This window comes from Cinclus cinclus, chromosome 6, assembly GCF_963662255.1.
Source record: "Cinclus cinclus chromosome 6, bCinCin1.1, whole genome shotgun sequence".
In the NCBI taxonomy this organism is placed as follows: Eukaryota; Metazoa; Chordata; class Aves; order Passeriformes; family Cinclidae; genus Cinclus; species Cinclus cinclus.
This window is the reverse complement of record NC_085051.1, coordinates 30,766,830-30,911,008: the sequence shown is the minus strand read 5'-3', so window position 1 is coordinate 30,911,008 and position 144,179 is coordinate 30,766,830. Positions and strand designations below refer to the sequence as shown.

The 144,179-nt window shown below is 37.4% G+C and overlaps 2 protein-coding genes across 2 annotated transcripts; one reads left to right on the top strand and one right to left on the bottom strand.

The window, feature by feature from the left end:
- The first annotated feature begins 51,681 nt into the window (after positions 1-51,681).
- Positions 51,682-64,974, top strand: THBS1 (thrombospondin 1). Its single transcript, XM_062495376.1, has 21 exons — positions 51,682-51,751; positions 52,482-53,059; positions 53,545-53,620; positions 53,869-54,065; positions 54,238-54,363; positions 55,873-55,966; positions 56,323-56,496; positions 56,861-57,037; positions 57,376-57,549; positions 57,725-57,852; positions 57,970-58,122; positions 58,616-58,834; positions 59,332-59,439; positions 59,809-59,968; positions 60,338-60,456; positions 62,115-62,349; positions 62,742-62,969; positions 63,214-63,485; positions 63,944-64,041; positions 64,152-64,291; positions 64,967-64,974. The coding sequence occupies exons 1-21, from the start codon at positions 51,682-51,684 to the stop codon at positions 64,972-64,974; spliced, it is 3,534 nt and encodes a 1,177-aa protein (XP_062351360.1).
- An 11,610-nt stretch (positions 64,975-76,584) lies between these two features.
- FSIP1 (fibrous sheath interacting protein 1) lies at positions 76,585-142,495 on the bottom strand. The gene is made up of 12 exons (XM_062495198.1): positions 142,460-142,495; positions 141,936-142,122; positions 141,008-141,091; positions 139,409-139,581; positions 138,462-138,546; positions 136,883-136,981; positions 133,960-134,051; positions 133,143-133,250; positions 129,695-129,859; positions 125,611-125,748; positions 77,174-77,720; positions 76,585-76,592 (listed from the first exon to the last, which is right to left on the bottom strand). The coding sequence occupies exons 1-12, from the start codon at positions 142,493-142,495 to the stop codon at positions 76,585-76,587; spliced, it is 1,722 nt and encodes a 573-aa protein (XP_062351182.1).
- Between the last annotated feature and the right edge of the window lie 1,684 nt (positions 142,496-144,179).

Here is a 144,179-nt window from a genome sequence, read left to right as displayed (position 1 = left end):
TATCTTCCTTTTTCAGTTTTGTTAGTGCCATTTCTATCTTTTTTCTGAGATTATCAAAAATAGGTCCTCAGAAAGAAGAACTGAAGACTCAGAGGGCTTTACAAAAGTCATGGGAACCTAGTGCTTCTATTAGTTCATTAGTTCAATGAACAAACCGTGAGTCTCCTTCTTTCAGCACACAGGGACAAGATCCTCAAGAAAACTTTGCTTCATTTCTTGGGCATGTGCTCCTTTTATCGTCTGCTGTATCTGGACCAAATTTCCTGTATTTTGCCCTCAGTAGCTGAGGGTGAAAGCACTCCAGACAGTCTAGCTGATAGTAACAAGAGTTTCTCAGAGATGGTTTTGGTTTTATGCTGGAGAACAGCCAGGAAATGCTTCCCCAATTTGTCTCTAAAGGCTGGCATTCATGCTGCAACATTGAAACTCAATTAAATCACAACCATTATTAAACCTCTTAAAGAAGCAAGTTAACACACACTTAAAAATAAGAAATGTCTGTAGAAAAAACTTTTTTTTTCCCCCAGAAAAAAAAAACAAAAAGAACCAAAAAAACCCATATTTTGCCGGCAGTGGAAAAGTAACTTTCCTTAAGGTATCACTTTAGCTATTAGTATGACAGGCTATTGCTAACCTCCTACTAGACTGGGGCAAGCCAAAACAGACCTTCTCTAGGGGAAAGCAGTCTACAGTCTTTGCTCTTACCCATGAAGTTTGTCAATAATGACAGATGAAATGTTGATATTTAGTATTGTAGACTGTGTTGCTCAAAGTCTGGACAGAGAATATCGTATTAACAATTTCAGACTGAATTTAGGTCGTTTCAGCATCTCAGTTAACTCAGTCAACATTGCCCCACCACCATGTTGAACATCTGGGGATTCCAAGTCAAAAGCCTTTCCATATCTTCTGCATTGTGCAAAGTTTGTTTAAAATCCATTAGTTCAGAGTTTAACACGTGTAGATAGTTCAGAAGGGAATATCCATGGTACTATTTAATCTATGCTGATAGCTTCTTGAAATGGTTCAAACCGATCTCAGTGAAAGGGATTTTGCAGTTTTTGTTCAAAGAACAGAATGTACTGGGTAGCTCATCAAGTTCTGGTGTGTCACCCACCCTTCACACAACCCTTAGCCAAAAATAGGGAATAGTTTATAAAGGCATGAGGTTTCTGAATGACAGCATAACTGAAATATGCTTACCCATTTTTTACATCACAAAAACCCCCAACTAAAATATAGCATATTAGCTCAGGTCAAGCAAGGTCACAGAAGCAGCAAAACACTCAGTTATTAGCTTACATTTAGTCTGAGGAAACTCTTTCTACTAGGCCAAGTCTCTTATGAAACCTGAGCCTGCAAGATTTTGTAAGTACATTTTTATACCAATATACTATACCTCTTCTGCTCTTAAATCTTTTAAGTTTTAGAGAGTTCAGCTTCTTTCAGCAAAGTAGAAAAGTTTACTGATAAAGTAAATTTAAGCCTTCTAACAGTAGCTAAGCAAACTCAGTCACTAAACAAAGATCTTGCATCATGAAGGACAATTTATAAGGACAAGGATTCATCCAATGCTAGGCAGGTCAGCCACATGATTACGGATGAAGCTCCTCATTCTATGAGGCTAGAATTTATGCTCTGTGCTCCCCAGACATCTGGGAAGCTCCCTGTGACATCATGTAACACTGCCAAAATCATGAAAATTCTAAGCAGAGGAAAGGGACACTGCTAACTTGTGAACTCCAGATATGAACACACTGTTGTTCTGAGAATTGGATACTCCTAGAGACAACCAGATTCCAAACACCTGGGATACCATGGCTGGCCCAGATTTTAACAGTTTTTCTGTCATTGAAATATCAAAGTTCTATCTAGTGCAGAAGTGTTTACTTTGGCAAAATGAAATAAAGCTTAGCAAATGCAGCAAAACAGAAATGAGATGGACCTGGGTGTTGATGTGACATGATGGAAAGTAGAAAAAAGCTGGTGTGGGGAAATGTGAGGTAGAGACAACCTTCGTGTTTCACATTCCAAGGAAGCTGACTTCAGGCTTTAGAGGAATCTTCCCTAGAGCACAAGTGCACTCTATGAGCCAGCTTTGAATGGCTGTCTCCTACTCCAAGCAGGATCAGAAAATTGGTCCAAGTTCCACAGTTAGGCTTTAATATAAGCCATCCCATGCATGATCCACATAAAAAGACTCAGGACAGGCTTATCCACAGGCAACGAAGTGGAGACATTGCTCAATTCCTACAAAGGTTTTTCCATTAATGACAGTCACTTAAGTATCCAAGATGTGCACAAAATCAGTAAGATGCCCTTACTGTTAAAAAGTTGCAAGCAAAGGACTGATCGGTTGTGTGAATCCTGCAGACTGGGAGAAGTGAAATCTTTATGGAGTGCCCTGAAACTATTTCTGGCAGTGGGAGAGCACTGAAATGAGTATACTTGTTTAATTATTGTCATGGACATTGTTACAGAACATTGTTACAGAACATTGTTATAGAACCTGACCAGCCATTAAAACAAAGAAATCTTACAAAAAAAAAGCGTAAAAGGAAAAATTAAAATTCTGCATCAGGAGAGAAGAAGTAAGAAACACAATTCAAAAATAAGCAAGTAATTGATAAGGGGTAGTCTTATTTTCTGTACTCCTTATGGTAACTTTTGAGCTTCCAATACAGGAAAGACATGCAATGGCAGCAAGTTCAGCAGAGCCACTGGGATGGCTGTGGGCTGGAGCACTTGCCAGTGAGGAAAGGCTGAGGGAATGAGACTTGTTCAGCCTGTGCAGGAGATGGCTTGGGGAAAGACCTAACAGCAGCCTGCCAGTACCTGGAGGGGGGAGAAAGGTATTAGGAACACAAAGCCTTCCTCTTCTTAATGGCACATGGAGGAAGGACAAGAGACAAGAAGCATAATTTGAAGTGAGAGAGGTCCTAACTAGATATAAGGAAGATCATCTTCACCATGAGGACAATTGGGCAGTTGGAGCAGTTTGCCCAGATATTTTTTCTCCTCTTCAGCCTCAGGCGTTTTCAAGATGAAAATGGATAAAGGTCTAGGCTACTTGGTTACTGACCTCATAGTCAACCTTGCTTTGAGCAAGCGATTGGACTAGAGACAACCTGTGATCCTTTGCAACCTGAAATTACCTACAGATTTTTACAACGGTAAGCTCAATTATTACGTATTTTCAATATACTGTGTGTGTTTAAACCTTGAACCTCTACACACAACACATACCCATGTTAAAGAAGAAAATTCTAAACTGATTATGATAAATAAACATTTTAAACCATTAAGCATTCTTATTTTATTCAAATATTCTATATTACTATCACATTTCTGTAATATCTACTGCCCCCATGCTATTATATAGGGGCTCTTTCTAAATCTATATAGTACCTACCTCTTATATTGCTACTCAATCTGAATTCAAACAGTCCCTCTAAATACTAGTCCTCCAAAAGACTGAAACTTCATTCCATGAAAAAAAAACAAAACAGTCTCCATTCTGTTTTGATGCTTTGCATATCAAAAATGCTGTTGAGTATGTGGATGGAACTCAAGCTGCAAAAATATGAAATTGAGTCAAGTTTTCCCTTAGACGTATAGCAGCAGCTGATTTCAGATACTGATGTAGGAAAAATGAAACAAATTAGACAAGCAGCACCGAAGACTGTTTTCTTATTGCCCATTACCTTCCCTTCACATCAGAACCTCCCTTCCCAGACCTCTTCGGAATAAATGTATTAATTAGAAAGATATTTGCCCTCAGAAACAAATAAGCAGCAAATGGTAACCAAAAAAGAGAATGGCCAAAGCTTCAGCTTTCGATGGATCATTCAAAATTCTTTGAAGAAAACAAGAGAAAGGGTAGATGGTCATCTAAATGGTCATCTAGCCAAGTTGTTAAACTCCCACACTGGACTGCAACTGCCTTCAGTGCATTTCATTCCATCCACCCACACACAGAGCAGTTTTGGTTTATAGAGGCTTTCATATGAAATAAGCATAAAGTTTACTTGCATTTTAGGTCAAATCTCACTGCCAAAAAAAAAGGAAGAAAATAAAAAGGAAAAAATAAAGTAGTTGCTGGTTGAGATTCACATCTCTAAAAATAAGAGGGATATAAACAGATTACATTCCTCTTACAGAGTGGGATGCAAACAAGAAGTCACAAGTTTAAAGATAATAATTTGATAAGAAGATTACTTGGACCGCTTCTAGAAAGAAAGAATTTAAAAAACTCCTCTAATATTAAAAACAAAATCTTCTTTCTTTATTTCAGATTACCTGAGGACTTTTTTTGTTTCCCTGAATTTTCTCAAAACAGGGCAACTGGCCAGATGCTACAAAACATAGAGCAGCTAGGTGCTATGTATGCAGTGTGGTTGTTAATTTTGCAAGGAACAGACAAGGAAGAGGAGTTTGTCAACTCCACTGCTCTAATCATTTCCACGTGATGTCAGGGGCATAATGTGACCTTGAATATAAAAGCAAAGTTATCATCCTAAATAAAGGAGAAACATTGACTAAAGCCTCAGTCAAGCTGTACTGAAGCTTTACATTTCTGGAAAATTAGTTGCATATTTTCCAGTTCTGAAGTTTCTGTAGGCTTTGTCAAAATTGCACCCACCTTACAGAGGTTGATCCTGCAAACACTGTCACAATGGGACCACTCAAACTGGAAATTAGCATAGGCTTTTAAAACATGGCCTGGAGTGAATCAGTTAACTACTGTGCCTTGCACAATATGTAAAATATGAATAAAAATTGCATTCTACCTGATACAGATTGTTGGACAGCAATCTTAGATCTGTAGCACCAAGGAAAGCCAAACAACTACTGACATACTTGGCTTCATATCCACTGGAGCTGGCTGCTGTTCTTGCTTGAGAGTGCTGGAATACCTCTTAGATTGATTGCTTGAGGAAGATTTTTGTGGTGCTTGGCTACTCCAAAAACTTACTGCATACTAAGTACTGAGCAAAGAAAAGCCATAGATCATTTATTTGATGATTGCTCTGACAACTTATTAAATGCAAGATAAATTATTATCTACGGTGACCTGTTTCCTTTCATCTCTTCTTTTGTATGAAAATTTACAAGTAATGTCCTTACTTGTTTAGCTAGTGAGTGACAGTATAGACAAATATAGCTGAAGGACATTGTGCATAATCTGGCAGAGAATCACAAGTGGCAATGAAATAATGACAGTTTACAATCTCTATCTGGTTCTCTTGAGTCACAAGCACAATTTTTAAGCTATTTAAAATGTATGTTCTTAGCCTGCAATCAATTCATTAGACAGCAGTAATACCCTACTTACCCACAAGACTCCAGGTACCCTCTGCACAAATACTACTCAAAATTTGTATTAATTAATATTAAAAATTTTGACAAAGTGCTTGTTTTTCTGGGATAGTAAGGTTAACAAATTTGAAAGACATATTCTAAGATGTTTAACTCCTTTCAAGGAATGAATGCAATTTTATTACTAAAAGAAGCAACCTTTAAATAATCTGCCAAATGATGTTTTGTCAAAAGAATCAGATCTTCAATGCTATCAGGGAAATCTCATATTCACTGCAAAAGAGAGGGGAAAAAAGCAGGAAAACAAGAAAACAGAAAGACTTAAACATGATGCAGTAGGCTTGTTCTTTATTGCCTGAGATAACTGTTTACAAAAGATCATGTCAATTGTGCCAATGACTTTCTTTTAACTTCAACTGTGTTTTGTGACGATATTGAAAGTATAAAATCAAATAAATAAATAAACAAATAAATCCCCTTCTACTTTAGAAGAGGAGAGCTACATCCATGGATTTACAGTGGTATTTGCTCTTCATATGATCTGTATGACATGACAACATTCAGAGGAATCCAGCTCTGAAGCACTTTTGCTAATGTATCACTTTAATATCTCCTGAAAGAAAATCAAAGGTTATGGGGAATACAAAAGTTATGGAAAGGAGTATAAAGTTACAGAAAGGAGTGGAATTAAATGCTTTTCTTCCCATATGTTAGTCACTTACAGAGATTTATAAAATATATATTTTAAATAATTTCTATATATATTTTTTAATAATTGTTGTAGAGCATGGAGACAACACAAGGGAAATGCTCAGAATACATAAGACCAGTAGATGTGAAAGAAATTAATGTCATCAAGCCAGAAGCTGGAAGGTCATTGGGATGGGGTGGGGTGGGGTGGGGTGGGGTGGGGTGGGGTGGGGTGGGGTGGGGTGGGGTGGGGAAGGGGAGGGAAGTTGAGAGTATCTTGGAAAAACAATCCTGTGGCCAGAATTGAAGGTGATCTTGGACTCATCCCATCTATGGGATGCAATGCAAGAGAAAGCATGAAGAAAATATTACTAGAAAACGGTTTATTGCATCAACAGACTGATTTCCCAGTATACCATAACTAAGCTTCACAAGAAATAAACTGCATTTTTGACTGTTGTCACACTGCACAAGCAACACATTCAGTATTACCCAAATATGTATCAAGCGTAAGCCAGACAGGTGGGTTTGCCTTCCAAAAACAGAAGAGAGTGAAAATTTCTCTGGACAGCCATTAGACATTTGCTACCATTGAATTTGGAGAGACAAACTCTTTTGATCAAGTTAAAAGCTTCTCTTAAATATGCATTTAGGCCATCAAACTGATGGAAGGTTAAAGGGAAACAGATATATTGTAATTTCTTCTAAACACAAAATGCAGTACAATAAAAACATGTCTTTCTGCTTTCCTCAGATACCTAAATCTTCCTTCTTCCTGTTTTATGCATTTCAAACAACAATTTCACAAAACTCATGGGCCTATAAAAAAAAAAAGATCACAGCAGTTTCTTACAAGTACAACATTTTCAAAAATTTTTAAGCCCACTTAGATAGTAGGCAACATATATCCTCAGTATCAATGTGGTTTTTGTGACAATCCTGGCAAAATGAAAACTTCTCCCACAGATTGCAAAATGAGAAACACTTCAACTAAACACAGCCTGGGCCTGTTGCCACCACAGCAAATATGACTTTCATTACTTTTCAAAAGACTGGACTCTTTCGCAAGAATCTTATTCACATCACCTTTAGTTAAAGCCCTGAACACAGAAGAATTAAAATTACATGGAAAAATTAAACTCATAAAATAGAAAAAGAATGAAGAAAGAGACTTAGGATTGAAGTTCAGAATCATTTTGTAGAGTAAAATTTTCCCCTAAAGTCTCACCAAATAATTCATTCCCCGAAATTTTTTGTAAAGGCACATGCGAGAATATTTGACACACTGTCCTGTTGTGAGAGCATGTGTGAGGCATCTTTAAGATGTTTGGTCTGCTCATCCTGCTTTGTCAGTCTTCCTAGATTCCCTTGGCCTTCTCACTATCTGTCTGGCAAAGGTCTGTGCCACATCATCTGCATGCCAGATTCTTCTGACCGCGATGAACCACAAGCAGGGAAGGACTGCAAGTTCTCCAGTGAGTGTGCTAAGGCACTGTTCTTCTAATTACCTTCTTTAATGGGCTGCTTATGGAATTATTTTTTTTTTAACAAGGCAATGAAGTCATAATGTCATTCACGCAATGATGAAAATCCATTTCACTTCTGGGAAACAGCTATTTTATTTCTTTATTGGGCAAGAAACAAGGAGTTGGATACTGAAAAGAGCTTGACCTATTTATCACATCCTCAGTTTCTACAGGTCACAGACAAAAGAATGAGTGGATTTATCCATCCCCTCCCTGGTCAAAAATGTTAAATTCCTATGTGATAAAAAAAGGCTTTTCTGTATAGCAAAAATCTTTCAAGAAATTTGGCATTTGTCTATACCTTCAGAAGTTTTTTCAGTAAATCTTACAGACAACAAATCAACAGACTAAAACTAGACATTCAAAGCCAAGAACAGACATTTAAAAGCAAGAGTCACATGAGATGTCATTACAATCATCTGTCATGATGTAAAGCCAAAGAAGGTTGGCACAGTTAGTGGAGGGAGAAGTTACAAATAACCAAGCTGTGTGCTGTAAGCCAGCATGTGATGTACCTGAGCAGGCAACTGAACACAGCATCTGTTACAGCATAAAGCAGAAGATCTATAGACATACCTGGCTGTGAAGCAGGTCAACCATTCTTAACACACCTATAACCACCCAAGGTCTTTCTGAAGTTCAAAAATCAAACTCCTAACTCCAAAAAAGTCTCACAAATTATTTTCATTTGCAGGAAGATGATGATCCTGGAATCTCGTGTACACTGCTAGCAGTTATTCTCACTAGAATAAAAAAGGTAACTGCAGTCTACTCACTATGTGAGTTGGAACTAAGCCATCCTGGAGAAAGGGGGCAGTGGAAGGAAAGGAATGGTTTCAAGAGCCTTAGTGTGAAAATGGCTCTTTTTATCCAAGGGCTCTCTTGAATAAAAAAAAAAGCTGAGTTACCAAAAATAGCTTTGTTATTTATTCCTAAATTTTTATGATATTGTCATTCACAATAGTCCAGGTCTTACAGACAATAGATTGATAGGTGATTCTGTGGCTGTGTGTGATCCTGTAATAACTGGAATATTCCCTTTCATAGCTACAACTTTCAGTTACAAGAGGTTCATCAATGCCTAGTCATGCAAGAGGAATCCCAAATATACATCTATATATAACATGGATAAGCCACGGCATGATGCATTCTAAACATATGAGTCAACAGCTTAAGCTCTGCAAGGGGAAAGTTCTTCCTGTTCACTATGACTAACGTTAGTCAGTCCTAATAAGCAGAACCAAGGGAAACATGTTTGCGACAATTCACTGTCTTGTCGTTTTATTTATTTATAAAGCAAAGGTTTCTTGAGTTCATGTTGTCTGCATGTTACCTTAGCCTCGGGTACAGGATTTCTTGAGGTTTTGATTTTTGTTTCTTTAAAATCACAGCTTTAATAATCCAGTCACTGGAATTCACTAGGTCATGTTACATCTATTGATTAAAGAAAGCTGCAAGCAAAAAGACCTAATTTACTGCTATTAAGTCATATTACAATAAGCCATTATGAACTTTTTCATCAAGGAACTCCACATTAACAATATTGTGGAAAAAGCAAAGATACCTACTGAACAAATTAGCAGATTCTGTTTAACATGCTACTGTTCTGAAGAACAGAAATTGTAGGAATAGAGTATGAAAGAACAAAAGAAAAATACAGCCTGAATATCATGATTTTCACTAGAAAAGTAGCTCTTCACCATGTCACAGCTATATGATAGAAGCATGTTTTGCTCAAATCAAGGTTGACATAGAGGGATATTTTAAGACTTAAAATGGTCAGTCAAAATTTTTACTGCTCAAGGTGACGCTATATCCTGAGCTGCTGCATATTTATGTACTTTCTGTTAAGAAATTAAGAGGGCAACTTCCCAGCAAAGTTGTATTCTAAAACATCCATGAGACCTTTAAACACAGCTGTGCTACCCAGAGAATACTTTTACTCTTTTTGATCACTAGTATTAGTGTCATACAATGGTAAATTTTAGGATCTGAGTCAGAAAATCAATTAAGCATGACTTTGACTAAAACACACAATACTACCCAAACTGATTCAAACAGGGTAGGGTACTAGCTGGAGTATCGTGTTAATCAGAAGTGCTTTTCTGGATCAGACCTTGACACAGAATGACATCCAAGTAACCACAGCAAGGGTTTCTTAGTCTTAGTACATGAATGCTGTCAAACAGAGCTCCAGCCTCACAGCCACAGCAAGCAATGGGTCAGAACAGGGGCACACGCTCCAGTCTTCCTTGTACAAACTCTGACTGCTTCCTCCAAACTGCAGAACTAGATCATTCTCTCCCACTGAGCCTATTATGGAAAGACCATCTTACAGGAGGCAATAGGAGCACATGGGTTTTAATTTTTCAAACCAACAAGCAAGATTTCTGACCAGTTCATCTGTCAACACACTTATTCCTGTGACATTTGGGGTGACAAATGTGGTGGCCAAGAACATACCACAGTCTATTTCCACTGCTAGTACATTCATTTGGCTCCAGCTAAAACACTTAAATCCAAAGGACTCCACAACTAATATTTTCTTCTGTTTTAAATTACTAATCTCTTACTTAATTGATTGTTAATTAAAGGTATTTGAATACCAACACCGCAGAATGAAATCCTCTCTAGAGGTAGCATTGCAAGCCACAACTAAGGCTTCCCCGTGACATCTTCTAGCATTTATCATCTCTAAAGAGGCAGCTTTTGCCTCTGGGGTAAGAGCAGAGTTCAACAACTGCTTGGTCATCTCCTTCTGATTCTTCTTTCTGCTGTCCTTCCTGATGAGGAATGAAGAGCAGCAATTACGTCCAGCTGAGAACGGACTGAGAGATAGGTCATCAGTTTCGGAGCTCAGCTTCAGGAAAAAACCTTTAAGATGGTCACACAGCAGTAAGACAGGGTTTAACTAGTTCATTTGGAAAGCAACACGAAAGTGAAGAAAAAGGAAATGGAGCTGCTACTTACAAGCAGTCATCAAACCATAACAGTTGTACTTTTTTTCTTGCCAGTTCCTCAGTCACTAACAATTTCTGAAACAGTACAACAGCTGTGATATTGTATATAAATGCATTCATGCTCTAGGGAGATATGCTGTTTTGGACAACACTAACTTAAATAATCTTTTTAGGTTTTATTTTTGTTATCTCACTACTGATTATTTACAGATTTCACAGGAAGTCTTCTATCAGCCAACACATGACTGCACAAACAAAGAATCTCCATATTTCAGGGAAACATGTAGGCCAATTGTTTGCTGGAAAATGTACAGATATAATCTGGGAATGTTCAAAGATTCAATGTTTGGGGTTTCTTTGTGATGTTTTTCTGCAGACACTGCTTCCACCGGAACGATGGCCTTATATGTAGAAACGTGGGCTGCAACTTCCTGAGACGTTACCATACATGCTTTCCCCTTAACTCATCAAGTATCCCAGGCTGCTACTCACTCTCGGATGTGAACAGCCAAAGAATGTCACCATGCAGTACTACACTAATGCATTCCAGTGCTCAAGACGTCACCAAATTTTACCTACAAAGGCTAACACTTTACTGTGTACTCTGGGCAAATATTACCACGGATCTGGGCCAAGAGAAAGAAATTTCTTCTTTTTTTTTTTTCTTCTTTTTTTTTTTCGTCTTTCTTGTTGGTTTTGGATTTTGTTTCTAAGAATATTTTGTACTTTAATGTCTCAACTACATTTTTCAATCTGCTCAATCTTCGAGAGTATGTGCCTCTGAATGATTCTTCTTGACTATGTTATACTTAAAATTATAGTGCAAGGAAGATTAAGATATTTCTAACATGAAGATCAAATTATTTCAGAAGGGAACAAGTTATAAAAATGCTTAAAAATAAAATCAAGATTTTGAAACTTGTAACAAAGAAAGTCTACAATATAGTGTATCATTTTCACTCAGCTCATTATCATCACAAATGCAATATTTAACCATATTCTGCTTTGATAAATGCTAAGAATGACATTCTAATAATATATTGCAGTAGTTTATCTATGAAATGTAGAAACAATCAACCCATGCTGAACATTCATCTACTAAGAAACTGTTATCTACTTCAAAAGACAAGGAAATTAAATAAGTAACCTATACAACAATTTATTACAGTATGATATCTCAGCTGTTCAACACAACAGGAGTGAACAGTACTGAGAAATTACAGGCTAAAACTCTGCTACTTCACTGGAATTTTGTTGTGCTAATTAAAATCCTACTGGAAATTTCAACCTGTACAAGAGACATCCACATGAGAGAAACAAGGTACAACAAATTCCACAAGTGAACTAGACAACAGAACACACAAAAAAGTAATTTCGCCACTGTTCACACCATTAGTTTCCCAAATCAATACCCACTTTTTCCTTTCCAGACAAGATTTTTACCAGTTCTCCATTTGTCTCCTAATCACCTGTTTTCAATTCCAGACTGCTATGTCCAGACTGCAGGTTCAATTTAAATCCTAGCACATGATACTGCAACTCTTGCATTAATATATTAAGCAAACAATATTTCACTATTCAGCCCTTTGACTTGTGTACCTTGTTAAATCACTGTTATGTAATCTGACTTTCTAATCATTGCTATGACTTCTACTGATTATATCACATTAGCAAGATAAAACAAAAAAAAGGTAAACTTTCATAGCATCTTTGTTATTCTAAAAAGAGTGAAGTACTACAGCCTCCCAAGTGCTGAGAACGAACTGTGAATGTTTCTTTCACATTTAAAAGATTTACAACATCATTAAGCTGATAGTGGAAGATAGTCCCTCTGATCAAAAACAGGTGAAATAAGGAAGAAAATACAGCTTTGGTTTTTATCACCTTTTGAGAAAGGCACTAATCAATGCAATAACACAAACTCTTTATCTGATCCTCACTTGTTTGTTAAATGCAATGAAGAAAAAGTAAAAGAACTCAAAGTACTAAAACATATACAGTTTTACTGCACATGTGATTATTTGTTAAGTAATAATTATTATCAAGTAATAATAAATAGTTATTATTTATTGTCCCTACTCTTTCCATCCCAAATGGGTATCCATCCTCTCTTCCTGGGTGCATTTCAGAGATGAAAGAATCTTAGGGTGAAGGCTAGTCCAGCTTACCCCGTAACTTCTCACAGAGAGAAAAGAGCTGTTGCAGATTTAACCTAATCATACAGCCACCACCATTTCAACGAGTTCTGGCCCCATTATTTATAAGGATAGTATTAGTTTACTTGTTTTAAAAACCTACTACAAGAATAGGACATCAAAGAGAAGCAATTAATAAGACATAAATCATGTTTACTGAAGCTTCTGTAATTAAATAATATAAAATTTGCTCTCCAATTTAAACAGATATGAATACCATAATGTGAAAAATCCATGACTGCAAATGAACTCAGAAACAAAAGGTAACAAATAAGGTGTGGAATAGAAAAACTTGTGGTTATTCAAAATGAATACTTGATTTCATTCTTTTGCACATTTCTTTGTCTGTCTGAACAACATTAAGATTGTTGTTCATAACATCACATTATATAATCTTTTGCAAGTGCTGTATGTTCAAGATAAATGTTATAGTTTTGTTCAGTGTTAATGAGTGCAGTATTCCAAGCAATATGTCCACACTATTTGGACTCTCACTACTATCTTCAGATTCAAGTAACAGCAATCCAAAGCCAAGACCTTCTTTGTCTTCAAATCTAGGATTTATTTCTGTGTCTGATTTCATAAAGGTGATTTTCAAGATGGCCTCTGGAAAGCCAATGATGAAAAGTAAAACATTTAAAATATTTTTAACTTATTTTTTGCTGTTTCCATAAGATAGTCCAAGATCAAAGCTTTTACTTTTTATTTTGGACACTTATAAAATAATGAAAATATCAATCATATTATGAAAAGTTTTCAGAGTTCATTTTTTAAAGAAATCCCTCCTTAGACTTTCAATTTTGGTCAAAACCATTTTATTTCTAAAAGATAGTACATATATCTACCTAAATAACACTCAGCCACTGAAGAGTGGCAAGTCTTGTGGAACTCCATCTAATCCTGTATTTTGACTTAAAGTGGTGCTAACAAAAAAATGAAGGCAATTTGCACCAGAGAGAATTCCAGCTTGACAGACTGGAATTGACACAGCAAGGCTTCCTGACACTGTAACTGTTGGATTTTTGTAGTTTCTCCACAGCTGGAGCTCACTAGGGAGTTTCATCAGATTTGTTCTTACAATTCCATAAACATGGGAATTGTCTTTACAAGTCCCTGTTGCTTTGTCTTTCTTCTTTCTCTGTATCTACAGAGAGAGATGTGAACAAGTCCAGAAATATGAAAGTGCAAGAGGGGGTATCTTTTTCCTCCATGCTTCCAAGCAGGAAAGAAAGAACTAGGAGGGGGAGAAATAGATCACACAACATGATCTAGAGAAGCCATGCAAATTCCAAAAACATGGGAGAAAGAGCATTACTGGAAAATATTTTTAAAGTAATACCACTGGTTATTATGCCTGTTTCTCTATGAGCTCCTTCAGGCTGGATACTGAAGGGACCGTTTGAGATGGCAGCCTGTGGTTGAGAACATGGAATCAAAGTTGCTGCAGCATTGCACAGATGAAGCAGCCAGAATATGTTTAGAAAGAAGAGACAAGCTGGCAGTATTAAAGCTGAAAGCAAAGGACAATTTCAATGAAGCACTAGTTAAAGACAAAAAACACTGTGAGGCTGCTTTAGGCATGTGACAGGTTACTAAGCATACACAGCCCAAAAGCTTCTGCTATTTAGCATTCCTGTGACGTGCTTTATGAGGCCTGAAAGACATTAACTTCTGTTTGTGCACTTTATGTGAAGCATGAGCCACCTTGTCTGGATGCCGTTCAAGGATTCTTACTGCATTCTCTCTTACATTTAGTGAATTACACTTTCAAAGGCTGCAGTTGAGTGAGGACTTCCAAAAAAACTCTGAAGTGTCTCTTTCCTTCATTTAGCGGACAGGTACCTGAATGATGAGAATCCTGGACAAAGTAAATTGGCACTGTTCAAACTCCCAGAAAACTCTTTGGGTAGAAGATGATTACTTTCTGGTTAACACATCACATTCCAGTCTAATTATGAACTGAAATAGGGTATCTAACTACAAAGCTTCTCAGGTTATGCAATAGCATAAAGAAATCTCTCTTTCTCTGGCATGTACTTACATACCACTTCCCTGAAAATACAAAAACTATTTTTTACATGCTAAAGAGAAACTATTTCCACTTGAAAAAAAAAAAAGGAAAGAAAAAGGGAAATGTTATTTAGCACTTGACTCCCCTCATGCCCAGAAATCCAAACTTTCTTTAAGGTTTTTCAGCAGCTTACTGCTATGAATGCGGGTAAACAATTCATTATTGTCTTCCTGAATCTGCAATAAGCTTGAAGCAACTCCCTACATGATATTTATAAGTTTTTGAACCAATATAACTATAACTTTATGAAGCAATCACCACAGGATAATTGTATCACTGAAGTGACTGAGCAGTTTAAAATACATAAAAAGCAGTTTCTTTCCTCTCATGAAAGTGACATCCACTCCTTTCAGCTACTTGAAGTAGTGTTTCATGCAGGCAATGACTACTTCTCCCTGAGAACAGGCGAAGGCATGGATTGTCTCATGGTAAATAATGTCTGACCCATCTGATTGTGCTCTAGGACAAAATGACTAAATTTGGGGATAAGGGAAAACTGTTTCCTCGACTTTAGCAAGGCTTCCAAACACTCTCTCTTACAATATTCTTGTGCACAAGAAGGAACATTACTGGCCAAGTGGGTGGCTTAGCTGGATGAATACCAGGGGTCTGTCCTGGGGTCATCCTGTTTAACATCTTCCACTTGCAATCTGGAGGAGACAACAGAATGAAGGTTAGTCATGTTTTCAGATGGCAATAAACTGGTATAAACCAGTTAACAGAGTTGAGAGCAGGACTGCCACTTACAGAGAGCTCAGCAGGCTGGAGGAAAGGGCTGACAGAAACTTCATAAAATTCAGTGAGAACAAATGGCAAGACCTCCATCTGTGAAAGAAAACACTCTTGCACTGCTGGAGGTAGGGACTGAGTGGGAACCAGTGATGTTGAGAAGGACCTGGTGGACAGAGGGGGGGCCAAGCAGCATGTGAGCCAGCAATGTCTCCTGATGGCAGCGAAGGCCTAAAGCACCCTGGGCTGCATTCACAGGTGCACAGCTAGAACAGAAAGGGAAGCAATCAGCCTCTCTACTCAGAGCACTTGTTGGACCATGTCTAGATGCTGCATTCAGTTCTGAGCCCCTCAGTACAGGAAAGACAATAATAAAGTTCATGAAGTACAACAGAAAGGTAGAAAGATGGTTGTGGGTTGGAGCACTTGACCAGTGAGGAAAGGCTGATGGACCCATCCATGTTCACCCTGCTCAACAGATGGCTTTGGGAGGACCAAACTGCAGCCTGTCAGGGAAGGAAGATATAGAAACACATTTAGAGTAAAAGTGAAACATCATCTCTCTCCACGAGCAGAAGTGCTTCTCTGCTGTATGGCAGCCATTCTGCTCTCTGCTCCATGGCTGAGGTACAATATCTAGGACCACAAATCATACAAGAGCATCTTGGAATAACAGTTCTACTGGGTCGCACTCTGTGGGCTTATTTCCTGTGAAATCAAGCCTATAAATGATCATGGTAAAGACACCTGAATGAAAAACCATCAGCAATTAAGACACATATTGGGAGGGATGCACACATAGAGCGACGTGCATTCTTAGTATTCCAAGTACACACTCTGAACACTGTGCTATAGATCTGTGGATTCACAGGAGTCCACCCCCAGACAACATTGGACTTTAAAGTTTATCACCAGAATTTTCCCTTTTTCTTCTAAGGTGTTTTGCTATTCCTTGCTAGCCCAAGTTCAAACCAGGACAGGGACTTCTTGCCCCATACCCCTACCTGAAAAGCTGATAGCAGTTGTTTTCATCTCTGTTGAGTCCCTAGCAAGATATGTGGCAGAGCTTGGATCAGTTGTACCTACGAGCAGTGACAGGTCAGACAGCCACTCTCTGATTACTGTTATGAGACAACTAGCCCCGCTTCAGCACAGTATCAGACATAAGAGTCCCAAGACTTTCCTAATCTGTTCAACTATTTGGGCTGACTGCAACTTGCTTTTGCACAAAAATCTACTGACCTCCTATCATGACAGTCACATAACAAATTTAACTTTTTCACAACCAGGGAACAAAAGGGATAAGCAAAGCTACTGCAGTGGCTCAGTGAAAGCATCACTGCAGCTTTTCTACTGTAATGGTGCTGTGGGCTGCAGCTTTTCTACAGTAATGGTGCTGTGGGTTAGAGCCTCGGAAGACACAGATACTCTAGGAGATTTCCAGCTGTGGCGAAGATTCTTCTTTCCTCTGGAAACAATGTCCCACTTCAGCATACACAGAGAGAGACTATCTTGAGCACTGGCAGTCCTCCCTGCTGGAGAAGGCAGTAACTCATCCTTCAAAGCACAGCCACAACAGCTCCCACCAGGCTCACCTCCCTCCTGATCCCCCACAATCACAGTAGCCAGCTAAGGACCCACAAGAATCCCCACTTAGTCCTTCCCTTTCTTCTCACTGCACACATAGCACATGTGTAACAGCCAACCACAAAAATTTTGTTAGAAACAGGAGATATTGACAATTAATGCAGCACTCCTATTCTTGGCTACTGTGTATCTTTAACACTTAAGGTGGGGCTTTTGTCACCTAGAAAGCTTATTTTGTTTTCTGACCTGCTGTTACTCTGTGCACTACAGTGAAATGGGCTTTGTCACCATGTTATATGTGATTCACAGGAAATGACAGGAAGCTGTGTCAAGGCAGGTTTAGGCTGGATTTTAGAACAAGTTCTTCACCCAGAGGGTGGTTGGGCACTGGAACAGGCTCCCCAGGGAAGTGGTCATAGCACCAGCCTGCCAGAGCCCACAAGCATTTGGACAATGCTCCCAGGAGCAGGGCATGATGCTTGGGATGTTCTGTGCAGGGCCAGGAGTTGGACTCTGTGATCCTTGTGGGTCCTTTCCAACCCCGAATATTCTGTGATTCTGTGATTCTACTCTATTCTATGATTTTGGAATAGCACACTAGAAGTTTAAGCAAAGGCATACAGAAATAAAGATCTCCCATGTATCTGACCTGTTTCCGTCTTAAGTTCTGCCCATGAACATAATATTTCAATAATCTTCCTGTGAGGAACCAGGGGACTCCAAAGCACACTTTCATGTTATAAGAATTAAATCCTAGTGGTCAGACATTTGAGAACGTGGGAGGGGTCTTCAGCTGGGGTCCATCCCACAGATGGCTCCACCGAGCTTTAGAGAAAGCCTCTAAGTCCCGAAGAAACAATTCAAAAAGCTATTAGGAGTACCTAGAGAAGATGCAAGTTCAGCACGTTGATGAAAATAGCTTTAGCAAAGATGGGTGCCTTGGCAGAACAGCATTGTTTGAGCTCCATTCTTTTAACTGAGTTTTTTCTCCATTTGACTTTTTTCTCTGTTTTCAACTACATTTTAATTCTTTCCTCTCCTTTTTTGAGTCTTTCTAATTATTTCTTTCCCCATTCCCTTGTTCACCACTTTTTCATAGCCTTCTCTTTCCTAACAGGTAGCTGCATGCCAGTGAAGAGTGACACCAGATGAGAATCCTGGGTGACAGTGACATCATTGATCCTTCTCTTGCTAATTCACTGAACTGCACAGAAAGAAAAATTCCCAGTGCTGTTCATGTCTAATTTAACTTTGAAAAAATACTAGGTCTTAATCTCAACAGAACTTCATTTTTGGTGCTTACTACCATGTTTTTTCTTCACGTTTATTCAGTTCAGACAAAGGGTTTGTTCTTGCTTTTTATCAATAAGATAAAGAAGAAATAAGGTCAGAGGTTTCCTTGTATTTGTACTTACTCCTGAAGCATATTCCCAAACATTTTCCTTCATCCTACCCCAGAACCACTGAAGAAGGTAAAGAACTGGGAATTAAGTTACACCTGGGAGGGACAGAGGGGTGGGAGGAAAGTGTTTTTAAGATTTGTTTTACTTCTTGTTATCCTGCTCTGGTTTCCATTGATGATAAATTCAATTCATTTCTCCAAGTCATGTCTGTTTTGCCTGTGATGATAATCAGTGAGTGATCTCTCCTGCCCTTATCTCAAATCATTCAGCTTTCATTATATTTCCTGTTCCCTGTTCCATTGAGGAGAGAAGCAATAAAGTGGCTTTGGTGGGCACCTGGCACCCACACAAGGTCAAGCCACCACAATGTGCTGTCACTAGTCTCTGGAATGCTGTGAGGAATCCAGAAGAATCACACATCATTTCGGTGTTGAGAATTATGTTATAAACGTAAACAAGCACATATGCAACTACAAAAACCTGTTTTTCCCTACTTCCACTGCTTGTAGGAATTTTATATTCCTTCCACGGTGTCAAAATATTTGCAATTTTTCCAGATGGAAAAAATATAAGGTCTCAGCCTTGAAGATTTCCCAAGCTAGAGAATAACAGCATTATCACAGATATCATTTTCTGGGTTAGAATAGAATACAAAAGGAAAAAGTCAAGTTGCCAGGGACAAACATTAACTGTTATTTCTATTATGTCACTGTACATTCTGCTCCCTTTATTTTAATTTTCATTGTCTTTTACATGAACCCATCCAAAGCTTTAGAAAGTAAGTCAGCAAACTTTTCACTTCTCTTTTTTATTCTGCGTAAATAAATTTGAACTTTACCCACAGAAACCTTCACCTTATTTAGCCTTCAGATAACTCTTTTTCAGTTTCCCCCAGTCACTCCAAGATGACCTTTGCAGTCAGTCAGGAAATGTCTAGAGATTATGAGCAGTCCAGTGCTTTGATGCCTTGTAAAGCTGGTGCCAGTGGTAGAGAACATTATTTTTCATTTGATTTTTATTCAATTGTCAGAGAAAGAAATAATATTCTTAAAAGGCACACTACATGCACTCTTGCCTTCTTTACAGGCTTGACTTCCAATGACTACAACAGGATGCTTCACGAGCATAGGACTGAATCCTTACCTATAATTCACACTACAGATGACTTCTTTTCCAACAACTTTGTATGGGAAACTCCTAAGGGATGGATAAAGACCAAACTAGAAATGAAGCAGTAGAAGTCTGCCCTTACATATAATACCAGTCCGGTAAGAAAGCAATTAACCCCTTTTGAACCCTGTCATTTCTCCCAGGTCTCCCAGATTCACATTTATTGCCTGTTGATCTTTGCCTTATGCTGCAACAGTAATGCTGATGTGCAGAGTTAGTGCACTGCCAGTTTTTCTCCAGGTAATAACTTTGCTGGTTTAAAATCTCCTTCACCACACATCTTGCACCCTGCATGTGGGAACAGATTGTGCATGTTCTCCAAGAGCAGAGCTGCCACTGGCATGACAGGGACTATCACACATAGCTCACACACAGGATCAGCTTGCTAATCCTAAAGTAAACACGAAGAAGTCTATACCTGTAAGATTTTTATTACCGCTGGACAGCAACTAAAATAGAAATCTCACTGCTGCTAATGAGTTATTTGATTTTTTCAATACTATTTCAGGATATGGATGTAAAAAACCTGATTTTAATAGGTCTGCCTGTAAGCAAGCTTTTGCTTCTGATGTGAGAAAGCCTTATTTCTCACAGATGTGGCTGATTGCTTTACCTAATGCACATCTTTAAATACAGAAGTTGTAAAAATTCTGAAAATTGCTGGAGAAAAATGATGGATCAGCAGAAATGCTTTAAACTTACCATTGTTACTGGGGTTCTGACAGTTTTACTCTTGAAAAAAACCAGCAGAGTTGTTAATGAAAACATCAGTCTTTATAGTGGAATAAATAGCTCTTGGTATAAATAAAGTATACGGCATATATCCAGCTTTTTCAAGATGACAATGGGACCATTAACATTATGAAAAGCCTGACCTTTCTCAACTTGCACTTCTAGTTCAGGCTATAAGGATTTGCTAAATCTTCCACCTGCATTTGCAACATTCAGCAGGTTTGTCCTCCTACAGTTCCAGAGGTTTTTTGTTTATCAGGTTCTCGGGTTTTGCCCTTCTTTCTCACCAATACTTTCTCACCTTCTTTCTCCCTGCCCTTCTTACCTAGGCTAGTCTGTTACTGTTTCATGTAGTGAATAAATAACTCCTGTGAGTCTGGAACTGACCCACTTGAAAGGAGGCTCTTAGCCCTTATCGTTTACACTGCATGCCCCTCCGCTGACATGGCCTCTCCACTCTGTCCTCGGGAGTAAAGCAGTATGGAAAGTGCTGATAAAAGGATTAGCTGATGAAAAAATGCCAGGGATCAGTTTGCAAGCATAGATTATTCATGCATACCACCACAAAGACTGGGTCCCTGAAGGGGGATGTATCTCACACAGATATTGCTATCTCAAAGTGAGCCAATTAGCCCACGTTTGTCATCTAGTCTTCCTCCTTGTCAATGGGGAGAGAAGCAAAAGCCATCTGAGAGACACAAATCTGTCCACCTATTTTAGGCCTGCCTTAGGAGGTATCTCATCCTCAGAGGGTGCCTGGTGGTTAGATAGCTAAAATTAGTCACTACAGTGTTAAAAAAGGACAAGTGGAGACTTCCACATTTCCAAGAGGGAAAAGATTAAGCATCCCAGGAGAAGACAGGTTGTTTTAATAACTGTTGTTGGACTTAGTGTCAGTGATTGCCCCTTAGATCTAAACCTTCAGACCTGGACAGCAGAGGAAATAAACACATACTTCATTGGAACTGCATGGGGTGGGTGTACACACCATAAAAGAAACTGAACAAACAAATGGTCCATGGGAGCCAGGAAAGCCATCTGCAGAGGAAGCACACAAGAGCAGGCAAAGCAGCAAGCAGCAAGCGCTCCCAAAGAGCTGCGCGTGTCTTGCACAGCAGCACATGTGACACAAACCACATGAAAGGGACCCGGCGCTCTCTGCCATCCAAACTGCCAAAACAAGCAGACACAGGGCAAGTGGGAGCAGCAGTTATCATCACAGTCACACACTGCAGATACACTGGTGGAAGAGGAATGTCTGAAATGCAACAAAGAGACAGAAAATCATACTGCAGCTTTGAACTCCAAAAGTAATTTTTGCTACCCAAGGCTAGGGTCATTTTTGTCTTATTCTATCTGCTAATGTCTGAAAAACATTGTAATAGCTTTGTGTTTGGTTCATGGCTGGGAGTTCCAAGCAGAGCCTAACAAATTCAGTTTGATAACAACACACTTTCTTGAAATAGGAACCTTGCAAAGCCAAGCTAGAAATAATGTTAAAAGCAATGTTTTCATCCTAGCTCAGCATTTCCAACAGTTCCATTTGAAAAAAAAAAAAAATTAAAAAAAACCCCAACAACAACAACAACAAAAAAGTTGCTTGCGTTTTTGAAAGCCTGGGAAGCAAGCAGCAAGATTTTTTCTTTTTTTGGGGGTAGGGAATACAGTGGGGAAGGAGAGCCGGAAGGGTGCCAATTCTTATGTTAGATTCTTTTTCATCTGATCCTGCTCATCCCTCAGAAAGTACTGATGTGCTGGTGTCATCATAAAAGGAGAACATGGTGTCACTATGAGCTTTTAATCTCTAAGATCCTAACAGAAACTTCTGAAATAAACTCAAAATACTACAACTAGTTGGTATTTAGAAGATAGAATACCTTTCTTTCTAATGTCTTCAAGCACTTTGGGATTTGATACTAAAATCCAATGTGACTTGACACTAAAATGATCTGACAGAATACTGCAATTCAGTTCCAGGAGCCATAAACCCAGCACATCATATGTAGTTATAATACACAAAGACTAGAGAAGAAATCTTACTTGCAAAATCCTCTACTGCTATTTTTGCACACAATTGATTCCTGTAATTCCTTTCTTCATCCTACGTACTTTTGTGAAAGAACAGAATTAGTTCACAGAAACACACCTGAAAAGTCTCTGTCGAGATCCTACACAATGAGTTCTGTATGTCCTCCACCAGTCATTATGGAAAGTCCCTTGTAATTCACTCTGCTCAAATTTTATTAAGAGGAAAATTCAATGTATAATAACTCCACATCCCAATTTGTCTTTGTTTTGTAACATGATACAGAATGGCAAATTATACCTTTTTAAGTAAAAAAAAAAATAAATAAAAATAGAAAAGTTAAGACAACTGAAAACTTGCTTTAGTGCTTCTTTTACTAAGATCTGTTAGAAAGATCTTTAAAAGGGCTTAATTCTTGATTTTCTTCTAATTTAATTTGTGAAATAGGTGCTCTCATAAATTAAAGCTTAGAAGAAATATAATATCTGTCTATTCAGGGGCATTTCCCTATTTTCTGCTGTCTGCTCTTCCAGTGCACCTGATGCTTAGAGAAAAATGCCTTCAAGCACAGTTTAAGGGTTGTACTCAGGCTAAGAAGACAAGCAGCATTTAAAACTGAATGCAGAGCTTAAATGTAGAGAATGTAGGACTTAGAACCCTCAAAAATGTTTCTCTCTTTTTGAAATTAAAGAAATAACACATTATGTTTCCTTCTTCTGTCTGCCAAACTGAATAAATACTATGGAGCCTGTTTCTATCCCTTAAGCAGGCAGGTACCCTACAGCACATGCTAACACAGGTCTCTGAAGCTTCTGAGTAAAGTTCTTATGTTTGTTCTCAGGTTAAGCATAACACATTGTGGTGACAGCAGAGTGCCCCCCTCAGTATCCCAGCTCTGTCTCCAGTGTGGAATTCTCACAGCAGCTTTGTCCCACGTGTCACTAGAATCTGCAAGCAGAACAGCCTCCATCCAGGTCTGCTACTGTAATGATACTACAGGAAAGTAAATCCTTCCTTTCTTTCTTATATTTTTCATTTTTCATAGAGGTGTTCACTAAGCAGCACCAAAAATACAAGGATCAGTAAAAACACATAAAAAGCTCAAAAAAATCAATACTAGTTAGAACAACTACTGACAGGGTTACAAAGTAAAATTAGTTGGTGGGGATGGTTGTCAGGGAAATATAAAGAACATCTTTCATTGAATAATGTATTAAGTAGCCATTGCTCAGTTTACAATGCTCACATGGTTCATCTGTCCTAAGAGATTACTGAAACTTTGCTGTAGCCTTGCACAGTAAATTTATTAAATGAGCATATATTAATTGCCATTTCTGTTTACTTTGATGACTCTCAGAAACAGCCAAAACTAATGCTAACCTATAAGCAGCCATCCCCTCATCATGGTAAGTACAGTAATGAGCACATATTTCAGTTCCTCTTATAATATACCATAAAGATATAAAATATGTAAGCGCACCTATTAGACATCTTCATAACTATAAAAAGTTCCACACCACATCTTGTAAAGCAGCTAAACAGTTCCAGGGAATCAGCCATAAGGCCCTGTCCGTATGACATCAGGTCAAAATTTCTCAATTAGGTAGACCAAAATATCAGTTGGGAAGATTAAATGAACTTTAACTAATGTCTTTCATTATTCAGGCAATATTTAATTTATATTTAGATCCCATGGATGAGGCTAAACATATATATAGATCTACTTAGCATTTGTTGACATAAGAAACAGGATAGAAAAAGAGGAAAAGGGAGACAGAATCTGAGAGAGATGGGGGTAAAAATAAAAAGTAGGAATAGAAAAGAGGAAGGGGAGACAGAAACACTGAAAGAGAACATATGAATTCTGCAAGAGACAAAGCACTTCAGAAAGGGAAACACTGAGATGTTATTTACAACAAGAAATTTTCATAGATAAGAAAAAATAAATGAGTCAGAGTGATGGAATGTGATGGAATTTCATCCAGCTGTTTGTGTCCTATGGCAACCCCAGATAAGCAATATCAGGAAAATGAATTAGGAAATCCAGATGGCAATAAACATTATCCTCATTAATAAAAAAACAGATGCCATGAGTACATTTGACACATTAATATTATTTTACTGTGTTCCATTGGCTATTCTCTCTCAAGGGTGGATAAGAAAATCCTGATCTCTTTAAATTACTTCAGCTGCTACTCTTACTTTGTTATATACTTATGCTACTGTGTTAATCCCCTGCTGTAGATTAAGTAACATATTTAGATATAGCCTTAATGTTATAAAGCCTCAATTCTAGTGGCTTGGAAACACCACACAGGAGTAATTTCCAACAGTTATTATCTTCTTGTGGAGTGGCAATAGCATAGTAATTGTATAGCACCATTCTGGAATCCAAACACTTTAACAGACATTCTGGTCATATTTTAATCTCTTTGGAGCCCTCAAAATGTAAGTCTGTAAAAGATAATTTTCCTCAAAAATCTGTGAGAAATTAAGGAAATATTTTCTACTGTGAAAGCTAGAAAGTACAAACTAAATCAAGAAAAAATGTATTCCCACTTAACCAAAATCAGAATTTGTTGTTTTATAAAATTTTATTTAATAATCTTTTTAATAGAAAAATTAAAAATAACTCTGGATAAATTCAGGACTAATAATGATGTTTTACACTACAGAAAGGACTAAAATTTCTTTCCTTATCAGCTACTGAAAAAGTATATTATATTTGTGTTTGTGTCAGAAACAACATTGGATATTGTCTCCTCTGCAGTATTATTCAAGTACTTTTTATCTATTATTTTCTTAGCAGTATAATTGAAGGATAACTATAAATTATGTAAAGCTTTGGAAATGCGTATTCCAAAAAAAGCCAGATAAGCAGATATTAGACTAGAGAGCCACCTAAGCTCTTGGGTTTCATAACACATATTCAATTTTATAAATATAACAATGTCAACATAGCTGCAAAAGGAAGTTATATACAAAAAAAATCAGCTAACCTGTGGATGAGTCATGTTCTTAAATACATGAACACAAATCACGTACATCCTTTCCTCACTTTTCCATTATGGAAATCTTCATATAAGCCTTATTTTAAAGGGAAAATGGGTATGAAGAGGCACTTTGTTTCAGCACCAAAAGTAAAAATTCAGTGTAGAGGGAAACATCTGCCTGTACTCTCCATGCCACCAAAGTGAAAAGTACTGCTTTTTCTAAATTCTAGCTCCTTGAGGAGACATAGGTGTGTCTCTCTGGTAGGCGTGGCAAAATATTACTGCAGAAAAGCCAAAAGATTTTCACTGGAGGCTACCACAGCTAGCATGTTGTACAAGTTAGAATGAAACAAAGCACCTCACTGCTCATAGTGGCAATGTGCTGGTATTCTTATTTAAGGGCAGGTCAAGTAATAAACTGTAGACTGAGAAATTACATCTGCATCAGAAACACTTGTGTAAATATTAAAACAAAACAGAAATAATTGTACTCTTGTTTTTGCTTTCCTACTGGAAATTCTCTAAAGGGAAATAGCTACCTTTGAAATTGGTAGGTCAGATTGAGAAATACCCAGTGACAGCAAGCAGAGCATTACTGTCTTTCCTCAGACATTGGCATGGAATTCCTTCTGCCTTTAAATTCTGCCTACCTACCACATAGCTAAGATATAACATTTGAGACATGTACAGAGATGTACTGCTGAGGAGGCAGTCTGGATCCAGCTGCAGAACACACCACATGCTAGCATTTATCAAGTCCTAGTCTTTGCAGGAAAAATCATTAAGAAATTATTTGAGGGGGAAGTGCACAAAACTTACATAAGCTTATCTTCCTCTTGAGTAGTCTATAGTAAAGTTCTGAGTGATAAACAGAAGTTCTGTATGGTACCTGAAATGCAAGAGCTCTTTAGATAACTTACAACATACTGATCCAGCATTTAGGCTTCTAGAAATAACAAGTTGAACTAAATTTAGGGCATTCTAAAGAATACCCCACATCTGCTGCTGTTATGACCTCTGATGAAGTCAGCTAGAGCAGGCTGAAAACATAAATAGAGGAAAATTTGGTTAGAACCAGTCTGATGATCCAGTACTGATCCTGCTATAATAGTATTTTCTTCATACACACAAAACTGGTGTACAAAAGCAATCTCAGTGAAGACCAAGCTATTAGCCTCCAATCGACTTGATCGGAGGAGAAGCAATATATTTTCTAGGTGAAAAAATGGTAACAAAACAATGTGTCACTGTCATTTCCTGCCCTTCCCAGCTGGATATTTTGTATCTGGAAACATTTCCTTGACAGTGGTGAACTATCTAATTGCTCTTAGAATAACCTATTCCTTTTAAATCAGGACATATTTACCTATTAATCTTACTATTGGCCATCTGGAAATAACAAGTTATGTGTGTGTGATACCTCCTGCAGTGCCTGCAAAGGGACTTTAAAGCATTCACCATTTCCCTTAGTTTTAACTGAGAAATTTTACTTTCTATCTCAAATTCCTGCCTTTGCCAGCAGGAAACTTCACCTGGCTAAACAGAGCAGGGACTATTCAATTCCTATATGCCAGTGGCATCAGAATGTGTAGCCAGAATTCTGTACACAGAAATCTAAATACAAAATTATCAGTGCATATTTATCCATTGCTTTTCAAACCCTATCCTGAAAAATAGACACAGCCAATATGAGGGAAAAAATGGTTTCCTTAGCTTAAACATATTGTAAAATATGAAGCCAGAAGCTGATAAGAGGCCTATAACACACACAATAGCTGAATTTACACACTCCTTTGCTGAATTTAGAAAGTTATCTAGAATATTTGGCAGCAAAGGAAGTATCAATTAGAGCCAGGTCACTGTAGCATGAGTGAAGTTGGCTCTGGTCAAAAAGGAACTGTTCCAATCTCTCTTCTTTTTAATTTCTTCTGACATGTCATGAAGGAAATAGAACAACAGAGAAAAGCATTCTGGAAAAAAAAAAAAGTAAAAGAGAAAAAGTTGAATCTGTTTATATTTCAAATTCTCTGGAGAGAAAGGAAGGGACGAATTCTTCCCTGTTACTTACTACAAAGAAACACACACACACAAAAAAAAAAAAATCAGTCTCTTCAGTAGCCATCTTTCCTTGCTCCTTACAGTCCAAAGTTGCACAAAGGCCCAGCACAAAGGCCTGAGCTCTACATCAATGCCCTGTTTATTGAGACAACATTGCAGATAGGCCCTTACGTTGTGACTTACGAGTGTCCACCAAGGGCACGTGGGTGAAAATACCACATGTTTAACAGAAAAACCTCCAAACTTCAAAAGTAAAACATACAAGTATTTCAGGTATGTTTAGAAATTAGGATATCTAAAGCTGTTTGTTAGTCTTCAATTACGTGGCTTTTAATCATTACACTTGTAATGACTGCACAGCTCTGAGGAATTTTTATCGGTCAGATAAAGTTCCCATTGCTCAGACAGGAGTGTGTTTCATACTGTGGCACTGTTTGCTTACCTACAGTGACTTTTAAATTGGAATATACAGACTTGGTATCACAAACATTTAACTACCACTCAACTAACGTGGGTTATGGAGGCACTACCTCTTCACACCATAATGGGAAGAAACATAAGGTCAGGAATTCAAAAATTCAGGCAATCTAAAATCTAGGTGCCTATCTCATGTTATCTCCATTACCACTGGAAAGTGACAGAACCACCCAGAAGTGTATTTCCTCCACCTATTTTAGGCAATATAATTTCAGAGATGAAAGCCTTGTTGGAAGTATCCATTTCTCTCTACTCAGTAGATGTTCAGGCAGCTAGATTAGATTCCAAATAACTATCAGAAAGAACTTCTCTGAACTGAGGTCTGAATGTTCATGTACTGAGAATCTTGAACAAGACTGCATCTTTGTCCTAGTAATGCTATTCCTTTAGAAATTCCCGAGATAAAGAAAGGGACTTCATAATTTGGTAGCATCCACTGGGCAAAATGATGTTTGTGTCTCTGCTCTTCCTCAAAAGGGACTTTTTCATGATCCACAAATGTCTATATATCCAACATGTCCTTAACCTTTAGGAGGCTCCAAATAATTGCTGCTCTCCAGGCATGGAGATTTCTGCACAGAATACCATTATTATTCAGACTTCTTCTTCTGTTGTTTTCTGCCTTACATTACAGTGAGAACTCTTATGCCTCTAAAAACTCCAAGAGAAGAAAATAGGAGAGCAAATGTCACATATTTGCTATATCAACTCATAAAACCACAACAGAGACAAGAAATGGGCTTAAGCCAGAGAGACTGGAACCACATCCCAATCTGCACCCTCCCACAGAATGAGCAGACTGAGATCCTCTGTTCTGGTCTGGATTAAATTCTGCTGTAGATGGAAATCGTTTAGACTGTTGAAAAAAAGATTTGCCAGAAAAACACAACAATGCAGTGAGTTCAAATTCACAGCCTTAATGTCTCTCCAAGTTCCTAATGTGTCTAAGAACATGCAAAGCTGACCGTATGCCTTGCAAGTAAATCTCTGGGGCAGAAGGCAGGAACAGGCAGACATCCCTGCAGAACTCCTTAGCTACCCATTGAGTTGACAAATAAACTCATTGACATCACCCAACACACTTCTGACCTGAGCTTTTCCTTCTTGACCTTGCTACATCTGGTTCCCAAACTAGAATTCTGACTGTTGATGTTGTGATAGTGCTGATGTTACTGAAGGGTATGAAAGCTGCTTCTTGGGTGAAATCCAATACTGTAGAAGACACCTATTTTCTTTTTCTCCAGCTGCTTTTCGTTCTGGCATCAACTGTTTGCCTTAGGACAAGAACAAGAGTTGGGTGAGGATTCCCTAGGGAGCCCAGAATGTGTACCCTGAATACTCTCACACCATCAGGTAAAATTACACCTCTGACATGCAGATACATTCCCGCAGCATCAAGGGATTAATAATGCTAAGGTCTGTGATACAGCAAACATCAAAACTCCTGGACTCCAAGTCTTTGGCTTAAAACAGGCAAAATAAATCAATGAGAACAAATGCAGTGGAATTTTCCTTCATCAAGCATTTAATCACATGCTAAAACCACTGTTGTTTCTACCATTGTCTAGGTTGTCATTCTTCTATTTTCTAAATTATTTGTATAGTTTTTTCAGAGTTTTTAGTTTGTGAGTGGAAGTATTTAATTAATATAGAGACACTAGATCTCATTAGACCTCTTAAAACATCTAGCATCATATGAGCAACATTCACAGAGATGAAGATAAAACTAAGAGGCTCTAGCATAATCTAATATTAAATTTTAAACTACTTAAATGTTTCAAAATTTGAGCACCACAGTGTGCTGGTTTAGTGCTACAATTACTACTTCAATGAACATAAAAGGTAGTTCCTGCCTTAAATAAGTTACCAATTCAAAAGTCTGAACATCGCACATCACACATCCTCTATATTAAGCCTAAAAATTAAATCCATGTGCAAAATTTTAGTATTGGCAGTGTGTGTTCTACTCTCAACTGACTCAAGGGGTATCTCAGTGAAAACTGCAGTAGCCTAGATCCACTACAAGGAAGAGTGTTTTGGCTTACTGGTATATATGAATATCTCCTGATCGAAATAAATAGGAAAATATTAACCCACCCCCTGCTATAGCCTGATTTAATGAAGGAAATGGTGACAAACATAGATAAATATATCTGCACTTATTTTTTTATATGTACCAATGAAAAAATTATAACATCCAAAATGGTTACTGCAGCTATAAGTTAGTCTAAAGGTCCTACATCTCAGCTGGAGCCATGCCGCTTTCTGGTGTTAATATACTCTGGGAAAGGCACTGGGAAAACTCCAGTCATCCTTCTGCTTTAGATATGGGATGCATATGGGGAGGCCATAAAGCAACAGACAGAAGTTCTTTACAGAAAATGGGCACTGGTGCAAGTAGACATTGTTCATTGATAGCTTTTTCAGAAATATGAGGCCCTACAAAAGGGTTGACTCAACACCAAGTAGCAATTTACTGGGCCAGAAGAGACTCGGGTTTTCCTGAAATTCCTATCTGAACTTTAAATGAGCCTCTTGACATTGAATGTCCTCAAGGAAATCTGTATTTTTTCATGATAGTATGGATATTCATGTCTTGGAAGTGTGAGCTGACACAGGGCTGAGGTTGAATTGTAAATGTCAAAGCATTACATGGAAAGATTTATGTGCCCTATTAGTGCATATTTTCTATTAAAAATATATAGATGTTTTTATTTTTAAAATATTCTTGGGGAAAAAAAAAAGAAAAAGAGACAACTAACCCAGACCTTCTACCATAAAAACAAGCAGCTACTGTGGTAATTAGATTGCACCAAAATTTGGCTTTGGCTTGTTTGTTCTTCTGCCCTCCAATAAAAACAGCCTTGAAGCCTCTTAGCACTGTAAAGGCTGGAAGTATAATGCAAGTCCGATGGGAAGATCATCAACGTGCTGGCTGCACAGATTTGCACTGCCACATCAGGAATCAAACCCCGTTTGCTCAGACAGAGCCTCAATAGTCAGTCTGCTGCTACATTTTGCTCCTCTAAGGACTCTGATTCATCCTATTCTTTTGTGTACTCCTCCCACATGCAAGGTCCCATATGAGGCAGCTTATCCTCCCCAGCTAGAAAGGCTATGCAGAATTTCCCTCATGAGCATGTGTAATATTGCTGCTGAATTGGCCAAGGATGTCATGCAGAGCACCAAGAGACTGAGCACAAAGCCAGCCTAGGAGCAAAGAGCAGAGGCTTGGACTGCAGTTCCACCAAGCTCTATAGTGTACCACAGGACAAGGTCAGCTGCTTCAGAGATTACTGTCATGCTCTGCAGATGATGGGATGCTAAACAGGCAAAAAGCATGGTTTTCTTGCATTGGGTTTTTTCTGTCTTTTAGAAGGGAAAAGTTTTCCAGTATCCCTTATCATGCTGATTTTAGGGATTCTTCATTTGTTCAAAATTATTCTGGATCACTTTTAGAAATAGTATAAGACCTGTGTAATAAGGAAAATCCAAAGTTGTGGGGTTTATTTCAATTTTCTAAGAGTAATTTTGAACATCAACTAATTAAGACAACTTCTTATATTATCAACTTAAATTTCTTCTAAGATGGCTCAGGCTTTTATATAAAGTACCTTTGAATAATTCAGGAATTGATTCATTAAGCTGGGGGAGGCAGACAAGTGGTATGGAAGATGGTAGCACTGTCTATCATTGCACAGTATGGACATTTTCCATTATACACTCGTATTAAATAATGCATTTTACTGAGCCTTAATATTTCATGCAGGGATTGTGCTCAGGAGTTAGTCATGGTAAACTATGGGAAAAAAAAAAAAACAGAAAGCCACCAGAATCATTACTCTCTTCTTCTTAAGTGCAGAATAACATCTTTAAGGACTTGCCAAGTAATTGAGATCATGCTTTTGTTTACAATCAGAAGAAAAATTCTTTTAACTCCAAGTAAACACGTGTTAGCAGTACAAACAGCACTGTTTTAAAGCAGTGTCGAAGGACAGGACAGCACTCACTGGATTCCTACTTCATTTCAGTTTCATACCTGTGGTCTCCAAAGTTATTAAGTAAATCAATCTGGGAGGTCATTACTGATTTTCAGAGGGCAAAGCAAACTATTTCTAGAGCATTTGCTTTAAACCACGCTGCATTAAAAGGTGAAGTGAGTCTTCACCCTTTACGGTGAAGTCACATCTAATAAAAATTGAACTTGAATTTTCATGTTTTAGAGGACTATGAATTTTAAAAGTAAAACCAGAAGTAGGGTTTGGCATCATGCTGGGAAGCAGGCACAGTGATCCATTTAGTGCAGCTTTTAATAGAAAATACTTTTACATGTCCCTTCATTTGTATTGGAAGGGTATTTGGTTCTGCAACATATAGGTAAATCAGTAAAATTTCTTACAGATAATAAATTTGAAATTATTTCCTAATTTAAGTTTGTGGGAATCTGAGGTGGGAGAATTTTTGGCAGGCAGAAGGATTTTTTGGGGTTTAAGGAAAGTTTATTTAGTCGTCAGACTTGTTGAAAAATTCCTGTTTTCAGAAAGATCAGTATTAATTTGGTTTTCAAAGGCCTGTCCCTATTCAATGGAGTACCAGAACTCAGCTGAGTTCTCATCAGAGAACCTGATGAGCTTTAGGGAATTCATTGTCTGATTTTTACAGATATATAATGCAGTATCCTAAAAGAGAGAAAATTAATAATCTTAGCATTATGGTGATGTTAAAACATTATGTCATGAAATTCAAACATTTTTGTCATACAGAAAGAATGTAATCTGGAAATAGGTTTATTAGCTCTTTGAGGAGCAAGGATTCATGAATACGTATTGAAGACTTGTATTAATCCATTCTAAAGATTTGCATTAATGCATTCTAGGAGCTTTTCTGAATGACACAAAATGAAAAACATTCTTTCCTCTAGGGTATCAAAAATGTAAGTTAAATTTTATATATCAGAATGGAATAACTTCAACTTTTATAATATTTTATACATTTCTTCTGCTTTTTGTAATTTCAGAGATTTTGCACCAAGTTCATAATTTCTCAATACTCCTTTCTGCTACAATGATATGATCATATGATCATTTCAGTTCTTGATACGACAATCCTATTTCATATATGTCAGTGTATACACATTTAAACTTAACAAGCCAAGGAGCCAATTAACTTTAAAATAGCTTCCATCTAAAACCCTGTCAGGACACCATTTCTTCTGATCCTCACTCAACATAGCTGAATGCATTTAGGCTTTTAAAGTTTCACTGAAAACAGCAGTAACAAACTAGACTTCCTCAGTCAATTTAAAGTGACAATAGACAGAGAAAAAGAAATTAACATTTCAGGACTTGAACTTTTGCACTGGCGTCTGACTGATCATTAACAGCTTTAACATTTGTTTAAAAGTAAGCAGACACATAGCATAGATTGGGAAACAGAAAAAATATCCTGGGTGAGTAATCTAACCTGTAAGTTACCACAAAACTGCAAAAGAAAGAAAGAAAAACATGATAAGCAGCATTTCAGAGCAATGTGTTTATTCATTTAAACCTTTCACCCATGTTTGGTGTAGACACTAAATTACTAATCATTGGCAAAGGATTTGAAATGTATATATTTGGCATTGCATAAATGAAAGGAAATTAAAAATTAATTTTTATCATGTTATTTTCAATTGCAACATTTTTCTCCCTGTACCATCTCAGCAACTAGATTATGAATGGACTACTAACATGGTTTAGAAATGGTATTCCCCAATTTAGTGTTCTCACTGAGCCTCTCCAAACCATGCTACTGCTCAGTCACTCCCCCTCCCCATCTGCTAAGATCATGGGTTGAAATAAGAATAACTTACTGGAAACAGCAATGGGATAAGAAAATGGATAGTAAGAGCAGCAATATTAATAACGAAATTGTACAAAAGTGATAGAGTGATTCACATGCAAAACGCTCAGTGTGGAGCCCAGCCTGACCACAGCCATTCCACCCTGACCTCTCCAGCTCAGAACCAGCACCAGCCAACTGCTCCCCCTGCCACACTTACCTGACTGAAAGAAACCCCTTCTCCCCAGTGACATACCCAGAGGTGGTACAAAATCACCTCTGGGTCCTGGTCACACCCCTCCTGGCTACAGCAAAAATTAACCCTGTCCTGGATGGAACCAGGAAAACCACACTGTGCAAACGATTTCTCCCAGACCCACTTCCAAGGAATGTGCAAGTCTGAGTTTTTGAAAGATCAGTGAAGACTTACGAATTGATAAGCAAGGAGAAAGAGAAATGCCTGAAGTGAGAAGCACTGGTTCCCTTTGGAGTCTGACTGAAGTGCCTTAAAGATGCCAGGGGCTCACTAGAGTTTTATGAGATGCTGTCTGCAGAAAGCGTTCTTTGGTTTTGTTTGGAAATCAAGCTCTTGCTTTGATTTTGGTACCTTCACACAAAACCAGCACAGGAGATGTGTTGGTACAGATGGGCCAGATTATATTTTTGCCACTGATAGGCTTGGCTCAAAGGGACAATGTGCCCTGATCCTGTCACACAAAAATGTTATCTCTTCCAGCTCTTCACAAATTCTGAGGCAAATTTTCTGTTACTCTCCCAAGAAGCAAAATTATCAGATTCACTGAAATAAAATACATGATCTAATTGCTAGTGCAAAATCACAAATGAAAAAGAAATTAATCAAGCCAGCTACACTTAAGGTGAGAAAAGTGCAAGAAGAGACAGGTCTGTCAAATCTTTTGCAAAAGTTTAATACCAGTCTAAGGTTTATTCATGTTTGCCATATATTGTAGCAGTTACTTGACAAAGGACAACACTGGAACCAGGCTATTTATTACTATACACTTGGTAGCTTTTTCTTCTTCTCTTCCTTCTTTCATAAACACATTGGCTGAGAATCATTGTTTTGCAGCTGCCAGATGCAATAAATTTCCAGCAAACTCACATTCCTAGCTCTAGCTTGTTCTCAAAGAAAAGGCAGACACTGTAAAATTTAGTAAACAGCTAGCCTGCAAACTGGAAACGCCCCAAAGTCCTGCCTGATAACATCCCTCATACAGGGCTGAAATCAATTTAAGACAACAGTTCATAATTTGATTTTTTTCTGGCCAAGGAAGGAAGGGGTAAAGTGTGGTTTTTATTTCCTTGAGAAAAAAAAAATGAAGACTTTTTAAAATTTGACTTTTGAATTTGTTAGCTTCTCTGTGACAGGCACAATGGTTAGTCAAGGGCACCACTTTTCCAGAGACAGAGATGGACTAGTTGTGGCATAGAGGAAAGGATTTGGTGCATCCATCAGAGAACAACACCACTGAACCTTAGGAATGGCTGAATTTGAATCTGGCATTTAGTGTTTAGGATGATTTCTAGAACAAACAGTTCTGCTGTGAATGCTGCAAAAAATGGAAGAGTGATTCATTACAATATGCTGTCCTAAAACAAAGCCTCCTATTCTGTTCAGAAGTGGAAGTTCATTCAGGAGCCTGCAATAGTGCTGGATCCTGATTAAAAGCTCATAATAATGAGTGGGAGATTTTGAGTGGCTGGGAGTGGCTTTCAATCCAGATGAATTCCACTCTGTGCTTTAATGCACATTTAAGGATGTCCTCATCCTTCCTCCACACCTGCATATCAGCAAAGAGTCATATTGAGGAAGTCCAGGATGGGACTGGAAGGGCTCAGCAAAAGCTCTCTGAGAGTCCTCTTCCCCATCTTGTTTTAACAGTTTTCCTTTCTTCCTCAGTGTTGACTTTCCTTCTTGTTTTCCAGATTTTCTTTGCTAATGTAATTTGCATTTAAAACATTCTGGAATTATAATTCTTCCACTTTCTTGCCTTGAAGACAAGAATAAACAAAGATATACTATTAAGATTCATACTCAAATGAACTAAATGGGGAAATCACGGGAGAAAATGTGACAGTGATGCAACATCCACTGTATGAAAATCTACTGGGTTAGATAACTTTCAGAATTTCCTACAAATTCCCTGAAACTATTCTTTAAACTAATGCTTTCATCCAACAGCCGCTCACAACTGGAGAGTGTATAGGTCTATTATAAGCCTGCCAAGAGTACTGTGGTCAAAGACAAGTCCAAATAGCCTCTCCGAAAAAATACACATTGGGAAAAATGAAATAAGTTTGGTGTGTTTGGACAGAAAAAAGCAAAAGAAAATTTAGTGCATAACTAACAATTGCCATCTGCCATGATGGAAATCAGTATTTTCACTTCCCAAGATAAAAAACAATCGGCTGATATGAGGTTCTTAGTCACAACTGCAAATTACTATTTTGAAGGGGAAGTTGGTTCTGTGTTTAAACATAAGAATCTAACTTTAAATTCGCTGACAAATCACCACACTCAAGAGTAAGAATTCAAAGACAGAGGGGAGGAAAGATGCAAGATCCTGACTGAGCACAGGACTTTTGCACATTTCCCAGCAGAAAAAAAAAAAAAAAAGATAAAAGGGAAAATGATCCACACTACAAGTACAGGAAATTATTCAGCCTAAAATTTAAACACCATCCCAGAAAATAAATGGGATAAATATGCCAAATAAACATATATATTTCTGCACTTGCTATCAAAACTTAAAATAAACCTCTCTCCATATTGAGGTCTCCACATTGAAAACTATCCATTATATAATTTCCAGTGAGATTCTCCAGGAGCTGGGATCTGGCAGATCGGGAGGGGATTTGCCTAAGAGTTTCACATGGATCTCAGTTGTGCTGAAGACCATACCTCCCATCATCCAGGTTCAACAACTGGACAGTGCGTCTTGGAAAGTGATTTTCTTCTGCTTTTCAAAACCACATGGCGTAGACATTGGGATTACTCCCAGTATCTAGCACAGGACAGATGGACACAGTAGTTTCCTCAGGCAGGCCATTCTGATTTCTTTCAGAAAATGGTCTCTGTGGGGCTTTTTGGCAGCAGCTCTCAGTCTGTTGCCAGATCAAATAACCTGCCAGAAGCCTTTGACCATTGCCATTCCCTATGCCAGGCTAATAGTCCTGAGTTTCTGTGCCTACTGCTCATTCTAGGCCATTGTGCTCTGTGATATTGTTATGGGATTCAGATCAGGCTCACTGATTCTTGCAAGGTAAACAGACCCATAGACAATATGCTAAAGAGCTCAACTAATCCAGAAATAATCCCACTATTAAAGCTGTTTCTTCACAATGAAAATTAAAGGAGAGGGTGTGGGCAAAGGTCAGGAGCAAAAATGAACATCTAATGAACGTAATCCTGCCAGACTGATGTGACATGCTGTGCTGATTCTTCTGGAGGGTGAGTAGGCAGTTGTGCATATGTGTGTGTTTGAGAACACACACATCCTGAAGAATTCTTGAATACAGAAATTTTATGGCTCCAGAAATTATATTTATATTTATATTTATGCCACCAGAAATTATATATACACTGGGGAAGGGCGAAACAAAAAAAGTCACAGGACTGAATTTCAGCTTTTTCTGGAAATCTCAGCAATGACATCTTTGGCACCTCACCAAGAAAAACTTTACTTTATATGGCATTTTTTGATCCTAATTATTTAAACTTAATTTTGACCAGAGTAAGATCCTGCACCAGTCTTCCCTGCTTGTCTAAATACCTAGCTGAGGTTGCTTTACTTCTGAGTCTGTCATCAGAATATATCACTTTCTTTAATAGGGATAAAAGCTAAGTTTCCTTGCTGTCCAATGTCAAAAGCCACATGTAATTGTCACACACTCAGAGCATAAATGTTCAGCAGGTTCAGACTGTCACATTGGGCCTCTGCTCTAAAATCCAGTCTAGGAAAGAGATCAAGACATCTTGTCTTAATTCACATATGTAAGATACTTAGAGAAAGTCTTTGCTAGTGTTAACACATTTAGAAATTTCTAAGTGAGCAGCAGTTAGGAAGGCCTTTTACTGCAAGGAAATTTTCCAGTGGCAAAATGATGACAACTGAAGGATGGCATTTTGTCCATTGATTATCTCATCACAAGGTTATCAAGAACTACATGCTGAAAACAAATAAAAGACCACTTATATTGTCATATGGAGTGATAAATTATAATATTTGAAATAATTATGAGTGTCAGTGTGTACTTTTCAGTTTACTTCTGGCTAACCAAGGTCAATGACATTGTAAAAGACACAAAAAAGGTCTCTCTTTATTATCCTGACATACAAATAACATATAGATAAGTGTGGCACTCTAGATCAGTTACCATAAATACCTAAAAGAACTTTAGAGCCAAAATTTTCATCTCCAGAAAATATGTTAACCTTCAGTTTCTCTATGATTTTGAAAGTCACTGAAATACAAATCACAAATCACATTATACCATCAATGCTACAGCAAAATGCCCCCAAAAAACCCGAGGCTGACCAATATTTGAAGTCTTCTTTTACCAAAAGGTAGAGATGAAATAAATAGAGAAAGTTTCTCTTAGACAAACCCCTAGCCAACCTAAGATGCTTCAATCATTTTAGAGATTTTTACTCTTGCAGTCTTTCCTCATTTTATGTGTTCCCATCTTCTCTGAATTGTTCCCAACTTCTGACCCAAATAGAACTTCAAAACAGACTTTTATTTGGAATAATAACCCTGCCTCAAAAAGCATAACACTATCTTGCTCAATTTACTAACAGCAACAAAACCCAATTAATGATTGAACTTGTGCCAAAATGAAAATCTGGGTTGGTTGAGGGTTTTTGTAGAAAAACCTGTTAATGATTTCATATGACCAAAGAGTCTTGATCTTTGCAGATACATTTAATCATCCAGTTATCAGAGACAGTACCATATTCTAAACCAGACAGGAGAAAAAAAAAATTTAAAAGACCACCATCAGAGGAAAAATTACCAGTATTGTTCTCCAGCAACAGAGCAACTGTTAATTTTTCTGGCCATTGCAACACACAAGTAACCACTACTCTTCAGATGATATGACATACTCATATTAACAGTGATTCTCCTCCCATCTCAAGAGGATAATTTACTATTTCTTTCTGAGGTCTTTTACAAACCAAATATTTGTTCCCATTCTGCATCTCCTGAGTGCTGATCCCAAAATCTTTTGCTAGAAAAGTGTGTTCTAGTGTATGTTCTTTTGCATGAATAATTTGTACAGTAATCTCCTTTCCTTTCCCCACATGACTGGATTAAAGTTTTATGGGGCACAGGGTAAAACCAAACAATAAGAATAATCTTATTGTCATCGTCACCAAGTTTCACAGCAATTCTGCTCTCATGTTTTCCTCATTCCATCCTTTTCCTCCTCCCTTTTTTAGACAATTAATTTCTCAACTTGCTGTCCCTCAGTCTGAAGTCTTCCCTGCTGCTCACATGAAACAGTGTAAGTTACTGACTGTTGAAAACTTCAGCTGAAATGCAGCCAGGTCAAGATGAGGTTATATAAAAGTTTAAAGGCAACATTTTTAGGTCACATTCTCAACAGTGCAGATTCCAAATGTTTCAGTAAGCAGACTGCATTTAACACTCTAGCTGACAGTATTCATTAAATTAATACTGTGTCTATAGACAGTTCATAAAGTGCATTTTTACCATGTACACCATATAAGCACATCCTGTACCATTCCCAGACTACCTATACACCCAGGCACTTATTTGAACTCAGAAAGGAAACAAGGCACAGAAAGGAAAAATGTTTCAAGTAGTTGTTTTTCCCAAAATACTTTAATTTAAAAAAGATGGCTTTTCTTTTCTTCCATTCTCTGTGTGAAGATTACATAATCTTTGAAATTACAAACAAAATTAAAAGCCTAGTCATTCTAAATACTTTATACTGTGCATGCTTATTTTCCTTTCTTAATACCATTGCATGTGCCAACTCTCACCACTGTGAAGAATCCCCACTAAATAAAACCTTAGTTTTGATTTTTTCCCTTAGTAAAATGGCCTTTACGGTATTTGGTTATGCATTCTTATGGCTGGAGATTTATTTCAACATTTTAGATGTGAAATCTCTTTGTAACTCTTGGGAATGTATTCTGTTTGACTGCAAATCCTGAGAAAACGTATTTCTTCATAGCTTCAATAAATTGAGTCTATGAGTGCAGGCATGAATGGATCAGAAAAGAACAACAATATATCTCTAACAGCAGGGCAAAACCTATCTGTCAGAAAAATATCACTACATTCTCCTTGTGCATTCCTTTAAATTATTTCTGAAGCTGTTTTCTAGTGAACTAGTACAACACATTACCTCCTATTTCCTGTTGGCTTCTGACTGAAATGGATAATTTGAAGTCTGTTGGCATCCTAACAATATATTATTTGACAGAGGTAACACTTTTTTATTTGCTCTGAATTAATAACATTATTGTACCTTTGATATGCTGTATGTATTTCATGACTATCCTACCATTTGTGCTATGGTCCTCATTGATAAGTGATGTGAGTAACAAAAAATTGATTTGGCTTCTATATGGCAAGCAAAGCAAAGGGCAAGGCCCAGATAGATAGGTTGCTCATCCTTTGTACTCCCAACAAGTGTACTTATAAATGTTCTCTTCCTTTCTTTTTTCCCTTCCTACTTGATTCTACGGTTACTCATCTATGTGGAAATCTCTGTGGTTGTTTAATTGCTAGACAAGTTTGCATTTTAATAATTGCTTATGCAGAATTATACAATCTGGGAAGGCAAAGAATCAAGAACAAAACCAACATTCCACAACAGGATGAGCTTCCAACTGTAGAAATAACAATGGTAATTAAAAAGGAGTTTTGCAATTATAAAATTGCTTTAGCTATAAAAAGGAAATAAATGAAAATACTCATGGTGTCGCTAACATCCTTGCATGATGAAACAAGCTAATGTCCTTAAAGCATAATTTACAGGAGAAAGAAATAAGCCAACAAACTCTAAAAGCAGTTGGATTATCATACATTAGCTAGTATTCCTTCCATAAACATATCAATACATGTATTATAAACCCTGTCAGAATTTCCCTTTTGTGGTTAGAATTGATATGCCAACTAAAAACCCCAAAGCTCTTATACACAGACTTTCTGCATTTTGTTTTCAGTTATACAGTCCTCTTTAACCTATTAATATTCTAGTATCTTGTTTATATGTGAAGAAATTCAACACACAGAATGTCTCTTTTGAATAAAGAAAACTTGTGTTTCATCTCATCAAAACATGATGTGGCTACCAATATATTTCCCCTTATTGAGGATGTCCTTAAAGAAGAAAAAGAGTGTTTTGACTGACAATCTACTACATGTGAAAAACCTGGGTCATCATGCAGTCAACGGCAGCTAGCTCATTCAGGGCTAGGTCCCAAAATCATGGTCAAACGGGGACAGCAACTGCTCACTACTGGCATATTCCAATCTGTTAAAGCCAACCCTTTGTCACAACCTTATGGTCAGGCATGTTGGGGTGCAGAAAACCATATAGAATATCCTGTTTCCAGTTCATATATTTAGATGTTTCCCTCCAAAATCAAGACCTGCGCTACCCAGAGAATTTCTCCACAAACACCCCATTCCTTAATGTATTATAGACAATGGGGTTTGGATTTATGCTTTTTTTATTATTTTTTCCCCTTCAGTCTACATGGGCTACCTGACCTCAAATAGCACTTTCTAACAAAAAAAAAAAAAAACAGTCGCCTACTTTTTGACGCCAATCAACATAACACATTCCACTTCCTTTTTAGTTTCTAACTCCTGAAAGCTCTGATTAAACATGTCTTCCTACTTGTACATAGAATGGCTATTTTGTGTGGGGTATCACTGGCTCAGAAATAAAACCTCAAACACAAGCAACATAGAGTGATTTATTCAACAACACAGGGGCAGTTTCTAGCATATGATGAACTGAAAAGCCACGTGCAGAGTTATGAACTCCGGAAACTAAACTTCTTCCTGATTTTTTGGTCTATTTTTATCTAAAAGTAGAAATACTGTTTATCTCTCCCTGGGGATATATACATTATTAAATGCAATATGCATATATTTTATCTGCTTATGTTTCTACAAGTGAATTGGAGGCTTTTTCCTGGCTTGTGACTATTGGTCATACTCTGAAACATGTTCTAGCTGTTTCAGCTTTCTTGGATCTGTATGTTGAATACTATCCTGTCTTTATCATTATTAAAAAATTGTCCAAAGCTACAAAACCAGCATTTATTTTTTGTAGGCTCTTTAGCATATGGAGTATACTTGTAGGAAGAGCCATAAGAGGAGAATACATATACTGAAATTCAGTTTCTCAAAGATAAACTTTCTAAAGTTTGAGAATTGTTTCTCAATCAGTAATTTAGCAATGAAAGAGAAAAGCAGAAAGATAAAATCCATGGTGTCCAGAAAGGACAGGCACTTTGGTTAAGAATGGCATCATTTAAATCTGTATATGCCTGAGAATGTGCAAAGATACTGGATGTGCACAATTGCATGCAGCAGACAGCAATCTAAAGGAGATTCTGCATTGATGAATTACACTTTTAATAAGTACATTTGGCACCCCTCTGCACTGGGAAACTACAGGTGGTTAAAAATTTCTGAGAGAAAATTGCAGCTGGTATCCTGAAATCTTTACTTTTATCAACAAAAAATGTTAGGCTGCCAATGTGAGGCAGTTCAGTGCTTTGTCTACCTGTTGAGGAAAAGACTGAGAACAAAGATTCAGTGTTTGTCTAAATGAACAATGGAGATAGTCTTGTATTAACTCTTCTCACAGACTGAGCCAGCTAGACATGCACAGCTGTGGTACAGAGACGCTGCTGGTTACTGCTGTGCTGGAGTTAACAAGCACAGCTACAAGCCTGTGTATTTTACTTCAGACCTGTTGCCAAGACATAAGATAGTATGTACTCCTAGATACAGACACTCAAATTACATTCCAGCTTATGCCTTGTTTATGCCTTTGCTTGATGTTTTCAGATAGGTTCCTTGGGACAAAATTTTCCAAATGGCCTTCTAGTCTGGACGCCTTTACCATTGCAGGAAATCAGGCTTATTCTTAGGAAGCAAATCATTTACATTTGGCCAATACATCCAAGGCTGTTCTGCAGGGACACAATTTTGGATTGGCATTTTTTAAAAATCTTGTTTTCAAGACCTTCCTTCATGCCTCTATCTTCCACCCCCACAAGTGAAAAATATAAGTCTACAAATATTTAAAGAATATTTTTGAGTACATCTGTAATAAATGCTCTAATAGTGACAGTAACTTCCAAGGATTGCTGGCTTGCTCTCTGCAGTTATTCTTGGTCTTCACTTACCTTAGCAAAGCTGGCTAAAACAATGTTGAGATGCAAACTGCTCTACCTTATAAACAGTCTTGTATACAAAAAATGACGTTGAAATTCATCACAGGGAAGACTAACTCCTATACATATGAACAAGAAATTAAATTCAATGCAAAAATAACCGGCAAGACAACAAAAAACATTGACGGGACAGGAGGTCTGTATTAAACTGCAGGCAGCATAAAAATTAATGATATGACACTTTGCAAAACTAAAATTCAAGGAAAGAAAGAGGAGACCACTGTCATACCAGTACACGTTACCAGAAATACTCCATACAAAAGAGACTAAATTTTTTCCCTAAGTCTTATCAAGGCTTTAGATGGAGAATTGCATTGCATAAGAGTTTTTATAACCATAGCTTTTCAAAAAAGCTAAAGGAAAGCTGGAAAAAGTCCAAAGTGGAGATGAAGAGGTTCAGAAAATATGAAGAGAGATTGAAGAAATTGGCTTTGTTTAGTCTAGAAGGAAAGACATGATAGGAGGCTTTCATGCATAAAGATTGCTTGAAGGGGATGGCAACAAATCTCTATGCCTACTGAAGGAAGGACAAGAAGAAATCAGTCATTTCTAACACATGAAACTGTACTGTGAAAGCAACTCTACAAGAAGAGAGGTGTAAACAAGCTGCATGGGAAAGCTGTGGAACTAAACAGAACAAAAGGTTTACAAAAACAGGCTGGGTAATTGGAAATGGTCTGCTGTACTTGAGCCTCTTTAAGCTCTCTTTAGGTACTGGAAGATGTTGTAAGGTCTCCTTGGAACTTTCTCTTCTCCAGCATGAACTTCCCAACTCTCAGCCTGTTTACATAGGAGAGGTGCTTCAGTCCTGGGATTATCTTCATGGCCCTCCTCTGGACTTGCTCCAGCAGGTCCACAAATTACTTATGCTGGAAGTCCCAGAGCTGGATGCAGTACTTTGGTGGGGTCTCAAAAGGGCAGAGCAGAGACAAAGAAATTCCTCCTTCAATCTGCTGACCATGTTTGCTTTGATGCAGCCCAGGACTTGATTTGTATTCTGGGTTGCAAGTGCACATTTCTGGGTTGTGCTGAGCTTCTCAACCATCAACACCCCCAAGTCCTTCTCCTCAGGGCTGCTTTCAATCTGTTCTCTTCCCAACCTGCATTCGTGCTTGGGATTGCCCTAAAACTGGTGCAGGACCTTGCACTTGGTCTTGTTGAACTTCGTGAGGGTTGCACAGGCCAACCTCCCAAGTTTGTCAAGATCCTTCTGAGTGGCATCCCAATTTGGGTTGACTTTCTTTACTCAGATGCCAATTTTCATAGACCTGTTAGAACTTCCTTAAAAATGCTGCTCCCCTGCTGAATTTGTGTTTGACTGCACTTGAAAACAGTTTCAAAGTTATCAGGGGGGTAGGAAGAGAGGAATTTGTTACACAGACATATCCAAACAGACACAGAGCATGATCACAGATGTCTCATCTCCTTACAAAATCTGGCTAAAAAAAGTTCCCCCATTCAAATCACAGTCAAAGTAATTTTGATGTATACATTCTCAGTTCCTAGGAACTATTTTCACTATCATGTTTGTTAGGTTGAAGTGCTTGCTAACAAAGTGAGGCTACTAAAAGAATCTGCTAGGCTGAAGCTCCAAGGCCCACACGTCCCAGAGCAATTTCTTAGAGAACTTCCTAATATTGAGTGAAAGCATCCCTAGGCTGAACTGTTGCAGAGCACTGCTTGTGCTTTCATTCTGTTTTGCAGGCCAAGTCTGGAACCTCAAAAGGGCCATAAGAAGCATTCCTCACTAAGGATCAAATTACTTGATGTCTCTAACGTTACAGGAGTTGTCAGACTGTCCTATTCCAGATATTATAAGAGGTTTTATTTCAGAGAATGGAGAGATGGCTGCATAGTGGAAAATACTAGTTTTATTTTTTCAGGGGAAAGAGGGAGGTATGTGCTACACATCAGACTTCTTTAGCACCCGCATGACTCTCTCCAGAACTGCTTACTCTACTCCACGTGCTGTGCAAATTGGCAGTGCTATGGTATCAAATAAACTGCTAAGACAACATTCTCAAAATTTCCTCCCATTCCCAACAATTAAAGTAATTAAAGCAACACAGTCTGGGAGACAACACTCATTGATATAGCTTTAATACTATACATGGTTTGAATTTAGAAAGTATGAGTCACAGCAGGATGCACTTCTGTCATGGATTAACCCAGCAGGAACCTTAACACCACACAGCCACTCACTCCCCCCATCAGTGGGATGGGTAGAGCATCAGAAGAAAAACAAATAAAATCTGTGGGCAAAGATAAAGATTAAAAGGACAGAAAAAGAAAGGAAAAATAATAACAACAATACAGATATTAGTTATTACTGTTATAAAAATTAAAATATGCAAGTGATGCCCAAAGCAATTGCTCATCACTCACTAACCAATGCCCAGCCAGTTGCCAAGCAGTGAGCCACCATTCCCATGCCAATTCTCCAATTTTATCATACAGCATGACACCACATAGTATGGAACATTCCTCTGGCCAGTTAGTGCCAGTTAGTGTCCTGGCTGTATCCCTTTCCAACTTCTTGTGCCCCCCAGACTACTCGCTGGTAGAATGGGGTGAGAAGCTGAAAAGTCCTTGGCTCAATACAAACGCTACCTAGCAACAACTAAAACAGCAGTGTTTTATCAACATAATTCTCATCCTAATACCAAAACACAGTGTTGTACCAGCTAATAGGAAGAAAATTAACTCTATCCCAGACAAAATCAGGGTAACTTCTAAGAAAGCCATGTAAGAACCTGATTCTGGAGAATGTTTGACTTTGTGTGAGCAGGTCAACAGGGCTAATGATGTATCTAAAGTCCAAAGGGATGGGAAAGGCTTTAGAATACTCAACACAACTATTATGACCTCTTGGATAAAGAAAAGGCTAGACATAATATGTACCCATATTTTATATGTACTTTTCACCTCATGTATATATTATGTGGCTTGCAGTTCCACTAAGTAGCAGACTGCTTGGAGTTTCAGCTGGGATGTGTCAAGGTTTCTTACTCATAAATTTTATAGATCATTTTATTTGCTAAAAATAATCTCTTGGCAATACATCTTACTTCCCTGCCCCCAAGGCATTGTTTGTAAGAAAAGCCTGAAAATAACTATACCAGGCAATTTAGTTATTCAGTCTCCTTCTTCAGCATGAAATGGAATCTCTTCCAATTTGTGTTCTTCCTAATGAGGTTATTCTTACTCTGTATATGCAAGTTGTGCAACTGCTTCTGCATCAAACTGTGCAGAAACTTGTGCAGAATAAGGGAATGATTAAATGCCAGTATTCTTTATTTTACAGCTCAGTTGTGAATTTCATCCTTTGTCTAGTCTTGTTAACTCTAGACCAAGTTCATGAGACAGACTGTAATATAGATAGATTGCACTAACAGTTTTTGTGCAAGTAGAAAAAAAGCAGGGAACTACAGATATTGTGATAACACAGAGAAGACATTAGAAATTATAAACCAGGCTTTTTATTTTATATTTCTGTCCCTTTTAGACACTCCATTTTAAACAACTGGCCTTTAAGAAACTCCAGGCACATCACTTCCTAGCATAAAGTTAATCTTCCCTCTCATGAGCACATTACTGTTTATTCATCAATTCTCTTAGTTATTTTAAACACATATCTTTCAAGTTGTGTAATGACAGAACAGTTCTTTTTTAATATACAAGTTATTCATTTTTTTCTACCACATGACTGCCAGCAACACCCAGCTATGTGTTGCACACATCTTTCAATGCCTTTTTTTCCTGATGATTGGAAGATATTATGCAATATTAAGTAATTAATAGCATCTTTAAGAGTGTTCTATCAGATCTGTAATAATTGATTGCTTCTGCCTAATTAAAAGAAGAAAAGAACGCGGTAAAGATTTGTATATGATATGTTATTTTGCTAAAGTGTGGTTTCATGTTGTGGCAAAATGTGTATGTTCTGTCTTGTGCATAATCAATCCTGCCTGAATGTGTAATATGAAGGTAATGGAGATGAGAAATGCTCTAATAGGTGAACAAAAAGTTAAATCTCTTTTTCACTTCATCTGTGATTATGCTGTGAGGAATATAAACTCTGCAGCTGCTTGTTTACAACTCACAAAAACACACTGGGACACAGATCGGTAACGGATGTAAATGAACAGCTTTCTTTCACTTCATAGGATCAAAGGTCCCAGTATATAAATGTACAAACATTTGGTCACCTCTGCTGAATAAAACATCTGAAAACATATGTCCACAAGTATGTCCACAAGAATTCTAATGAAAACCAAGGAAACTCTACCATGTGCTTGAATTTGAATACATGCTCTAATGATTCACTGACTAGAAACACTTCACTGAGGCAGAGACTAGATGCCTATATCTACAGTTACTTTTGATCTGCTACATACAAAGAAAGTAAATGAAAAAGCCTTTTGATAGAGAATACTAGGGTTTTCCTCTTTATGCCTTCACAGACAAAAGAAACCAACTTGAATTCTGAAATACAGTAAATGTTTTTAGTTTCAGGAACAGAGTTCAGAGGTATTTTTTGGTTCACGATGAAAATTCTATATATTTCTTTAAAATAATGGTTTCTCCTTCTAGGGGGATAAAAGGCTTGAAAATTACTGAATGGCTTCACTTTTTCTGGTGAAAAAAATGCTACTGGCATTAAACTGGTAAAAAACCTGCAACCCCGCAGGAAAATTTTATCACTTAGTTAATCCCTTTAAAGTACATTCTTCTCTTTAAACAGTAATACATTTTGCAAATCCCAGAATCTGACTCTTAGTAAACAAATGTTTTGCACACCCACTACAATTAAAACATTTTTGGTTTTTAATGAGTAAGGGCTCAGGTCAATGAGTTAGCTATCTGTTAATCAGACACTAAAATTTCCCACTTTTTTGGTATGGGAGAAGGTCTAATTTTGACAGAAGATCTTCAAAAACAAAAAATATCCAATATGACCTGTGCATGCAGACACATTACAGCTGTGATCAGTACACAGAATATGCCTAAAAAAAAAAAAACACTGATAAGCAAGGTATTCTTGTCAAGAACATATGCACCAACATATTTTTTTACTCCAAATTATGTAGATTGACACTTTCACAGACATGACACAGGTTTGCCAAACAGCAATGTCCTAGATTCCACCCCAGAGGGGAAGGGTTATGCCCTGCATTGAAATCTACACTCCTCCAAAAATATCTACCTCCCCTTGGGAGGCAACCATTAGCTTCCTTATTGTGAGGACTATAAACACCAACAGAGGTCATGCCACAGAAAGTCATAAATGGTGAAAGCCTTGTCATCTGACTTTAGCCACTGTCCTAGTTCCAGCCAGGCCAGGGTTAATTTTTTTTACAGTAGCCAGTAAGAGAGCGTGGCCAGGAGGCCAGGCCCTAATGTTATTCAATACCATCTCACACCAACTTCCACGGACTGGATTCCCATCAGAGGAAGAAACTGTGGCAGGCAAAACCCTCCAGTATTGCTTTACCTTCCTTCTGTCATAGGCAGGTACACCTTCCACTAGACCAAGTTGCTCAGAGCCCCATCCAGCCTGGCCTTCCAGAGATGGAGTAAAGAATTTCATCCTAGTATATAATCTAAATCTACTCTCTTTCAGCATGAAGGCAATAGCCCTTTTCCTACCCCTACATGCCCTTGTAAAAAGTTCCTTCTCCAGCTCTTTTGAAAGCTCCCTTTGGGTAGTGAAAGGCCACAATAAAGTCAATCCACAGCCTTCTACAGGTTGAACAATCCCAAATTTTAAAGCCTTTCCTTGTAGGAGAGGTACTCCATCCCTCTAATCAACTTCATGTTCCTCCTCTGGAGTCACTGCAGCAGGTCCATGTCGTTCCTGTGCTGGCACCCCAGAGCTGGGGGCAGCACTGCAGGTGGGGTCTCACAGAGCAGAGCAGAGGGACAGAATCCCCTCCCTGGCCCTGCTGCCCACGCTGCTTTGGATGCAGCCCAGGACACCCTTGGCTCTCTGGGCTGGCAGTGCCCATGGCTGGGTCATGTCCAGCCTCTCAGCCAGCAGCACTCCCAGGTCCTTCTGGGCAGGGCTGCTCTCCATCTGTTCATCCCCCAGCCTGTGTTGATACTAAGGGTTGCCCAACCTGTGTGCAGCACCCTGTATTTGGCCTTGTTAAATCTTATGAGATTTCCACGGACTGGCTCCTGAGCTTGTCCCAGTCTGTCTGGATGGTATTCCATCCTTCAGGTGTGTCAACTCCACCACTCAGCTTGGTGTCATCTGCAAACTTGATGATCCCTTCATCTATGTAATTGAGAAAGACATTAAATAGAACTGATCCCAGTACAGATCCCTGAGAGACTCACGTCCATCAGGACTCTGAGCCCTTAACCACGACCCACTGGATGTGACTGTCCAACCAATTCCTTATCCAACAAACAGTGAACAGATAGGCTGTTCTTTCTTGTGTCATTATACTTAGAGGAGCAAAATACTCTGTGATATATGATATATGCATTTACTACGTTTTGCTGAGAAAACTGACTGCAAGAAGGGAGGGAAATTATCTCAACGAGAATAAAATGTGAAACCTGTCCAGGTTAGAGCAGTCCATGTATCTTACATGCTCTCTCTCTTGCTGATCTTTTAGGCTTTTTTTACAAATAGGGCTCTCATCATCACCATCACATTTCTCTCAAATCTTTATCTTGAGATGCTTGAGGTTCTTCTTTTATGAATCACTGTACAGTAAAGAGGCCTCCTTCAGATGGTACACTCTATCCTCTAAGTTAAAAGGGCAGACAATAATTTTGGCTTTGCCCTAATATACACAATTCTGCAGCTATCTCATTCTTTGGGTCAAGAATTTCCCAGAGCATTTCCTAGGCTAATCCATAGTGCAGTAATTCCTTCTCATACATTAGCCAGCACAATTGTCTGATGCATTTTACACAGTTCAGAGTCCAACTCAGTCACTGCTCACTCCAATTTTCCCTCACTACACACGCAATTGCCTGACTAGGTCCTTCTCGTTCACTGACACTCCGCTTTCCACAGGAGCACATGCCAAGCATACAAAGGCCAGGGAATGCAGAGGAATTGAGCATTTTTGGAATTCAATTACTTCAAAGCCGTTTCACACGCTCAAGCCACTTTTAGTCATTCAGAATATGACATGATGTAGGGAAGCTACCTTTTAACCTTTAGATTTCCTGTTACCTGGAATTCATATTATGTGGGAAATTCTTAGCTGAAGCAGTGTTAGTCATTTTGTTCATTAAACAAAGCTGTTATGGGACAGTCTCGGCTGCAGTACAGCGATAGTAATTTAATTCCTAAGGCCAAGTTGTTTTGAGGGTCATCCCCACACACCCTTCTCCAGTGACAAGGACAGGGGACGGCAGGTCCCCGCTCCTCCAGCCTGCCATCCTCTCTCCTCTCCTCCGCCACGGGGCCCGGCTCTTCCAAGGCAGGGCAGGAAGGGCTAACGGGAATTCACGTTATTCCCCTTTTGTGAACCCAGCGTCCCGCGTGCTGCGTACTGGAACCGCTGGGCAGGCACAGAAGGTCTCATTAAGTGAATCGGGTTAATTAGGTGAAGGTTGCTTCCACCAGAGCCTCGGGACAGCCAGAGGCAGCGGCCCTGTGCGCACCTCTCCTCCAGGGTCCCGCCAGGTGCCGGCGGCGGGACGCGCCCCCTGCGCCCCACCTGCGCCCCACCTGCGCCGGTGCGCACGGCCGGCCGCGGGGCCGGAGGGCAGGCCCGGCACGCCGAGCGGGCGGCGGGACGGGCGGGAGCGGGGGCCAGGCGGGGTTCACGGCGGGCTGGGGGAGCTCAGGCCCCCGGCGGCCTCTCCGCGGCTCCCGCCGCCGGCGGGGAAGGCGATGGGAGCCGGACGGCGCGCGGGAGGCCCCGAGGGACCAGCGCCCCCTCGCGGCGCGGCCGGGCGGGTGCGGCTCCGCGTCCGCCCGCTCCCCCGGCCCGCGGGGTGCGCCCGCCCCCGCCCCCCGGCCCCTGCGGAAAGTTGTCCCTGGCCCCGGGGCCAGCCGGCTCCCGCCTCCCGCTTCCTGCCCCGCCGCCGCCGATTGGCCCGCCGTGCGCCCAGGAATGCGAGCCATCCCTTTATAGCCGCGCGCGGCGGCCGGCGCCCGCAGAGTCCAGGCAGCGCCGCCACAGCTGTCTGCCGCCGCCAGCCCTCCCGCGCCGGGACAGTCGGGGCGCCCGCGGATATTGGTCGCCGGTGCCCAGAGGCCGGCGCTGACCGCCCGGATCGCTCTTCTCGCAGGTAAGCGCTGAAGCGGCTCCCGCCGCGCTCGCTGTCCCGTCCGAGGGCGGCCGGGGACACCTGCACCGTGCCCGCTGCGCAGCCTCCCTGCCGGCGGGAGCCTCCCTGGCGCCGGTCGTGTGTGCGACGGCAGCGCCGTGACCTTCCTCGTGTGTGTCCCCAGGCTGGTTCAGAGACAGACCTTTGCCATGGGGCCAGCGACTGCTCTCTGCCTCCTTCTTCTCGTGCTCGGCGGCTCGGAGACCAAGCGCACTGCAGGTAAGGCCAACTCTGTGCTGGTACCCGGGGCAGTCAGGGAAGGAGGAGCAGAAATAAAAAACTTAGGTGCTTGCGTAGGCAGATGAAGTTGTGCTCCGTAGTAAAGAGCTCCAAAGCTCTGAATGAACAAAAGTGTTTTAACCTGAGCATCAGCTAGTTGGGAAGAGGAAACTTATTTTTGATGCGGAATTTGCATAACCTTCAGAAACAGGAACGCAGAGTTTCCAGAACTTGAGCGTGTGGCTTGTCTACCTCTGCGCTGAGCAGAGGAAAGGAGGAACGTGATGTAGGAACCGGTCAAAGAAGAAATAGGGTGGTAGGGTGCCATAGGGAAGCTGCTACTGTGTTGCTGTCACTCAGCTGGATTATGCCATGTCGCTTTGTCATGTCCTAGCATAGGAATATTGCTGTCTGGGTTTTGCTGTCTATTTCTGTGCTGCTAAAGGGTAATGAGGTGCCAGAATGGCTGCTACCTTTGTGTGTCAGTCAGCGGGTACCTGGCACTCCTGTGCTGACTGGCTCCTGTACAAGAATGTACACGTACTGCTGCACAGCAGCTCCTGGTGGGACTGCTGCACTATCAGAGCTACTGTCTGTGCTCTGATGTGAGGCACTGTGCCTTGCGTGATGTGCAACCAGGAGCCAAGATGTTAAGCAATCCTGGGAGATTTGCACCTACTCAGCCTCTTGCCCTTTTTCTCATGATGCTTGTCCTGATCTCTCTCTGCAGAGTCCAGGAATGATGATAACAGTGTCTTCGATCTCTTTGAACTCACTGGCTTCATGCGGAAGGGAGCCGGGCGCCGGGGCCCCGGGGTGTACCTGGTGAAGGGTCCGGAATCCTCCAGCCCTGCTTACCGCATTGAAGATGCCAGTCGCATCCCCGCTGTCCCTGACTCGAAGTTCCAAGACTTATTAGACGCCATCCATGCTGAGAAGGGCTTCATTCTCCTGGCCACTCTCCGGCAAGCCAAGAAAAGCAGAGGCACACTGCTGTCCGTGGAACAGAAAGATGGCTCTGGTCATGTCTTCAGTCTAGTATCAAATGGCAAGGCAGGCTCCCTGGACCTGAGCCTTTCTGTTGATGGCAAGCAGCAGTTAGTGTCGGTAGAGGATGTCTTGCTAGCTACAGGACATTGGAAGAATATCACCCTGTTTGTGCAGGAGGACCGAGCTCAGCTCTATGTGGGGTGTGAGAAAATGGAGAATGCTGAACTGGACATCCCCATCCAGAACATCTTCACTAGGGACCTGGCTAGCAGTGCCAGGCTCCGTATTGCCAAAGGGGGAGTCAATGACAACTTCCAGGTAAGACTTTCGCTTATGTTTTTGCCTAGAATTTTCAGTCATCTGTTTTGAAAGTGCATTAGCTACTCAACAAGCCTAAATAGTGACAAAGACCTCAAAATCTACTAAACTTTACTAATGGAGTTTGAAGGACAAAGCATTAGATTTGCAGGGGTGGAACTTGCTACAGCAGTAAGAGGGCCCTGAAGCTTCCAGACAGGTAGTTTCAGCTTCATTGCTCAGCTTCTTATATGAGATTCAGAAATCCGTGGGTTTTTTCCTTCCTGCCTGGAGAGTAGCCAAGTCCTTATGCTCAAGGATAAGACTGTTAGGAAGCAGGGCTGGTTTTCATTAAGGAGAATAGAGCAATGTGTTTCACTTTTCTGTCTGTCTGTCATGAAATTGCTCTGTAAGATCTCGCATGACCTTCAGTCTCTCCAAGTGCAAGTGGTACTTGCTTCCCTTGCAGTCGCTGCAAGTAGCTGTAATTCTTCCTCTGTCCACAGGGTCTGCTGCAGAATGTGCGGTTTGTGTTTGGAACAACTCTGGAAACCATCCTGCGGAACAAAGGCTGCTCCAGCTGTAAGTTTACAATCTTCTGAATCCAATGACCTATTAAAAATAAGATTTCTCATTACGTTAGAAAAACAAGTTGAAACAGAACTTAGAAGTATGCTGACATGCAAATCCACGTTGCATAAGAAATAAGATTATATTTCTGAAGGCACCCCAATGAATCTGGTGGCAGCTGTTTAGCAGGTGTTAGGCTGGAATGATAAATGCATGTGGTATAAAATGCATTTACTTCACATCTGTTTTTTTTCTCTTAGCCACTAGTGCAATCATTACTTTGGACAACCCCATCAATGGTTCCAGCCCAGCTATCCGCACTAATTACATTGGCCATAAAACAAAGGACATCCAAGCAGTCTGTGGATTTTCCTGTGATGAACTTACTAATATGTTTGTGGAACTGCAAGGGCTACGGTCCATGGTTACAACACTTCAAGACAGAGTTCGCAAAGTGGTAAGTGATGGTTAACTTCATGGTACCGTTCTTTTATTAGCACTTAGTGTATTAATTATAACCTGACTTTTGAGACCCTGTGTAAACAGCAAAAAATTACTTTGAATTTTGTGAAAAAGGGTATTTCCATATTAAATACGCAAATATCATCTTTTTGCTTCTCACCCCCAAGACTGAAGAAAATGAAATCATTGCCAAAGTAGTCCAGATCACTCCTGGAGCATGCATTCATAATGGAGTCCTGCACAAAAATAAAGAGGAGTGGACTATTGACAGCTGCACGGAATGTACTTGCCAGGTAAGATTCCTCATACTCACAAATCACCTGAATATAACCTCATAAGTTAGAATTAAGATATTTCTAAATTGCGTTGTTTGTTAGAAAGAGTGAATCATACACAGAACTGGGAATACTAGAGAAGCTATAGAATCACTCCATTTATTTAATTCTACTAGATCTCTGCTATAAGGCAGCTTCAATACCTTGTCTCAACAGCAGTATTCTAGAAAATTATATGAAACAGCACTCTGATATAGCTATTAACACTTTTAGTTCCTTAATTTGGAGAATGCCTGTATTCTTTACATTTGGAGAATGCCTGTATTCTTTACATAAGTCCATCAGTAACTAAAAGTCAGCATCAACAGAATAAATGTATAGTACTATCAGCTTTGCTAGATCTACCTTCTGTCCTCACAGAACCTCCTGCTGACTTAGTAGAAAAAGACATTCTAGTACTCAGTACCACTTAAACTTGTGGTGTTTATCTAGAAAATGCTTCTTGGTGTGTCCTATTAGCTTTTGCAGATTATATGGAACAGCAATCCCTTTTGGATCTCAGTTTAGCTGTTTAAATCCCAGAATCACCTGGCAAAATACTTAAAGCTTTGTTTCACTTCTGCTGAATGTTGTAAATATGCACAAAACATACAGTTTCAGGGTTTCTTTAAACTATTCACTTGTTCCATTTAACTATACTTTAGCAAAAGCATTTTGGAGTACCAGTGTACCAAAGAGTGGGTTAACTAGTGTGCCACTCTTTAGAAACTAAAAGTCAACTATTTGTATGTGTGCAGTACAAGGCAACTCATATTCTACGTCTGCTTCTTTAGCTCTTCTACATCTTTTGTCTTGTAGTCAGCAAATGATACTGTGACTTTTGCATTTGCCTCGTTCCTGCCAACCTGCTTACTCAATGTTAGCTGTAATAGCCTTAATCTAGTAATTTGCTTGGGGAGATTAAATAGTAATCATGAGAGCATTCTTCTGACCAAGCTGCTACCTTCAAGAAGCAAAACTACAGACTGCCCTTTAGCTCTTGTTGAGATTGGAGGTGGGCATTCTTACACTGCCTGTTTGGCTTACAGATAAAAGCCTCAAAGTATAAGTTCTAGATTGTATGGTGCTTGAGCAGAGTCCACTAAACTCATTTTATCTTTACCATATAATCATCTTAAATCCATATTAACTGAAAAGGAAGTTGGCTTCTCATTCTTGTTTCATTCCTTTGAAATCTGACCTTGTACTTTGGGTATCACATAATAGTCATTTACTTGAGCCAGCATGTGCTAGCTGATAAACTTCTGCAGAACCAAAATATTTCTGCTTTTGACTAAAAAATAATGGGTGAGAATGGAAAAGAGATTAAGTTTGACTGAAAATTGGGTTGTATTAGCTCTAAATACAAGGGTCACTGCTTTAAATATGCTACTGAGTCTTAAAGTTCTGCTGAAAAGGTCCCTTGCTGACCCAGATTGCAGACATTGTTTATATTCCACTCGGTAACCTATTCTCAACTCTTTATAGAACTCTGCTACTATATGCCGGAAAGTGTCCTGTCCTCTCATGCCTTGTTCCAATGCCACCGTGCCTGATGGGGAGTGCTGCCCTCGGTGCTGGCGTAAGTACTTAATACTTCCACAGTTCTGTAGCAGTTGGCCACATCTAAGTAGACACGTGCTGCTCTGCTCAGTATACCAGATAGTACTGGATCTCCAAGGGTAACCTTGTACTTCTGAAGTAGGTTAAGCTGATAGGTCTTTGAGGCTAATCCATTACGTGATACATGTTCAAATATTTTCTACACTATGTAACATACTGAAATGTTTGAGTTCATGGCCTTTATCTCATACAAAGAAGGAAGATGCATGTGGCTTCTAGGGCAGTTATGTCCTTTTTTTGTGGAGAGAGGGGTGGGAGAAAAGATATGGAGAAGCATGTACATGGAGTCTTATTCAGAGCTGTATCCCTCTGCAGCTAGCGACTATGCAGATGATGGATGGTCTCCTTGGTCTGAATGGACCTCATGTTCTGTGACCTGTGGTAATGGGATTCAGCAGAGAGGCCGTTCCTGTGACAGCCTCAATAACCGCTGCGAAGGCTCCTCTGTACAGACTCGGACTTGCCACCTTCAGGAGTGCGACAAGCGATGTAAGTACTTAATCTACTCATTCTGGTGGTAAAATGGGCTGCTTTTATTGGATTAATGTCAAAAGTGAGGATTACCATGTAGCTCTGTCACTGGCATGGATCCTGGGCTTCTAGCTTTAAGGACTTGTATTAACAAGGTAGAGGGGAGCAGATAGTTAATGCAGTAAGCAGGCATGTTTGGGCACTGCTCCCAGAACGAAATGTGATGCCAATTTAGGTATGAAATTTCCCTAGTTGCAAAACTTGAACTGTGACAGTCAGGAGGCTATCCATTACACATGGAGTCTTTGGTACAGTCCTGGTACATGCTGTGTCCTAGGTGCTGTACAGCTGAAACTATGAATAACAGTAATCTCTCTTATAGTTAAACAGGATGGTGGCTGGAGTCACTGGTCACCGTGGTCATCATGTTCTGTCACCTGTGGCACGGGCATCATCACTAGAATCCGTCTTTGCAACTCTCCAGTACCACAGCTGAATGGCAAACCTTGTGAGGGTGAAGCAAGAGAAAACAAACCCTGCCAGAAAGATCCTTGCCCAAGTAAGTGTGTCCAGTAACTAGTGGTGGTAACTAGTAATTGGTAGCTTAAATAGTGAACATCCTGAGTAGTCACTAAATAAGCTTGTTCTAGTATTCTTCTCTCTTTAAACTTAGAGGTGGGCTATGTGAAACCTCACAGGTTAGTTTCAGATTAAACTATTTTTATGCCTTTTATGCCTTTTCCATGGAGTCCATTAATTCTGTCATTTCTGACATGTCTGTTCTGTCAGAACAATGTCTAAACTTCTCTCACTACAGAAGTAAAGCACTTAGTCAGATAGAAACTAACTGTAGCATTGAATTTAAAGCTATACATGTTTTCTAACTTCTCTCTTTAGTTAATGGCAACTGGGGACCATGGTCTCCATGGGATGCTTGCACAGTGACGTGTGGAGGAGGACTTCAGAAACGAAGCCGTCTCTGCAATAATCCTGAGCCTCAGTATGGTGGGAAGACTTGTGTAGGTGAAGCTAGAGGGACTCAGGTCTGCAACAAACAGGACTGTCCAATTGGTGAGTATCCATTTGCCCATAAACATCTGAAGGTTGTTGATAATCTTGAAAATCCCAATGTCAGGTCTGCAGACCTCAAGTGCTAGGGTTTTAAACCAGAATATCAGCCAAATACAGTACTGTAGCAGCATGGTAAAGCATCCTTTATCATAACGTTTCCTTGCTTGTTTCACAGATGGGTGTCTGTCTAATCCCTGCTTTGCGGGGGCTACGTGCACCAGCGCCCCTGATGGTTCCTGGAAGTGTGGTGCCTGTCCTGCTGGCTACCATGGTGATGGTATTCACTGCCAAGATATTGATGAGGTAAGAAGACTATAGTTTGCTCCTTGAAAGGGAATGAAAGAAAACAGAAAGGGAGAATAGAATCACTGTTTTACAATGTTAACTGTTGTTCTTCTTTATCTCAAACTCATATTTCAGTGCAAAGAGGTTCCTGATGCCTGCTTTATATTCAATGGAGTGCACAGGTGTGAGAATACTGAACCTGGCTACAACTGTCTGCCTTGTCCACCACGTTTCACTGGAACACAGCCATTTGGCCACAGTGTTGAGGATGCCATGACTAACAAACAGGTATTGTCAATTTGCTGGGTTGCAAAATCTCAAAGTTTCTAAAAAAACAGAGAATACCTATGTGTTTTAGGCAAAAAAAGACTTGGAGCATTTAATATAAAACCATCTTCTGTGATTCAGAACAGAAGAAGCATTTACCAGTTTCTTTTGGAGATCAAAAGGAGTTTTAAAGTCATTGTCCTCCACAGTCGTGGAGGGTTCAGAGGTTGCAGGTAATTTTGGGAGTAATTCAGGAGTAAATCAGTATTCACTGATACAATAGTATGTGCCTCAGATATCTTAGTGCTTGGTTCCATTTGATAACTTATAAGGTCTGAACAAGAAAAATAGCTAGTGCTAAGACTGGTTCTGGAGTTGAGGACCAGAAGAAAGCCACATATGAGGCGCTTTTTTTTTTTTTTCCGGATTGATTAGGATGTATTTGAATCCCTGGAAGAAAAGTGAGTGATTAAACAATGTTTTCAGTGGGTTTAATTTCTGTGTGGTCTTCTAGGTCTGCAAGCCCCGTAATCCATGCACAGATGGAACACACGACTGCAACAAGAATGCCAAATGCAATTACCTTGGCCACTTCAGTGACCCCATGTATCGCTGTGAATGTAAACCAGGCTATGCTGGCAATGGCATCATCTGTGGAGAAGATACTGACTTGGATGGATGGCCAAATGAGAACCTGGTTTGTGTTGCCAATGCTACTTACCACTGTAAAAAGGTAAGTTTATGCTCTTACACTATCTGCCATTATAACAGCCTAAGCTATTAAACTAGTCTCTCTGTAAATAACCTTCTAGGGATAGAGGAGGTGTAAGGATACCATTGTCAAGGTATTGTTAGGAGGCTCTTGCTGTTGCTGTATTGCTTTATATATTCTTGTGATGTGGGAAAAATTGGATCCTGATTATTGTAAACGTTCTAGGAAGATTCTAGTTTAGGCCATACATGTATCAGCTTTGTTCTGAGAGCAATCTCCAAGGGACAAAAAGCAGGGTAAGATTGTTAAAAGCAACCCAATCTTTCTTTTAAAAATTATTTAACAGTGGCTTTGTAAGACTTATCACTGTAATGACTAGCTTAAATGGTGTGAATTACATTAAGGTTACTCTTACCTGATTGAGGCATTATGATTTTGCCTAATGATTAGATTTTTCCCTGCTCAAATCCATATTGTAATAATGCCAGGAGTGAACATCTCTGTACTTTCCTTTGTAGGACAACTGCCCTAATCTGCCTAACTCAGGGCAGGAAGACTATGATAAGGATGGGATTGGTGATGCCTGTGACAATGATGATGATGATGATGGCATTCCTGATGACCGGGTAAGGAAACGGAAAAGAACAGCCTTGAATGTGGCTTTCCCATTTCCCTTCCCAAAGCTGGGGTCTAGCTTCTTACCTTAAGAGAGGACCATAGGAAATTGCTGGCACTGACAGCTATCCTAGAAACCTTAGATATGCATAACTATGCAGACAAACTCTCTGCAGCTGTTTGAGCTTTGGAAGTCAATTTTCATTTTTCATTCAGCCATTCATACACTCATGCCAGCAACGGGTGTTTTGAGATAGTAGCATCTGAACTTTAACTGTTTCCCCACCTTTTATTTCTTTTTTGATATAGCAGTAAAGGCATAAGCAGAATGGAGTTAAAGCTTTGACTCTTTTAAAACTTAATTTTTCTCACTGTTGCAGGACAACTGTCCATTCATCTACAACCCACAGCAGTATGACTATGACAGGGATGATGTTGGTGACCGCTGTGACAATTGTCCCTACAATCACAACCCTGATCAAAGTGACACTGACAACAATGGAGAAGGAGATGCATGTGCAATAGATATTGATGGAGATGGTAGGTGGCCTCTAGTCACTCCTTTAGATGAATCTAATTAACCCAATGTAATCCTGATTTCCCACCAGAATTTCATCCCTGAATACACAAAAGTTCTCTTGGTTTCAGGACATGAAGGCTACTGAAAGAACAGTTAGGGCTAAAGGACATTGACTTTGGAATATATATGTTTTGGCACAGTTCAATTCTAGCTCCACTCTCACAAGGCAGAAGGAGCAGAAGAGTGTGCTTGAGCTAGTGATGAGTCATGTTTCAAGGCTTTTAAATGCTGCTCAAAATGCTTTAAAAAGGTACCAAGAACTGTGTGGTGGCTTTATACAGTCCTTTGCAGCATTTAGATGTCTGACTTTCATTCATGAACTTTTACAGGGGTGCTTAATGAAAGGGACAACTGCCAGTATGTCTACAATGTAGACCAGAGAGATACAGACTTGGATGGTGTTGGAGATCAGTGTGATAACTGTCCACTGGAACACAACCCTGACCAGGTAAAGGATTTGAGTTATATAAGTAGAGGACTGGTGTGCTAAAACGTACAGCATTTTGTGTGCTGTAGAAAATATTTGAACAGGTTACACCTGAAATTTGACTTGTCAAAAATCATTCTTATTACTTTCTCAGATGTTGCCTTTATCAAATAACATGCCCCTCACAGTTTGAACCACTGCTAGATATTTTCTTGAAAAGTAGCCATAGTGAAGATCTGTGAGACTACTGCACGTACTTGTCACCTAAACATTTCTTGGGTTTGTCAGTTGTGGTGATCCTCACAGTGAGAATATGAAATACTTTGGGAGCAGTGTGTAAAATGTGGGTAGTGAAACTACTCTCTTCATAGCTGTAGTGTTGTGTTCACTTAGACACAGAGTTGTTCTTTAAACTTTGTCCCTGAGATTGAAGCCAACTGCATTTCAGAAGATAACTTTTCTAGCAGTAAGTAGAAGGCAGCACAAGTTCTTTTTCTCTGAGAAAAAGGCATATTGTGACACTTAAAATTCACCTTAATAAAAATCAAGGGGATCCAGACTTGCACACAACTTACTGATTCAAAAACCGAAGGCAGAAGTATATAAAGCCTGTGACATCCTGTCAGTTAAAAGACTAAGTTTAATAGCTACAGGGATATAACTGGAATGTGTGAGGGTTTAGAAAAGCTGTTGCAAATTAGTGGAATGTAGTGTAGTGTGGCCATGCAGCCTAAAAGCAGTGTTACTTGAAGGATTTAAACAGATACTATAAAATGTCTTAGTCATTGTCACTTTCTTTACTACTTCCCCACTTGAGGAAGGGAATGTGCATGAAGATCTTTGAGGCAGCTCCTTTCAGGAAGATCCTTTCTCTTGTGACTGTGAAATCTTAATTATAAGACTCTAATGGCCTTCCAAACATTTGATTAGGAAATCAAGTTCTAGAAGTGGAGATATTAGATTTCAAGTGCCAGAATTAGTAGCTAATCCCACAGTGTATGGTATGTCTTCTGTCTACACCAGGGTCATCCACTTGTGTTCACAAGACTGCTAGGTTAAATGTGAGGTAACCTCAGGGATGATGGGATTGTTTTTCTTAGAAGCTGATTGTACAAATGACTGGCTAAAATATGTGATCAGCAAGCACACGAGTTAGTTAATTCAGTCTGTCACCACCAGGGAACAAATGTCTTGACTGATGAATCGGGGCATTTATGATAGAGAAAATTAGGCTGCGGTGTAGAAAATGTAAAACCAAGTGTTGGTAGACTACTTTTAATGTTTAATGTCTCTACTGACTACAGGGTAGTCCAACCCTGATTTGGCCCCTGAAACCCCACTGCTGCCAGGGAAGGTAGGAGAGAAAGTACCCTGCATCCAGTATGGTAGGCTAGTGACAGAAGAGGCATGTGGCAAAGGCACAAGATAGCTGATGACCACAATGCTTTCTGATGCTGTGAATTCAAATTAAAACCAGAACAAGACTAAAGGAGCATAAAACCAGTTAGCACAGGCAGTGTTAAGTGTGTATTAATCTACCCACTATATCCATCTTAGTCCTTGATAAAGCAAGCAGAAACCTCAATTAATTCTATGTATTAACACTCCTATTTCAGAGACTCCTGTCTCAGCCTTCTTTAAGTGTCTTTAAAATGTTGGGTTTTTTTCACCTCTGACAGGAAGACACCGATTCAGATCTCATAGGTGATCAGTGTGACAACAACCAGGACATAGATGAAGATGGCCATCAAAATAACCTTGATAACTGCCCCTATGTGCCCAATGCCAATCAAGCTGACCATGACAAGGATGGAAAAGGTGATGCCTGTGACCACGATGATGACAATGATGGTATCCCTGATGACAAAGATAACTGCAGATTGGTTGCCAACCCAGATCAAGCTGATTCTGATGGTAAGATAGCCAGTATCATAGTAACATTTTAAGAGTATCTTCCAATAGTTTAATGCTAATTTTTTTCACACTATTTAATGTTGGACAACACTAAGTAACAAAAAAAAAACCTGGAATGTCTGTACCAGAAAAAAAAAACCAGCATGTTGTAAAGTGCTTCTCAGGAGTAAAGAAGCTGAATGTAAAAATTACTACATATCCAACATGCTCTTAAGTCACACTATCAGGCTGGAGTGAAGGGGCATTTATACAGTAGCTGCTGTGGCTTCTGTCATGTGTCTGCCAAGTACCTGGGCAGTCAGATCTGCAATTCAGACTTCAGCTTCCAAGCTGTAAGGCTCAGAAGTAAACAGTGGAGGTAATAAAATGGTAAAATTATTTTTATCCTACAGGTGATGGACGTGGAGATGCTTGCAAAGATGACTTTGACCAAGACAATGTGCCAGACATTGATGATATCTGCCCTGAAAATGTGGACATTAGTGAGACTGATTTCCGAAAATTTCAGATGATTCCCTTGGATCCCAAAGGAACATCCCAAAACGATCCAAACTGGGTTGTTCGTCACCAGGGTAAAGAACTGGTTCAGACAGTCAACTGTGACCCTGGCCTTGCAGTCGGTAAGGGGATAAATTTAACAGGCATTGTAGTTTGGGGTGGTTTAATTTTTTGTTGTTGTTGTTGTTGGTTTTTTGTTTTGTTTTTGTTTGTTTGTTGGTGGGGGTTGTTTTGTTGTGGTGTTTTGTTGTTTTGGTTTTTTTTTAGTTGGGGTGGGGGAGAGAAAGAGAACCTGAGTAACTACTGAGTTGTTTAAGAATTGTAAAAAAGTAGCACCTAAAACTTTATTCCTTTATGTCCCCATAGGTTTTGATGAATTCAATGCTGTGGACTTCAGTGGTACCTTCTTTATCAATACAGAAAGGGACGATGATTATGCTGGCTTTGTATTTGGCTACCAATCTAGCAGTCGTTTCTATGTTGTCATGTGGAAGCAGATCACCCAGTCTTACTGGGACTCCACACCAACTAAAGCTCAAGGCTATTCAGGTCTCTCCATCAAAGTTGTGAATTCTACCACCGGTCCAGGAGAACACCTTCGTAATGCTCTGTGGCACACAGGAAACACTCCTGGCCAGGTAAGAGTGCCACTTACTAAGTGCTGAAGTACTCTTAACGTGATAACATGAGTACTCCAGTGCAATAACATACTCTTCTGCATAAAGCAGGCTGTTCTTTCAGCAAATTAGACACTTAAAGGGGGCCTGCACATGCTGATCATGTTGGTTTCTTGGCAAAGACCAACAGACTTACAATTTTTTGCTTGATTAGGAAAGATTGCATACAATTCATGGGATTGCTTGCTGTAGACAGGCTTTCCAGCAGCAGTGAATCAATTGTTTCTGCTGTAGTTTCCAATTTACATATTTAAAAAGTAAATTTAAATGCAGTTGATTTCTATTATTTCTATCTTTAGGCTATTACAGAGCCTAATTACTTACTTGCAGCCTTTAATAATAAGGCACCTTCATGTCAAAATAACTGCTGTGTTATTTCTGGTCTTTGGTTTATAAAAAAAAAAAAAATTTTTTCATAGGTGAGAACTTTGTGGCATGATCCTCGTCACATAGGCTGGAAAGACTTCACTGCATACAGATGGCGACTTAGCCATAGACCAAAGACCGGCTACATCAGGTGAGCATCATCCTTTCATCTGAAGTAATTATCACAGGAAAAGTGGGTGTCTATGAAGATGAGCCTCACAGGACCTTGCCAAAGGTGGCTGAGCTGTTGTCTCTTTCTAGGGTTGTAATGTATGAAGGGAAGAAAATCATGGCAGACTCAGGACCAATCTATGACAAAACCTATGCTGGTGGTCGGCTAGGATTATTTGTCTTCTCTCAAGAAATGGTGTTCTTCTCAGACCTTAAATATGAATGCAGAGGTAAGGATGACATTGCATTTTAGAGATCCTTTGCAAATGAATTGGTTCAAGAAAGCTCAAGACATAAGAGCTGAGAGGGAAAGTTCAACTGATCTCTCTGATCTTTCATGGTTCAGTTTCCAACAAGTTCTGCAGGCAGAAACAGGACACCTTGATAAACTCTTCACAGTTAAAAATTTAAATATATAAAATCTAAGTATCTTTCTGTTATCTCCAAGTATCAGAAATCCATGTTGAGTTCCAGAAATTAAATACATCTTGAATCTTCTTTGAAGTCCTGACTAGAATGAATGAGCACATCTGACAAAATCTGGGGTAGAAATGCAATATATTTACTACAGCAAGTGAAAAGCTTATTTGCTTAAAAGTAAGCAGAGTAGAATATTGTCCATATATTGCAGTCTTGAAGTTCAGGGGAGGTAAGTGCATACAACTAGTTCCAGCTGTCCTAGTCTCCTGAAGTTATCACTTCATTTTGTAATGGTGTCACTCCCTTATGTAATGATAATTCCTTCAGTTAGATTTCATAATCTGATTATTATGAAATCTAACTCAAGCAAGTACCTAATTGAAAGCATTTCCAGTTTTCTCTACAAATGTCTCTGGGCATTAATCACTTGGCTATAATCATGCATAATACACAGAAATATTTAAATATATTTTCTTTTTTCACAGATTCATAATCACAAGATTGTTGGATTCAGAGACTATTTAAAAATGCTGGTAATTGCACCTTTGAAACGTTTAGCCTTACAAATCCTGGGACCATTATATTATTCCTTCCTTTCTTCTTTCTGCATAAACGTGGACTCGAAACACATGACCTGCCTCAAGAGAATGCTTTTGAGAGAATGAAAGCGAGAACATACTTGGTATCTGAACTCTGATGAAGTGGAAGGAAACAAATGTGTCTTGCAAATGAGAATTGTTGTCACTGAACAAGCACACTTCTTTCAGTAGGAAAGACTACTTTTGCTGTTTATCACAGTGCGGTGTCACTGCCTCTCTAACTGGAGGTCCCATGGAGTAGCATTTTATAATAGAACATCTTTGGATGTGCTGTGGACTACTTAACTAAAGACCTTTCATTGTGTGGGGGAGAGGGGGTTTGGGTGGGAGGGGGAACCCTAGGTCTTTGTTTTCTGTTTTCTTTATGGGGTAGAGAATTTTTTTAAGGAAGGCTGTGCTAATTTGGTTTACATCCATTTAACTTGGAGAAATTATTGTTTTCTATGTCATGCCTTTCAGATAAAAACATAGCCTTACTCTATCTGTGGTGAGCTAGATCAGCTGCTGTACTAGGCAGGACAAAACAGATACCCTAAAACTGATTTGTGTCATGGCAGGGGGAAAAGATAACTGGTACACTGGATCACACCAGCTTTGGGAGAACTGGGATTTATGATTAGAATCTGTTTTTTCCTGATTTAAATGCAGATCTTGCTTACCTTCAACTGTATTCTTTCAGATATGGTGCCAGAAAGCACCACCATCTCAGCTAGCACTGTGCTGTCTTTCAGGAAACTAGCACATGCTTCACTTTTTATGGTTAAAGAGGCACAAAAATAATGTAATGAAAACATTCCTTTTCTACATGCCATAGATGTTTTAAACCCCTTGCTTCTTTAGAGGGGAGGAAAAGGGGCCTGTAGATAAAATTGTAAAATATTTATTTTTGCCTATTCTTGATGTTATGACTGAGGGATTATGGATTAAAACAACAAGAAATGCGTCAAGACTATCCACCTAATCATTGTTACAAGTCTTCATGACTGTAAGATTGTAAATACAGATTATTTATTATCTCTGTTCTATACTGAAACTAGAGAGGGTTTAGTTGAGAAAAAAATCTCGTCTGGAGCAGATAGTGGTGATGTATTTGTTACAAAGAGCAATTTTCCCATAAAGGCTTTGAGGCGCAAGGAAAAGTGAGGGTGTGGGCAATGGGATGTTTGTTTTTCTCAGTCTGAGCTCAATGTTGGCTTTTCCTTTCTTTGTGCAAGGCAGTTGGTAGCCTGTCAGGCAACTGTTCTGCAGTGCTAAAATTGAAGTCCCTTTAGATGGTAGCAGTTTCTGTCCCATCCCTAGCACTAGAGGTGAGGGAATGCCATCCACCCTCTTGGTGTTCTCCAGTGCTGGGATATGTCTGTGATACTTTACCCACTGGTCAGTGGGTCTAGCCCAGAGCCAGGATAGCTGCCCTGAGGAGATTGCAGTGAGAGGCACAAGGACAGCCCTCAATAACCATTTAATGGGCTGGCTCTTGGGGCCACTCCGTGTTGAGTTTGTAACTAGTGATATGCAGCTACAAAGGAAGGAATTTATCACAGACTAGACAATTTTAGGAGCTCCTTGCAAAAGAGACACCTTGATGTACATTAAAAGACTGTTTTTCCCCAACAGAAGGGGCAGCATCCTTATACCTATAATATATCCTTGTCTTTTCAAAAAACAAAAAGAAATGAACATGGTGAAAGTTTTACATACAAATATTACCTCATTGTTGTGTGACTGAGAAAAACCTTTGGAGCAAGCAGAGTTCAAATGTCTAACAAATTTTAAAGCTACTGTAGTACTAAAAAGTTAATGCTGTACATAGTCAAAATTTCTTTGCAGAAAATGTATTCCCAGAAAGGAAATGGCATTGGAAAAAAAAATTCAAATACAATTTCTAATGTTGTATTATATTTTTTCCTGTCATCTTGTATACCATTGCTTGTATTTTTATAAATTATTTTTCTCATTGCCTTTGTAATAGTTAATCACATAATTGTGTAGATAGGCTATTTAAATAATTTATCATGAAATGCTACCTGTAGAGTTAGTATTTCTATTTTTATAAAAGGTTTGCACACTGAAGATTTTTTTGCTTCCCTCCTCCCAATGTTTTTGCTAGCATAATTTTCTAAGAACATGCTTTTTTTTTTTTTTGGTAAACATTTTTAACCATTTTTCCATTCTAAAGTTGTGTAAGTTGTACAATAAAGCTTCTTACATGCAAAGAACAATAAACCACCAAGGACATTTATATTTATACCTTTGTCCTCTGGTTTTTACTGAGGTCTTGTATTACATCTCTGGATCACTGTTATTTGTGTCAAATTTGGCTTAGATGCAAGATATATATACATTCCAGCTATGCTGAGGGAGTGCACCTGAGCTGTTACCCTCCATGTAGCTGTGCCCACCTGGAGGCACTGCAGCAGTCGTGCAGCATGGGCAGCTGGCACATTTGATTCTGAAGGCTTCACTTGGAGACTTCTAAGCCCTGCTGCCCTTGATGTAGCCACAAGGCAAAAGAGCCTTTGAGTGACTGCACTCACACCCAGCCAGGCCTGCCCCTTTCACATGAAAAGATGCCTCAAAATACTGGCTATTTGCAGGGGCTGGTGCATTAGACTCTCACAAGTGAAACTGCTAGTGTGATCAAAGAGCTGATGCCAGGGTACTCAATCAACTTAGAGAACACAGTGCTAAAACCAAAAATAGTCAAGGCTGGCTTCTTGATCTCTACTTGCAGCAGAAGCTTGTCCTGTGCACCCCTTAGCAAAGGCAGGTGCTGTAGTAAGAGTGCTGGATACCCACATAAGAAGTGTAGTTAGGGGGTCCTGCAGGTGTAGAAAATTAATCTTTAAATCTCCTTTTCCTGAGGAAGAAGACTCCTGTTTATGTCACTACACTTTTGAGGGCAGTCCTGTATATTTGATTTTTTGCCCACTGAGCACAAGGAGAGCAAACAAAGAACTGCTGGCCTGTTATGAGGGGCCAAAAATTTCTGCCCCCATCAGTTACAGGACTGTCTGTTTGACTTCTCTGGAATGAGATGGGGTAATAGGAGTGCACTGTCAGTGTAACCCATCTGGTCTTTCCTGGGCCTGCAGTACCTCCAGGTTTGGTCTCTTAATTCTTCTGGCCTCCAAAGGACACTGAGAAGACTGAGAACGACAATAAACAAAGAAAGTTCCAATCTGGAGAAATCTCTTCATTTTCTTGCAGGAAGAAGGAGATACCTTAAAGCCAACCAATCTTCTGAGCACGTATCTATAGCTGAACATATCTATATATGAATATCTGTAGGTCTAACCAAGTTTGAAACAGAGAACTTCTACTGCTGTGGGGAAGACAGCCTTGACAGCCCATTTCAATGATCTTGTCTAAACCATGCCAAATTTTCATGCTAACTTATTGTATGCATTTATGTAGCTTTTTTGTCATTAGAATAAAAAAAAGGCAAGCCATGTGCTTTGTGGTAAGCCATAGCTTAAGTCCACCCACTTTTTGCTTGGTGGGTGTGAATACAGTAGGACACAAAAAGGAGCTATAGTTGAAGTAAGTCAGGCCTTTACTTGTCCAAAGAAACAACTACTAAAGAAAAACTAAAGAGGAAGAACATGGAAGATGGCCACACTTCACAGAGCAGGGAAGCCTCTGGGAAATTTGCAGTTCCCAACCTCCCTGGAGACTCATCAGTGGAACAAGTAAGTGTACCAGCCAGTGCATGCCACTTCTAGAATTACTTGGTATTGGCCATCTATTTTTGCGTAAGTAATCTTTTAATTTCATGTTATTGTAGAGAACACATTGTTTTCCCTCCTCAACATGGTCTTCTTAGAGCCCATGCAAATGCAGCACCTTAAGTTTTAAAGTGGTCATCTGCACCAAGCCTATATTGAACAGGTGTAGTAATTTAACCAGTAGGCATTCATAAACTATGGAGATAAAGACTGAGATAAGTGTAGAAAGATCTGCAGCTTAATGACAATAGGGCATTTTTTACTGATACTGTCATGCTTTTTGCAGGGAAGTCCACAGTAACTGGTAGATTTTCAACATAAATTCATTTTGGAAAGGACTGTTGAGATTGCAGGAGTAAGCATCTTTAATTATCCACAAGGGGAGTTCTAGTTCTTATTTCTCACCTTTTCCAAAGAGAAAAAACAGGTGCACAAAGTTGTATGAATATTTAAGCAGAATTACGACAAGAAGAAAACTCATTTTAAAAAGTGCTTGGCAAGCAGAAGGCTTAAAGATAAAATCTTCCACGGGAAATCCATAAAATCAGACAAGTATCATAGAGAAACTTGGATTTTCAAATTTAAACAAATCCCAGAAAGCCCAGACATCATTTGTCTTTCATTTTTCACCTGCTTTCAAAGTGAGGAACTGCTAGCCTAGGCAAAACATACAAGGCTAAACTGAGGGCTGCTTAGACTGAGTCCATGTCCCTTGATGGCTCTGCTCACAAAATGTGTATGGAGAGGCCATTTTAGTGTTATTGTAAAATTAGGGTAGAATGCCTCCGGCAATGCCCTTCCCACCACAACTATGCATACCAAATACACAAAGCAAACAATAAGAAAACAGTGGCACAGACCAGTATTTCCACAAGAAAACAGCAGATTTTTAAGGGGAAAAATGTTCTGAATACAGAATACCTGCCTAAAAGCAAAATTGTTCATGCACTTTAACACTCTGCAAGTTACTGTAAACTCCAGAATATTCCAGTTTACTGGGGGTTTTTTTAAGCATAAGAATTATTGCAGATTCAGTTGCAAGTAGTGAACTATTTCACATATACATAAATGACAGGGAGCCTTTTATTCCAACTACTGCATTTGGATCCTAGCCAATCCCTCAATGAAACGTATAATTGGATAAATGTAGGTTATGGCATTAGTAGTATTCAAGTGCCTCTATTCTATTTGAAAAGGAAACAGTTTTCCTGACCTTTAAATCTCACTACAAATAAAGGAGCAATTATTTCTCAATAAGTGCATCTGTTGAAAATTATATTAAATTAAAGAAAAAATAAGTTAATATTTTTCCTAGCTTTCATAAACCCTCCTAACTTGTCAGCTTCTTGAGGATCTGCCAAACCACCTTGTCTTGTGTCTATCCTTCACATTGTGAGATTCCCAGAGATGAGGCTCTCTCTTCCGAAGTGGGGGAGGAAACACACTTGGAAGTGTAAACTCTGGTAAATTTTTCATGTAAAAAGCAAGAGAGAGGGGATCTTTTTCAAAGCTGTGCTTAGAAAGCCTTTTTTAAAAGCACAACAAAAAGGTGCATTCTCTTACTATTTAGTGACATTTTATCCAGCAAGTAGGGCGTTTTAATAAAATATAAAAATTATTGTAGTTACTGAAATAACAGAAATTGAGCTTCAAACAACTGCCTCCCACGTATCCATCCCTGACGTGGAGGTAAAAAGGCACCCTTTCCAACACATGAATTTACTGCATACTTTTTCACATTTCTAGACTAGCCCTTGTTACTCTGATGACATGTTTAAGCAGCCCTTTCCTCTCTGATCTATGCAGCAGATAATTTTTGCACAGCCTGTTTTCGCTCTGTGCTCAGCATGCCCACTGGCTCTGCAGGAGTTCTGCTCGGGAAGTGAGAAGGAAAGCATGCACTACAGATCCACTAAGCAGACAGCAGTCCATGTCTGTCTTGGAAAAAGGCATTAGGCTGAGGATTTTTGTGGGAGGTTTTCTATTCTTTTTTTAATGATGAAACAAAGTTTTTTTTACCCCTTTTTGAACTACTTTAATTTAAACTTGAATTCTGGACATACAAGAATAATTTCACATATTTTACTGTTGTCTAGATTCAAGAAACTTTTTGATTTTCTTTTTTTTTTTAATCAGGATATTTAGTTTGTCACTTCTCTTTGAAATTAAAATTCCTCAACCACTCTAAGTCTGCACAATAACTATAACGCTGGAGTGAACTTCTGACACCATTACAGAATACTGAAATCAATGCTGCAATCCTTTAAAATATCCCACTCAAATGTATAATATATTTTCTATATTATATATTCAATTAATAAATACAAATTATATATGCATATATAATGTTCATGAAAATCATTGAGCTACCTTAATTTTCCACTTTCAGAGGAAAATAATATTTTCTTTTAATAAAGTATTTTACTTAAAAGGGCAAACCTTGGCAGCATTGAAACCTACCCACTGGAGAAAATCAGTATCAACAGCTGAGCACTGGCCACCACGAACACCAGCACTGTATGTGCATCACTGAGGGGGCTCAGTGACAAAGACACAATGATTTGGTCAGGTACTGCTCAGCAATCAGATGCAAGCACACCAGAATCTTTTCTTCATGGCTATGTTGCTTTCACCAATATTAATTTTTTTGAAGAAAGCATCTATCTGTGCTGTAAAATCACAGTGTGAAAAAAGATAAGGAGAACATCATAAATGTACACGCACACATGAAACTTCTTGTTCCTCAAATATCTCAAAGCCCCAAAATCAGAAGAATAACTTTAAAAAACAGACTCCTTTTTTTTACAGGAGTAAAAACAGAGCTCTGCTATGTTTTGGATTAAAGGAGCTAGAGAGGACAGTAAAGAAGTTAGTTACCAGAATCTTTTGCCAAATACAACTTATGCTGAATAAAGGTATGTATTTTAAAAAACCTGCTTCCAAGTCCCAAGTTAGGCTGAAAAAGAAAATTAATTTAAATATCTTAATCATCAGCGCTGCATCACTCCCCGAGGAGAAGCTGCCACATTCCAGTGCAGCTGGAATTCAAGTGGTGGCCCCAATCGAGGGGTTATTGCAGGTCACAACACAGAGTCACTGGAAAAACAAAGAAAAACCCATGAATCCTCCAGGGCTCAACTTTCTTTTTACCCTGGTATTGGTGATGTTTTAACAGTTTTACATAATATCTCTGTTATCGTCCACCTATCACCAGTACCATATTTTTCCAAATAATTTTATTTCCAACAGTTTTACTTAAAACTGAGAATACAAAAAGAAAGGAGGGATTGAATTGCTATTTCACTTGTAACATCAAGCAAGAAATAAAATATTCCCAAACTACCTGTTGTTTAATATAATGCAATAGAAACCAAGCACAGATAAATATTAGGTCACTAATTTTTTACAGTCTCTGAACTTTGGGTACTGACCCAACACATCTCTGGAACAGCAAGCCATGAGTGCAAACCCTGTGGTTTGCAGTGACTATAGCTGGTGTAGGGTGCTCAGGACTTCCCAAGACTAAAAGTTAAGTTACAGACCTCATGTTGGAATACACACTTCAAGTCAATGGCCATCCAAACTTACCTGCTTATTCCTGAAATTCCAGATACAAATAAAAAGTTCTATGGCTTCAGGAATGTTGTCAGTCTTTGTTAGTAACAGCAACCCTTCCTTGAGGGTGCTAGCAAAAACTTTTTTATAGCAGCAAGAGATTCAAGATAAGAAAATAAAACAGGAAAATTATTATTTATTATTTATTATTTTTCTTAATGTTGTCTAGATATTATGCATGTAATCTTTAAACATAATTTAGATTTCTTCCAAAACTGCCCAAGCACTTGAAACATTGTTTTTGAAAACACAAGTTCCATGTGAAAGTAACTGGACTGTGGAAAGATTAGAGCCAGCAGACAGTCCTGAATGAGTATCATACAGGCACAGAAAATACTCTTAAAAACACTTGTCACTATTACTTTAATTATATTTATGCTAACAAAAGTTATGACACAGGCTTAATATTTTTATGGTAAAAAATACATGTGGGTAATATTTGAAAAGTTCCATGAAATGTGCTTACAAAAATCCTATGCAGAATATCTAATATCCAAAGGTTTGTTACTGCTGTTGAAGAACAAGTAAAAATATCAGAAAGTAAAAAAAGAATTACCAACTGCTTGTTGCAAATATAATGTCCCATTCAGATTTTTAACTGAAAGCAAGTTGATTAGATTCTGATCTCTGTTATATCCACACAACTCCAATTTCCCCTTAAGTGTGCATCCACTCCTAATGGCAACCCTGTAAATTAGATTAAAATCTGGGCCAGTATGTTCATTAATTTAAACATTCATACTAGATCAAGTAAACCCTATGCAATAACAGCCTATGTATAGTTAATATTCTATCCATATATCTTTTCTTGTTGAATGTTAAACAACTATAGGAATAGGAGCTAAGAAATAATTTGTTCTTTTAGGTCAAGTCACATGAGAGCTTGTCAATGGGATGAATCTGTTGAATCTTCTTTGCTATAGTATCTCTCCCTACTTAAAAAAAAAAAACTTTTTAAAAATAACAATATTGTAAAATAATGTTTTCTTAATCTGACATTGCCAGCACATGAAATGGAAAACTCACCATCAGCTGAGTAAATAAGGCAAAAATCAGGAAAAAATACTAGCTAAAGACTAGACAATCAAAAACCTGTAATGAATTGTTACTATCTCTCAAACCCAAACCAGCTGCATTACCCTCCCCCCATCACTATAAGGTTTCACAATCCAGTAGCTGCTAGGTCAAAACTTCTGAATGCCTCCACTTTTACTCCCACCAAGCCTTCACCAGGGGCTGCCATCCTTCCTCATTTAATTACATTTCTTAACTAGAAGGTATGAATGTTTGCTGTGTGGTTACCATTTTCCCAGACAAGAATCAGGCAGACCTGAGCAGACTAGTGCTGATGCTCTGATCCAGCAGAGCACTTGTGCAATTCCAGCCTTCAACCAAACCAGGGATCCAGCCAACAGACAGCCCCGGGGCAAAAAATTGAGTAATGGGATGCTTCACTGAGTCAGGACTCTGAGTCAGGCAGGCTGCAAGCTCCAGCAAACTGCAGTGAGATAAGAGAGGCTACGATTTAGCTAACTTTATGAAACAGCTAGACTGTGTGTGCGTGTGAAGAAAAATTAAATTATTATATATTTTTCACAACCTCTCTTACACAGCCCCATCAGTAAATACTAAACTTTTTGATTTTGGTTGGTTTCTTTTTTTTTTTTTTTTTTACAAAGTCACGCATGTCTTACCAGACACACAGCTGCATAATATCTGTGTACATTTCTTTAATAGGCAGAACACTCCCAGGAAATTTAATGAAATGCAAGAGTTTATTTTGAAATCAAACTGCAACAATATATGATGATGACAATAATATTTATCTCTAAAGAAAAAATCAACTCATTAATATTTTCAATTATGATGATTTATTCCCATCAGGTTGCTTGGTATGATACCCCATCAGTGTAATAACACTGACAGAGGCTACACTTACAGAAAGCAGTTGTGCAGAGAAGCATATAGTCGCTCTTGCCTCAGATTTCAATGGTCATTTGGTCTGAAAAAAAGAAAAGGTGCTGAGCTGCTGTAAGGACAACATTATTTGCAAGAAGAAAACATAACAACGGTTTGTGATACTACTTCTACTTAAAACTTAATATAGCCCCTCAAAACAGAGCTGGAAATAATTATTTTTGGCTCATACAACTATGATATATAACAGCCTTTTCATATCTGCATGTGGGCAAGTCTGAATTCTCTTAACCTCAGTAATCACTTATGTTTACATACTTATGAGCTGGCTATAGATTAGTGCTTCTTTCAAGAAACAGGATTTATTTATCTTTGAAGGTACACGAGAGTTTCCTTCATATATATACATATATATGCATTATGCTAATAATTATGTTTTCCTTAATGTATTACAGTAAATCTATATCACAGACTATAGTACCATAGGGAATGCAAAACTGAAATTGTGCTAAACCAGTTTCACACTATTTTATTTGCTTAACCAGCACACAAAGAATTTAAACCATAAGTAGAGTGGGCAAGAAAATCAAATTACTTACAGAAGATCATGCATACATATTTAAATGTCCTTTAGAATTCAGACAATAACAAAAGTCAACTATGTAAATATCTCTTACAAATTAAAATAACACCTGACACGTCTTATACCTTCATCTGCAGATGTATTTGCCTTAAACTGGATTGCACTGGGATCTCCATTTCTCAATACAACTAGCACATTTAATCATGTCTGAACTAACAAGCAAATTATCTACAGAATATGTTAACCAAGGTAACAAATTTGATAAATAACACACCCTTTGGCCTATGTCCAGGACTAATTGCTTCAGACAGACTGAGACACCTTTGTAGGATACCAATTAATTAGCTTCTTAGTAAAAAAATGAAAAAAAATCAGGGACTGAAAATTCAGAATACTTTCCTCTCAGAAAAAAAGAACTGGTAAGCAAAAACATCATAAAACCAAGATGCTTATTAACCATACAGCTTTGATTTCTACATGATTGAACATCACTCATCATCTGTTTCAGTCACTATTGAAAACAGATTATCAAAATACTCTATATTACATTACTCTGACACAGATGATTTTGACTCAAAGATATTTAAATTATTATGTGATAAATGTTAACACATTCACCTTGTAGACTTCTACAGTGAGATTCACTTAATAGGGAAAATCTCCTTCCTCTCTTGTGCAATAAAATTACCTCACAGTGACTGTATCTACAGTCACCTGCTCACTTCACTACCCCGTGGTCACATTGCACAGTGCTTTCCTTGATTTAACACATCCCTCTTAAAACACACTCACAATGGGACCTGGGATCTGGGGCTGGGTCACACTTGGCTCTGGGCGTGCTACATCTGTTCGGACTAAAGGAGAGTTTTAACTCAAGTGAAGGCAGCAAGTTGCAGAGTTTTTCTCACTGCTGGTTGCCAAAGAAGCCTGGTGGTGTAGCATGAAATCACGTTACTCCTGCATGAGATCAGGTTGCCCCTGGCAGAGGTGATCTCTGCGGTGCTCCCCATGACCAGCGCTGCCACCCTGCTCTCCTCTGGGCAGACCACCCTCGCTCTGCTCCTCTGATGCCTGCATCTACCTGAAGAGCAAAGACAGCTTGTGAAGGTAGCTGATATGTAACCTACCAGGAAAAAAAAGCACTAAAACCACCCAAGCTTTTCTACAGTTACTATTTCTATTCTCTTCATGTAGAAGCTATCACTTAAGTCTCATAAGGGGAAAATAGGGCAGGCAAGTATGGATATCGACTGTCTGGAAGTGTAAAAACAGTAATAACAAGACTTCCTGCATTCTGACAAGCAGAATCTCTTGGAAAAAAATATTAACATTCCCCTCACTGCAGAAAACTTAAGTACAAAGAATCAAAGAAAATGTTGTGATCATAATTACAAAATTATAACATAGCAGAGGGATATAAGAATGTTCTTCTAAATTACTGGTGTAAAAAAACAGTTTCTCTAAATCCAGAACAGATTACAAATATAACAAAGATCAATTGACAAACATAGCAAAAGGTATTGATTTCTAGTAAGATTAGATTGTAGCACTAGAATCACAAACTTCATACTGCCAAAACTTTTATGAAAAATGTGAAAAGTTTACCTGCCTAAAATCTGGCTTATTTGAACAGTTGGCCTTCCAGGAAGAGAACCAGTCTTAGGCTAAAAATCTAAATAAAGATTTAGATAACAGTATCACTATGTAATTACATATAAGTAAAAAGTAATTTATAGAAATTGTTCAGTATTGTTAATTTTGGTAACTTATGTGTGTAAATTTGAACTCCCTAAAAGCAGTTTATTATCTCTCATATAGCCCGGACATGTTTGTTTTTATATGACCAAGTCTACCTTATTAAAAACTTTCATGAAACATGTGGATTTTCATGTGGATTTTTTGTACCAGCTACTGTGAGAGTATTTGCTCTCCACAGAACGGTGAACATGAATTTTTACTACCAAAAAGATAATCCATATGTGATTTCAACACTGTTTTCCAGTTCACAGAATTAATCAACATTAGTGATATATTTCATAAAACTCCTAGTCAATTATTTCAGGGTAAGAATTTTAATAAACATTCCCTTATTTTGTGTGTATTAGTTTTGGCACAGTTTTATGTTTTCTGAAAGAACATTCTTGTCCCCCCCATAATAATCAGTGTGTATTGGTGCATACCTTTGGTGAGAACCTGCTTAGGTTTTTTCATTATAATCAAAAGCCTATTCTAAAGGGTTGTTAAGAGTCTCACCTCCTTTGGTTTGCAGTGGTATGCTGAGAATGTCAGCCTCTGTAGATGGCTCATTGTTCATGCTGATGCAATATAATGGTTCACCCAAGAAAGAAGGTTTCTTCAATCTTTTTGTGTTGAGTGCTCTTGACATAAAGTAACCTTCAGTAATACTCTTATCTTCCATCTTCTGTAAACCTTCTAGGTCATCAGGTTCCTGTGTTTGGGCCAGTGAATCCTTTGATAAGTGACTACCAGCCAATGCCTTGCTGATATAGTAGCCAGGGATTTTGCTCTCTGCATTAACACACAAGCTTTTGTCTTCAAGTCCAGCCTTTTCCTGAGCCATTAACATCCCTACAATATGGTCTTCAACTAACATTTTGGAAAGACTAGATGCGGAGTGAAGAGTGGAGTCTTGACTTGTGTAACAAGGGGGACTTAATCCAAAAGAAAGAGATTCCTGAGACTGTGGCATGGTAACGTTACTTATTGTTCTCTGAGGCTGCATACATTCTTCCAGAAGGGTCTTAAGCTGCTCTTCAGAGAGGCTCATTTGTTCTTCAGTCTGAAAAAAAAAAAAAAAAAAAAAGAATTTTTTTCTGTCAAAATATAATTAAGGAAATGCAGTGCCATAAAACAGTTTGAGAGATACACTGGCAGAATCCTTATACAAATATCAATGGTTTTCAATTCAAACAATTTAAATATACATTTATATAATCACAAAATTTGTGCAGCATCCACACTAGGTTCTAGATAGATTCTGTGATGAAAGTTAGGAAAGAAGTCTGATGTCCACAAAGCATTGAGAGGCCTATGATTTTGCATAGCTTTTCTTGAGATCTGACTAGATTTTAATTAGCAGAGCATGTACTTTTTCATAGTTCTTGGTTTGCTGTGAATACATACAGACACACACACATAAACACACACACTCTTTAGGATTTTAGTTATTGAAAGCAAAATAGCATGTTGCTAAAAGGCTGTTGGGGCAATGCAGCTGGGGTTAGAAATGGTTTTGGACAGCACCAGCCCACAAAGAATGTCACATACTGACTGAAATACTCCCAGTAGATATATTCTGAAATATTCTCAGGGTAGAAATGCCACACAGTCTCTGTCAACCATGTGACACAAAGCGCATCAGTTACCTACCATGGCAAGCACAAGCCATGGCATGTGGCAGAAGAAAGCTCCTGTCCTGTTCTGTAGGACAGCTTTAGTGCTGCCTTCAAGCTGTCACTGCTTGCACAGCTCACAGATGTATCTTTGCAGTTAATTTCTTATTCAGTAAAATATGCAGTTAAATTCTTATTCACACTCCCATCATTTTTATCACACAGGTCTCCTTTATTGGACATTTCTTAAAATTTGATATTCAAGATAATGACTGATATTAGCTGGTTATGGTGAAGAATAGCAAAGGAAATTTTGCTTAAAGAGGTTAGCAATAGGGAGTTACTTCCAGCTTTTACAATCTTAATGCTCCTGAAAACAGAGTAGCACAATATTTCCTGACAATTTAGTGATTATAATGATAAAGACAAGACTATTTTTAGATATGTGTAGTAAATTTGCCCATTAAATAGGAGCTATAGAAGATACCATAATATATATAAAAAATGTTAGAAATGCTATGCAATATTTATTAAGAGAAAAATGCTTTCTACAATCAAAATCTCAGTTTTACCCAATCTCCAAGACACAAAGGATCAGCTGACACACTAATGAAACCTTGGGCTACCGTGATTTATATAAAACAAAATTTTTATTCATTGTGTAATGACTTCTACAGAGAATTTATTTTACATTGTCCTATAGGATGGAGCTCCTATCATTTCAGAGGACAGATAAATATTAGATGTTTAGCTGATTTTTTTTCCCTGAAGACCTCTGATCCAACTGAACAGGAGTCATATTATCCTGTTTGCTATACATGACATGACTTGGTTGCAGCCAAGGTACCACAGGACATATGTATTACACCTGAAAACTGATTATTCATGTTCATCAATGGAAACAGTTTTCAGCCAGGAAGGAAAGAATATTCCTCTGAAAAACTTGTGGCTATTAAAAATTACAAGATGACACTAGAAGGTGAACAAGAATGGCATTTTAAGTTACCTTCAGTCACCATTCTGTACTTACATTTTCTAACATTAACAATGGCTAATAATCCCTGCTACAGACCTAACACTGCACAGTTCAGGCACTAACTCATGTGCATAAACTCAGCTCTATAGAGGTACATAACCCAGCAGTCTTTTCCTACAGCTATCTATTTCCTTCCCAAAGATACTCCAAGTTTCTTTCTTAGACATAAAACAGAAAGCAACTGAATTAAAGAAATCAAAATGTTAAGGGCTTTTAAACATGAAAAAACAAAAGGGAAGAGAAAAAGCACCAACAGACTATCATTATGGGTAGAGATCTTTATTTAGATGAACACATAATCAGGTAATTATATTGAGATTTAAGTAATCTTGGTATCAATCTATGTATTTTTGATAATATTAACTGAAATTAAACCACAAGCTGAAGTGCTTAGATAGAAAACATGCAAAATATTACAACATCTTCAAACTTTACTTAGTCTTCTAAATTCTAATCCTACTGCAGAATGCACTCAATGATGAAAATTAACACAGGGAAAAATAATTAGTAGCAAAATACTATGATGAATCAAAAATGAAACATGAAATTTTTCAAATTTTCACTTTTAATCTAAACTACTAGCCCATGCCAAAGTCCTTTAATTTCTTGAAGAAGTATTTTAATTTGCAGGATAACATTTGTTTCCAAGCAGTGATTATCAGAATGGACTCACTGTAAGAAACAAGACACATTCCCACAGGAACAGCAAAACATAAGAGACTACTACTGGAAGCACAGCTGCATCGAGGGTATATCCACAGAGCAGATTATACTGTGTAAACATAACTATATTTGTAACACAGAAGATCCTCACATCTGGAAACCCACATGGATTCCCACATGGAAATGAGTGTGTGGTTCTTCACTAACGTATTTCAAAGCTCTTGGCCAAGATCATTTGCAGCTAATTTTACATTAATGACAGGGCAATTCATTCACTGCAGAAAGGAATTACATATATGAAGCAAATGAATGATGAGTACAAAATTAACATTCTGAGGAAGATCATCTTGCCCTGCCTTTCTTTGGTCCTTTTATTTCCCCTATCCCCACCCCATATATCTGCAGTCCGTTTTCCCTCATCCAATTTTTTTTTTTCCCCCTCAGGAAGATCATATGGCTTGCATTCATGGATTACCTTGATTATTACCAGAGGGGGAAGATTTAGAGCCTTACGCATATGGGGAGGGAAATGAATATAACTACTATAGAGTTAAAAATTTTGGGAACTAGCAGGCTTGTTTTTCTCCAGAGTGGCAGGCCTACAGCCAAAGCAGACAGTGTAAAACATTTCTCTGTTCCTTCCTTTTTCTTTGTCTCTCTCTTTTTCTCCCTTTGGATTTTTTGTAAGACATGTATGTAAAAATAAGGAAAGTATTAATAAACCTCTCCAAAAATTACATTTTAAAATACTAAGGGTGCACTGTTATTTTCTTTCGCCAAACTCAAGAGATGACTATAGGCTTAAGGAAAAATACACAGTAGAGGAGAAGATAAATAGCCATCAGTCATCCACTCAGCAGCCAGGAATTTACATTGAAATGAGCAGAAAGGCTGCTGTTAAAATCAGGAAACAGAGTTAGGGAAACACCTAGGGAAAGACACCTCAGCAAAAAAGGCAGTTCATTTGCAACCAAATGAGCATTTGAACTCATGGAATTGCATAATACAACAACTGTATTAGGAGTCTGTAGAGTATATATTTGCACACATCAGAAGCAATCCAGTCACAACCAAGTGTAATAGTTCACAGTCGTGACTTGGAATCAGTAACACAGTCCTAGGGAGACACTGGATTCTACATCTCCCAAGCTTCCACTCTCCTCATTGTAAATAATTTACAACTCCTATACAGAATAAATACTTCAAGATATTTCTTTAAAAACACAAGGACATAAAATGAGTGTCATTCAAAATGCAGAAACAACCCACTAGACAAGGGAAAATGAGGTATCAGGTCTGGTTCCCATTAAAAACTAGAAAACCTTTTAATTGTTCTGGGTAATTTTTAATAGGACACTGAGTCCTATTCATTTCCTAGGCTTTTTTACCGTTAATGATCCAAAAAACTAATTCCTAGCCAGGAGTTTAGGAGCCTGCTAATGACCTTTACTGTTTATGTGTGGTTAGCTTTTCACACACTTGTGGCCCTCCTCTGACTGAAGATTTCTTGTTCCTTGCTGAATTCCTCCATGACAGGAGTCTATAGAGAAAACCTTACTGCATTTGGTAGGAATGCAAACTTGTAGTTCACTGTGGACAGCCCTGCTGTGACTACAAGTTTTCAAGTTCAAATCTTTAGGCTTTCTTTCTATATCCATACTGTAACAAAAACAGACTAACACTGAAAGCCTTTATCAGATTTTACCATGGAGAGAAAGCTAACATGTCAGGATTATTTCTAATTATAGCAAATAATCAAAAAATGACAGACAGTAAATGAGTAAGCACTACAAAGTGAGGATATTTAAGGACTTATGTAGCTGACACATGTATAAACATGGAAATTTTGCTCCTTAGACTGAAAGTGCTGCAATCAATAGTTCTCATGATACTTTGTTTGAAATAATTTATTTTGATGCTTAATTTGCTGATGTTTTTACTGGTGTGTGAGACTGCAACAGTCAACTCTAAGGTAACTGCTTTCTTCGTTACAAAACTGCTCCATTTTAAGAGAATATTGATCTATTGAGATAAAGTTCAGATTTTTGTCTGATCAGCCCAGGGAATTTTTGTAAGTTTTAGTTATTCAATAACTTACTGACAGTTTCTCAAACAGCTCCATTCTGCCTTGAAAAGGCAATCCTTGCCTTCCATCTCCACATCACTTGACTCAATGTGCACCATCAACTCCAAGGTCTCGCCTTTCTGCATAACACCCAAGCATCATGTACTTATCTATGAACAGTACTGCTCAGTGCAACTGTGAAATATTATTAATATGCTGCATGCACACCGCACACATCATGTCATTTTGGGAGAGCTTCTTACAATTTCCAGAAGTGGTGAAAGCCCAAAGTTCTTTTGCACCACAGAAGTCAGTCTGTTGTCCATAACTTGTAAACTGATTTAAATTATTGTAATATGTCCATTGTGAATTAACCCTAGCAGGTAGCTAAGCACCACACAGATGCTTGCTTACTCCTCCAATCCCTCACTCCAGTGGGGAAGGGTAAGAGGAAAGGAAAAGGGAAAAGGGAAAAGGGAAAAGGGAAAAGGGAAAAGGAAAAAGGGAAAAGGGAGAAGGGCAGGGCAGGGCAGGGCAGGGCAGAAGGAAAGGAAAGGAAAGGAAAGGAAAGGAAAGGAAAGGAAAGGAAAGGAAAGGAAAGGAAAGGAAAGGAAAGGAAAGGAAAGGAAAGGAAAGGAAAGGAAAGGAAAGGAAAGGAAAGGAAAGGAAAGGAAAGGAAAGGAAAGGAAAGGAAAGGAAAGGAAAGGAAAGGAAAGGAAAGGAAAGGAAAGGAAAGGAAAGGAAAGGAAAGGAAAGGAAAGGAAAGGAAAGGAAAGGAAAGGAAAGGAAAGGAAAGGAAAGGAAAGGAAAGGAAAGGAAAGGAAAGGAAAGGAAAGGAAAGGAAAGGAAAGGAAAGGAAAGGAAAGGAAAGGAAAGGAAAGGAAAGGAAAGGAAAGGAAAGGAAAGGAAAGGAAAGGAAAGGAAAGGAAAGGAAAGGAAAGGTGTGGGTTGAAATAAAAATTGTTTAATAAACAAAGGGAGAGAAAGAGAACAAAACAAACAATGTAAAGGCAATCACTCAGCATCTCCCATGGGCACATGAACAGCCAATTCAGAGAAAAAAATTGTTAACTTTGTAGAACCCTCTCTTTTCCCTTTTTATTACTGTGCACTGGCATGGAGTATCTCTTTGGTTAGTTTGGGTCATTGTCTCGATCCCAGCCTGCTGCACATCCTCAATCCACTCACTGGGAGGGCAGGCTGAGAAACAGAGAAGGCCCTGATGCTGTGCAAATGCTGTTCAGCAATAGCTGAAGCAAAGGTGAGTTATCAGCACTTTTTGGTCACAAATACAAAACACAGCACCCTATAGGCTGCTAAGAAAACATTAACATCCCAGCCAAACCCAGTACAGAGACCCACACATCTGCTTTTACAAAGAAATTAAGTGTTCAGCATGTTATTTTACTGCTTCTAATGAATGGTTGCTTATTTGTTTTACAGAGACTATGTCAAAAGAAAAAGCTTAATGAATGTAAAGAAAAAAGTTAATCTTTCCTCTGTACAGCTGCTTCAGAAGGGTTATTTCAGAATGTAACAACAGAAAATATTAAAGAGAGTAAACCAGAAACACGGTTATAACTCAGTGAGCAAGTTTTTGGAGAGACCAGTAATGTGTGTGGATTTGACAGCCTTAAAAATTGAGGCTGAAAGCTGAATAATGGATTCAGAAATTAAGAGTTCTTTACAATCATGATTTACCATCTAGTGGTTCTGTGCTTAAGTCCAGTGGGCTTGGGGACTTCTGTAGTGTTTCAGCAATGACATATACCTTCAAGAATGAACAGGATTCCTAAGCCATAGGAGAAAATCTCCTGCTTCTGTTTATCCCTCCTTCTGCTGTATTTCCTTCTGTTAGTTATTTTTTCCCTTCTATTTTCCACCATTTCTGTCTGCGTAAGGGCAAAATGAAAAGGTCTACTAGTCAATTTTTGGTAGCTGCTGCTGCTGTGAGCCAAAATGCAGAAAGGAAAGAAGCATCTTGGCAAAAAAAACCCAGAAGCAACAGACAAAAACAGGAGGAAATTATTTGGCATCTGGTAACATTGCGGTCTGAAAAGAAAATTCAACTTGTAACATTATGAGCATCAGAACCTCAACATCACAGTGATTATCAGCCTCATGGAATAACAGAAAATCTCTAAAGAAAATGAACTTCATTAAGAACTTGAGGGGAAAAAAAATAGAATTTTTTTCCCTTCTTTCTCTGACAAAGAAATTTTAACAGGAATCAAAAGGAGACATGAGTCTGTACAATTTTGATCTTATGTAGAGTAGCAAAGTAGGTGAAAACTGTGGAGACAGGACATGACAATTGCAGCAGGTTTTTAAAGCTAGGCTATAGGTTATACAGGCAAAAACAATTAAATCAGTTTTGCCTCCACGAACTTCTCATAAACATGCCTATTTTAGTCATTACAAAGAGGTGAAACACTTTAACTTTCTCAAAAATATCAAGTCAATAGCTTGTGGCTTGAATGTGCTAATAAAGGAATAGTGTGTTTCATCAGCTATGCCACACTCTGTAAACTTTAGAAAGACAAATCAACTGGTTGCTAGAGGTAACAGAAGTTGGAGGGGAAAACAAAGGAAGCTAAAAGATCTTTTGAAATTATTTACTTTTCATGTGACACTATAGACACTAAGCTACATTGCTCACAGCTGCGGAGTTTACATGGTACTATACAAAGATATAATTAAGAAGTTTGTAAGTGGGATGGCTGTAAGTGGGAATTAATTCTTGCAACCCTATGGAAATAATTCTATCATATTTAAAGACCCAAAAATCAGTATTTCTGAATTGCTACAAGTTGTACTTTTTATCCTAACAATCAATTTTAACTTTATGTCATGGTAGCTTTTAATCTACAGCTTGAATAACATTTTCTAAGCACTTACATATTACCAAGTTCTCACCCATGGGCACTAAAATCTAAATTTGTATTTCTTCACCAAGTTTTAGGAAGGTAACTTTAGGAAACAGAACCTGAAAATGTCACACAGGCTTAAAGTTTCTAACATTTCTATCAGGAACATATTGTAATAGACAACAAGTATTTTTCAACCAACTGAAAATTACTCTGCATCATCATTTTCCTCAATTGAGTATATATGACTTTGAAGCTCCATTTTCATTATCTGAACCAATAGAGTATTTTTACCCTTTAGACCCTAAGTAGTATTGGATTCAACCTAAACAGTTAAAATATCAAATATAACTCATTAAAATACATATTTCCATTAGCATGATGGCTTTTTCTATCACTTTGGAGTTAATATAACATAATATATATATGCTATATATAGTATATATAATATATATTTATACACTATATATACATATATAGTATATATAATAACATAAATTAAACATCATGTTATAATGTACAATTTCCCTTAAGGTCCAAACACCAGTTGTATAGCATATTCGACTTTTGTATATACTGTAAAATAAAAATTTTCATTAGTGAAGTTTCAGCATTGTCCTGTTACTCAATTTTACTCCAGCTTCCATAATAAGCAGCAGGGCACAAATTTCAAGAAAGCAGGAATTAACTGAGGAAGAAATTTCATTCAGCATCTTTAATTGAACAAAAGAACAAAAATTCTAAATAAATATACAGCAAATTGTGTGATAAAATAAGCACAGAGTACATTTTCCTAGCTAGGGCAAAGAGATACTGACTTGATGTAAAGAGCCTGTTTAAGTGGATATCCTACTAGTCACTAAACAATAAGAGTTGATAAATCATGATGTAAATCCCCCTTCATTTAAACACTAAACTATGAGAAAATTCTCTGATTTAAATCACTTTGAATTTGAAAATCCATCTACTCCAAGGCTGTCAATGGATGTTTTGCAAGAATTCAACTCTTCTCACTCCAGATTAGCTCAAAACTTAACTCTTCTAATCTACTATGTTTGGAGATAGGAAAAATATAGGTAATTTTCTATATATTAGCCACTTTAAAAATTTTCATTTCTAAAATCTTTCTCAACAAATGGATAGCTCCCTGTTTATAGAGCACTTGATTTCATAGAGTTTAAAGAGTTCTTAAATTAGAAGCAAGCTGGTTTTAACTAAACACTGACAGTGCGTGAAAACATAAGACCTGAACTGGTATTTACAATCCATTACTCAGAATAAGACTCTCATCTTCTAGCCTCTACTGAAGAAGCAGAACTTCTGCAATCTACACTGTTTAGCATTCAAAACATCCCATTTTGTGTTTTTAACTGTTTGTTATTAAGCATTTAACAGATTTCATTCCACAGAAATCTGTTCTTTGAATATTAAGTTGTGGCTTTAATTTTCAGCAAAGCCAGTAGAGTAGACAAAAATGCCTTGATGTGGTTGCAGCTGTTTTCTGTTATAAAACCCTTTTTTGGTTTGGCTTTTTTTTTCTGGGGGGGGGGGGGGGGGGAGGTGCATATTGGCTTCATACTGTTTTCCAAAAAATAGTGCAGCATAATGGGATCACCCTAACATACAGCATTTTTAAAAATGCAATGAACTATCCAGAGATTTTAAGAATGCTTACAGGTCTGTAATCTACAGGAGGAACAGGAAATGTTCAAGAACAGAAGTGTTCAAGGCCAGGTTGTATGTGGCTCTGAGCATCCTGGTCTAGTGGAAGGTGTCCCTAGCCACGGCAGGGCAGTTGGAACTAGATGAGGTTCAAATCCCTTCCAACCCAAACCATTCTGCCTTTCTATAATTCTGTGAAAACAGAGAAGCCACAAACACATGATCTAAGTGGCCTATGCAATTAAGAATAATTTCGTCTTAGTAAATATGGAAAGGACTAGCCCAAGGAGCAGCAGGCCATAAAGACTCATCTAAAGCAACTACAGACAGAAGTTCAGACTCGATTTTCTGATACTCTTTAGAGATATATTTTGAAGTGACTCTAAAAAAACTGGTTGGCCTTGTGTATCAATAACAACAGGCACTTCTAAAATCTGACTTTTCCTAAATACCATATTAGTATATATGGTAAGCCTGACCTGCAGTACATTTTTTGAAGGCATAAATACTCTCTTCTGATAGCAGAATTATTATATGAAGGAAGGTCTGCTATATGTAGAATAAGAAGATACAGAAACCCACAGTGAAGTAATATAGGTAAGGTACAATCTCAGTTACCCAACTTAAGGTAGATCAAAGTCTCTGTTATTAATGTAGTTTTCTTGCAGAGTTTTTGACATCCCCTCTTTGTTTCACATTCACAGCACCTAAATCAAGAGCCTCAGCCAGGTGCTAATGTCAGCTGTAGTTCCCCAAGGTCCTCCCAGGCAGCAGAGAGACACCAGCACAGGGAATTGTAATTCAACCCGGCTAAAATTTAAAGACAGAACATTTACAATTTTGCTTACTAATTACTGTTCTAAAATAGAAGCCTTTCTGACAACACATTTAAAAGGCTACTCAACATAAAGAGAATAAATGGGAAGAATTAGAAATCAATATTAAAAAAGAAATTTGGCAAGTCACAGAAAAGCAATAAAATATACTACTTTTCAGAAACTTGCTGCTAAGAAATCTATTGAAATATAGAATTGCAAATCTATTATCTAGCTTTAAATAACAAAACTCATACTGTATCATAGTCGTTTAGCATTTCATTGTCCTGCTCCTACAAGCTTAATATAACAGGACATACAGTATTGCCATGTATTGGCAAATGCAAGAATTCAAACACTGACAGATAGCATACCTCTCCAAAAAAACATCAGGTCTAGAACAGTTGAAATGATATTTTTTTCTTGTTTTGGTCTTTTAATTGTTACAGTTTTAAAGAGAGGCTTGGGTTTGTCTCTTTTTTTATAAGGATAAAAGATTCTGGTGCAGTTTTGGTACTGCTAAAATCTAGAGCAGTAATAGTACCAAAAATTACACTACTCATGGGAATAAAAAAAGGTAAGTTGTCAATCTTTGTAGCTGTGAATTACAAATATGGAATCCTACCTCACAGTCACAGGACTATGAACTCTCTTTTAAAAAAGAAAAAAAATGAAGTTCACATTCACTGCTTCTGAAATGTTTCTTTACTTTTCAATTCATGGCATGGATAATTGTACCCATAAAGATCCAATCTAAAATCTATGAAACTGTCATTGTCCTTAAGGGAAAGATCCCTGTACATAAGTATAGATAAGTGAGTAAGGGTATGGATAGCTGGGCCACATCTCTGTCTCTGCTTGTGAGAGGCCAGAGAAAGAAAATTCTTCATCAGTTCTGTTTGGTGGGGCCTGTTGCCACATGACAAGTGCAGTTTCTACAGGGTACATCAGGTTGTAGCTGTGTTTGTCAATGTGGGCATATATTTTATGGAGCACTGAAATAACAATTTTTTTTAAAAGAAAGAGAATAATACGAAGCATTTTCTTTACTGAAGAATGGAAGGGTATTTTGAAATGAGGTAACTGCATCTGGCTCTCGTATTTCCATTCAAAAGGAAAACCCAAAAGCCTTTAGGAAGAATGTGATGAACAGTATTGCCCCAGGCAAAACATTTTATTTGGAGTTTCAAGCCTTCCTGCATCTGTTCTTGATTTTGGATAGAGAGAAGGGCAAAAATCCTTTCAGTGAGTACAAGAACAGGAGTTAAAGCTTGAAACAGTCAAATATATTTTACCAGAAAATTCTCATTTACCACATAACAGTAACATTGAAAAGCTGAGACTAAGATAATACGAGTGCTAATCTATTGGTTCTACTTGATGTTTGGCAGCTGTTTTTATGAAGACACATAAAACCAGCAAAATTACAACATTATTCCTTTTTTCTTTCTAACTACAAAAGGAACTGCACAGAAAATCTAGGTGCAAAAGTAAACTTCAGTTTTGATTATTTATTAAAACACACTTTTTCCTCAGGCTTGTCTAACAAAGTAAGTGTGCAACAGTACTAATGTCTACATTCCTGTTGGCATGATAAATTTCATTTATTATTATAAGCAAAACCCAAGTATTTTATGTCTTTGCCAAACTAGAAACAGCATAAACATTTTAAGAACAGGTAAGAGAGCAAACCTGTTTTTTTCTTCTGAAGCAATGAGGGAAAATCTCAGTTACTTTTTGCCATTAACTTTGTAACAGTTTTCAATTCCCTAGGCCTCAGCAATAAACAACTACTTTCAGCATCTTCGATTGCCCTTTTCCTTGTGTCCTGTAGCAAGGACAACTAAAAAGTACATGCATTTCAAGTGTTGCAGTTGCTTATTATTATCCTGGTTCATGTAATCAGAAGCACAGGCATCTGCATACAGACAAAAAGCAAGAAACCCTTTACTCAGTTTAGAGAGGCAGTAAGTTGATTTGGCAACGGAAGCCACAGACCAAAAGGTACACAACACATCACTGTAGTACATTTCCTTGTCTCCACTCACTTTTCCTGCTAAATGCATGCCTGGCAGATAACAGACGGCTGCATGTCTGTAACTAGAAGCAACAATGGCATACAACAGGTCACACAATCACACTGGGCAGGTTCCTGTATTTATTCCTCTTCTCCAAGGAGCATGCCACAAGCCAAGTGACAGATGTACAGGAAATCAGCCAAAACAGCATATACTGTGCACGAGCACACCAGCTTTCCTGCACCAGGCACAAAAAATAATTACACTCATGTAGAAGGCTTTATAGTAAAAAGACGCATGGTTTAAAAAATAATGTCTTGATGATAGGAGAATATTTTAGTGCTTGAATTTTTCAACCATTTTCTGCAGAATGTGCCCATATGTAAAATGCAATTCAAAACAGCTGAGTAAATATTGATTCTAAGAAATTTTGCTTTTAGAGAAATTAAAACAATTCTAGAAAAAACAAACAAATTACAAAAATGTAAAATGATACAGCTGCATGTAGCTCAGAGAAAAAATAATACTTTGCAGTGTGAAATTTATACTTGCAATAGGAATAGCTAAAATGTATATTTTAGATGAAGGTCGTGACAATCCTATTTTTACTCAATGATGTACACCACAGCACAAAAACGGAAAGTTAAGTATAATATTTCCCCTAGTAAAAGACACGAAAGCACCAAAAGGCTCATGTTTTTCAGAAGAAAGTTACGTAAATTTATTATGCATTTGGGATACAGGTGACTCTGCTGAAGCTGGAGTCTGTCTTTTGCCCATAAAGTCAAAGTTCACATGTCACTCATAAGATGTGAAAGATTAATTTACAAAAAGTCTGTGTGATCACATTACAAGGTCAATGGCTTAAACACAAAGCACTGTGCACCCCAGTTGCTTGGAACTTTCTTTACTGCACACTGGAATGCTTTTGCCCAGTTGCTTTGGTTAAAAAGAACAACCAAAGTCCACAGCTGTGTTTCTGATGAATTAATGATGACATTGTTGGTTTTACAGGACACTATACTACTCTCAGTTATGTGGAATCACAGCTACCGAATCACCAGGCAGTGACAGTCAAGTGTTTTACATGTTTCTTCCAGGCAGTTAGGACAAACCTACTTATTCATTTGGTTAATTCAGATAGAGAGTTCCTTTTAAAAAACACTGAGAATAGAACTGACCATAATTGTTGAAACAAAACATAGGAGCATAGGGAGAATGACAAATATTTAAAAATCATAATTTCTTTAACCAAGGACACTCACTGCTTAGGTTAACATGATTTTCCATTAGGCTTATAAGAATTTCAAACTTTTAGAAGACTTCCAGGACAAATTATTCAAATGAAATGTACCAAGGGCCAGAATGAAAAACAGTTTATATATCAAACTAAAACAAGTACAACATCTGTTCATAGAAAGATATACGTCTCTGAAAACACATACAGCAGCCACAGTTCCCAGCACTATCATGCTGCATATAAGATGCAACAAAAGGAAATTAGAAGAGATGGAGGTTCCATATATCTAATATTTTTACATTAATGGCAAAATTAAAAACATATATAAACATCTAACCTGTTGTTTCAGTCATAAAAGTGTATGTAAATGTCAAGGCTGGATACTGCTGCAGTCTGGAAGGATGATGCTGTGTATTAGTACAGACTTTGCAGTGTGACTACATGTATGTATACCAGCCTAGGTGGCACATTTTGACAGTTATACTTAATTCCTAAAATGAATAAGCTTTAATTAAGAAAGACACATAAGGGATTTGAGCCACACAATGATATTGTATCCTTTCCAGAGACATCAGAAATTCATTCCTTCTGGAATTTTAAGAATGAATTGTTGTGGATCTCACTGGTCTGCCTGGCAGCTTGTTCTTGCCTTATGGAATCTATTCACACATGTATTCCCTTACTGTACTAAGCACCACTTCATACAGGAATTATTTAAATGCACTTGATGCATTTGACACAGTCTATGTTTTATTTTATGCATTATTGGAAGAATATTCCTTACATGGGTGAGTCATTTGTAGCTTTATGTCAGCCAGTTTAATGTTGGCTACTGGGAGTTACAGGCTGTCAGGCACCACAGTGAAAAGCCATAAAATGGAATATGGAGAAAATAAGAAGGGAAAGGACATGACATAAGTACTTTTGTATTTTATCCTAACGTCACTCTTGGGAAAGATGATTAAGGTGCTTCAGCCTCCCTGCTCAGAGCTGGAAGTGCTAAGCACAGTGTCACAACATCTCACACCTTTTTAGGCACATTCTCTTTGGCTTGGCTTTCTCCAGATGACAGAGTAGTTTCATCGACAGCCTTGAACAGCAATGCACTGAATCTATTCTACAGCATTCTGTTGAGGATGGATAGGTTTCTCTTAGAAGACCATACTTTTCATTTGAAACAGCAGGCTTACGAAAAACTAAATTTAGTTCTCCCATTGCTAACTGAATGTTTGAACCATGACATAAATTGAATGATTAGAGTAGTTCTTCCATGTTTGAAAAGAAAATGTTTTTAAAGCGCCTTGCTTTACAAAATTCCTCCACATTTTAGATCTTAAGAAGACAAAGGCACCTGACTGGAGCCCACATAAAAATACCCAGACTCCAGAAAGGGTGAGTCCACAGACATTTGGGTTCAGAGTTTGGTTTTTCTTTCCTCTTATAAGTTAGCCTTAGGCTGTTCCCAGCTCAGTAAACTGGCTGCTCTGAATATTATTCTAAACCCACATAATCCTCACCCTGAACTGCAGAAAAAACCCAGGAATTAACATACATTCACTAAATACAGCTTTAACTGACTTGCCCAAGGTGGGAGGGCAAAATGTGCTAAGCCACTGTACCTACCTGTCTTTCACAATGTTCCTAGGATAAAAATTCCCATCTTGTTGGAAAAATAAAAAATAAAGGCTAAATAATGAAAATAAATCAGTGATTTGAGTCTCTCTCTCTTGATTTATATCTCTGAATGTGGAATGAGGTAAGGGTGTGCAAGTATATATGCCCATACCCACTACACACCCCAATGAGTTAAATCATTTACTGGCTCATTTGCAAAACCAGAAATATCAGGATGGGCACAGGAAAAGGTTGCAAATGAAACCAGTACAAAATGATAAATTTTTAAGAATAAATTAGTAACTGAAAAGAATGCATAGAATGCAAATTCCTACTCTGCAGTAAGTAATTAAAGAATTTTGCAAAATCCCAATATTTGACTCTAGGACATTAAAAAAAAAAGTCTGGATCACTGTATCTTCCAAAACCACAAACTAGACCCATATGCTCATGAAACAAACCATATGGGGAAAAAAATCAATATTTAAAAAATATTCAGGAATATTTTTAACAAGACTCATCAAAGAGTTCTAATGATTTCATTAATGAGAAGCTAAAGATTTATTCTTCTCATGACACAGGAGAGAAAGTTCATGCTGAAATCTTTAAGAGGCTACTCTGGGAAAAAAGAAAACAAACAAGAAGTGGTGGATATTCTGTAATAAAAGCAAATATAATGAGATAAGAAATAAAAGGACAGCTTTCGTTCTCCAAATGAGGCCTCTTTATAACAGATGATCAGTACTAGGGGAGGGAATCTTCTGGCTTTTGGACAGCTGTGAGGGCTGAGTACTGTATTGCCCCTGTAAAAAGAGGAGTGAAATCCTTGCCACGCTCCCCATGCTCACATCTGGTTACAGCTGCAATATAAAGTCACGCCTGTTTGAAGTTAGAGCACTGCAGAAAAGGTGCCAACAGATCCTGAGACAAGAACAATTGTGCAGTCAAGGAACTAACGATACCTCTTATTCAATCTCTCCTCCTAATACAAATGTGAACCTGATCCTAAATTTAAGAAACACCTGTGGCTGTTCTGAAACTGCTGCAAATTAAACCCGAGGAGTTTAACCTGCTAAACTTCAGTTGCTACTAGAACTTCTATATACAGTTTCTATCATGAAGGAAATAAAGACCAAAGAGATACTGTGCCTATAAAAGGACAAATTTTACTTACAATCCAATTTCTATTCCTGGTTTTACTATATAATTTTTTTTCTGTTCAGACACTTACTGTATCTCACATTAAATTATTTGAAAAAAAATACTATTAAAGGGACAAAATGGTTCAGTCAAAAGCTTGACTGGAGAACCCTGAATTCCTTGAATAAAATATATTATATGATGCACAAAAGAATACTAATAGGGGCAAACTGCAGTATTGTATATGCTAAAAATGAGAAATTAGACCTACAAATCTTAGAGAACAATGGTATGCTTTTGTTCACACAAGTGATCACAAAACTTGTATGAACAAGTGAGCAAAAAAAAATTAGAATTTGAGAAATGTAAGAACAAAAAAGAGTCCAATGGTGAAGAGAAAATTGCATTCTATATATCTTCTGAAATTAGACAGAGCATGACACCTCAAGTGAATAAATTTTACATTATTTGAACAGTAAAGCAAATTGTTTTATTGACAACCATGTAACAGTAAGATATTGGAAGGAGGAAAACAAGAGGTGACATACTTCAGAAAACTGAAGGAATATTTCATTCCACCTCCTCAGTTATTACTGCCTTCATTATATATTTCATGTCATTTAGGACCATACTCTTATACTACCATTTTCTCTTCATTTACCTCACACAAAGAAAAATTACATAAGCAGAAAGTCCATGGTCTATTCATCAACACACATCTTCTAATCTCTGCCTATGCATTGACACAGACTGTAATCAAGCCTGATTTATTAGTGCAGTTCAGTGACTCTTTTATTGTTATTTAATCCTGACTGCTATATATCCTACAATCGCCAACTATCACCACAGCACCTATTGCACAGTGTGTCTGGCACTATAAAAGTACTGAACTGTTATTAAAATTACAGTATTACTAAGCATACTAAAACCATTGCTAAAGGTAAGTGCCAAAGGTAGCTTTCTGAAGGGGATTAGCTTGGACATTCTACAGCACTACCTGATAAGAACATTACATTTCAAGCATATGAACATTTCAGACAATAGAAAATATCACAAGGTAAAGCCAAGGCATACTAATATGCTCTTTGCACCTGCATATTTCAGTGTTCCTCTCATATAACTACGAGTTTGAGTAAAGCCACAGACAATATCCAGATATGAGATTATCTGATGCATCATTTAATAGTACCAAGGAACTCACAGCCTACAGAAGGTAAAGGGCAAAGGAATTTTAAAAAATATTTTCCTTTCTAATTTTGGCTCATTCAAAGGGTTGCTCGGGGGCAAGGTGCTTCAAAACCACTTCAGGGTGGTCTGCTGTAGTTTAATTCTCCTGCTCATTACTCTCCTTGGCATATAAATATAAGAAAAATTCTTATAAAGCAGTATTAAATACTTGTTTGTATTTCCCTGCTTCAGAGGATTTTCCTCCTGTAAATCACTAGACCTTTAGAGTTCATCTATGTCCTCTAGCACCTTTACCCACGGTATTTTCCGAAAACAAGATTAAAGTATCTAAACAAAATTCCACTCTAAATTTTCAGACATGTACCTTACCCCAACCTTCCAAAAGTTAAGGGCTACTATCATATAATTCATAGTTATAATATGTGAAGCATGGCATTCACCCACATGGTAACCAAAAACATCATTTATGCTTTTAATGGATTTCCTCATTTCTTCATAGACATTAAGATTACAGATTTTGTCTGGTTTTGTTCAGTATGAAACAGTCAACCAATTCAGTATATCCAATAAAATAATAAAAAAGAAATACAAAATTAATTTGGTTGAAAGAAATTAGTATGAGTAGGTATCAAATACTTAGATTTCTTCAAAGACACAAACTCACTCTATCAAATATAGAATCCAAGGGTCATAGCATAACTGAGGTTGGAAGGGAGCTTGAGAGATTGCCTAGTCTAAATACTCTGCTTAAAGCAGATTCAACTAGAGCAGGTTGATCAGGCTGTATCCAGTCAACTCTCTTTAGGGATGAAGACCACAACCTCTTAGTCACCGGTACTAGTGTTCAATCACTCTCAAAAGTTTGGGGTTTTCCCCTCCTTACGTTTAAAAGGAACATCTTGTATTCCAGGTTGTACCCATCTCTTTTTTTTTTTTTCCTGCAGGGAAAGATATGAAAATCAAGCTTATGAAGCATGATTTGTGAGCTAGTTTCCACCAATTGCATTCTGAGTCTAGTTAAACTTCAATAACACTGACATACTTACAAAGAAGTGTCTGAAAAACATTCACACAATGCCAGGAATTTAATACTTTTAACCAAGACAAGATTTTAACATTATTTCTTAGAAAACTCAAACAATATGTGCCACCACCAGTAAGTACAAGGAAGACTCTCTATTTCACATTTCATCTTCTAATATCAAGTTAATTAATTTTTCTTTAACAGTCTTGGTAAATCATCATAACAGTTTAACAACACATTGTTCATGAACATCATCTTCTGGGCTTGCTAAAGTCATTATTTACTTGGTGGTTCTAAAAAAGATAAAATCATCAGCCAGTTTCTGTGTTTCACACGATGGCTAACAACACAAAGATTCAAAAAAACCAGACAAACATGAAAGAATGGATGAAATTCTTCTGAGTTTTACACTGGAATTTGTTGTCAAGTCAAACATTTACCAAGAACTTTTTAGTACACAACTGTTCTTTGTCAAATATATAAAATAAATGTCTGAGTCTAAAGCTGTGCATGGATTGCCATCCAATGTGATGGCTGCTGTTTTTGAAACCATACATAAACTACCCCAAAAACAGCTGTTAGAAGGAAAACTATGGCAACAGAGAAGTCAGTGTAGGCTAACTATTTACTAATTTACTCCTGATCTCCAGAGAGCATGTGCAGTCCAAAGTGAATCCATTCGAATGACGGCTCCATCACCAGTACGAGCACCACTGCCTCAGTGATATTCCCAATGTCAACTGAGACACGGCAGAGGGTGATACAGTCAGCACTTGTATTCCTAATGTGGTATTAACCTCTACAGAAATTGCGTACTTCTGTTTTATCTCTCCATCTTTTTGGGACAAGGAGTCCTCTCCACCAGTCTTGCTGATCACTATTCTCAAATATACTCCTTTTTCCATATTGTTTTAGGGGCAGCTGATTCGCCAAGCACTTACTGGATTTGTGCTAAATATCATGTCTGTTCCCACAGCATACAGGCAAGTGACTTAAGAGCCACAACCTCCTTCAGTTGTGTTTCTTTCTTCAGAAAGTGTTTCTTTCTTCAACCACAACGAACAAGCCTCAGGTTTTAAGTTAGGAAAAACTCTGGAGTTTTTTAGTATGAGAGTCTAGACATACAACATAGGCGCAATAAAACTAAATTGATGCTTGCTATAACCCATCAAGAAATCTAAGTGAATCACAGAGCTCAAAGATTATTTTAGGCCTCTCAGTCTTGGCTAAAAACTCTTACTTTATTAATGAAACTGATCATTATGCTAATAATCAACTTTTCATTGTAAGTTTTGCTTTTCTTCCCATCTGCTTTTTCAATTAGTACAAAAATGAGGATTTTGCTTCACTGATTACTGAGGTTTTTTTGACATTTAGAAGTTTACTAGATGTGGCTTAGCAGACCAACGATTGGACTTAAAATTGGATTTAATGATTGGGGAAATACTCCTCTGTACCAGAGTTACATTTCTTCCCAAATGATTCACTCTATAAGGTGTTCACATTATGAAAGCAGTTCCAGGTCTCAGGTTACATTAATACTGAATAATATGAGATGCAAAGCATTTCTAACTTTTATTGAAGTTTCATGACTGCTTGAAGAATCAAATCCATACTTAATGCTTTCAAATGAACATAATTAAAAATTGAATAAAAGATAAAATATATCAAAGAAAACATTTACTTGGCATATAACAGTGTTATATAACTGTTAACATACAATGAAAAATAAATTACACTGCATAGCATATGTTGACCTACCTTCTTTTCATGACTGTATACTTATCTCAATTCTCTTCTTTACCAACTGAGGATGTTTTATAGGCATTGCACAGATGACTGTTACTGGACTGCCTTCAGATAAAACATAGTTTGAATTCAGCATTTCACAGGTACAGATGTATTGATAATCTAGGGAAATTGCACCCTCCCCATAATGTCTTATTCAACATATCCACTATAGGTCAGGCAATAACCAATTCTTTTGAGGACTCCAGTTTCCTTATTACTGTTGTCTGTCACTCTTTTATGAAATTCTGTGACATCTCTTCTTGCCTATATAGAAAATTAGACATTTTGAAAAAAACATGGAAAATCACCTAGAAGAGACTATGAAAAATCTCCTATTCCAAGCCCTCTAGAAATATTTAACTATCCTCATGCCATTTCAAATTCAGCTTTTGTTTAATCTCTTTTCACACCCCTAGTGGATATAGGTTACCTTAAAAACCAAGCTATTTATAGTTTTCTTAATATCTAATCTCTATTTTTTTTTGTTCTTCAAATGAAGCACAATTTCTCTTTTGTTTCTTCACTGTGGAAACCATTTCCTTCATTTCACTTTGCAGAAGTGTTATTTAAAGACTGCTACCACACCCTCTCAACAGTTCTCTCATTCATTCCTACTCACCCCAGGTCTTTCCATACTGGTGTAGGTATTTTCTAGCTCTGTGATCTAGGCATCTAGACATGGTTTGATGCTCTCCTTTGCTCTCTCACCAAACAGTCCACTGCACTTTTACTAAGGTTTGCATGACAGAATAGGGGATTCTAACTAAGGCCTAACAAACCTGCATAGAACAGGAATACATCTTTTTTATACATCACAGTATGACAGTTTACAGTGTTTGCAACGTGACCCACGCGCTTCAGGATCTGCCATAAATCTGAGAAACCTTCTGCCTAAACAGGTACTGTCCCTTGTATTTGTGCTGTTATTTCTAATCCTAACTATTTTTGGACTAATTTTATACAATACTCTTTTTTTTTAAGATACTGATATATCTGTCAGCTTCATGTTACCAAAAAATTAATAAGCATACTGTTCATTTCAATTTCCAGGTCATATGAAAATTCAAAATAAAAAAGACCCAGGGAAAAATCCTGTCACAGACATGTTTCATTGGCTTCTCCACATTGAACATTTAATGTTTCTAGCCCGCACATGTACATTGATTTGAACCCAACTTCAATCTACTGCTTCTATTTAAACTGCTATACTGGCATAGGAAGAAGTCCTTTTTTGTGATGCTATTGCTCTTGACAAATCTGTTTGCTGTTTCATCCTTGTTACTTTTCCCTTGTTTTTTAAAAAACAAGCACTTTTTTCCCACTTGCAGTCTCTCAGTAACTGCTCTTGTGGCCATTTTTAATTTTGACTAAGAATATTTCTGAGATTTCTTCTGCAAGTGATTTAAGTCTGATGAAGCCCATCAACCAGATAATTTGAAAACACTCAGTCTATGCAGAGAATCTATCCTACTTTTGACGGGATTATTTGCTATGGATAGAGATGCTAGTTCAGTGATATTAGAAATAGTAAGGTTAGCACTTGCATACAATTTTTTTAGCAGTGTAATATAAAAAAAATAAATAAAATTAAGAACTTCATCCCTAGCATGACTTAAAACAGGTTTGGTCCTCCTTTTAGTAGAAGGATTTTCTAACATACAATGTTTATTTCTTTGACAAACTTTGCTCATTTAGAGCCTATTAACCTTAGCCTTTATGAAATTGTCTTTCTAACCTGATATTTTTCTTTTATATTTATCCACATTATCTTACGAATGCGAGATAATTTTCCCTTTTCATATACTTAGTGTGTTTGAAATCAACAAATTAGTTCCAAGCCTTCTTTTGCAACTGGATTACCTTCACTTCTGACCTTTCACTTGTAAAATGAGTTTGAAAGTTAGGGGGGGTGGGAGGTTTGTTGTTTTTTAAAAAGCTCTCCTTTCAATCCTTATTCCCTTGAGAAGTTTAGTCCTATTAGTTCTCAGAGTCTGCTTCTTGACAACCACTGTTTCTATTTTGTTTTCTTTACTAAACATTGTGAGTACCATCATTTCACTGTCACATCAATCAAGTTGCCATTCACTTAGCCATTTCTAGCATGTTTCTCACTATTTAAAACTTCATCTATAGAAACTTTCCAGCAAGTTGCTTTCATTTTCTTTCTAAAGAAAGAAAAACCAAAACACTATGACATTACTAAAAGGAAAAAAAGACACCAGTGAATGCTTGTTAAACTTATTCTATTATACCTTTTTCAAAGGGTATCTGGGTAATTAAACATTTTGTCACACCACCAAATCCTAGATTGCTTTATTAACTGCTTACAAAATTCTGCATACATTTATTGATCTTCTGTGGTGATCTGTTCATTTTGACTTCATCTTATTTTCCCTTCAGACCTTAATTCATTCAATAACTCTAGATTCCTCTAAATTTTTGATACGTATGCTTTTCTCTTCTGATTCTTTGGCCTGCCTTGGAGAAGGCTGTACCCCATTTATAGCACCCCATCACTTTGTTGCCCTTCCTGGGACACACTCCAGCATTTCAATGGCCCTCCTGAATTGAAGGGCCCAGAACTGGTCACAGCACTCAAGGTATGCCCTCACCAGTGCTGAGTAAAGTGGGAGAACCATTTCCCTATTCCTGCTGGGTATGCTGTTTCTGATACAGGCCAGAATGCTGCTGGCTTTCTTGGCCACCTGGGCACACACTGGATTATGTTCAACCAGGTGTTGACCAACATCCTCAGATTATTTTCTACTGGGCAGCTTTCCAGCCACTCTTCCCTCAGCCTGCAACACTGCATGGGTTATTGTGGCCAAATTGCAGGACCTAACACTTGGTTCTGTTGAACCTCATGCTGTTGGTCTCACCCCATCTGTTCCTCCGCAGAGAACTACTACTACCCTCCAATAGATCAATACTTCAACTCAACTTGGTGTTATCTGCAAATTTGCTAATAGACTCAATCCCTTCACCCAGACCATCAGGACCCAATACTCATCATTAGGGTGCACCACTGGTGACTGGCCACCAGCTGGATGCAGCACCATTCACCAGCACTCTCTGGGCCTGACTGTCCAGCCAGTTCTTAATCCAGCAAAGAGTGCTCCTGTCCAGGTCATAGGCTGCCAGCTTTTCCAGGAGAAGGCCATGGGAGACAGTGCCAAAGGCTTTACTGAAGTCAGACAGGCTACATCCACAGCCTTTCCCTCATCCACCAGGGGAGTCGCCTGGTCACAAAAGGAGATCAAGTTGATCAGGCAGAACCTGCCTTTCCTAAACCCCTGCTGGCTAGGTCTGATCCCCTGGTTGTCCTGTACGTGCTGGGTGATCACACTCAACATGACCTCCTCCATAGCCTTTGGCTACGGCACCAATCATGCATGCTATAAAAGCAGAACCAGATTCCACTCAGAATTTGTACAAGAGAGATCTAATTAAGTTCTCTTCTATTTCACAACTCAGGTGGCTTTTTTAATTAAAAAGCCCTACTTTCCTCCTGTCCTACAGACATATGGGGGCTCTATAGCACAACCAGCCTCATCAGGAGTTAGATCTAAAACTGGGAGGTTTAACAACTGCACTAGAGAGATCCCACAGCACTTTAAGCATATAGGTTTTAAATTTACCACCTAAAGTGTCCAAATATTCTTTCTCTTTAAATTCTTCCCATATTTTCCACTGGAAGACATATTTTCCCTCATTTCCTGCAACAAAGCTGTTACTGTGCTTTATTAAAACAACTGTGCTATAACCCTGCTAACATCTGTGAAGGGTTACATTTACTGGTTGGTATGGATTTTTTCTTAAATGTCATCAGTGACAGTAAAAGTGATTTCAAAATGCCAGACATTAAGCTTGAGCAAGATAGAGGTCAGTAGGGCTTATTAGCACTAAAAGATTGAAAGGAGGGGACAAATCTTTCTACTTAAAACACATTGATAAACATATGGATGCACTAATGTGAGGAAAGCCAGTCCTATATAATTTGGCTCCCATTTGCTAGATATGTTTTCACCTTCATAATGCTCCAGGCTGATACTCACTAGCTGGTCAACTAGCAAGTTTTATTTGAGTTTAAATAAAGTAGGAGTTGATCATAATTGGAGAATGCCCACTACAGATTTTAAATACCTGTACAGTCCTTCATGTTTATAACAAGCACTGGCAGAGCCTTGCAGCATTCCTCAGCAACTACTTATTAAGAGTACAAGCATCCAAACATGAAGCTTTTTCTTTTCCAAACACAAAACATCCACCACAATGGACTAACATCATGTAAATACCTCTTTTTCCCTTCATTTAAGATATAGACATTTAGAATAATAAGAATTATTTCTGTGAGAAGGGCAGTAATTTCATGTGAAGAAATCCCAACTTCCAGTCAACATGCTGAAATGAAGTAACACATTTCACATATGTACAAGTTTGCCCTCAAAAAGAAAGGAAATTTGCCCAAAGTTGAAGAAGCAAAAATCTGTAAAATGGATAGTAACAGAAATGGTAGCAGACAATGGGCTCATTGTTTATAAATTCAAAAACATGATAGGAAATTAGGATAAATAATATTAAACAACAGAATATTAAGTAACCATATGGAGCCTCTGCTCCTGTAAATACTGTCCAAGATGCTGTTGGCCTGCTCTGCTGCCAAGGCACACTGCTGGCTCCCATGCAGCTAGATCCCCCATCCACCAGGAACCCTACAGTACTTTTCAGTGGAACTGCTTCCCAGCCTGTAGGTCCCCAGAACTGTTGGCAGTTCCTCTTTCCCAGGTGAAGGGCTTTGCTTTTATCCTTGTTGATTCTCATAGAGTTTCTGTTGGCCCATTCCCCCAGCTTGCTGAAGTTTCTCTGGACAGCAGCCCTGCTTTCAAGTGTACTGACCTGAGAGTCACATCACTCTCTCTACCCCCCCAACCTGGTATCACCTTCAAACTTGAACAAGAATACTTTTTATATTGTACTTGATAACACCTCTGTAAATGTGCTCCCCATTTTCATCTTATTCTATGGAAATCATTACCGAAGCTACAAATCCCATGACTAAGTAAAATCTCAAGAAATCATCCATATCCCCTTCCATCTTCAGTCAGCAGCTGAAGTATGTTTAATTTTTCAAAGTGATGGGATTTTATGCACTAGTCAAAGCTTTCTATCCAGCTTAAACTAACTTTGAATATTACAACAAAAGAACCTGAAGTTACATGCCTCCTCTGACTGGCTGGATTTCTGCCATTCATGCCTACTATACAACACAATACCATTAACTGATGTCACAGTAGAAGAATTTTCCTCCCCTGGAGTCACATATTCTAGAGAGGCGAGCATTCAGGACAAATACCAAATTCAGTACCCAATTACATGCTCATGGCAATAAAGACTGAAGAGAACAAGGGAAAATACAGCTACATTAATAATCATAGTGGTACTCTAAATACAAAAATATTTCTCTGTAGTTCACACTCTCCATACTTCCACACAATATGAGGTTAAAAGGGACAATGGATCAATCCTTTCTCATTGAAGGGAACTTGGGCAGAAATAACAATGTGTGGTGCATTGAGAGCAATAATGCAAGAAACAACAGGGGTTGAAGGATTAAAAACAGTTTGAATTTAGACAACAAAGAAAAAGACAAAGATACCAAAACAATAGCTTTACTTTTTTATATATATAATATTTCTTAAAGCATTATTCAGAGATCCACTGTGCACTACTTAAATTCTTATTTCAGTATGATGAAAAGAATCTCATCAGGGTAGGTACTGTGATGTGGAATTCAACACAGCACTGTTAAGAGACATTGTCTATTAATCTCTGCCACCTGGTTATGAATCCAGTCATACTTAGGGCAACTAAAAGCTTCCTGAATTTAAAAGCTTTACACACTTTCCCTAGTAGGTGAAAAAAGTGCTTCTAAGAAGGTACTGAGAGTAGAGAAAAAAAATTCCCATTGTACCTTCTCTTCAACAAAAGGAGAAAGGATGTTAAAAGAGATTATTATGCTCCCCTGTATTTTCTTAACAAAGAGTAGTTTCTACAGTGACTAAAAATCAGAAATTACTTCCAGGAGACACAAATCAGAGGATACACACAGGGGTCAAAGAAGGGAAGCTACATGAACTAAAGGAGAAAACACAAAACATGAGACAGCACTAATGACAGAAAGATTTTGTTAGAAAAGAAAGGATGAGTGGGTTGAAATGATCATAATGGTTTGATTACAACTCAAAAGAGGGCATCTCTATTATAGGGAAAACACAGAAAGAAAGGGAGAGGAAAAGAATATGATACCAGAAAAGGCAAACAGAAGTTGATGTGGGAAATACAACAAAACTAAAATTTGAGAAAAAAAGAACCGAGAAAAAAAGATAATTTTCTGCTTTATCAAAACAATTTATTTCCCTCAAAATTGTATCGAGATCAATAAATCAGCCACACCTCCAAACATTTTATCAACTGCTCAGCTACATTACCACGTGAAATCACCTAGGGGAAAAAAGCAACACAAAACCACCCTGCACTAAATAGGCAACTCACGCTAAAAACAAACAGCAAAACCCAAATTTTCAGAAAACAATACAAATGCTGAATGTTCCCTTAACAGTTCATGTCCTCCAAATAAATGCTCTGAACCTCTTATTACTGGTGTGGTCTGCTTAGAATAAGAAATAATATGACAAGTGGGTGGAGATGTATTTGTATTCCCTTTCACTCTGGCTAGTATTACAAGAGTTTTAACACGATAAAGTTACATTTTATAAGCAGAGTCAGCACTATAATTATGTTTGTTATTTCTTCCTTTATGGCATACTGTTTCTTAGATGACTTCCCATCACAAAATCCTCATAGACATTTCATATCTAGAATGACTTCTAAAATGTTCAGTGAGAGTGTGTCCTCAACCACAGACAACTTGACATAGGAAAATGTGGTGGACTGTTTGCAGTTTCCCCACCCAGTATGACAGCATTCTCTCCAAAAGTCTTGTCCTTTATTTAAGTGAACCTACAAAGTACTCCTCTCTTTCTGGACTTAAAGCACATTAATTTACTGAGCACAATTTATGGACATGGTAATATACTCATTGTTTAAAGGCAGAAATAAAATAGTAAAATAAACTAACTTCCTTGAAATAGTCTAAAAGTCAACCCCCAAAATCTATGGAAGCAATCAAAAGACTGTAAATTAAACGAGAAAAAGGAGGCAAACTGGTAAACATGCAGGTACCCACGTTCTGATCTGTGTACAGGGGTCTAAATGACTCTGTCAGTCCCAACAGAGTAATCATTATCAACTGCACTAAGAAACAGGCCAAGATACCAAGTACTTTAACCCTATATAATGAGATCAATAGAACCTAATTAGGAGACAAAATTCCAACTACTTCAGCATGATCTCGGTCCTTTCATTACTCAAAAAAATCTCCAGCCCCTGAAATATGATTTCCCCATTTGAAAGAGTGCATACATCTCACTGCTACTTCTCCAGAGGCATGAAGTGTTTGACTTTAGACATACAATTGTCACAACCTAAATATTGTTCTGCCACTAAATATTATCCTAAATATTGTTCTCTGGATGTTTGTAAAAATTAGTTCTTCCAACATTAAAAAAAAAAATTCTATTTCCTCGAAATGTGGAATTTTTCTAATTACTAGATATCATGGCCATAATAGATTAACACTGTGATTCCAGCAGCCAGAGGGTTGTAGAAAAAAATGTGAAGATTCTTGCATTTATCCAAATTCTAAGTTACTTTATATGACTTCCTTCTAAATTTTAAAAAAATTGTTTTATTAATTGTACTTTTAGATGTTGTAGTTTTGAAGAGTGGTCAACGAAACAACTTGCCAGTCTTCTTTTTTTATTTGCCTCTATTTGTCACAAACAAGTGCTCAAATGTCTTTATGCAGGACTTCAAATTTAAAATTGGGTATCTGTTAACAAAAATTATGTTCAATTAAATATTTTTAATGTTAGTAACATAGAGACTGGTCACATCTCTTCACCTGCCAACCCAAGCATTTTATTGAAGAAGAAAATTGGGAGTTAACTTATTATAAAAATAACAATGATTTTCTAAAATCTTCAGATCTGGGAGTTGTACTCCTAGTTACACATGTACAAACTATTACTATTACTGTTATATGTAATAGTTCATATTATTCAAGATCCACAGAAGTAAAGAAAATGTAATTGCTATTTTATCCCCATACATGTTCTTCAAACTGAGTAATGGCTTGAGGTTCTTTACATTTATTGTTTCTGTCTTCCCTTTATTACAATACTTCTCCTCAGAAAGAAGGCTGATAACTAGGAAATAATTACAAAATGTTATCAATGAAAGATGTCAGGAATTTCTGTGGGTAAATACAAATGATCATCTCCTTAAAATAATGATAGATTTCCAGCCCATGAAAGAAGATTATATATGCACTGCTTATCTGTATTACAGGTATTGATGAAAGTGAAGCAACATTTTGGTTCATTGCTGTTTTCAGAAGTGGCTGATGTTAAAGTCTTAAGAGTAATGCATTTAAATTTCTTAATAACATATAAAGCTGTATCTTTCAAGTTTCTGAGCACTTCCAGTTTCTGCTGTCATCAACATAAGCAAAACACATTCAACGATGTGTTGCAATTTTAGTTGCTCTATGTATTTAAACTTTGCAAATTCATAGGAAGTACACCTGCATGTAACGAATGCTTACAAACAGTATTAAAACCTGAAATAAAAATACTAATAATATGAACAATTGAAACATTTAAATCTATTGCTTTTCTTTTTCCTTTAAGAAATATATTTCTCCAACAAAAGATTTAGCTACCTCTCTCGAAATTAATCCTGCAGCCAGATATACTCCTTGTAGCTATGTAATTTAAGGAACAATATTAAATCTTAACAGTAAATCACCTTCAATATTTTGCATGCCTTTGGGTATTGAATTTTACATCTGCAGCTAGGAAAAAAAGACAACCGTCTTGCTATTACTCAGCAGGATACAGATTCCTTTTTGTAAGTGGAATTCCAGACATTCCATCTGTTTCCCATAAAAGTAAAAAATAGTTGGTCTTTAAGTAGATCAGTAATAGTACATTTAAAGAGTGTAGGTAGAAACCACATCCAGCCAAACATGCTATAGCAAAAAAGTTTTATTCCTTTCTATAAAATTCATGCATATGAACCACTGCTTAAACAATTACATGATTTACATATCAGAAGATTCATATTGCCTGACCAGTAAAGAGATGAAACAAACTTCTTAAAACCAGTTCTACAAAATAATTAATTGTGAGACAATTACCACGATGGATAAAAGGAATATCTATCTTGTTTTTCATTGTCTCTTTTCATAGCCAGCCATCTCAAGGTGTAATAGCTACCTTGCAATGTCTCATCTGGTCACGCAAAAACCTCTTTTCACATGATTAGAGTTACACATCTAATTTATTATGTGCACACAATGGGTGCTTTCCTATTGTGAAAGCAAGTCTTCACGTTACTATGGTAAAAGTGGTAACTAGATATGCAAAGAATAATTTGCATGAGAAAATGACTCTGCACACACAGCCTAAGTGCACTCTGCAGTTTACTGATGCACGGTGTTTTGAAAATTTGGCCCTGGTTTCTACGGCCTGACTTGGCAAGACAGCACCTAAGCAAGCATACACAACTGAATACACAAGTATAAACCTCATTTAATAATAATTTTAAAATCACATAGAAGTCAAACTTCACAAATAGGACTATCATATTTTTTCTGCCCACCTTTTAGTGTAGCCTGAGGAAGTTCCTAATTGTTACTGTCATAAAGAAAAAACAAAAAAGTATTCCAATTACCAGAAAATTGCACTTTTGTCCTAGAAGCATGCATTTTTGCTATGTAAAGAAATCTCTGAAATGGTCCAGACATTTTGTTGAATTATTTTTTAAAACTGTCTCACAGGCATAGGCCAGAATAATGAGTTATGTACTTTTCTGCTACTTTCATAATTTCCAGTAATGCAAATAAAACAGGAAAAAATTAAATTATAGATATTTATTTCAATTCACATTACAAGCATGGGCCTGCAGGATCAGACCTTTATAACAGGAATTTAGTACTGAAGGCAGATTGACAAGATCTGTATAATAATAAGTAGACCTTTCTTTTTGTACTTGAACAGCGTTAAGCATGTACACTTAGTTATGACAAAGCCACTCAATTTGCCCCTTCACAGTAAGTGCAAGCATATAATTAAAACATCTGTGAAACTTCACCACCACAGAAGCATCTAAATACACAAATACTGACTAAATATTTAAAACAGAACTATTATGTTGGTTCTGGAAAACAACTGAAAACAGAAGTGAGGAGATGGTTATGTCCAGAAATATTATTATATGTCTTTCATGGATGATATAAAAGAGAACCCAATAGTATGTCTCTGAGGTAAGACACTTTGAAATTCAATATGAACTCTTGACGCTTAATCACCTTTACTGTTAAGTCTACTTGTCACACTAACAAAACCCTACTTACAGCAAGGTTTCCCATTTTATTAAAAATTGTTGTGCAGGTATATGCCAAGAAAGCATAATCATAATTAAAGGATGCCAAAAGCTAGAGATAAGCTACTGACATTCTGGACACCCTAAGCCATACCATCACTCTGCTGTTATAAACAAGAATGTAAAAGTAACACATTTGTTATGTATATACATTCTGCTTTCACAGAAAATAAGCCTAAGACATCTCCTACTAATTTCATTTTTTATATGAATGGTCCTGATAAATCCATCAGAATGGAAAAATAAATATGTTAACTCAAGATGAAAACTATTTCTTACATTGTCTATATAGCAATAGCTTTAATAGTTCTTTGACCAATGTTCCCTTTTTTCCAACCTAGTAACCTAAGTTTTAATTCTGAGAAAATTAAAAGATACAAAACAGATACCGTACTGAGCTAAAGATGTCATTCATTGTGTTCTGCTTGCACTGCTGTTCAGCCAAAGTACTATGTTTTGAATGTTTAGTTCCTTTTTCTTACTACTTTCCACAACATATGTATTATTTATGTTCAAACACTAAATACACTTTTTGACTTACCACAGTATTTTATTTTATTGATAACTTTACTAGTTTAAAAAAGTAGTTCACAATCAAAGAAGAACATGAAGCGGGAGAATGATCTGGAGCACAAGTCCTACTTGGAGCTGCTGGGGGAGCTGGGCTTGTTTGGCTTGGAGAAGAAGAGGCTCAGGGGCACTTCATTGCTCCCTACAACTACCCAAAAAAGGTTGCAGGCAGATGGACATTCTCCCATGTAATGAGTGACAGGACAGAGGAAGTGGCCTCAAGTTGCACCACAGGAGGATTAGATTGGATATTTCTTCACTGAAAGGGTGTTCAGGCATTGGAACAGGCTGCCCAGGGAAATGGTTGAGTCATCACCCCTGGAGTATTTAAATGATGTGCAGATGTGGCAGTTCAGGGACATGGTTTAGAGGTGGAGTTGGCAGTTCTGGATTGGACCCAATGACATTAAAGATCTTTTCTAACCTAAATGATTCTATGCAAACCTTCTTAGTCAAAATCACACTATACATGGCAGAAAAACAATGTCTTAAACATTTATTTCAGAACTATGTATCAAATATTTTCTAGGTTACGTGAAAATATTTGTGATGTTTAGATAAATGTTTTCAACAACTTGTACACTATCAGTCCACTACAGAAATCTGAGATACAAGATCACTGTTTCTATTATCACTAGTTTCCTATTCCAGAATTCTTTGTTAAGGCTACTGTGCTCAAATACAAAATATCTACAAAGAGCAAGAAGAGTAATGTTTGAAAGAAAATTAATTCCATTTGGAATATTCTTCTTTAAATATATATTCTGCTCTTTCTCTGTCACATTACAGAAACATAACAAAGAATATGGCTTTTTAACATTGCCAATAAACTCTGTTCCAAAAGCCATAAATGTTATGGCTCATTAAACAACTGCCTAGTTTACCTGCAAAGACTATTATGCATACATATTCATATATAAATAAAATGTTCAAAAGAAGCAATAATTATGAATTACTAACTTACAGAGTTATATGAAAGCCTAAGAATCAGCACAGTATCAGGCTATTCTCCCTCCGTGCAAAGAGACAGTCGAGATGATACTATTTTAAAATTTATGCCACAGGTAATATATTCTGTTTGATTCATTCAAGATTTAGGACAGGAAAAAAATGCTGAAGGAAATTACCACATAAATGACATTCCTTGAAACTAGATGGGCCTGAAAATGAAAGACTTCTTATTTTATCCAAGCTATAATACTCATCCTGTACTCAAAATATAGAATAACAGTATTCTGCTCAAAATGAAAGGACATACTTTCTAGATTTTCAGAAGGTAAACTAGTAAAAGTCAGTCTAACAGACTTTTCAATTTTAATAAAGGTAATCATGAGCATAGATTATGACTAGTTTTAGCTCAGAACCTTAAACTGACTTAAGACTTCAGCAGACTCCTTAAACATTTCAAGTACAAACTAAGAAACTGCATGAGGGGCGCTTTTTAAAATATGTTTTAGGCAACCTGACACCCAAGCACAAGGAGCATTCACACAGAGCATATGAATGCACATGCAGGACTAAATGGACTTCATTCAGCTGAATGCAGCCTTTCTTGCAGTGTACACTTGTTATATAATATTGAGTTTCTAAAGTGACTGGTTTTGGCATGATTAAAGCACTTATATGTATCTTATCTGAAAGAGATGAAGTGATCTCATAGAATAGGAATTAGCAGATTATTCAGGGGGAAAAAAAAAATCTTAATTACCTAGAGAAAAAAAATTAATATTGGACTTATAAATTAACTTACACAAGTAGTATCCCCCTCTGAATTTACCTGACACCTGCCTAACTACATCTATAGTTAAAACCTTCAGAGTAGAGAAAACTGCATAAGTCACTTTGCTTTCTGTACACAGGCATCCTGTGAAGGATCTGGCAATACACAGAATTTTAAGCAGAGTTCCCCTTTCCTAAAAAAAAAAATAAACTCAAAAGGCTGAAAGAACCCCAGTAAGAGAAATAGACCATATTTTTAGTTATTGTGTAATTATTTGAAGTTAGCATTTAGTTATTATTTAATTATTATTATCTGCATTTTTGGGGGCCAAAGTAGTACTTACTAGTCCATCAAGTTGAAATACATGTTCATTGTCTTCAGGCATTTTGAACTAGACAGCTATGCAAGAATGATTTAGAGTACATTCATGCAATCTCACTTCAAATCAAGTGTACATTTATTTTTTTCCTTGTATTTTCTTGCAGTAACAGGTATCCAAAAATTGAATTATTTCTTCAGAGCAGAAAGCATTTGCAATTTTCAGCTGTGGCTGACAACTGGCTGCTATGCAGATAAAGCAAATTCATTGCAGGGGGCATTCATTTCACATTTTATTAATGATTAATTAGACTGTACTTTAAATGTTTTCCTATAGAGAATGTTCAGCTAGTTCAAGCCAGACAGATTGCTAAAACCACTAAATTCAAAATTAAGTTTGCTATACCATAAATCCCTCAAAAATGGGATTTTTTCAATCTTGCACATTATATCTTCTTATACCATATTACTGTACTAGCTTTTACACTCTTCTAAAACTTCCGTTAAAGACATTAGGAGTTTTGTTGTAGCAAAGAGCTGAAAGTTATTCCCATCTTTAGCTTGTTTAGTTTGTTTCCTTTTGTCTATGTCACATTTGGAAGAAGAGTGTAGGCCTTATTCAGGCAACAAATTTTCCCTTTTATTGAAAAAAACAACCCAGTAAGGCTTAATGATACATGGAGATTAATTAAGACAACTTGACTGTTCCCTCTAGTTTCCACCAGAGCATAAATATTTCTGCATGAAATTCTGGTATCCTGTACCAAAACTACACATCAACACGACTTAATTTAACCTTACTTAAATTTCATATTTATTTGCAGTTAGCAAATCTGCACATCACCAGCTAGTTTATAGTTTCAAATACATAATTGTGAGGTAAGCCACAGAAATGGTTTAAATTGAGAAGATTAAGAACAAATTGAATTAGAAAGTGTTTGCTGCATGCTGTGTTCCAAACATGAGAGAAAATTATAAATCAGGATCAAAAATGCACATTAAAATCTGTTGTTCCTCACAGTGCATTTTGTTTTCTGTTATTTGCCTGCTCAGTGGAATTTATAAAAGTAAATTCCGCATTCAAAAGTAACTAAACATAAGAGGAACAGCTGTGATCTACATTGCCCTGCTTAATATGGTTAGTCCACTCACACACTATGAAACTCAAAGAAAAAACACTACAAATAATAGCAAACAGAAGACAAACAGGAAGCCTGAGAGACAGTAGAGAAGGAAAAGCTAAAGAGTCAAGAGCTCCATCCAAATACATAATCCAGTATGTGGAGTTACTGTAATAGGTTCTACCAATGTCTTAGATACTACATAAAAGTAGTATTTTACTTTCATTTAGAAGTATTTTTTGTAATGAAATGACAAGTAAAGTTGCGAATGAATATCGTTAAGAGTGAAGGGTGGAAGTGGCATTAAAGTTTTCAACAAGCAATATTAAGTTTAACAACACTTAAGCATATTTTTCCCCACAAAATAATACTTCCCATACTTCCCATGGCTTTTGGTTGAGTTTTGGGTTTGTTTTTTAGGGGTTTTTTTTTCCTCCTCTGTGGGATTACTGGGAGGTCAACTGTGAAAGTACAAGAAAGATTTGGCCTAATCATTTTCTACCTGGCAAAAATCCAGATAATAAGTCATGTAGTATAATATAATTAGTAGCTTGGAGTTGTTTTGTTGTATTTATTTGCTTATGAAGCAAGCTCAACAGTTTATCAAACTTTAACTGCAAAACATCTCTACTGATTAACCAAGGTCTTTCCTTCCCATATTCTCAGCACCAGTTATTGTTTTTATCCACTGTTACCTGTGTTCTCAGAGTTGATATCTGTCAGGCACAGAAAATACTCTCATGAAGGTTTTACCAAACTAAGCATTTACTGAAAGGTCTGAGTGTCAAGTCCAAGTAGTAACTTCAGCATTCAATATTAAAATTATTCTGCCCAAACAGATCTCTACAGCCAGTCATACTACTCTGTGACTTCTCAAAAGTTTCTGTGGGATTATGGCAGGTCTTAACTGATGTAATCCTTTAAGAAAATGCAAACAGAAGAGCACTAATAAAAGTAATTATATGTCAAGAACTAAAACCAATGAATAGAGTAGATATACATACAGAAAATGTGGGGTTTATTTAAATGGTTGAACTAATATTATCTTCAGGACAGGTTTACAAAACTAAGAAAAAAAATAGGACTCTTCAAAAGAGAAAAAGTCATTTAATGTCATGGACCATCCATCTGGTAGATTGGAGGTACCTCCTCTTACTATATCAGAAGGTATTCAAGAACCTCATAGAAAGATTAAACCAGTATTAAGTATACAAGTCCTTAGTAATTCATACTGAAGGACACAGGAAAAGAGGAAAAGGATCCCAACCAAACAATATACCAGAGCTGAAAAAAGAAATACCTTGCACCAAAGAAGACTTGAAGTAGGAATAATAAAATTAGCTGAGCTGGAATTGGTTCTGACACTAGTGTTTATTTCTACAATAGTTAAATACAATTCTGATATTTAAAGATTGAAATTCCTACTACTTCAGTTTTGTTTCCCTGTTTATACTGCCAGTTTCATGTCAAAAATGTACAAGGAAATCCATCTGCTCAACTTGAAGAAAATCAACAAAACAGAGAAAACAGTTTTTATTCCAAAAGTACTTGCAAATTGAGAAGATAGGAAATTTAGTATATTTCGAATGCAAAGATACTTCCTATAAATTTTATAGCTTAAATACCTTGCACATTATCCCCCAGAGGTGAAAAGCAAGCAAATTTTAATTTCCGTCTTACTATAAGACCAGAGATTATCTCTAATGCAGCAGTTTTGTGGATTCACATTTTAATATAGAAAAAATAGCCTAGTAATGCAAAAGATTAGACAATTAACAGCAGCCTAACACTGATGGCACAAGTTTCTGCTCTTGTTCTTTCCATGACACTGGATTTAAAAGAAGAATTTAAATCAAAAGACTTCAGTTACATCATCAGCTTTGTCACTTGCCCACTGAAACCCTGGCCATGTTTTTTTGTGTCCACTACACCATTCATAACACATCCAGTTCTCTAAAATGCTTTGACTTTTGCAATGCAACACCAGAAAGAAAAAACTTATGTAACAGACTATTTTTCTTTTGAGGCTTTCACTTTCCAACACAATTTTTCTGATTTTAAAAAGCATCAGTCGCCCACATCATCTTTATTTTCTTTGCCCAGTCTTGACACATGCAATTACTTATCACATGGAGAAAAATGTCTGGTTTACCACTATTATCTGAGAAATTTGCATTTGGACTCTTGATTTAACAATTTCCAAAGCTTCCCAAATGAGCAGAATTAATTGTATTAGGGGGGGAAAAAAGCACAAAACAAAATAAAACAGAACCACTAATTTCAGCTTGCTTTCCTAGATTTTCCATAGTATCTTAATCCCATAAAATCCAAAGTAAAGCCTGTTAGATATAAAAGAAAAGTGCAAAGCTCCCCATTTAGGGACTAGTTACAACTCATTAAAGTAGGGACACATATAATTTGAAGTACTAGAATGCATGCTGAAATATAATTAGTGGCTATGAATCAAACCAGGATGGATTGAACTAATTCCTGGAATGCTATTATAGAGAGTACCTTGTGGAGAAAGAATGATCCTTCTGTTTGCACAGCAACTAAACGGCTTCAATTTACTTTTAAAATTGACTCGAATTGGGATAAAGGTCCAGGATTTCAAAATGTGGCCTTCTAAATATAATCGGCCTGAATTATGCCTGTTTCACACTGTGATACTTGCAACCTGGTTACGGGCAGCAGGGATAAGGCTGCACTCAGCTTATTTCACTGCTTAATTTATATGGTAATTACCACACCACAGCCAGAATGGAGAGCATCTGCCAAAACTGAAGGCCCCAGAATAATAAAACTGACATGTGCTGTGATATTGTTGAAGTGCTGACTAAGAAACTTCTTTTATCTCCTCTTGAAGCTATAAAATGGTATTCGTGTTATTACTAGCAGGGAATTTTAACAGCCTTGCACTGACAGCAATTATGTAACACATGCACAAAACAATAGAGTTTCACATCACTTAATAAATCCTTGAGCTCTCTTAGCTCCAGATCTCTCGCTGGCTGGATTTTATGGTCTGGTAGTTCTATCCGACCTTCAGAACACTGAAGTATACAAACCACAAAAGCACTAGAAAATTATTAGAAACAACTGGCTTTTCTCCCTGTTACATCTATTTAATGAAGAGGGCATGATGCATAATGACGGAGGTTAATTAAAAGATTTGTCCACTCACTTCTCTCTGTAGCTAAATGCTGTTACGAACCGTGGTATAAAAACAAGCAAGATACAGATACTGCTTTTCCTACTATGATCATCCTCTTATTAAGCAACACCTGCATCTAGGAGGAAAAAAAAGTAATTTCTTTAGCATGTAACAATAGAACAGATTTAATCTAATTTGGTTTTAATCATTTTAATGAAAATAAAAGCATGTCATCAACATAAGGAATCTAAATTTGCAGCTGATTTTCCTGCTAGCGTTACCAATTCTGTTTCCAGTAATATGCTTTATTTTCTTAGCTTTCATATACTGCACCTGAAACTCCTAGTGACAGTAGAAAAATTTCATAGGACTAAAACTTTTATACTAGAAACGTTTAAAAAGGAAACTGCCAGATAAGGAAGTACAGATAAATTAAAGAATACATGAATAAAGAATAAAGACAAGTTAAAAGGCCATTTTTGTATTGGAACTGGGATTACAGGATAGTGTTCACACTTCTTCAATCAAAAAGTGTTTGACAGGTGGATCGATTAAAAATGGAGAAACACTGTTACACTTTGAGAAAACTACACAGTGACTGGAAGTCACTTGGTAATGAGACGGAGACTGAAAAACCAATCAAAGTTACTCATACAGTAATTTCAAACACTGATAATTCAGTTTTTGTACCATTCAGGTGGAAAGGCATTTGTTGCATAATGACTGTTGGCATGAATTCACTATACATCCCTAATTTATCTCCACACTTCATACCTATAATATTTACAGGTTACAGTCTATGTGTATCATTCATAAATGAATAATGTATGCATGATGAATATTTCTAATCTTTCTCCACAAATAAGCCCATATTCTCTACATTCTGTACAGTTCTTTCTTCTGTCATTTCTTGAATTAACATAATTCAGGTTTATTATTACTGTTATATAAGTTCAGGTTAAAGACATGCCTTTCTGACAAGTACCATTATCATACCATACTTGAAATTTCTCTCAACACATATATGTAACAAACACAGGTTACAATGCCTTCCTTTGCATACAATACCAAAAGATCACCATTCTTTTGCTCCTTTACTAATTTAAAAATTCTTAGCTGGCTATTGCTATTACTTTAAAGTCACTTACCTCACTATTTCTTTCTAGCTTTGCCTCTAGAAATAGTAGCAATAAAAACACTTGTTGGTACTTATAATGGGTTTTGTTTCCTCAATCAATTATCCTAAACAAAAAATAAGTACAAGATATTGTATGTGAGTGACAATTCTAACCATAAGCAACTCTAATTATTTTCCCAACTACACACATATACCTGTTAAATATATCATAAATCAAAAAACTGCAGCAATGTGTCATATACGCAATTTCACTGAGAAAGTAACATACATGGCTTCAACAGAAAAGCCTCTGTAGACTGCTCCTCACAAACCAGAAGCTTCCAGCATTCTTAATAGGCTTCTATTGCATTTAAGCCAATAGCGGAGGACGGGCACAAAATGTTTGTTTCCTGCAGAATGAAGACTCCCTGCTGAGAGACACCACTCTTCCTTGATATTTCTCTGAAGGAAGGCTTTGATTTACAAAAAGAAAAGCAGCTAGGGGGGAAAAAAAGAACAGCTACAACCACATGTTCATGTTTGTAAAAGCAGATACTCAGTTTTAATCTTCTTTTCCACGAACATCTCAAAGTGTGAAACTATTCAGAACACTGAGTTAAATACTTGTCTTAGCAGCAAATATTGTTTAGTGTTCAACACATATACATACCACAGTATAATTACATTTTGCATTGAGGCACTAGGGAAGATAAATGCAACTACAAGAAAAATACATAGTTTTAAACAAAGAACATCAATAGTCCAGGCAGAAAAGACTATATGATACGAATAATGACTGGGGAGATCCCACCAGAATGGAATGGGGAGCATGTCAGAAAATTAAGACAACCACATGAGGAATAGGGAAGTGTTCTTAAAAAAAGGGCAGTGACAGAGTGCATACAAATAGAGATTATTAGTACAGAGGTGTGTTTAATTTGACTGGGTTTTGCATTTGGGAAATATAACCAACTACACAATTGGTTGAATCTTTAAATTATAATGAAGAAGGGGAAAAAGACTATGATGATACAGTGCAAATGCCTTTGAAGTAATAATTTAGAAATGTGAAACTTCTACAGAAGGAATTCAAATAAACCTATTCACTCCCGAATATAATTGGCAGAATACAAAAATAAAAATGGGTCATATTAAGAAGCATTTCTTACAAAGTCCAGTCAGTATCTTCTGTTTTCCAATGTCAACTTTTTATAATGGGCTTCTTTTTTTGGTGCTATCTGAACAGTTGAAACTAAAAAAGGTAACACCCTGTATAGAAAGCATTTCTCCATAAGTGAATAGTACAGAAATATAAAAAGTGGTAATGATTAAATGGTTTTATTTTATTAAATTAAATAAAAATTAAATTAAATTAAATTAAAATGCAGTATTATGTATCAATGTACACTTCTCAGTATCTCTAAGCAGAACAGTGCCAAAATGAAGAAATAAGGAGGTGAATCACACAGAATATTCTGAGTTGGAAGGGACCCACAAGGATGATCAAGTCCTACTCTGAAGTGAATGGCCTGTACAGGGATCCAACCCACACCCTTGGTGATATTAGCACCCTGCTCTAAGGGGAAATCAAACCCAAAACCAAACCAGACAGCAGAAAAAGACCCAGAGAGAAGAACCTACAACCCTGCTTCTTTAAGAGCTGGAGGGCTGTGTTAAAGGTTAGGATTTATCACAAAGTATGTGGCCGTGCTTCTTACATGGACACGGCCTTTTTGTGTGAGGACAATTACACTTGCCTACATAGTTACAAAAGTACATGCCCAGAAAGCAATTTCTAAGTCTCAGCCTAATTCCCCTTTTTATGAGGGGAGACCCCAATGGCTAGGACATCGGTGAGTCTGAAAAATTTTCATCACAGCCCTGAAAACAAACCACTAGGACAAAAACATCACAATGTTAGAAACCACTAATCTAGATCAATGATGAGACTGTCACCAGAAAAAGGAAGTTCCTAGTCCCTACACAACAACCTGTTCACTCATTTTGCATGAGAGATACAACCAGTGCTCAATATTCCACCCACCACCAGCCCAGAGAAATATCATCCTGCTAACTTATGCTGATTTGCCCCTGAATAATTGTTCCTGGATGAATATTGTAATAGCACCATGGAAAAGATTATGCCCTTCCTCCTCTAAATCTTGGAAAAATAATTATGTAGGGTTAGGTCACTCTCTTGCCTGAAGCAAAACAGAGATAAAGCTACTGAGAGATGAAATTGTTGAGGTTGAATAAAGTGGGGGCATACCCTAAGACAGGTTGCGTTTCTGAAAGAAAAGATTCATCATTTTGTTCATGCCTGAGAACATGCTTTGTACCTATGGATGCTTGGGTGTATTGGCATGCTCTGAGCATGTGTAGCAAACAGAGGCCATAGACAAAGGAATGCTCAGTCCAGCATCAAAAAACAGACTTAAGCATGAGACAAGCCACGAGGTGCCTAACCCTGCCAAACTGGCAACCAGTACAAATACTCAGTTGCAGAATATTGGGCATTTACATATTTTTTACATCAAAAGTTTATATGCCCTTAACTCTAATGAGAGGGAATATTTTGTGCAGATTGTCTGGAAAGGGGACATCCCAGCCTCCTAAGTATTTTTTGATACTGACCTGTGCAGTGCAGCACAACTAAAAAAAACATATGATGTATAGTTAGACTATTTAGATACATGAGAAAAAACTTTCAAAGCTTTTCTCCAACCACCTTTGTTTGACTGTAAACAGGATTACCCTGTTTCTGATAAGAAAATTACTAAATTCATGCTAGAAATACTGCTGTTGTCATCACAGGAAACTTTTTCTGGAAGCCAAAATTCCATCAGAAATACTTCAAGCTCTCAACTAAACTTTGTCATAAAACTGTGATTATCACATTTATCACAGTATGCTATCAGTTTGCTTTAAAACATTCATTGCAATATCCCTCTTAACTATAAATTAAAGGGGATTTTTATATTCTTAGGAATCATACTCAAAGTAAATTCTTGTTTACCTCTACTGCTTTTCATAGATGAAAATATATAAAATATTACATAGCTTAAACTGAAAAAAACAATATGCCAGCAGCAATATTGCAAACATTTATAGAAGTCACATATTGCTAAGACATTTAAGAAGGTTTTGGCCTAGGAACCCCATGTGACCATCAAATAGTTTGATGCAGTTTACAGGAGTATCTCCAACCTGTGCATCTGCTATGTGCTTTATATCTTTCATTCTTAGAGATGCTGTATGATTACACTTCCATCTTGGTCTAGTAAGCTAAAGCATCTCAAGAAAGAAACCAAAGCTCTACTACACATCTTGTACATGCAGACATACAGAACACACAGATATAAGATAAATTTACAAATTTTTCTATGTTGACATTTATCACAGACTCAAAATCACACAGCCACCAGCTAAAAGACAGCGATGCATTTATATGCTACTTATCAAAAGATTAAGACACTAATACGCACCCACAAAAGATAAATTGCACCCAAGTACACAGCAGGTTTCCCCTGCAGCAGCCCTGTTGTTTTCCACTTCTCATTTTGAATGGGACATCATAGGGCAGAAGAGAAACAGCCTTCCCCAACAACATTTCCAGAGAAACAGGGGCTTTTCCCTGACTACTTCACTTAAGAGTACAGAACTCAAGCAGGCCAACAAAAACAACACTTCTTCCCTACAGCGATTAAAGAACAGTGCTAACTTGCAGCAAGGAACAAGGAAGTCCTGCATTTGCCAGTAGAGATGTGTGACAACAGGTATATACCTTCTCCTTGCCTCAGAGAGACATGCACACTTCAACGATGAAAATTTTATGGTGTCAACACCTACTAACCAGAGAGCTTTTAAGCATTACTTCAATATTACCACAGCTAGAAAACACAGATGTTGCACTGAAATGTGCTGCTACATGTTGTACAAACAGGGAAGAGAAAGGAGAAATGAAAAGCCCAAATAAACCTGGATATATTAAGTATATCCATACAAAAGGTACATGTACACAGATAGCTAAGCACCTGGAAAACACTAGAACACGGCTCTCTACACGCGACTGTATTTTACCAGAAGGCTTCAGGTATGAGCAGAGCAATATGCAATTGTTTAAAAATATAACCATTGGATGAAGGGCACCATCCTGCTTTGAAGCCATGTATTTATCTCAACCATGAGCTAAAGATGACAGGTTGAAAGGGGAGTTTAGAAGGAATGAAAAAGAGCCTTACAAGTAGATACATGGAACCCAGGCTGGACATGATGAGGTCAGGAGGCAGAAATATGGATGGTATAGTAAAAAAAAGTAATTGCGGTTAGAGAGGAAAGCAGTGTAGCAAAGATACACTCAACAAATAACACAAGAGCACAGACACAAGTCAGTTTTCATGGACTCACCATCTGAGAAAAAGCACATTTCCAATACTAATCCATTTGATGGTGTTAAATGCCATTTATCAATAAACAAAACTAAGAAAGCATTACAGTTACACTTAAGCCACGTTAGAGACACAGAATGGGAGGAGATCAAACAATGACTCTAAGTAGCATTACATGAATTTAGAGATGGGTTTGAATTTAAAGATGCTTTGTTATTTTATGATGGCAAACACCACAATATAGCAGAGTTGTAAACCAGCAGAGTTGTCTTAACCGGAAATTGCATTTTGGCAGAAGGAGGATCAGAACATTGAATTGACATAAAATGTGATCATTCTTACCTAGAAATCCATTATATTTAAAACAAGTCCCATTACAGGTATCAAATTTCAGCAATGATTTCTCATATAGAGTATCACCACATAACTGATACTTATAATGCAACTGGCAATATTAATAATCACCATCATATGGATGCATTTCAACTTAATAGGCATTTACATAAATATTACCTTAATTTTCTGTATAAACTAGAAGCATCATTAAGAGTTTAGCTCATCAATATTTTACCACAATTTAGTTTTCTTAATTTAACATGGGTACAAAAATTATTTCATTTTATTGAATCTTAATGCAACATGGTTTTAAAATATTTTTATAAATACTTTAAGCAGCCATTTCATTCTTATCCACAGTACAGTGAAAAACAATCAACACACAGTAAATCTACTTAAATAATGAGTGAAATATAATCTTATTGCTCTCTTCTCACATAAAGTAGCTGCTAAATGAAGAAAACAAGATTTTCACACTGATATTTTTCCAGGTAGAAATGCTACCACATTTCATTCTGAAACAGCTTTGTACAATCACGTTATTAGAACGAAGTACTGTAAAACCTGAATAAACCACATCTGTTTGAAACTCAACAACAGCATGACAAGCAACTTTAGCACCTGGTAGATACTTTTTGAAGAAATAACATAGAAAGTGGCATATCTCAACTTTATTTAGATAGGCTGTCCTTTTTCACTTTATTTGGTGCGGTATCTTATGAAAATATTTTATTAAACAATTTCTACTTTTATGGACAAAGACACATTTATTTAGAAACCAGACACCATAAGATACCATACAGATTAAAATAAAGATGTTGGCTATTTATCTGCTATAGTCTACAATGACTACAATGCACAGAGTAGTTAAAAATATGGCTGTGCTTCTGTGTTCAAGAGCACTGGTGGTTAATTTCTGGAGAGATTGTGATACAACATATTACAGTATTGTCTGCTTGACAAATTACTTTTATCAAGAAGGTCAAAGACTTTCTACAGGACCAAAGAATAATTAATTTTATCCTGAGATATCCCCACAGATATACTTTATTTTGCATCAGAAAGATAAGAATTATGCTTTTTGGAATAAGCTCCTGTAGGTAATCAAACTTCCTGACAGCATTGTCACATTTCTTATTTTTGTATAAAAATGTATATTTTCCTAATACTACTTGGTAATAAAAAAACTCTTAACAATTAACAATCACACAATGCATTTGGCTCTGAGATTGCATGAACTTGTAAAAAAAATTATTCTTAGAAGTGTATACAGATAGCTGATAAATTTAAATTTAAGGGTAATTATATCTAGCTTCTGTTTTAAAAGCACTTACTAGAAGTAAGAGGACACCTGTTTGTTCAAGTAGGTATTAGTACCTTGGTCATGCCGAGAGGAAATTGGCATTTATATATGTGCATACACACTATTACATGCATATATATTCAACATGCATTTGAAGTATTTTTGATTTTATATACTTAACCAAAACCCCAAAACAGACATGTGTAGGTAGACTTTTGGCAGGAATTAATCAGCTTCCAGTGTAATACATTAGAAATCAACACACACATAGCCAGCAAAGGTGAAGCTATCTTATATAATAGTTTCCTTTGATGTGCATTTAAACCAACTGTCTACCATGAAGAAATTCAACACATCATCAAACATGCCACTGGATTATCACAAAAGGCCAACGAAACAAAGCCACAATTGAAAAATAATTAAATTTATTATTCTTTCTATATAAAATTCTTTTCATTAATGCTCAGCAACACGCATTTGGCAGCTGAACTGGGTATTTTTTGAAGCAGCAGTTAACAATGCCATCCACAAAACAAAGATAAGCTCAGTGGTTTCCAGGAAACTGAAAGATGAAAGAATGCGGAGAGACTCAGACATGGTTTCAAATGAAGAACAAGTGAACTAAGGTCAAACTGAAACCTAAAAGAAATTCAGCAAGGGCCCAGATACCACCACGGTACAGATACATTTCAGCTGGATTGAAATTTCACAATGCATTTCAACAATGCGTACAATACATTCTTAGGTATATTAATTCACTAGGGATGATTTTTTTGTAAGTAAAGGAGGAACCCAGATTCCAAAGCCCTTAGTTTCACTAATTCAAGTGCAATATTTACCAGATTTTATGCACCTACATTAAATATAAATTAGATTGAAGTTTTATCTTCTGGCTTTGTTTTGTGAGTTTACTCCCAGATTTAGCTGACACCATGAAGTCTTACAGCACATATGAGGTAAACCATAGTGGAGGAGTCCATAAATGTTATAATTTCAGACACCAGTACCAACTAAATAGCCTCCTCCAGAAATATGATTAAGGTGTTTGTTCCCCTTGAAGAGAAAGTCATTACTAATATACAAATAAATTTAAATAATCCATTTTAGTAGTGAAAAAATACAGCATTCTACCACACATACACACACAAAGAAAGCTAATAGAGTTACCTTTATACCTACTGCAAGTTCTGTCCTAACACACAGAACTAAATTCTGTTTAAACTATTCATAATTTCCACCTAGGAACCAGAAACAAATAATATTTTGTCCAAGAGACTTTTCAAAATTTTAACATAAGTTCTGTCAGACTCTAAGTTTGCAAAATACTGCATTTTACAGCTATCAAGTATAACCATCCAATTCAGGAATAACACTCCTAACTGCTGGTAAATCACCTCCTCTACTAAGAGCAGAGAATTTATTTATAATTTTACACAGCAAATTACAGCGGTTTAGGAAAGAGTAAAGGAGAAATTGCAATGCAATGTGAATTTTAAAAGTACGGATTTTAAATACACAATTTTAAAGAAAGCTAGAAAAATAACAATGCTAAAAGCTGCACACACATACTCGTGCCACAAGTGAGAGGCAAATCTCTCACAGCTTCATTTTATAAAGCAGAAATGACCACTTTATTACCGGTCAAAATATCCCCTAGAACTATGCCTAGGCATTCCTCTTCTGACATGCAGTGAAGAGTGCCACCTATTGAATAAAAACCAGTATTTCCAGAAATTATTCAATTACTCTGGAAACATGCAGTCTATGTACTCCCTTCTTCAACCCAAGCTTTCAGTTTGGTTTTTCATCATGACGTATCTTGACAGAGACCAGATTTGCCAAAATATCACTTTGGTATAGAAACAAGGTCCAAACAAAACTGCATATAAGTTATCTGATTTAAGAAAAAAAAACCATTCAACTATACGTGTTGCGTTAAAAAAAAAAAAGCCACTCTTATTTCAAGGCTTTTTTTGAAACAAGAAAGTGTATTCTTTCTATGTATTTAACTGTACTCTTAGAAGGAAAAACCTGCTTGCATTCAGACCTGAATCCACATGCCATCATCTCAGTTATGCTACAGAGCAGCAACTGATCAGAAGACAGCGTGTCCCCCTAAAGAAGCCCTGCCAGGTGCTGCATAGCAGGCAGCAATGCTACACATTGCTGCAGGTGACATTCTATATTTATAAACAGTGTAAATTGGCATTAGAGTCTATCAACTTAGAGTTTTAAATACACACAACCTAGTCAAGGAAAAATGGGTGGTACATTACAAGAGTCTGCATGTAATGTGATACCAAACAAAACTGCTATAACCAAACCAAGATTTGGACACAAAATACTTGAATGAGTCAGCAGCCCACTGCATTTCCCAGGCTTGCTGTAGACTATCATACAATCCCCAGACATACTTCCTCAGATTGTGCTTGCCTCATAAACAAGGTCAGTAGTGACAAAAAGTGATACAGAGGTCAATGAGTAGAAAAATATAACAATGTGCAGATTTACTTTATCTGATTACCCATTAACCCACTCAGTACACTGAAGCTCACAGATTTCCCCTATTTATTTGTCTCTCTCCTTTAACTGTTATAATAAGAATATATAATTATAATAAGAATAGTTATAATAGTTATATATAGTTATAATAAGAATAGTGTATTAAAATTAAGTTCTACTGTTGCTTTGGTACTGTGAATAAATAAGAATTAAATATGCTTCCTTATTTAGTCACACACACACAAACGAACAGCCTCCAAAACAATCACTGTTTCCTTGTCCCAAGTCTTTGTTCCCTTACTTCATATATACTCCAGCACTGCCAGAATAAACCTTGCTAATGTAGAGTGGCTGAAGCTTTTGCAACTATAGCAACAGTGCTATAAATAATTGAGATTATACCACTGTGGTTAGGCTGCCACCTGAATCACAAACCTTTTGATCTGCACTGGAGATCCTTTTTTGAGGGTGATAAAAGATACAGGAACAATACTTTTCCTAATTCTGATTATTGTTGATAGTAAGCCTACTACTGAATAAAGACCTCCAAGAGAAAAAGGTAGCTACGTGGATTTTTTTAATTTTTCTGTCACGACAAACTTATATATATATATATGTTTTTCTTACTAAGTGAAAACTCTAAAATCAGCTACGCACAAGAAACTAATTTCTACAATGCACAGACATAAAAATGCTACTTTTCTTTCGATGTAGTGATAATAAAGAAAGATTACCACAATAACTTAGTGTATGCAACATTCCCATCAGAGCTGGCCCTGAAAAGAACACTGAAGTTCATTAGCCATTAAAAAATCCTTCTAGGATGTATTTATGTATTACTGTTTATGCTATGCCCCTCTGGGGAAGAAGAAGGAGGATAATGTCTTTGACTTTGAAAGACCCTATATTAAAGGTAAGTATGCACTACAACAGAAAAAAATAGGATTTCCCAGATTACGAATAATTATTTGAGACTTTTGCCTGTGTATTTCTTTGGGTATTCGTGCAGAAATTGACATAACGCTAAAAAATTTGATTTTATTTTAAGACATACAGAATGATAAACTTCAATGTTCCCAAACTGAGGGAAGAAAAATGGGACAAAAATATGAAACTTACAAGACTTTTCTCTAGGGATTCCAGCTGAAAATCTATTTCTTTCAGACGGTTCTGTTGATCACGTTTTTCCTTACTGTCTCGCAGAGCCTTTTCACCTGGAACTGTTTCTAGGCTTCTGCTTGCATAAACCAGAGACTCCTGAGAAAATAATTGATAGAAGTTAACCATGTAACTTTATGTTGCTTCATAGACAGATGATTTTTGATTTCTACTAAGAAAATAGTGACATGCTTAGAAAAATACATCAGTGTCAAATTCTACAAATGCATAGTTTTCTTGATGTATATTTTCAAATACAATAGCTAACTATCAGGCAAGACATATTTCAATAAAAGAATTCTTACCCTTTGCATTTTAAGAGGAATTTCTTAGTCTCCAGATCTAACACTCGGATGCTTAATTTCTACTACAACAATAAAAGTGCTCTGAGAATAGGGATGACTGAATGACTATCTCAAAGTGTGCTCTTATTAACCATACTGGGATCAGAGTTAAGCCAGAAGGAAAAGGAAAAACTGAGCCAAAATGAAAACAGATTTTGTTTAGTAGGTATCATGGTAAACAAGGAATAACTCTCTCTCTGTAAGTTGGAGTTAGTTGCCCAACCTATATTAAAGGTCTTGGTTACACATTCTCACATCCTTCAACAATTTTGGACCAGACTCTGAAGTTTGTATCAGTCCCAAATACATTCAGGTTTCAGTATTACATGTAATTCAGTTCATTGAGAATTACAAGTACTAGCAAAACTGCAAAGGTATGCTGTAGTCAGGAAGAAAACACAGCTTTCCCTTGCAAATCATAGATTCTACAGAAAAATCCAATAGTGGCAGAGGTAAAAAAGCCTAAGCAAAAAACCTTCCCTGATCTTGATAATGAATTCAACCCAAAGGGACATGAGCAGCCATAGAATAAAAAAATACTCTATTAATTCTTACTTCCAGAAGCAGCTCAAGAAATTTTAATAGACACGCAAAGAAAATAATTCCAAGTAACATACCTAATTGGAAAGAAAAACAACCTTTACAATTCAACATTCCACAGTAAATTCCTCAGCTACAATATACAAAAAACTGTATCTGCAAAACAACTTTTTCTAAACATCAAGCAAATCTATGAGTTCTGACATTTAAATCAAAGTATTAGTTGCCTGAAAAAAAAACTTACTTTAATACAGTAAAAATTTTTGAATATGTATTTACAATCAGTAATAGTTGGCAGTACCACAATGACAGTAAGTTCTCCTGTAACAGACAATCATATTTTCTGCTTCATTCTGTACTGCTTTCGAAATTACTCATAATAATCTATTAGATATTTGATTACTCTGGAGCATTAAGCTGCTGTTTTCTCATAAGTAGCTCTTACAGCTTCACTTCTCTGATCCCTCAATAGTAACTGATAGAAACTCACACAATATGAGTAAAGTCAAGGCTTTTCCCCACTTACTAATTTCTTAACATTCTTCTCAAGATGTCATGAAAGAAATGTATAAGGCATTATATCAAGAAAAACATACTATTGTCAATGTTTCACATACTTCAGAATATGTTCTGGTTCAATTGTATAGCATGTGTACATAGTAGAAGTCCATTTGAGATTATTTACTCTTTCATATTTTTAGATATGTAGAAAATAAAACAGTTAAATGTTTTACATAAAGGAAAACACGAATACTTAGCAAGAGCCAAAAGCTCTAACAAATATAATGCCAAAGAGAAATATGCAGTATTTGAAATACCCATAATTATTTTTTGCATTCCCTTTTCTCCAAATTCTATAAATTAATAATAACAAAATCCCACATAATGAAGTATATTAGCATCATACAATCATCTTGAGGCATAAAACTGGCTGATCAGGTTATTAGCCTGCTTCTAACCATGCTCTGAAATAGATATCATCTGTGAAATTCATCTATTTTGGCAAAGCACAGGCATAGAGAATAGGCTATCAAGGAGTTAATTAATTTAAAAATTAGTGTATCTTCTGAATTTTGAGTATTTATTTGGTCATAACCTGTTAACTGTAGCCCACTTCTACAATAGAAAAAAGGGAATATTTTCCAGATAAAAAAAACCCCAATCGTTTATGAAAGAATTCCTCATGGTAATACACATTAATTATGATTTAAGACAACCAAGCCTACAAATATTATAGTTTCTTTAAGTACCATCTCCATTTGCTTTAGTTTTCAGTGAGCTTTCCAGTTTTTCAAGCTGGTGACTGTACTCATCACATACAGTCTTTCACTTCATATTCTTCAGCCTATCATTTTCCTGTTTCTTTCAGGATTATATTAAACTTAATTTATTCTTCTCCAAAAATATTAAGTAAGACAGAAACATTTTTAAATATTTAGTTAATTTGGCACCACAGCAAAGAAACATTTCAGAGAGAAATGCAGTTCTGATGAGAAACAATTCCGTGTAAAAGAGAACATTAATCATGGAAAAGCATTCTTAATCCAGCTAGACTCCTTGCACAAAAAGATGAATATGTCTGCCCCTCTGTTACAGCTTAGCTATGGTACTGCAGGATAATTATAGCCCATTATTAAGATTTCAAAATGAGAGAATAGCTCCTGTATCCTGTGAAAGTATCCATGAGTGACAAAAAGAACATCTCCCACTGAGGCAACAGTGATTAAGTGTCTGCATTTTAAAAGCTATATCTAATGCAATTCCTGGAAGAAAAGAATGTGCAGCTTCATAATATGCTACTCTAAGCTAATTCTAAATTATAATCATAGAATTACAATGAAAGGTTTTTACATGCTCTGCAAAGCAAAAAAACGCAACTGCTTTTCACTAATGAAAGGTAACATGGAATTAACTACCTCTTTTTGGTTGTTAGGTTTAATATTACTCAAAAAAGATAATACATTATTCTTTAATTAGCATACACCTAAATGCAATTTCTATTCAAATACTTTTGGACTATTACTTGAAGCAACAACACTAACTTGGACAAACATTTCCAAACAGAGCATTCACTCTCAGAGGCAAATCACATTGACTTCAAGATGATGTCTTGCAACACTAAACACAAGATCAAGCAATCACTGGCGAGCTCAGGTTAACAACTGCATTTGTTATGTGATTACCAACGACAGCAAGGTGCTTTGTCACACATTGGAGCCCACCTGGTAAATGATCAACAGCAAAATGTGACTCCTCTGCAACTGAGCTACAGAAAATACTGCTACAGGTAAAACAAAACCTCACATTCAGAAAGAAGCCAATAAAAAAATGACATTAAAATGCCCTTACAGAAGGAGAAAAAAAAATACCCACAGGCATTTTAGCCTTTCAAAGAGAAGTTTCTCATACACTGGTAACTGAAAACAGTTTTGCAAATGAATATTTTTACAGATATTATCTGATATATCAGTACTGGCCATAAAATGAAAATATTATTATTTGTGCAAATAAATGCAAAATAAGAATTAAGGCTTTTTATTTTAGGAGGCAACAGTACCAGGGCATGGGATAAATTGAAGTCTTCTAAGTAAAAAATTCAAACAATCATTTCTCAAGGTTGAGACCTTGACTCAATCTTCAAAACTCAGTATTGCTAGCAAGGCAAAAAAACAAAGGCCATTAAAAACAAGGGACATACAATTTCAATCTATTTTCTACAGTCTTTAACAGTGCTTATCGGTCATTGCCTTATCCTGCAGATCATAAGTGAATAGGCATTTTTGGTATCCTGAGATAAGAAGAAACCTAATTCTAATTCCCAAAGGCATAAGATCATGGATAATTTGTTCCTATGCTGAAAAAACCACCCTCATGCAGTTAAAAATTTATGAACATGAAGTAACTTGGCAGTGTGGAAATCAATAACTGTTAAAAACTAGACGGTTCTCAAATTAAATATGACTCAAAATAGCAACAAATTATTTTTCCATTGTTTCCTATAGCTAAAATCTCTCACTTCATTCCTTAACACATTGGCTTTATGAATAAATAGAAGGTCATGAAGCAAAACAAAAAAGGTACAAATACACAAATATGTGGTATTGATCTCAACACACACTTCAAATAAAATATCTGCGGATGAGTTCTGATCTGCAACCTACCTGATATATCTGACTTGGGCATTTTGAGCTAGATCTGGAAAGAACAGGAAATTCCCCATCAGACAGTAGTAGTTGAAGCTTATTGTCTATCTCATTTAGGAGATGAAATTCCATTGGTTCAGGTGTGTATCCTTCTCCTGGTGCCTGCCAGACAGATATATTCTCCTGCTGGAAGTACAGAAAATACTTAAGCCTCATTGGCAAAGGAAAAAGACTTTATGGGCAGTTGCATATCAAGAGGATTTATTTTTCAGATAAACCATACTTAATAATAAAATGTATATTTTCATCCATCTCAGCATACAGCTAAAAATCTTCCAAATATTCATGTCCCTAGCACACCTGAGACATGCATACATTCATCACTTTTAAATACAACCAAGGAGCAACTTAAATGGACAACCCCTTTCCATCTGATAAAGGAGTCATAAAGTGAGAAAGCCTGAGCAAAACTTGGCTTGGAATCAAACAGCAGAGATTGATACTATGGCAGAAATCACCTGGAGCCAAATCTCAAAAAGAGGGTATGAGATGTAACGTGACACATGCAAGGTACCACCAAAGAAGAAAACAAGGAATTCATAGGAAATCAGAGGAACTGCTATGAGGTCAGTAGCTGCCATCCTTCTAGAGCCCCTATATGTTACCACAGAAATTCTGCAAGAGATAGAAAGCAGAGAGTTCTTTTCCTGATCATGATTTACAGGACTTTTTCTGCTTGATAGCAGTTAACACGTGAATAACACATATGAATACACTCCTACATACAGTTGCATATCACGAGTGAGCTAGGCCACTTAGCCCAAGGAAATGAGCTCATACCCACAGACAGATGTAGGTTCTCCACAGCAACTTGTCACTCCCTGCCTCACAGTCAGGGAAGCAAGTCTGCACAACCCCCATTCACTGGGTGTCAGAGTAGCAGATTACATCTCTGTCCTGACCACACTGAAACACTAGCTAGGACCTCAGAAGAGCAAGGATGTGTGGAAGCACATGAGTTTGTTGCTGGTTTCCTTTCTCTTTCCTACCAGAATAGGACCAGCATCTTGCCCTAAGACTCTAACATCTGTCCTGCAAGAAATTCATGTCCACCATTTGTTTCCAGCTTCCAGAGTAGTCCTCTGGCTATTCAAGCAGTTGCATCCATACAAGAGGAGGAAATACCAGCTCCCAATTACAATACCACTCCTATGAGGTCATTCGTGGTTCATCCCCATTACCCTAAAGCACACTAGTTGCAAAAAGAAAAAATAAGTATACCCCAAACACCTGTAATAAATTATCTTCATAATAAATGGAAAAATAAAAAAAAGAGAGAGAAAGAAAAAAAAGGTCAAGAGAAAGTAATCTTCATTCTGAAACCAAATCAGTTCTAATGCTTTCTCATACGAGTATGATGCGACACAACTAATGAGCCTGAACAGATCTGAGCTGACTCCAAAACAGCCACTCACGAATGTCTTAGATGCTTGCCAGCTTTGTGGAAACATCTGTTCAGGTGAGACAGTGACCACCAAAGCATAAGTATCCAGCATGGTACAACATTTGGGTAGTACTCCCTAATTTGTGTGTTGCCCCCCTAATTAGCTGCAGCCCAGTGACTGTACCCAAATATCCAATTTACCCCAGTAGTCATTTTACTCCAGGATTAAATTGATTCACACATTCTCTTTTGTATTTTCAAGATAGCTTTGCCTGGAAAATAAGCTTCTGTCCTGTCAATGTTTCCTGTGTGTTAACTCAGAGCAATACTTTATAACAGCACAGTCAGTGCTTTCTGTGGAACATCTGAAACAACTTACACCCCTTCAGCTTTAGCTTTGACAGTTAGATTAGCATGAATATGCATACCTCTAAATTATTTTAAACACTCATAAAACATTATTTCAAAAAGTGAGAAGTGCTGTTTGGATATTTGGCATATACAGTACTACAAGTCAAATGAGGTTATCTAATCTATATTACACCATGCAGAGGAATTCATGCAACATAACCAGATCTGCCTTGATTGACAGCCTCCAAAACATTACTTCAGCCAATGTGATTGTGCCAGCTTTTTAAAAGTCAGAATAAAATAAGATGAAAGAGGCCATCAGCTGGATGGTTACCTGGGCCATCTTGCAATTGTCTAGATTACTCGTTAGCTGATAATTTCCTCATGATTGTCATTATGAAGTAGGCACAGAAAATGCTTCACCCGTAATAAAATCCAAATGTGGGAGAGGACAAATCCACCACTAGACTAGACAGGTCTAAGTAACTATTATCCTTTCTTTTACTCTGAGAGAAGAGTTAGGAGCATCTTTCTTTAAAGAAATTATCTAGTACAGACTAGAGTAACCCACAAACTACTATTCTTGTCCATGGTATTAAGAACATACAGCAACAAACATGTCCTGTGAGATGACCTACTTCATATCTAATTTTAACAGTAAAGTCTCAATAAATGCATGATAACATGATAGTGACATGTGCCAAATAAAAAATGTGGGCAAATGTTACACTTTTCCATTGTCTGATGCCTTGAGCATTGATGCCAAAAAAAGTACATGCTGTTAGTTGAAATTTGCATTAGCTACTCTGCATAAATGCCTCTGAATTCTATGACAGACACTAGCTTAAAGAGAAAGAAAACCTAGTAACTACACATTTTGAGAGAATACTTTTGCAATCAGTAAAATGAATTATAAAAAAGCCACTATTCCTAGGACAGAAAGCTATGTTTACTAACAGAAGGTTGTTTAAAACATCTTCAACTCTTTAAATGATGACATTTATCAAACTGAAGACCATCTCCTAGAAATAGTGATTAACAGGGCAATCAAATATTCTTTGTTACTCTCCATTAGGATTATTTTTACTCACTTCAGCTCCTGCTAGTCACTGAAGTATGCAGAATGTACACTGTTTAACAATATTATGTTAAAGCATCGATGTCTAAGGTTTAAGCAGACTTTATATACTTTTAAGACAGACTGAGTTGGAAGCTACAAAAAGATGTCACCTTACCTTTCTAAACAGACACACAAGCTTCATAAATGTGTATTTCCCCAGCTGCTGCATTGTGAAGTCATCAAAAAACTGTTGTTGGGAGTTTTTTGCAAGCAGTGCTGGCCTTTCTCCCTGAGACTACAGCACTGACCACTCAGATTAATACTCCACAACCTCATGTTTTATGCAAAAAAATAGATAATTTTCTCCAAGTATAGTTCTAAGGTTCCTTCCTCCTGTGCCTAACTTTTCCTTCAGGTTCTGCTGTTAGTAAAATTAACAAAGAAACTAATGAGAATTCATTTTTGGAGACAAATTCAACAGGATTTCTCCATATTTTCTCTCATATCTCAGTAGGGTATTCATGGTAGGACTAAGATCAAATTTAGATTTACTGTAAAAATAAGCCAAATACAACAGATCAGTACAGATTACAGATTACAGATTGTCATACCTCAAGATCTTGCTTTTCAGTTCCATCCTCTGTATCTTTCAATAGTTCAATTAGCCTTTTCCTTTCTCCCTCAAGCAGAACAAATTGGTTTCCTGAATCCTTTGCTAGCTGAAATATTTACAAAAAGAAAAAAAACCCATACTTTAAAATTCCACTAACTCAAAGACCTCCAAACAAAGTTTTTAGACTCTATGAAATTAACAGCCAGATCTTGTTCCATAATACAAATTATCACTCTGATAGAAAATTATGATGGCCTACATAAAATAAATTATTAATCTTATCTTAGTCTTTGACATAGCAGGGGGGCAAATATTTTTCACTGGGTGAAAAATTATGATACCTACTAAGTCCTAACTGGAGAAAAAAAAAAAAGCAGGAAAATCAAGGGATGTATTTTCTGACAAAGAGTAGTCTCATCCAGGCTACCCATGAACAACCTGTATATCTATGCCTTATTTATGCATCAAGACACTACCCTTTAACTTAACAGTAAATAAATTTCTAAAAATTCTTAGGATATTGCCCTTAAAAAAAGCTATATCCAGGCACAACCACAACAATTCAGCTTCCAGTGCTGTATTAAATGCATAGAAGCAGTGTTATCCTAAGCAATATGAGCACTCAAGCTGAGAACTCCCTAATACAGTGCTCTGCAATAAACAGCAGTTTTAACACAAAGGTAATTTTTTCATTTATGCCTAATTAACTTCATAATCTCCTGATTTTAGAAGAAAACTGTCTTCAAAAGTACTTATAGACTAATTTCTAGATAGCATTTAAAAAAATGTTACTGGTTTTATGTTTTAATGCTTACCTCAATGTTCTTTTTAATGAAATGCTGGCTGGTTTTATTTTTGCTACGCATTTTCTCTGGTGTTTTTTCTGTTTCTAATTCATTTGGATAATCTGATGTTTGAGGAAGAAAAGTTGCTACATTATAATCATTCCTATTCTCATTCGACAAGAACTGTAGTAACATCAATCCCATTCAAATCTTTAGCAAACACATAGAGTCAATAGATAAACCTCTTGTATGATCTTTTCATTATTTATGTAAATAATATTGTTATATTTAAAACATGCTATTGCCAAAATCTAATTTCATTTTCAACTTTCTATTATATGAGATCACTCAATGTTACAAAGGCTAAAATACTTTTGGATTTCTGTCCTCAAAAATCTTAAACATGGTGGCTTTAAAAGCCACAGCATTCCTTCAAACCCTATCATCATTGCAGTTTTCTCATCATTACAAAACCAGACAACAATTTTTTTGAAAACCACAGAACTATCTGGAGACATATCAAGTACATTTTTCTAAATAAAACAGCTGAAAAACAGATGATATAGTTGATATTATTATAACACATCTTATAAAACAAATTTTGTTAAAAAATAAAAGTCATCATAGAGCTGTAAATCTATTAAACAGACACATGATATTCTAGTAACAATAGGTTTCTATCCATGACAAAAAAGGGCATGATTCTGTTTTTCAGAGACTCTTACCATGCTTAAAATAACAATTCCTTTACAATCAGAAAAATATTTGTCACCTTAAATAACAAGTCTAAGCAAATGCAATCAACTACTAAATCTCAAGAACTACATCAAAAGCAGGCATGGTACTTTTTGCTTTTCTGGGTTATTTCACTAAAAAAAATTAATTTGATGCTAAATAATAGAAGACAGGCTATATGGAAATAACTGTTTTTCAGAGTGAACAGAACAAAAGCAAACGCCCAAAGATATTAAATAAATTCCATACGTCCTTTACACACAAACCTGAAAGGACTGAGGTGCTGGACCTGACCAAGAAATCCCCTCACAGTTCAAATGCACAGCTGTTTTCTGAAAGCATGCTAAGTTTTCTTTACCATTTCAAGGCAACATCGTGTGTCAAGGAAATGGAACATATAAGAATTTAACAATCAATATAAATATGACAAGCTGCATCCTGAAATGAGCAGAACACACCAAACACAAACATAACACCCAAGATACACATTACTTTTAAGCTGTATTTTCCACTTGACTGTAGAACAGCATCTTTGAGAGGGAGCTATCATACAGAACATCTCACAGCATAGAAGTAAAGAAGGGACAGACATGGATTACTGAGACAAAGAATACACTGAAGACTGCCATGGGCAATTAGAAGAGAGATTGCAGCTAAACAAATTTTGCATATGTGTTTTGGTAGATTTGGCACATCTTTCAAAGATTCAGTATAAATCTTGATGAGACTGATGAATAGCATAAAACTAGAGTGTACATTCTATTTCACAAGCTCCTCTTGTTCAGGGTCTGTCTTTATGACAGCTGTGACACAGAAATCCAAAAGCAACCAAAACAGTGTTAGTTACACAAACACCACATCAAAATCTTTCAGCAGAAATAGTAAAAGTCATTTAAAGTATATTAAAGTATATTGCTCACAAGCTGTAAGTGATCTCTACTTCACACATTCCCAAAGAAGGAACACTCAGAACATCTCAAAATAGTGCAAATGACAGAAGCTCCCAGTCATGCCTGTACTGGAAGCTCCAGAAGTCAGTGCTGTACTGAATCCTGGCAATGAAACCTGCCATTCTTATTCAAGGGCACTCCAGCACAACTCAGAAATTTCGAAGAAGGAAGCTGAGGGTAAAGCTGTATTTTAAGGAAGGAATGAAAACACATCCTAGAAAGACAGAGAAATTAAAAGCTCACAAAATTAAGGTCAGATCCTAGGGAACTAAGACAAGTGATAAAAAGATAAAGGAGCAGAGTTCCATGTTTAAAAATTAAAACATGCAATCACATTCTACAAACTGCAGAGATATTGCTACCATTGATGCTTCAGCCTTGAGGAATGCACTTCTATTATGTCTTTGTCATCTTAGCCATTCATCAGGAAGACAGATTTCTTCTGTTTACATAGAATGGTAGTTGACAAAGAAATAAACAATTGTAGCTGATAGCAATGGCAGTTGAAGCCATTATTCTTATATTACAACACATGTGAAAAGTTACTAACCACACAAATTTGAATTTCAAATAGGGAAAGAACAGAGGCATACAAGCACAATTCCATTTATTTTGACATGCTGGACACACTACACCACTAACAGCATTTGAAATGTCTATACAGTACATGATAATACATGGTCCCTAAAAGAACCAGCAGGTGTTTAAGTTTTACCAGAAAGTATTTATTTCATAAAAGTAATGCAGACCTTACAATAACCAGCATTGCAAAATATAAAATAAGTTTTCTGGAGATCTATGTGTGACACAAATCCTTACAATTTCTGCTAAAAAACATAACAGCTGCAGTTAGATTCAGCACCACTTGTCATTTCTAGATGGTTTCTTGAACATAAGCCTATAAAGCTGTGATACCTTAGAGTAATAGCAAAGGTAAGTTTTTAAAGAATTGCCATGAAGAATCAATGATACATTTTACAATATATCTGTTACACACCTCTTTCTTTTGAAATGAAAGAAAAATGGCTTTATAAACCCAAAAGTAAAGATTTTCTTAGAATGTTGAGTAAAATGTTTTAGATAAGTCACAGAGCTGTTCTCTTCTTTCATTTGCAAAACAAGTAAGAACTGTCACTGTTCCAGTAAGCAACCTTGCTTCTTCCCATTTCACTGGCCTTGCCACAAAGGCTGAGTCTTCATCACTCACCCATTGTACATGTTATCTTGCCATTTCTAAAAATACAAACTCTACCATTAATAAAGCTTACTCTGGTTTTCTTGGGCTTTATGGTAATCATAATCTTCAGGATTTGTGCGTGTGTGAAATACTGAAGTACGTGTTTCATCTTCTTTAGCATGGGAGGGATCTGTAAGGCAATTTTTCCAGTAAAATTTAATTGAAATATATTTAAAGAAGATCTAGCATCATGTGTATCATACTATAAGACCTCACACTTGGAAAGTAGACAAATTTACTTGGATAAATGACATAAGCACTGTATTTCTCAATCAATAAAGAAGGGGGAAAGTGTAAAGTGTGAGTCATTTGTATGCTGTTTCTCATGGCTGTATTCTTGTTTTTAATACTACTGCTCACAGAAGACAATTCATCACATTTTCAAGAATGTAGCCCAAGGCCCTTAAGTTCAAATGCCTTTGCAGACACCATGTGGCAAGTCTTCTAAAACTCTGAATGAGAATAAAGCATCCAGGTTTTCACAGCTGGTGTCTGCCTGTGCATGAAATATTAGACTTCCAAGAGGCTTAGGTCAAGGGCATAGTCTAGAAAAACAGTGTCCAAGCATCCTAGTTGTTTCAGTTACTCAAAGAAAAAAATAAATCAACTGAAGCATTCTTACGTGTCAACTGGAAATATAAGTTAGAGCAGTCAGTTGCAGCCTATACACTTAGCACTTACAGAAAAGGACTCATATTATGAAGAACCATATGAACTACATATGATTTTCACAATGAAAAAACATACAATAACCAGTAATAATAAAGTATAATGGACTCAGCTGAACAAATGGTTTTGTTAAACAGAGCACAGGGTAAGGAATTGAGGGCTGTTTAATTAAGTCCTGATTTACTCTGCTGTGAGTGTGTCAGAAGGTTCTGTTGTGCCTGAAAGGCTTGGAACACTTAAGTTATTCATGATTTTGCATCCAAACTTGTGCTTAATTTCACAGCTACATTAAAAGCCATAATAGCTCTCATTTATAATTTTCGTAATAAAGCTCTATCAAATTCAAGTCCTGAAAAGCAAAATATATGAAATTTATTCCATTTCAGTATCAACCATGGTAGCCATCAAGACATCCATTTAATTAAATAAATACCAATATAAATAAGTAAGACCTGAAAGGTAAGGCACTAGAATGATACAGAAAAGATAAAAATCAACCTGGAGGAAAACTATATATCTAAACTATGCAGTTTTGTCAGTGCAGTACACCAGAAACCACATGATGCACATGGTCCCTACAGGAGTTATTTTTGAAATAAAGGCGTTAGCAGCCATATAGTCTTGCTTGTCTGCTGTTATTTTAATATATCCTGACATCTACTGGAGACTGTCTAAATATCACCTGTATCAAATTGTTTTCTTCCCTTAGCAACCGAACTTTAGCATAGAAATAAAAGCAGGTTACATTGTAAAAGTAAGTTTTGCTGAAATATTTTAACTGCACACTGCTATTAACTACACACTACCATTATTACGCATGTACTTTCAACATTCAAGCTGAGACCTTTCCTCAATAATAACCATTCAGACCTGAAATCCTTATTCTCTCCCCAAAAAGAAAAAAGACAGTATGTACCACAATTCTGTTTCTCTTTACTTACCAGGTGTATCATGCCACGATGAGAGCAAAGCTAAAAACTGGTTTGCATTTTCCACCTCCTTGTGGATTCCCATGGTTCTGATAGACTACTCAAAAGAAAAAAACTCTGTATGTATAGATACATGCATGTATTTAAAGTAAATTATTTAAAGTGAAATACATAGTCTGCTTATCAGATCTAATGAACTATTAAAAATTTAGTAGTATTAAAAATTACTCTTCTCACTTTATTTTCTTCTTGAGGCTATCTGAACATCTCCTGAAGTTATGACAAAAGTATGGTGAAACTTTAAAGCCTCTGTTACATATTGTCTTTTATGTGGAGATCCACTTCACCAGACAAAGAAGTTATGTAATGTCTATTTGGCTCCAAATCCAATGAAATGAAATGTGGTCAAACCAATCATGGTTTTTAGCAACTCATATTTCTATTCATGTCAAACAGAGGAAATACTAACTTGTTTCAAGGCATTTAATTGCTAGAGGCCAGGATAGGGATACGGTAAAGGAATTTGTGCTGTAGCATTCTTATGCCTTTTTCAGGTGGCATCTCTAATTTCTTCAACAACTGAAATAGCTGGGCCTAAGGATCCCACTTGAGCAGAATAAATGTTTTTCAGCCAGGGTTCACAGACGTTATGTCTTGACACACCTCACCCTCCCTGCAAGCAGTGAACTCAAGCATAACACTATGCTAGTAAACCACACCCAGACAGCTACAGATTTGGCAATTTGTCTTATCAATTTTTAAGCACCATGTCCTTCTTTCAAAGCCTGCCTAGCCAATATGTATTAAGAACTATACAATCTTACTTTTTAAGATTAATTTCTTCATTTTAGTTAGCCAACCGTGAAATATTTAAAAATAAGGCTTCTGTGAAATATTATAATTCTGTAAGATGATACTCTAAGATACATGAGTCACAAAATAAGCAGAACACTTCTAACCTGAAGTTCTTCCCACAGCATTGCCCTCATTTCTCTGCCTTGCTTTTTAACTACTTTTTCCTTAAAACACTGTTTTTCAAGCATGGTGTCGAGTTTATTCATTTTCTTTATAGCTGCTTGAATCTGAGCATTTATATCCTTGTCTTCAGAACAATCCAAGTCGGAAGAGTCTTCTGGAGAATATATTTAAAATTAATGTTGGCTTGAAGCATGTCAAAAAACTAAACAAATACTAAAAAGCAATTCAAGTAATCTGACAACACCCAAAGACAAGATTACAACATTCTCAAATCTATGTTAATTTCTAAACCTGTTTGTAGCAGGGAAAAATATGGAAGTCTTTGCAACAGAACCAAACTCTGAGCTGTAGCAGTTGGATATGGAGGTGTGCAAGAGGAAAAGTCACCTATTTTGGGCAAGTAATTTGGTTCAGATTTATAATGGAAAAGTGACAACTTCTCCACCATATCAGCAAAAATAATTGAGTCTAAAAATAGAAAATATTTTTTTCAGCCTGACTGGTAGAATACATTTTGAAATTAATAATTCTGGGGTTAAGAGAGACTCTGTAATATGTCTTCCTTTAAATATTAGAGAATTTTCAGTCTTATGTCTACCCAAACCAGATTCTGATACTGGTTCTAGAAAAATACTGCTATAAAAAATTAAAAACTGTGAAACATGGTGGGAACTACCATTACTTAATTAAAGTAGATTACTATATTGTCTCCTTTTTCTTCCTAAATACGCAGATTATAATTATATGTTTTATCTTTTCCCCTTCCTATGGCATCCTTGTGCTCTGTCCTCATTTATGGCTTCCATATTAAGAGTAGAGGAAACACTTGTAGCACTGTCCCTAATTCCACAGACATACAGGTTTTGGAGTCCTGCAACATTCTATTTCATTTTCTAATCTTTTGAGGTCAGATGCTTTACATAGCTATTGATCCAAGCATTTACTGTGATGCAGTAGTCTACTTCATGCCATAAAAAGATGAGGGATACAACAAGGTGAAAGCTATAAAAGTCTAAGTGAGTTACAGAGGACAGATGGACCCAAGGACAGATGGTAAGAAAAAGAGCACTTATTTCAACTGGCCTGAACTCAACAGACTGATATAAACCTTAAATTACTGAGTGAAGCTTTAGGTTGAGTTCTATCCAATTTCTGTTCTGTAACTATTAATATCATGTTTGGTGAGCAGCATTGCTGCACTGGATAAGACATGCACTGAATTCTGCCTTATTAGACTGATTGAACCTATGGAAAACTCAAATTATATTATAGCATTAAAGAAAATTAATATCCATTAATAAAGCAATCTCTAAATAAAGAATTCATCCAGTACTTCCTGAATAGCACAATTCATATACATGTTCAATTGGCAGCATTCTTTCATAGCTATAATAATATACACACAAATGCACGACCATTACAACCTCTCTTAGAAGCATTAATAAGAAAAGGAAAAAGTTTTATTGCACTGCTCATTTTTTACACGTGAAAGGTACTTTCTGATTCTGCTTTACCTGGATTTCCTGGGGAAGTTACGCAGGATTTTGAAGTTTGTAAAGTATTATCAGACTTTGAATTACTTGGTGGTCTTGGGGAAGGTTCACAGAATTTAGACATCTGTGTTTCAGAGCTTTCATCTCCAGAATCTGAATTAGAACTGCATCCTGAAAAACACAGGGAAAAGCCTTTTACAATAAACCAGATACATTTTTGTCAATTAGGGATCACCTCAGAGCCCTTGCAGTGGATTAGTTTAAAAATAATAATACTAAAATATAGTATGCACTAGTATACCAGAACTCCTGTTAAAAACAGGAGCAGGAATCAAGGGATTTCTTTTGATCCCAATTCTATCATTAAATCTTAAATAATTCCAAGATGGTATCCAAACATCTGCTTCACTTAATGGCCTTTGAATTTCTATTTTTAAACAGCCGGACACCCCAGAACATTAATCCATTACCATTTATAGAATAACAGAAGAATGCCATAAAACACTTTTGTAAGTGCTTCAATTAAAGTTATACACTGCCTACTTATATTTAAAGTATTTTATTAGTATTAACATTGTTCAGGTATAACCATAAATTCCAGGTTTTTGGACAGGTGGACCATTATTAGGATACAATGTTTCTAACAAATCATCATGATTAGTCTGAAAAGTTGGATTAGAACATCTTAATGAAAACAGATTCCATGGAATGATATGGAATTAAAACATGATTCCACGGAATACACACAGATGGGTTTTCCTGATGTTTTAAGCCAGATCACAGCTTATGATGCCTCAAGATATTTACTGTACTGTACTGACAGTAATAACACATTTCTTTCAAAAGGCAGACTTCAAATAGTGAAGAGATGTGAAGGTATGGATTTTGACAGCTTCTTTTCCAAAATTTTGCCTATTTGCAAACTCTATTCCCTCCATCAGTAGAATTTTATCCAAACTATAAAAACTTGGTATTTAGTCTAGTCACAACACAATAAAGTTTTAGTCATTCCCACCTGACAACTCGTGGGGATTCCATAGACACTTCTGAAGAGAGATGGTTGTGCTCTCCACTGTTCGCTGAACTGTTATTACTTCCTGGACATCAGATTTCTCTCTGTCATCACCTTTGTTTTCTGCTGGACAGCAATTTTCTAGACTGCCTCTCTGACAACCATCAGCCAAACTGACAGGTGAATCAACCTATGACATGCAAATTATTGCCACCATGAAAACAGGGATGTCTTAGGTGAAGAAGAAAACCACAATACTCACATGCTATCACAACAACAATTCTGTACAATACTGAAGTGTACTTCTTAAATAAAATAATCATTTTCAGGTCTGATACTGATACTAAAAAAGAGCTTTTTTTACAAGATTTTGTGTAGATTCTCAAGCTCATCATTCCCCAGACTGTCAGATTTGGAATTGCCAGGGTAAGGTATGAAACTAAAAAAGCAAAATATTACTTCTTTAGCATTCTGCTATGAAGAACTAGGCATGGAGGTTTTAACCTGCTCAAGAAGAGAAAAATTACCTTTTGCAAACATGGTTCTGCTGTTAATAACTCCATAAATGTATTTAAAAACCTACAATTAGGTCTTGAGCTAGGTGCAGGCCTTGAAATTTCACCCAAGCTCTCACTTGTAATATCCACTGTTACCTAAAATTGGGGAAAAAACAGCAAAAAACAACATTTCAAATGAACAGTTTCATAATGAAGCACTACAAGTCCTACAATATTTCAGATATAGATAACGTAAGCTTCAAAATGCTTCCTAACAATTCCATGTTGCAAGGTTTCCCCAGTTTAGACCGGCTTGCCGCTCAAGTATGTGCATTTTAATATATATACAAATCTATATTTGTATCATCAAGCCAACCAAAGTATTCAAACGTGCCTGTCAAAGACACTGAATTATGTACATCTTAAAAGTAATCTCATAATGGGGGAATTATCATGGCTCTTCTTTTTCTTTATTTTTTAATCATCGGACTGACAAAATTAGCACCAACCACGAGGGCATTTTAGACACATCATGTACACAACTAAAGCAGCCAAACACTAATTATGTTCAAATGGGAAGTTCCTAAATCCAACCATTCACATTCCCAACCTCAGTTCAATTTTCGGTTTAAACCACAGACACACAGTTTCTGTGCAAAAAAACCCTGTGAGAATTCCCAGGAATTAGACATCTCAGTGCGAGCATTACGACGCGTGCTGGCGATTCTCAGAAGGCTCAAGCGAATACAAGTCTTTATTTCAGCAGTGAATACCAGTATTTATTTCAGGGAGGAAGGGAGGCAGGTGGGGAAACGGGGGGAAAGACAGAGAGGCAGGAAGGCAGAGGGGAAAGAAGAGAGGAAGGCAGAGAGGTAAGGAGGGAGGAAGGGAGGAGGGCAGGGAGGAAGGACGGAAGGCAGGGAGGGAGGCAGGGAGAGGGGAGAGAAAAGGGAAAAGGGAAAAGGGAAAGGGAAAGGGAAAGGGAAAGGGAAAAAGGGAAAGGGAAAGGGAAAGGGAAAGGGAAAGGGAAAGGGAAAGGGAAAGGGAAAGGGAAAGGGAAAGGGAAAAAGGGAAAGGGAAAGGGAAAGGGAAAGGGAAAGGGAAAGGGAAAGGGAAAGGGAAAGGGAAAGGGAAAGGGAAAGGGAAAGGGAAAGGGAAAGGGAAAGGGAAAGGGAAAGGGAAAGGGAAAGGGAAAGGGAAAGGGAAAGGGTAGGGAAGGAGGCCCGGTCCTTACCGCGGGAGGGCAGCAGCAGCAGCGGGCGCCGCCGCTGTTGCCATGACGCCCGGGCCGGGGAAGTCTCGCGATAGCTGCGGGCGGTCCCGGGGTCGGTGCCGGGGTCGGTGCCGGGGTCGGTGCCGCGGTCGGTGCCGCTCCCAGGGATCCGGACGGGCCCGAGCTCTCCCTGTGCCCTGCTGCAGCTCTGCCCTCTCCGTCCTGCTAGAGAGGAGGAGCGCTGCCTGCACGGCTCCTCTTTCTCCGTGCCGCGCCCGCTTGAGCAACAGGGAAGAGAAGAGCCTGTGTTGGGAATTATTGGTGTTCTCTGCCTAGTCTTGGCTTCTGCATCAATCTTGTCGTGCTCGCACGCAAGGGTAGTTGAATCACTTTTAAATAAACCCGTTAAAACTTGAAATTATTACTTTGGTCACTGTTTTTGCTGAATACTCACTGTTAATAAGGAATTGGTCAATAAGGGGAGCGTGATTGCCTTCCTAATCCTATCCCTTTTTGTCTTCCCTGTATTTAAACAAA

Coding starts and splice junctions, on each gene's coding strand:
- THBS1 (XM_062495376.1), top strand. CDS start 51,682: ATGGGGCCAGCGACTGCTCTCTGCCTCCTTCTTCTCGTGCTCGGCGGC. Junction 54,364..55,872: donor GCACGGAATGTACTTGCCAG/GTAAGATTCCTC, acceptor AACTCTTTATAG/AACTCTGCTACTATATGCCG. Junction 60,457..62,114: donor TGGAACACAACCCTGACCAG/GTAAAGGATTTG, acceptor CACCTCTGACAG/GAAGACACCGATTCAGATCT.
- FSIP1 (XM_062495198.1), bottom strand. CDS start 142,495: ATGGAGTTATTAACAGCAGAACCATGTTTGCAAAAG. Junction 141,092..141,935: donor GAATCCCCACGAGTTGTCAG/GTGGGAATGACT, acceptor TGTGTTTTTCAG/GATGCAGTTCTAATTCAGAT. Junction 139,582..141,007: donor ACCTTCCCCAAGACCACCAA/GTAATTCAAAGT, acceptor TATATTCTCCAG/AAGACTCTTCCGACTTGGAT.